General features: G+C 33.7%; 2 protein-coding genes across 2 annotated transcripts; one reads left to right on the top strand and one right to left on the bottom strand.

Moving 5' to 3' along the window:
• Positions 1-53,585: 53,585 nt before the first annotated feature.
• LOC129233578 (polypeptide N-acetylgalactosaminyltransferase 14-like) lies at positions 53,586-104,959 on the top strand. Its single transcript, XM_054867588.1, has 14 exons — positions 53,586-53,742; positions 69,893-70,062; positions 72,599-72,700; positions 72,800-72,864; positions 75,294-75,359; positions 78,488-78,609; positions 82,526-82,610; positions 84,373-84,457; positions 92,063-92,166; positions 95,190-95,412; positions 97,042-97,125; positions 99,909-100,038; positions 100,135-100,248; positions 103,966-104,959. The coding sequence occupies exons 1-14, from the start codon at positions 53,635-53,637 to the stop codon at positions 104,131-104,133; spliced, it is 1,626 nt and encodes a 541-aa protein (XP_054723563.1). The 5' UTR covers positions 53,586-53,634; the 3' UTR covers positions 104,134-104,959.
• Positions 104,960-113,731: 8,772 nt separating this feature from the next.
• Positions 113,732-123,862, bottom strand: LOC129233579 (5'-3' exonuclease PLD3-like; the record flags this gene model as incomplete). Its single annotated transcript, XM_054867589.1, has 6 exons — positions 113,732-114,095; positions 117,498-117,678; positions 118,137-118,239; positions 119,699-119,858; positions 121,229-121,368; positions 123,662-123,862. Coding segments are annotated over 6 exons (1,011 nt in total), but the record flags the coding sequence as incomplete, so codon positions are not given.
• Positions 123,863-127,987: the final 4,125 nt, after the last annotated feature.

Raw genomic sequence — 127,987 nt, 5'->3', positions numbered from 1 at the left:
CTCCTCATACTTTAGTTCTATATTTAATGACATCTTTTCATGTCAGCTTGTTTTTCCTTATTTGGTGGATTATTATATATTTTAATAGCTAAATTTAATTATTTGGAGGACTTTTTTTCGTTTTGATGGTTTTGTGAATGACTTGTATTATTTACAAAATAAACATTGAGTTTTCGAATTCAGTAATATTGGTTTTGGCAACGTTTGGCAAACAGATAAGTGCTTTGTTTTCATTAGATTGGCGAAAAATTTTGAAAATGTACCAAGTGCTTCATTGTATAACCATTCCCCCTTACATATGGAAAGATGACAAAAATTGGGTGTTTGGTAGTTTTTATCTATTGAGCGTTCAATTTTTGGTACCAATGCCTGCACGTTCAATATTTTTCCTTTACAAACATAAACAAAAAGTAAGAAAATTCAAAATCTAGTCGCATTTGCTCACCATAAAGCAATTGAGTGTAGGGCAGTTCTCAAAAGGTGGGAGCAAACACAGACCTCAACTTTGAAGCTTCAACACCAAATAACTTTCATTTTAATTAACTCAAAAATTTTTGAGTTAAATTATAATACTGTATAGAGACAAGAATTGACATAAATTATGGAAAAAATGCTCTTTAAATGCCCTTAAAAAAATATTTTCTTTGCTAAAAGGCGCAATTTTGGACATACCAAAACGTTAACTGAGCAAATGTACCATTAAAGAAAAATTTTTTAAATTATTTCCATACGTTTCAAAAAAAAATTAAAGGTATTAATCTTACACTGAATAATTGTTTGTTAATATTTTACACAAATAACAAAAATAAAGATAGATTATTCACTTTGTAAACGATTTTAGAAAATAGTAAGTTTGAAATTTGATGCATGTCCAAAATTTACGATCTTTAAAATGCTATTTTTTGAGAACTAAGTATATGATGTTTTCATTTTAAAGGTGTTTATCGAGCCTCGGAATCAATTTTTAATTGTTTAAAAGTGTTTTCATAAGCTTTTATGCAGTATCTTAGAAGAAAAATAATTTTTTTTAAACGTACATGTGAGATGTCCAAATGGCGTTACGATCTTGAAGCCGATAATTCTGTCCATTTATTCATAATTTTTGATGATCTACTGTCTTCTAACCTCAATAAAAAACGTTATTATAATGTTATCTTCTTTAATCCATTGGTATTCTGCATAATTAATATGTTACACATTGAACAATACATAAATTACAGTAGAAACATGGCTGCTTATGATCGAACCGAAAGCCATTTTGCGCTAAAATCGCCAAGCAAACCTCCGTTGGCGACAACACAGTATACGATAAGCTAAAGGTTACCAGAGGGGAATTCCAGTTTGACAAATGTAGTTAATCGTCAGCTGCACCAGTTTTGGCGACTTTATCACCTGCGCTAGCAATTTTTTTTTTTTTCCGCTTTTATTATTTTAGAATTCTTTTTCTCTTCTTTCTTTTGGAAACATAATTTAACGATCTCCAAATAGAAATACGAATTTCTTTCTTCAATAATTTTTTTATACATCATTTTAATTCTTATGACATTAGAAAAAATATTCATTATTAAAACTGATGTCACTTTTTACAATTGTATTATTTTTAATTTGAAGCTTTTTTTAAACTTTGCATCAATTTCTTCAAAATCATTCCAAAACTTTATTAAATGTAAGGAGCAGCATGTATAGCCATTCAAGTATTTCATTAATATCCTCTTTATTATTAAATTGCAAAATTTAAAAAGTAGTAAATAAAATTTTCATTGGAAAAGTTAAAAATCAGATTAACAATTGTCAAAAATGGTGAAACTTACGTTATGATGATGTCCAAAATCCGTTACCTACAGGAAAACAATGTCCAAAATCTGTTACCTACAGATTGCTGATTTAATTTGCTAATTAACAATTTTTACAAATACCTGCTGTCTTTTCATGTTCATATATTGTGTTCTAGGTATGCATACTATAGAATAAAATCAAAATTGATGTCAAATTCGAAAATTTTTGAAATTGCTCAAAGTTAACTTTTTTGTTCCCACCTTTTGAGAACTGCCCTGTAAAGGATTGCCAAATTAAAATTAGTAACGTCAAAAATTTGACTTCTACGCCAAACTTCCAACTATCAAAATAGTCCGTGTGCTTAGTATAAGTTCTAAAAATAGAAAAGAAGTAAAGATAAAAAATACTTTGTCACCCAAAGAGGTAATGCAGTATCGGGAAAGATTTTGGTGACCAAGAAACTTGTAAATTTCTTCGATTATCGCCAATTGTTTTTGACCGACACAAACCACGAATATTTTACCACCATCGGTCTCCAGGATGAAATTATTTTTCAGAGAAACGAATTTTTAAGCAAATGAAATGTACCGGAACTACTTTGATATACCCCCCAAATCGGAAATTTGGCGACTTTTTTTGTTTTTGTTGACACAAAACTTTGTTGCCACAAAAATTGTTGCCGCAAAACTTTAAAAAAAAACTCAAAAAATGGTACAAAATACAAGAAAATACTAAATTTGGCAACAGCAAAAAGCTAAAAGCTGAAAAAACCTAAATTGGCAACACCAAAATAAGAAACAGCAACCCTAAAAAGTCCGTAGGAAATGCCAGATTTGGCGCGTAATTTTTGGGGGTGTATATCAAAGTTATACCAATGTACCTATTATAATCTCCAGAAATCCACCATTGGTTAATTAAGTATTTGTGCGTAGCATGTCAGTTCTCCCGGCGCATCAGTATTGCAGAGAACCGCGAAATTCAATCGCCAAGCAACGGAAATGATGCGAAATTTCTGTTTTATAATTTTTTTATTGTCGGCAAGTAGACCAAACAAGTCACCAAACCAAGTGACGTACCTTTATCAGAACACTACGTATATCTGTGGTTATGCATGCATAAATTTTGGGAGTCTTTGTAATGTAGAAGTTCTCAGAAAACATATGCTCATGAGAAAATATACATCATTTTTCTTTCTGTCTCTCTGTACGTATATTTTAAAATGTTAAAACTCTCTAAGATAATAAGAAGGAATTACCATAACCTGGCAAAAGTCGAATTGGCGAAAAAGTTTCCCACAGCTGAAATTGCTGTTGCTCGTTTTATCTTCGCTTGCTTTAGTTTTAATGAAATATTCTTAGCTTTTTAATGAGTTCATATATTTTATTTGACAGATCATTTCACTTTTCAAAAGGTTTAATGAAATTATTTGTTTTTATTTAAAAATTAAACTTTTGGCTTTAAATTTCAGGAACATTGTTTTTAGCAACGTTTGATAAGCAAAAAAAAAAAGCTTTGTTTCGATTAGTCTGGCAAATTTTGAAAAGGCTTCCCTTTGAAAACGCACTAAATGTTCTATGTTATAATTTCTCCACAATAAACGTTCCATAGAATGAAAAACGTGGAGTAAATATTTTGACAGTGCAAATAATATTGTTCTGTTTTCGCCGAAATAGACAGTAAACAAGTCGCCAAGTGCCAATGTACTTCCTATTTTACTCTGACCAAAGATTTATTACGAAGCATGATTGTTGGTATACCTCTCTTGCTGGAACTTTTAGCGGCCTTTGTTGATGTCGGTACAGGAAGTGTAGCTGTGTCAATGTGGTAATAACACCCTATAGCTAACAAGGTATCGGAGATATTTCAATAAATGAGATTTTATGACGGTTGTCAATTGTTGAGCAATCGTTTAGTTTTCGCAACATGGGCAAAGCTGAAAAACATTGGTACCTAGTCTTTGGCGTCAAAAAAAAAAAAAAAAAAAACTAAAAAATTGCCAAGAATCTCAGTTACCGGAATCTTTTTCGAATTTTAGTGGTATTTAGCGGTCCTTAGAGATAAATGGCACTAAGTTTGGTAAACTGCCGTTAATATAACTAATATTCTACTGAAGACCCCGCCTATTCGATAGTGCAGTATGAGATGTTAATCAAAATTGGCTAGTGTTCTTATGATTTGCCGAGCTTTTTTCATGGTCTCTCTTACCGATAAGCACCGTTCACTTCGTGCTATCTTTCATCTAGAACAATTACCATATTCTTGTTTATCGCTGAATTTCCCATTTGTGTGGTACCGTTTAAATAACTAGTTATGTCTGCGTGTTATCTAACAGGTTTACAAGTTAAAATTAACTCTTTTAATTCTAGCTTGGGCAAGCAGTTTGAAGCCAGTGCCTGCAAAGTAGAAATTGTTATTGATCCTACAATCATTCGTAAATTTCATGGCAGAAATGATGACGTCGTAGAGGATTTGTATGTTCAAGTGACGATGTTGAATAAGATATTCCGGAAGGTATTCTTCGGGAAGAAGGGTCACTTATCCTTCTTGGTTGACAAAATATCCATTTTCGACGACGAAGCATTAACTCCATTCAGCAAAGATGGAGATTTGAGATATTTTACGACGAAGTATAAGCATGTGCCGGGAGTCTGCCTGACTATAGGTAATTAATTATGTATTACACGCAATTGTAGTGCTTCTGCACTGATTATGTTGGGCTAAATAAATATTAACTATCAACGGGAAGGCAATCTCAGTTTCAATGGGAGGATATTTTCTCCTGGCTTGGTTATGACTATTCCAGACTGATGACTTCAAGAAGGGTCTTACAGTATCTGGATGTCGCTGATGATATCATGCTTGTAATTATGTAATTTTTAATTTTTAATTTTCAAACAATAACTGCAGCACAATCACTTCATACATGCAAATGGTAGAAAATAAATGGAACATATACATGGAAGTAGTACGTGTGAACCGAAATATTGGACATGTTCATCTAGACATGATTGTTCCAAAAAAGGTTTAGAAACGCTGTTATATTGGATATGCACACATAATGAGAGTTTGTTAAAACTTAATAACTTGAAAAGTTGTTAGAGATGCATACCGAAATGTATTACCCCAAGAAAATCTAGTTCGGCAAATTTGGCATAACGATTCGGAAAATTCGGAGACAGTTTTGCGACATTGCATTTTAAAAAAATTACTATTCACTTATTTCTTTCAATGGTTCGTAATGTCTCTTCTCATCAGTTGCTTGTGTATACGCTCCTGTTATCATTCTGTATAATTTGGAGTTTTATTCAGTAAATTGAGATATTTTCTCCTCCAAAAAAATTGAAGTTTGCAACGCCCCTACATTACTCCAGATCTCTACTACTTAATGGCATCTCTAAACCATTTGCCTGGCCGCCTGTATATAACGGTACCTAGTCATACCATAATATGGACGACTGCTGATGGCTCTGAACCCAAGTCTCGACGCTCATCAAGGGCTTTTAAATCATCAATATAGGATGATATTGATCTCAAGAGAGTTTCATTCGTGTTTGATTTCAAGGAACGTTTGAGCTTCAGCGACGAATTCCGATTTGATTTCGGTAGTGATGACCAAGATCTTCAGTCCCAAGCAAGGGGGTAATCACAGTGCGTTAATCCTAAGACGATATGCTAAGAAGCAGGAAACTGTGGAGAAGTGGAAGAAATCAGTGAACCAATGGTCTTGTAATACATCCCTGATTACTAGGCAAAAGACACTGTTACTGGTAAGACTGCATGTTAGCTATAATTATAGGAGTAATCTGCTTCGGCTATCATTTTTAGTTATCTTGCAAGGTTTTCTAAATGCTCCCATGTAGACTGATAATATTTTGTCAAAGATGGTATTGTAACATGCTATGTTGTCTTCCAAAAACTATTTATCAGCCACAACATGCATAAGTCTTGTCGTGACGTCTGTAAAGAGCATAGTGTGTCTTTGTGGCTTAACAGATCATCAGATCGTAATGTACCCTAATCGTGATCAAAATATTTTGAGTAGGATACGAATTAAGGCTGCTGAAGCCATTTTTAAACACGCTTTTATTAGCTTACCTGTATGTATGTATGTATGTATGTATGTATGTATCTTGTAACGGAATCTTGCAGCTCAAATTTCGCCCACTTCCTGCGATCGAATTCTTTTGAAATTTGGCACGCGACCTCAGACCCGAAGACAATGCAATATTCTATAATCGAATTAATTAATTAACTATTTTAATTGTTAGTTTCCTCCAATTTTAATCAATATTTCGGTATAAATCCAACAATGTGAAAAAGGAAAAATTTAAAAAAATACATTAAAAAATGCTCGCAAAAATTATTTAAAAATATCTACAAAAACCTTTAATTTTTCTGCATCAGACAAAATTTGTTCCAATGTTCCAAGGTAATTAGAACTTGAAATATAATTGTTTTTAACTAATTTCATGCCAAAATTTAGGTGAGCCTTCAATTGGAAATTCATTGCTGATCAGACCATTGTTGAACAAAACTTTTATTCAAATGCATCTCAAAATTTCAAAGTAATGTAGATATGATTTCCGCACACATACATCGATGACTGAGATGGATTAGCTTTTTTGGGGCAAATTTCACGAATATAAAAGATTTTGAACAATGTTGAAATGAATATTTTTTCGTAAAACAAGTTAAACTAAAAAGAAGAAAAAAAAATTATAGTTTAAAAAACTAAAAAAACACGCTTTCGTAGCAAAATGAACTAAAAAGTGAAAAATAATCTTTGGATGATAGTAGTTGACCAATAACTTAACTTTAATGTAATACCAAAAAAAAAAAAAAAAACGTGGGGGCTTCTTATCAGTTATCTTGAATTTCTTCCATTTGTTGTCCATGCAAAAATGTAAATAGACAGCACCCCATGGTTTTTTGTATTACATTAAAATTAAGTGATTGGTCAACTATTATCATCCAAAGATTATTTTTCACTTTTTAGTTCATTTTGCTACGAAAGCGTGTTTTTTTTAGTTTTTTAAACTATTATTTTTTATATATTATTTCAGTAGTCTGTTTTTTTGTTTCTACGCGAGAACTTATCGATTTCTTTGATTTACACCTCATTTTAAAGCTTATCGTGCAACGAAAAAATAGACCCACGGTCTAAAAATTGTTTTTTCTTGCAAAAAAAAAAAAAAAAAAAAACGTTTTAAAGCACCGGATTGAATTTTTCGGTAAAATTTATAAGTTTAACTTGCGCTGTGACCGACAGAACTGAATAGCTCGATCGGCAGAGCGTTCGAATAGTAAGCAGAAGAGTGAGTGTTCGGACCCGACCCGGACGATCTGCATTAAAAAATTAAACAAATATCGCGCATGCATGAATACATGAAAACTATAAATAACACAAGTGAGGTAATAAATGTGATAGAAACGCTCATTGCTGGAACACAATTTTCCAATTTCTTGCGTCGCTTTCGGCGAAAAAAAAATTACAATTAACCAGTTTTTTATTATTGCTTTTTTCTAAATGAAGATTAAAAGCACCCGACTTAGTTGTTCGGTTTTATTAATACGTTTTTTTCGGTAGAGCGTTCGGCTATAAACTAACTGAACTTCGGACCCGCCCGTGCTGTCCGACATAATAGCTAATTTTGATTAATATTACGCATTACATGTACTCATACCATACAACAGATAACACATGTAAGGCAATAAAATAAATGCGACGGGAATGCTACTTGGCATTTTGACTCCTTTATGCAGGCTACAGTTATTATTCAGATAAGTTGACTATTTACCGAAGGGTGTTCTTTCTTTTTTTTTAAGCTTTGATTCCGTTCAGACCACTAAACATAATATAAGCATAAAAAGTTTTAGATTTAAAAATTCAATTCTCAAGGGAATCCTTTTTGATCAGAAAAACTATCATTGTATGCTGAAATGTATATATTTCTCATAGCAGTGTTCGACCTTTTGTATAAATGAAAAAATACTATGCCAAATTGAAATTACGAGTTTCACCCAGCAAACCTTTAACTATTTATTCGAATACGATGTAAAACATTAAAATTATTATGAACTTTATTACTAAGAAATCATTGTCTACTCCTCTGCTTTCGAGGGGGGATGCATTTTGTCTACGTTCGAAAAATTACACTTAAAAATTGGACTCAATTCAACAGGCTTTGGTTTTGAATTTTATAAGTTGGATTAAAAGAAAAACATGTGCTGGCATTCAAGCCGTAACGGTTAAAGCAGCCTGCTATGCGAAATTGAATCATTTTTCAAAAAATAAAACATTTATTTTCAATCTAATTTATTATTTTTCTAAAATGTTTGTTTCAATCGCTACGCGAGATCTTCCTCACTCCTTAATCAAATTTCCATGTTTTACGAATAATTTTAAAACGTATCATGCTGGCTAATGGCAAAACATGGAAGCATGGTCTTTCTTTCTTTCTTTTTTTGGCAAAACGCTTTATTTGCTGTTTTTTATTACACATTGCTTCAATGAATAGCATTCGAAAACGAAGGCGCAAATGCTCGGTTGGTTGGAGTGTCGTGCTGTTATTCAGAATGGCGCCAATTCAAATCCGTGCCAATAAATATCTCTTTTTTTTTCCGTCAGATGTTCACATAGGTAGGACTGTATTTGCCACAACCCGTTTTTCCACATGCACAATTACTGCTTTTTCTCGAGTCACTCAGTCACACTTTTAATGATAATTATGTTTGCATTGAAAATACGTACAACCAAAAGGTGAGTGATGATCACATTATCACAACGTTGTATTTAACGAGGTTTTTTGGCTGATGCCTTCAAATTACATGCCTTTTAGGCGTTTACTTTTTCGATTCTTCTTCATAATGTTCTTTCTCTGAAATTTTTAAAGAGCGAAATGCCACATGAAAGGATTCGAAGCACAGTGCGGAGTTCCGCACGGGTCGACTAGTTTATAAGTATTATCGAACTACGTAGTTGAGCTGTTGCTATGGTTTTGAAATATTGAATCAAGATTAGTAAAATAGTACATACTTTACTTGTCCCACAAAGTATTGACTTGTATAGTTGCCAGGGGGCTTTACAACGTACTTAAATTAACATTAAAATTATTCTGTTAACAGTGTTAACAGAATGATGTAACATAATTAACATTATTCAGGTAGCAGTAAAAAATTGCTTTTTTTTTTCCCAATTTCTTTCTTTGTCTCTTGCCTGAATTTGTAATAAGATGCTCTTCGGAAGAAACCACAACGCAATGTACATATTTGGTTTTATGTTCGTGTCTGAATTTTTTCTGGGTGCATATTTTTTGCTTGCAATAATATATAAATAACAGATTTTTTTAAAAAATACTAAGCACTTTTCAAAATGCACTCAAAAGGACAAAATAACTTTTCAGGGTCAGAAAGGGCGATTTCAGTATTCCTTTAGTTTTCGAAAATTCCAAGAAAATGACACCACATACGAATAAAAGTGCGGCGCAAGTCATAAAGAGAATTTCTTATCATTATCTAGCTTCCAATCATAACTTTGAGTGTTGAAACATGCATAATTTTCTTGTTGGGAAAGTTTGCTTTGAAATGACTAGAACCGCACTTTTCTTCGTTTGTGGTGTCGTATTCTTAGAATTTTCGAAAACTAAGGAATACTTAAATTGCCCTTTCTGACCCTGAAAAGTTATTTTGTCCTTCTGAGTGCATTTTGAAAAGTGCTTAGTATTTTTTAAAAAATTCTGTTATTTTATTCTTTTTAGTGTAAATGTATTTCAGAAACAATAATTTTGCCATCACGAAACTTCACCTTATTTTTTGATATGAATTCTCGGTACTAAAAGGGAAAAAAACCTATACCTACGTGTCCAAAACTTTAAGCAGTTGGCACTAAAATTTAATCCTTGTTCTTCTCTAGGATTTATACTTGCTAATTTCATGTTTGCTTCAGAGAAGCCTCGATTCAAAATTTTCATTATGATTGGTTTTTAATATTACTGTTGCAAGGCAACGAAATTTGTAAGAATGAGTTTTAATTTAAACACTAGCTGACCCGGCCACGCGTTGCTGTGGCTAAGGTTTTTGTTGTATTTCATTGTAATAAATTATTTAAGCGGTAGGTGAAGGCTCATGGGGACCGTTTTTTTTTTTCTTTTTTTACATAGATGCTAGTAAAATATATTTGTAAAAATTGCGGATTTTTACCTGATGGCGGTAGAAGGCTCCCTATGAGATGATATATTTGCCCTTCTACTTTAAATGTAGGCATAAAATTTCCTTCCCTAATTTCTTTTGCGCCAAAAGATGTCATTTGAAATAGGTTGTTTTATCTACGTATGTTGGCTAAAAAATGTGCAGACAATGAATGATTATTTTTCAGCAGATTTTTTATTGGTTGTGGTGGTTCCTGAATATTGAGGAGAATAACTTTTCAGAGGCACAGCACATACCGTTCGGCTCATCAGCCCACTTTTTGGCAGAGCAATGAGAGCAAGTTTTACTCATTCCTCCAATTTGAATAGTGATTTGATGAGCATATTAAATTTGTGGATTGTAATTAAAAGCTGATCTTCGACTGTGAGCTAAAATGTGGTTACGTACTTCAGTCGTTGATATTCGTTGCCTTTCCCTCTGTGACATAAGTCGCTGTAGACGCTCAGTGTCTTCTATATTAGCAATAACGGGAGTTGCTGTAGGGATGGCTATTGCAGTCTACTTGGAAATGCTAGCAGTGGGAATAGCAGTTGGGGCTTGTTGTCTAGTTTCTGCGGCAATCGTAAATTATTGTAATCAGCCTGTTTGCGAAGCGCGTGCCTGCGATGTTCTAGCATTTTGTTCGGCAAGTCTCAAGGATCGTTCAGTGCTAGACTCCCTCGCGCGACGCGAGCTCGTGAGGTTCTGGCATTTTTATCATCAAGACGTTGCGAACGTTTAATGCTCGTTGCTCGATTCTCCAGCTCTCGATTGTGAAGCATACTGCCTTTGACTTGCAAGGCGATTGACATTTTTTTCTGAGGATTCCGTAAGACGACGTATTTTGGCTCTCCTCACCGTGGACGTATGCTTCGTAACTTGAGATCTTCCTCTTTTGGGCATTGTTACCGCATCAAAAAACGTTTGTAAGACGACGTATTTTGACTCGCCTCGCCATGGACAAATATTTTGTAAGCTGAGATCTTCTTCATTTACGCACAGTTACAAAATAAACACAAATTTACAAAATAAACAAATGTTGCCAAATTACAAAAAAAAAAAAAAAAAGCATAGGCAAATAATAAAAGTAATTACTAGTCTCTGATTTAAACAAGACATTAATGTGTTGTCCTTCAGAAAAATAAATACAATTGTTGCCAAACAACTATTTGAAGTTAAAACAAATTACAAAATTAAACCCATGAAAAAATGCAAAATAAAGGTTTTTCAAAATTTCATAAAAGATACAAAAATTGCTCTATCTGCAAAATTGTTTTTTTTTCATCATAGTTAAAATAAAATTTCCTACATTTTAGTACAAAAATTTTTTATCTGGCGCAATTGGTTAGGGGTCTGTTGGGTAAAAAGCACTAAAGATCACATAAAACATTACATAACTTTTTAAAACTAATTATTTTTGAAATAAATTATACCCTATTATAATTCCTGATAATGTAGCTTTCTACTGGTGAAAAAAATGTAGCTTTCTAATGGTTAAAATCGATCCGGTAGTTTTAGAGCCAATACGATACAAACACACAAACAAATCTTTCCTCTTTATAATAGTAGTATATATTTAATTCGCAACTCCAATAAACTATAGGGGGCGCTGCAGCCACTGTCTAATGGCGGATGAAAAAGGTAAAACAAACAGATGCGGTAACTTATAACTTGCTTTGAAGCTTAATGATTGACAGTAATATTTCATCGTGTTTGTGGGAAACTTTCTTTTCTATTTCTCTGAAATTACATTGCACCACAAACTCTGAAGATTGTAATTTTTGCCAAAGAAAACGCGTGGAACGGAATGTTTTACCCTTTTCTTTAGTATAGTTAATCACCGCAAGTAGCGTATTCGAGCTCTGGAGTTGCAAATGGGGAAATTACATGAAATTTGCTATTTTCTATCCTAACCGAAATAATAATTTTATTTCTGAATTTTAATTTTTCAGCTTTAAGTTATACCCTAAGATTAAGAAGCAAATCATTTAGTGAAATTCTGAAATCTCTAAGCGATCTAGTTGCTGAAATGTAAGTAAAACCAGGCCTTAGATTACAACGTGACAAACAGGCCAAGTATAATAAAAGTGCTTAAAAAAGCTAATAACTTGAATTTTTATTCCTTATTTTGATCATATCATTAATCGTCAAATCACCTACATTATCTAACTCTTTTTAATTTCTGTTTACAATGAAGCAGACATGGACGTTGTATTCCATATACAACAAGAAAATTTTTGCAGTTTGTAATGATGAAAATTTTAGACTTATTTAAAATACAGTACCTTAACAATCACTTGCATTTCAGCGTTCATCAATAATTTGATTGAAGCGCCCAATTCACCCCTGCTTTACTACTCTGGATACGTGCCTAAGGGAAATGGCGGTGCATGCGCGCCTGTTGGCAACACTATCATCATCAGCCATGGCAACGACGACTCGCCTGCACCCATGGCCTTGTATTTGGTGTCAATGCTTCGAAGCATTACCCGCGCCCTTGGAGCTACTGACACTGGCACTGGATGCTCAGAGGGCGATCTTCCGAACCCAATGGAACTGGTGAAGAAACATCTTATGGAAAAAGAGATTGAAATTGTCAAGACGTACGGGATTTTCACAGCTTGCAATATGCTTGAAATGGAAAAGACGGCACTGAAGTCGAGTAAGTCGGTTCAGTATTCATTTAGTAAACACATTGAGCATTTGCTTGTTTGTTGTTTTTACTGCTTTGAACGTTTGTGTTGCAGTTGGAGTCGGGAGTCGAAGACTGTATAATTCCAAGAGTAAGAGTCGGTCATTTTTTCTCCAAATCCGCAACTCTTCCATGACTAAAACCCTAGATTGTAGCTTAAGTAGTGGCATGTCCACCATCCTGGGGTTAAATGCCGCTTTCTTCCTATATCTGTCATAATAAAGTACAGTGTTTTGCTTCTTAATTGTGGATTAACAAAGAGTTAATAAAAAACTGCAATCAAAAAGCAAAACACGCTACTTCACCAAAACAGCCCCCCTGTGCTCGGCTAGTGGAGTCGGGACGGCCAGTGGAGAAATCGGCCGAAAGGGAGAAATTTTCCCTATTTTTCCCTGCTAACCAGTTCTCTCTCGACTTGGGGTGTGCTCCTCTTCCATTGGTTGTTTCGCGCTTGCGGCCGAACTGCTTTTAGTCGCTACACTTGCCGACTGCCTCGGAGCAGTAGAGAAATGGCTTTTTCCGTTCCTGTGCAAGTGCCACTGTTATTGACTGTATTGTATGTACTTTTTCTGTATCACATATTAGTGTAGGACAACTTACTTTTGGTCAGGAACATTCTAAGGGATCCTTAAGATGAATATTCATTGACTCATAACAAAAAACCCTTTCAATCATATCGTAACCTAATCACTTGAAAACTTGATTGCAAATTTTTAAAACCTTAGTTTTTGCAGATTCAAATTTTACCATAATTATAACAATGAAAAGAAATAAAATTGAATCATTTTTTAGGAGTAAGAAAAAGATTGTGACTTTGGGTAAAAAAATACTTGGGGGGGGGGGCGGGAATGCTATAAAAATATTTTAATAATAGAAATTATTGCACAAAATTTGACTAGAACTGTATTAGATTGATACAATTTGTTTTAATTACAACTTGATAAATCATACCTTTTATTTCATTGTTTATTGTTAATGTTTAAAATAACTTTTGCTTTGTTTTTGACAAACTAAATTTTTTAAATAGTGTAGTTAAATTTCATCTGGAATTTTGTTTTAAAATCTATTATATGGTAATGGAGGTCTATACTAGTACTCCAATAAGTTTAAAATTCATCATGTGTGTGTCGTTGGTTCTTAAAACATGATTGGTACTTGGCCGAAATGCTATTCGGTACGTCTCTACATGATATAAAGAATCTTGAATTGATTTCGCATACAAAATACAAAGTATAAACAACGTCAACAATATCAACACTGTTTATGCTTACTTTACTTGTTTGAATGTTTTCGAAACTAATGTTTAAATTTTTTCCAAATTTAAAATAGAAAATATTTATCTATTTTAAGAAAAAAGAATATATTTTTTATTAAATGTTATCTAGATTGTGTATAGTTACAATATTAAAACCAAATTCATCCGAAATCAAAAGTAAATTCACATAGTAAATACAGTAGAACCTCGATTATCCAAGCTACACTACTGCCTTGGATGTTGGAAATCTCGGTTAATAGAAACTTGGTATAAAAACCTCGGTTAATCGAGGTTCTACTGTATAAGAATTTGGTTTATGTTTGTTGTAAGTTTGGAATATGGTTGCATAAACAGAACAATAATTTCTTTCCTGATAGATGATTTGATAACTGATAATCATGGTCAAAACATGCTATATCATAGATCAAGAACCTTGCAGAATGCAAATTATTCAAGTGGTTCTCTGCTATGTTAATCTCTTTGGAAACTGATAAATACAGTAAAATGTCTACAATGATACTGTTGGGACCTAAATAAAATATCGTAATAGACAGGTTATCAATCGACAGGTTATCGTTATAGACAGTTAGATTATTCATGCTGACATTTTGCTTGGGCCAAAAAAAAAATATTGTTATAGACAGATTTTTGTTAGATATTATCGTTTTTCACAGGTTTCACTGTACGTGTATCATCATTTTAAAAATCTAAGAATAAAATTTAAGGATTATTAAGCTTTTAACATAATGATTGACTATGTAGAACAATAGAAGCTTATTATGTGATTAAAAATAATGTGATTAATTTCTATTACAGAGTAGAGATTCAGTGAACATCGAATATTCCAGTAAAATTCAAACTGAATATTTGGCCAAATACTTGTTTAATTTTTTTTCAAACTAATATTTGAATTTTCTCCAAATTTAAAACATAAATTATTTGGCTACTTTAAAAAAAAATACATACATTTTTTTATTAAACTTCATAATTTTAGCGGTGTATTTCAAGTAGATTACATATACAGTGAAACCTCTCTTATGCAGACAATTTTTAATTCTAATGCAAATAACATTATTAAGCCCCTGTCCTGCGGACACCTCTCTATTGCGGACAAAAAATATTGTCCCGTTAGTGTCCGCATTAGAGGAATTTTGCTGTAGTTGTTATACACAAACCAAATTCATCCAAAATAAAAAGTAAATGCACATAGTAAATATAATTCAGTTTACGTTTGTCCTAAGTTTGGAATATGGCTGCATAAGTAGAACAATAATTTCTTTCGGGAGAGATGATTTGATATCTGATAATCATGGTCAAAACATGCTATATCATAGATGAAGGACCTTGCAAAATGCAAATTATTCAATAGGTTTTCTGCTGTGTTAATCTCTTTGGTAACTGATAAATATGTGTATCATCATTTTGAAAAATGAAATTCAAGGATTATTAAACTTTGAAGTCAATGGTGAATTTAAATTAGGTTGTTTCTTAACAAGTTTTAAACTTTTGGAGTTTTTTTTTTTTTACATGAGAATTACTTTTAATGTGATAAAATTAATAAGCAACTGTTTAAATTAATTTTTTACTGTGGTACTGTATTGTAATTTTCATTCGGCCTTGTCTGCCGAATATTCAGTGAATCTCTATTACATATATTTTCAATTAATTTAACGAAAAGAAAACAATTAAGGTACTTACCCTCATCCACTTGTCTGTGCTCTTTTTGCACCCTCCTTGTGCATTCAAAGTGGCGGTTAATGCAGTCCACATCTTTTTTTTTGTCCTGATTGGTGAAGTCATTTGTTAATTGGTTAGTAAATAACTTATTATTGTCTTCCATCCAATCCAGCATTATGCAGAGTTGCTCTTTTGAAACGCGCTTCGTTTCTGCCATTTCCCCTTCACAAAAAACAGTTGCAACTTCCAATTCCAATGCAATGAAAAATGCGACGCTAAAGGATTCGGATATTTTCGCGCTCCAAAAAGAATGACATCACTTTCAGCGACCACGATTGGTCAACACCCTTCCCCTCCTAAAGAAAAATATGGGCTAGGTCCAACTTCCTAGATCTCCACTCCACTGCCAGCCGGGCACACCTCAGGTGGAAAAGTAAACCACTCCTTCAAAACTGGTTGTTAGAAAATGGGGAATAATCGTTTCTCTACTCCACTAGCCGAGCACAGGGGGGCAGAGAGAGGAAGAAAGCATCGGCGGACGTGACGCTTCTTATTCTAGGATTCAAGGTTTTTGCCAGGACTGCGGAGTCAGAGTCGTGAATTAGAAGTCGCACTGATTTTAGAATAAAACAGTTAAAGTCGTCATCGGAGCTAAAGTCAAATATTTCCCTCCAACTTAGAAACCCTGGTTACAGCTAAACATTTTTCCAAGTTCACATTTTGCCGAGAAGCAGACTTTGCCTTTGTTGTAGGAGTAATGGGTAATTATCGGTTACAAGAGACCATGAAGTCAAGCATGTAAGAACAATGACGAAATTCGTGACTATTTGTTGCTCAATTCTGGCAGCATTCTTGCTGACATCAATTAGGGAAAGCATTTTCTAAAACGAGGTCCTGATAACCGATAAATATATTATAATCTGGCATAACAACTTCTCGTATTTGGAGAGGGCACTATGTTGTGGTAGCTCAGTGGTAGAGTTTCCCATTTGGGCAAGTCACTACTGTAATAGGAACAGGGGATACTCGGGGTGATGTCGATAAATAGCAGTATAAATGCCACTTGAAGTAGTAGCGTCATTTGTTGTGGAGAAGTATATTCATAATGGCGGTTATTTGATATTACTCAGCAAGAAGCAAGAATTTTGCATTCTTTGGCAAGAATTTGGCCGACATGATCCTGTTCGACTACAAAAACTATTCACGTTGTGAAGACACTGTGCAGGGTTTTCCTTACATTCATATCAGAAAATCCCTGGGTAGTTGCAAGTTTGAGTGCTAAAACGCTTTAGAGACTCTTATATGGACGCTCTCAAATGTGTCAAATTTTTTAGCGTTGTAACGTCTGAGTTCGGTCCGACGTTTTTGTTTTCAGTGCAGTACCCGTGGCTCTAAAGTTGGATACCCAAACATGTTTTTTTTTCTATCCGGAACAGAATCTGTCGGCCAAATTGGAACCGAGTGAGAAGTTCTTGCGGAGAGGTGATCAAAAATCACCATGCTCTTCTACAACTCACGACGATGCTCACCTTTAATACTGCTCCAAATGGCACGTATACTGCTATCTATCGGTACCACTTGCCTCCGTACCACTTGTCTTGGTACCACTTACCTCCGTATTCCCACTTCAACTCACACAGTGCCTTCTCCAAATACGGGATGTTAATTGATTGTGGTTTTCTCACCAAAATTTTGAAAGTCTATTCTCGTTCTTATATTTTTAACATGGAATTAAACATGTATTTTTTGACAGTTCCCTCTCAAGGTCCTTATTATTTATAAAAAAAACTTTATAAATAAAGTTGATTCTGGGGAACAGGAGTCATTTCGGAGCCTCAGAACGAAAGTAGCGTAAGTCACATAATCCTTACTTTACAAAAAAGCGGAATAACGATCGCTTTGTGCATGCAAAGGATTGAACTTGCGTTCTTTTACCACTGTTAAATTATTAGAAAGAATTTCTTTTTAGGATTACGTTCATATGGCTGAATGCAGAACAGCATTCAACATACTATGCTCTAATAAATGAAAAATTGCAATTTTTGGACTTACGTCAGTCTAACTTTGTGTTACAGATTTGTAGAAACAAGAAACCCAACGAGTAGCGCAATATCACAGCTCGTGGTTGGAAAACGTTTTTTGTTTTCAAGGCATCAAAATTCAAATTAATTTATTCCTTTTTATTTTCTTACCTCAGCTTGTATAAAAGAATACTTCAACTCTTCGTGCGGAGACGCCATTGTCGACGACGATGAAGAATGCGACTGTGGTCCACCCTACGTGTGCGAATCTTTGGATCCGTGCTGCACACCTCCCGTGCTCACTCAGCAGGGGTCTTTTGAGGACCAACTAGCGGCTTACAAGAAAGGTTGCAAATTGCGTCCGAAGAAAGATTGCAGTCTCACCGATTCTTGCTGTTCCGACTGCAAAATATGGAAAAGGAAGAATAAGAAGGTATGATTTCATGTGATTACAAGGTGATTATAATTTATGTTCAGATTACAAAACGCTTTAATTAAAAACTACTTGTTAGAATGACTTGAGATTTCACCAGAACAGTAGTGATTCCATCGGAATTTGTTTGGTTAAGAGAAAGAAAATAGCCTCCAAATCTGCCGCGTTAAGCTCGGAAGTGTAGTGTTGTTCGCAAGAAAGACACAATAGATTTCAATGGTTTCCGAACAATTGATTAGTGTTTACAGCAAAAAAAGAGGAAAATCTTGACCCCGGAGAGATGGCGGATGACTTTAAAGCGGAATCATCTTTTTCAAATGTTAGAATCAGCCAGAAAGCGCTAAGTAGTAAGAGGTGCTTTCTCGATGATCCTATCTACAACAAAATAATAACAAACACCCTATCACAAATGGTGTTTCTGCTTTAAGTTCATACGCCATCTCTTCGTGGTCAGGCTTTTGTGACGAGAGAAAAGGTGAAACACGCACCTTACGGATGAGTAATGCATGGTGATTTGACATACCTTCCACCCTATTCTGCAACTAATTTTTAATTTAAACCGCAAAATGGCATGTTCCACATCAAATCAGAGGTTATCTGTGCTGATTGTGTGAATGTGGTGAGTATGTTAGGTCTTAGGAATTAGCATACCTCCAAAAAAGCAGTTTGAACCCCAGTTGCGCCATTTAACGGCAGATTTTGGATTTTTATGTTTTTTTTTTTTTCTTTCAATTAGTCAAATATGTTCCCATGGCTTCACGACTGTTATAGTGAAGCATCAAGCCCTTCTGACTGGTAGTTTTTAAATTAGATCATTTTGAAATCTAGACTCGAATGACTATAATCACCATATACATCACTTTAGGGGGGGGGGGGGCTGGTTTGTCTCAAAAAAATCTCATATTTTAGTAAATAGGGAAAATTCTGTTAATTCTTAATCTGTAGCTAGATTTAACTGGATACAGAATTGGATTCGACCAGAACTTAAATTTAAATCTGAAAGTCCCATTACTAACCTAGTAGCTCTCCTTTGAACCTTTACTAATAAATAAATATCCTTCACCTTCTTGAGATGAAGAGACATAAACTGAACAGTGTACTCCAAATGAAACCTTACCAAATTTCCGTATAAAGGCAGAGAAACATCATCAGAAAATATCAATTTAAAATAGATCTGTTGATAAACCAAGGTATTCTATGAACCTAGTTACTTGATATATACTGCACAAATGACTAAACTTGAAGTCCTGATTTATTAGGACACTCAGATCAACACATTTTTCTGCTTGATTCATGACTGGTCCCTGTGAATAATAACTTGTGTTCCTTGTGTGCTTATTTGCAGCCTAAATCAGCGATTCTCAATCTGTTCAATGCTGAGGACCATTTGGTACCCTTCTAAACCCTGAGCAGACCATTTACGAAAGAAATAATATTTTTACAAAAATTAAAAACAAAATACCAGGTGAAATGAGAGGAATCGAAAAATTTTCTTTATAAAATTTAATTACAACTATAAAAATGATATATATTAATTTTCATTAACTGTTCGCAGACTACATGAAAATTTCCCGCGGACCACGAGTGGTATACTGACCACAGGCTGAGAAATACCGGCCTAAATGAAGCATTTGGCATTCCTCAACATTCATTGCTATACAGTCGACTCCCGCTATACCGCGATTTTTCACCAGTAACGAATTCTATACCTAACGCGAATTTCTCACCTGCAACGCCAAAATTTTCGGAAGGAAATCACGAAGCGTAAGTTTCGGCTTTGTTTGTTGGCTACTAAAAACATTTTGTTTCCCCCCCCCCCCCCGTGAATGAACCTTCATCCCTTTAACATCACTGACACCGGAAGTTCCGACCCGTACTAGTCTGGACATCGCTTTATTAGTGTATTTAAATAACTACTCCTCAGTTTTTTATTTTTTTCATTCTAAATGCGAAAGTTGAGAAAATTTAAGGACTCCTAAGAGCTCTGTTTCATTGTGCTTGAACAACTAAAAAATGCCTCGAAGGTTACACGACAAATAGGTTTGAGTGAATCATATGTAATAGTCCGGTCAATTTAGACAATCGAAATAACAAAAATTCCGGGAAAGCTAAATTTTTGTAGAAACCTTGGGTTTAGCATTACAAATAAAGTGTCAAAAGTCCCCGTCGATCCCATGTGCGCTAAAAAAGTTATTCGGGGTCAAAGGTCAAAATTTTAGGTTTTTTGGATTTTTCTCAAAAACGGTAAGTTTTATTGAAAAGCACCTCAGACCAAAGTTGTAGATCTCAAAATTCTCTATAAAAATGGTCCTCATGACTTTTTCTCCAAGACTAAACCATTTCCCAGATATTGCCTACTCTCAAAAGACAGCCAGTCATTTACAGAATTCCCTCTACTCGCATGTCCTTGAATAATATCTGGCTATTCTAGTCCATGTGGCATCGTTCACATACCCAGGGGTGCTCAACCAACTAAGGACAAAGGTGCACCCCCCTCATCATCGCAGAGATCCCCCCAAAAGCAAGCCTCTCCCCCCAAATGAAAAAATACCCCTCAAAACAATCTCCCTAAAAATTTCGATGGTGCAGTCTGGGCCATAACCCCTCCTAGGTGGCACCCCTGACGTACCTACTTCTTTTTGAGTTAAACGTGCAGTTCGAGTGAATAAACGTATTTATTACAAGCGTCTACTGTTGTTTGTGCTGATCAATATTTAAGAAAAATGTCACAATTTTGCTTTATTTGCAATAAACTTTGAACTGAAAGTGAAACTGTTGTGCTGGGCAGTCGTGGAATGCCAACTTTAATCAATGCAAGTGTCGGGAGAAGTTATAAGAATGCTGATTATTTAAGAAGTCAAAAGTCCGTTACAAGTCGCGTGAATTGCAAAAAACCATACACCGGGAAAAGTTTAATCTCTGCAGCAAAGTGAGGATGAACAGGCCAGTACTTCAAAAGTAAGTCCTTCTCGTACTGTAGCGTGATTAAGTGAATTTGAATCCAGCTTTTGTTTTTAAAAACACTGCTTATTTTGTGGCTGTGAAGTGGATGAGGAGGCTGAGAAGAAGAAAGCGCAGAATTATCGCAGAAAAATTCATAAAGCATCGACTAAATTATACTCGAAATTAAGACGTGCAAGGGCAGCTTTTGACACACCTCAGAACGATCTTTAGCTAACTTTAAAAGGGATTCTTTGAATGCAAGTGTAGAAAATTTATGAATTTTTCTGCGATAATTCTGCGTTTTGTTCTTCTCAGCCTCTTCATCCGCTTCCTCGCCAGAAAATAAGCAGTGTTTTTTACAACAAAAGCTGGATTCAGATTCACTTAATCCCGCTCTAGTACGAGGTGGACTTACTTTTTAAGTACTGGCCATGCTCATTAGGGTGGATTGAAGAAAATCAAAATCTGATAAACGCTAAGTAATAGCCCGGAAAAGTTGCCTTTTGTAGAGATATTTGGTTATGCAAAAGGATTTTGACCCCAAAAAATATTTTGAGGTGTCGCTCGCGCCTTGAAATTGACCATAAATGCTTAAAAACTGGAAAAAGTTATAATAATTTCATCAAATATCAAAATTTGATAAATTTGATGTTATCGCTCTTAAGAGCAAACTTTTTGTGTAGATTACACATTGCATAAGATCATTTTAATGTTAAACTGTATTTTAAAGTTCCACGCATGTGTTGAATCTTGAATTTGACCAATATAGTGTCAGAATTGAATAACATCGTGTTGCTCCATATTTAGAGAAAAAATATTAGAAGTTATGATTTGTAAAAGTTTGCTTTCATATTAATTAATTCTTACATAGATACGGAAAAAATGAGTAATAAAAGCATTTCTTATCTAGTAAAAAAAATGTTAATTCTCCACTTAGCCCATAACTTTGGCTCAAAATGTCAAATTTACCTATGATAGAGAACAAAGGTTAAGTATAAAAGTTTAAAAAAAAAATGTGTCTTGCAACAGCCCACATAAGTCACCCTTTGAAACAAAAGACGTTAAGAAATTTTAATGGGTTTGAGCCCTCAAACTGTAACCACGTTAATTACAATAAAACATAAATTTGGCGTGCGAGTTGAACTATTTTACTTCTCATATTTTCATTCTTAATTGAAATTGGGGCTTGATGGTATTGTGACTTAATATTTCTGGATTCTAATCTGACTCGAATAAATCCATCCCTTTTGGTTAGACAACAAACTGTACCTGACATTTCTTTTTCTTATTTTACCTATCGTCTCACTGCTTTAGTATGACATCTGAGGTTTTGAAAACCATACTACTCAGTAGGTACACCATCAAGCAATTTCTTTCAAAGTTTTATCGGAAATCCCCTTTTTGAAAGAGGGAGCAGGCGATTTTTACCAGTTCTGCTTATCGATGAGCTCATAGTAGTCTCTCAGCTTCAAAATTGAAATCTGGAATTATAAATGTTCATTGTCTATCTTCGAATTGGTCGTCGTAATCCATCTCAAAACAAGTTCTCAGATGATGGTCATCCGCAAATGCCTAGTGTTATATTTTTTAGATTCTCAAAGTAACCAGTTTGCAGAACGAGAGCTGATGATCGAAATATAGTACGATGGCAAGATTGAAGAATTCGATTGTATGGCGAAAATTTACAATTCCAGATTTCAACTTGTGTTCTTTGATAAGCAGAAGTGGGAAAACTCGGACCATCTTCTTAAAAAAGGAATAGCAGATAAAACTTTAAAAGAAATGGTGCTTGAGGGCATAACTACTGAATTATATGATTTCCAATACCTCACGTTGTACTAAAGCAGTGAGATGATGCGCAAAATTAGATGAAGAAGCGTCAACCGCGGTTTGTTGTCTAACAAAGAGAGATGGATTACTTAGAGTCAGATTAGAATCCAGAAATCTTACCCACAATGTATCACTAAGGCCAAACATTGTCAGGAGTCAAGATAATAATGCGACTCGCCAGCCAAACTGTTTTATTGTATGAAATGTGGTTACAGTTTGAGAGCTCAAAAAACATTTAAAGGGGGGCTGTTTTGAGGGGTATTTTTCTCAGAGTTTGGAGGGGGGTGCTGTTGCTTTTGAAGGGGGGGCTCCGTGATAATGAGGGGTGCGCCCATGCCCTTAGTGGGTTGGGCACCCCTGGGTATGTGAACGACGCCACACGGACTAGAATAGCCAGATGTTATTCAAGGCCATGCGAGTAGAGGAGATTCTGTAAATGACTGGCTGTCTTTTGAGAGTACGCAATATCTGGGAAATGGTTTGGTCTTGGAGAAAAATCATGAGGACCATTTTTATAGAGAATTTTGAGATCTACAACTTGGGTCTGAGGTACTTTTTGATAAAACTTACCGTTTTTGAGAAAAATCCAAAAAACTTAAAATTTTGACCTTTGACCCCGAATAACATTTTTAGCGCACATGGGATCGACGGGGACTTTGGCACCTTATTTGTAATGCTAAACCCAAGGTCTCTACAAAAATTTAGCTTTCCCGGAATTTTTGTTATTTGATCACTATTTTTATGTCTAAATTGACCGGGCTATAATTATCAGTCCAGAAAAGGAAATCCGTAAAATAAAAGTTCGCTGAGTAAACAAAATGCAAAAATTTTGAAAATGAAAGCTGCTGTTGTATTGTGGATTGAAGAGACCAGGAAGAAGGATGTTATGATAGATGGAAACGTTATGAAGGAACTAGCGAAGCAACTGCACAGGAATATACTAGAATAACGGTTTAATTAAGCAGCATAAATCATCATCTTCCTTTTTTAAGTTAAAAATGTTATTACTGGATCCACTGTACCGAATTATTATAGTTTATTATTTTATTATTACTACATACTGTACGTACTGGTCTGTTTAAAATTTCTCTTTCCCACACTGTTAAAAATTCAGGAAGATTTTCTGGTAATTGTTACTCTAAAATGGCGGACTAACGCATCACTGATTTTTACGGTAATTTATACCGCAGAAATAAGCGATCCCAGCGCCAATTGGTTGCTGTGGTCTACCAAGGAAACCGTAAAATTTTACAGTAACATTTGATTTTTACGGTAATAGTTACTGGCAACATGGATGCCAGTAACAATTACCGTAAATTTTCCGGAAAATTTTTAACAGTGCATGGATCTTTGATTTTGTGCATCGTAACAGTATTTTATGTTGAATAAAACAGCGTTTTTTTCTTAAATACGGTAAAATTCAGTGCTGGTGCTTTATGTAAGAAACGGTAATGTATAGTTAAGAAATAGTTTCAAACAGCTTGAGGTGGTGTTTACAAGTATCTGAAATAATTGGGTATGCTAATGAAAATTTGTATATATTGCCTTTTCCACAACGCGAAATTTCGACTTACGCGAGGGATCTTGGAACGCTCCCCTCGCATAAGTCGGGACACGACTGTACCCCACTTGACTACTCTACTTAGAAATGTAATCTAAACGCTTTTGAAGCTGTTTCAGTTGTTCTTAACTTTTCTCAATCCCATAACTTTGACATCAACAACAAAGTTATTAATATTCTCAGGAATATTTTCACTAATACTATTCATAAGTATAATGAACAGGACAGGCCCTTAAACTGAACCTTGAGTAGCCCCGCTTAAAACATCACTTCATTTAAAATGATTTTCCCTAGTAACTACTCTTTGTTACCTTCCAGTCAGTCAGTTTCTAATATAAACTATAGCTTTCCCTCCTATTCCAATATCAACCAATTATCTGAGGCAACAACAGTTATATTTCCATTAAAAAGTAAAATGAGGACATAACATGGTAACGCCGAAAACGATATAGTTTCTAATTCGTGTCCTAACAGCTCGAACAGAGTTGCTAGATCGAACGTTTCCCTAGTAGCATGCACGGTGGGGAGATAGTTGGCGAAAGGTGGCTAAAGGTAGAAACCGGAGGGGAATGGTAGGTTGGCAACGAACGATGAGCCAACGATGGCCCTTCAGTTTCTGGGCATCGTTGAGCCAACCGTGAATATTTTCGATGGGCCATTGTTGGGAAATAGTTAGGCACTGTAGCTGATCGTTGGCCCTTCGTTGGCAAATGGCTGGTTGGGTAACGGTTGCCAAAGCGGACATTGCCTACCGTCGGCCAACCATAAGCTCCACCGTTGACCAACCATGTCCAACCGATATGTTTTTCTAGGGTTATTACTATTTGAGTGAATTCAATATCGTGAGAAGTTTAGCAAAGAAAAAAAATTAAAAGTGGCATGATAGATGGATTTCAATGAGATTCAAGCTACTGCAATTCGGTTTTGGCGCAATTGAACTTTTTCTCGTTAAATGTGACTTTTATGTATCAAAGGGTAATACAAGAAAACCTCCAAACGTTATTACAATTACATGAAAGAAACCTGATATGATCGGCCAACTATTTGGCGAGAACTGCATACAGGATTCTCCTCTATAATAATTATATGTTTCTGTGTTGTGCATGAAAGATATACAATGATCTTTCGTAATGGTCACATGTACTAGTTTTGAAACCGTAGTCTCATTGTAAGAATTTTAACAACATTGTTCTTTGCTTAAAAGATTAACGTCTTAGATTTTATTTTGCGCACTATCTTTTGTGTACTAACCTCCTAAAAAATCGTGGACAAATTCTGTCTGACGATCTGTGAAATTTGCAGACATATATTTCAATATCAAAATTTTTAAATGTTCGAATGCACCTTTCAATTAGAATCGCTTATTTGTGCATACCCATAATTTATCATTCTGCAAAATTTGGGACTCCATTCACCAAATTGAGATTTTTTGCCCTCACAAAAACTCAAGTTCGGGACTCCCTTATATGTGGGTGTTTGAGTGTCATTTTCTTTTTCTTTCTTTCATTTTTTAAATTCATTTTGGAAAAAAAAAAATAACATTGAGTTTTACGGGGGGTTTTTTCTTTGCGTTTATTATAAAAAATTGTCGCCAATTTTAAGAAAATTCTTCTTAATGTTTTTCTTTTCCCTCGATATTTCTCATTTCGATCCCTAATTGATGTTTGGCGTAAGATACAGCAAAAGAACACCACTAAGTAGCCGTTCTAAACCGCGATAGTCAGAATTCTTGAATTTAAAGCTGTGTGTATCTGCAATTTAATAACAATTTCTTTTTTTTCATGTAGAAACGTTGCTTCAGTGGCATAGGAATGTGCGACATTGCCTACTGTGACGGCAAATCTGCTAAGTGTCCAAAGGGGCCTGAAGCATCAGAGGGTCTCGCATGCTCCTTGAACGATAACACGACAGGTGAACCATTATTTTGCCAAGGAGGAGAATGCAAGCTGAGGCTGTGCGACTCTGCAAAACTGGAATCTTGCACGTGTGCCAGTTTGTCCGGATTTGAATGTCAAGTATGCTGCTTAAAAGATGGAAAATGTCAGACCTCCAGTGAATTGGGTTTGTTCGAAGGGAAGGCTTTTTTCAAACCTGAAGGAGCACCTTGTGTAGGAGGTATTTGCCTGTGAGTATCAATTTATGCTGATTCTTTAAATGACACTTTAGAACTGATATGAGTTGGTTGTAGGGTTAGTGCTTTATATGGTGGGGCTCTGCTAGCTAGTTGAGCAATGACCTTGACATATGTTTTCCTCGTTTTGGATAGTTCAGTGAAAAAGGAACGTGTTGTTGGAGCGGATTTGAGTTGAAATACATCGTCAATTACCCCTCCCTTTTACCAACAAAAGAGTGATTATTGTGAAGACAAATCATTGTAAAGGCCATATCACATTCCTGGGTTCACCGCACCTTCCACTATTTGTGGTCTAACCGTTTGGATGGGGCCCTGAAGATAGCTCTGTTATTTTGATACAGACAAGAAACCGAGCCAATACCTGGTCCAGCATCCCCAGAAGTATCGATTCACTTGGAGGACTTTGTGGTCACGATATATTCGAGGTGCCCAGTCAACAATAACGAACACGGAGGATCTTCGACTGGCTGGCATCGAACCTAGGCCCCTTCGGTTACGAGACCGACGCTTTACTGATCAGCCAATAGTGAAGATCATGGCTCAACTGACCAGAGTCATACCATACAACGTGTTTTGTTTACAACTTGTCTGACATCGCATTTCAGTCAGTGAGAAGCAAAAGGATGTAGGGTAAAGGCACCAATTGCTAACACCACTCCAATTACTGACACATGCGCATTGTATCTTGAAAAATAAGCGGTTCAGGTCACCTAGGAATACAAAATCGGCGTCAAATCAATGACACAGTAATTTGCTACCGATTCTGGCCAAGTTCTAGTCTGCATTCATGATAAGGTGCTCAGGAATAAAGTTTTATCAGTAGTGTCTAGAGCAACATTTAAAAGAAATCTGGAAAACGATAGTGAATAATTAGTGAGTGGAACATATGAACATGATGCTGAAAAAGAAATACATTTGACCCTTATTGGATGAGGTTATAAGAGGGATCTCACCAGCAATAGTGAAAGTGGCTTCAGAAAATGGCGGACTTGTATCCAGGGACAAAACAGCCACAGTGGTGTTCTCCGAAGAAACGATTACCTCGAATCCCACTGGTTCAAAACCTCATTCCAAAGGCGTTCAGGAAGCATTGTTGATCCAGGAGCGATTCATCAGCGAAGATACCATAAAGTTATTTAAAGAATCACGACAAGGTACTGGTCATACTGAGGATTCATCTCTCTTAATGACTTTGAAAAGAACACGAAGGTGTTGCCTCATGGAGCTTGTTAGGAAAGGGATTTTGGACACATCTCAAGAAGAGCTCATTGACGATGCGCTCAGAGATGGGATGGGTAATGCAAACAATATCTTTCCAATCAGCATTCACTACTGGCAGGTGAAGATGCCATTGAATCCGCTCCATCCGAACCTCTCAAAGACTTTGGGAACTTCCTGCCCCCCCCCTCCCGCTTCTCCAGCACCTCCAAAAACATCGACTCGGATGATCCACCCAGTTTAAATAACTGTAGTTAAATAACTGTAATAACTGCATCAATTGATAACTGTAGAAACTATTGTTCATAATGACCTCAATATACCAATGAAATCCAACCATTTTACAGAGCATGTTATAGAAGCCACCGTTCAAACTCAGGCAATTACGCCTGTAGAACCTAAAAAGTTACCAGTACCGAGTCTTTTCAAACGTGCTCTCAGTTGGCTAGAGCCTAGTAAAAAGACCGTGAAATCTCGCAACAGGGAGTTAATGCTAAGTGTTGTCTCTTCTGTTGAGTACAAAAATTATCTCAAGGCGAAACTTGATGAGAGAGCAAAAGAGGAACAAAAGAAGAAAGTGCGAGTGGCAAAAAAAGCTAGGAAAGATACAGAGAAAGGGAACATTAAATTGTAAAAGGCAGCAGAAAGAGAAAAGAAGAAAGCAATGACGCAAGCAAAGAAGAAACTATTAGTGAAGAAAAAATCCAAGACTCAACCATAGCACTGTTAGACTCAGACATAGCAGGATATTTTACGAGTGTTTAAAGTTTGTATTTGTAGAATTTGATTAAATTGAAGAGTTCCTACCTTGTACTGTTACATAAAACATAGCTCAGAATCAGTAGGTCTCGACTCAGAATCAGTAGGTACTTGATTTGGGATTTCTTTGGGATTTTTTTAATGACCTAAGTACGTTAGTTTTTCCATTTTAAAGTTGGAAATAAAATTAATTTGGTCCTGATACATGGTGTCAGTAATTGGTTCCTCACACTGTCAGTAATTGCTGCATGCATGTCAGTAATAGGAGAAAAAAAATGCATCCAAATTTTAAGCATAAAACTAATTGATTTATCGTTTTGATAATTTTGATGAGCGAAATGGAAAAAACCGATATTAGCCTAGTGGAAAAATTTTAAACTATGAGGATCGATTGATAAATACGGAAGAAAAAGTTGAAAAAACCAAAAAACTCTAAAGTGTCAGTAATTGGCGCTTTTACCCTAAGTGGATTTTTTCATATTTTTAATATAGGTGTTGCTAAATTCACGTCATAGGTATCATACAACACATTTTCTACGTCATGCTGTGTAGGCACACCTTTCATGGTCTAGCATCACCTACTATCACTGCACTCTTCCCTCAAAACAAACGAGAGTTTCTTACAACATTTGTACTATAAAAATGGGGAAAACTTATTTTGGCAGTGTCGTAATGCTGTGATTAGGATCTGCGTAGTCTTCACAATGCTGCCAGGTAGGTTAGATTTGCCCCAACTAGTTATTTCCGGATTTTTAAGTTTTACATCTACGCCCCTCTTTTTCTTGGAGCTTCATTTCTCATTCGTTGTCTCGTTTTCGTTTTTGTACCTCTCTCTCTTCAATAAAAGACTGTCCTACAGGGGCGGACTGGCCACGTGTGAGATGTGGAAAATTTCACATGGGCCGTCCTTAACTCGGGTCGTTTTCTGTGCATTCAATGTGTACGTGCCGTTTTCCTCAATTTTATTTAAAAAAAAAAAGTTCTTAGCTAGACCGGCCGTTCTTGTGTCGAGGACTGCAGCAAGAACTGCTCTTTTCTTTTTTTTTTTTTTGTGGGGGTGGGGAGGGAGAGGAGGACAGTGGCTCCTTTTCCAACGGTGCCTAACTATTACCGTATCTTGTTACGTAAGGAAAACGAAACAATGTCTTTGCTGGGTGGTCTTCGTCCGAAGCGAAGCCTTCAGGGTCCATGGGTCTCTCTCGTATCTGTTCGGGATTGATGTTTCCTGGAATTCTGGTAAGGAGTTTTATTGGGGGTGGGGATCTTTTTTTATGGCCATCTGAGACGATCTGAGACTGTCTGGGAAAAGATTACATTGAACCTTTTTCAAATGAAATAAGAGAAAGGCATCATCCTAAGAATAGAATGAATAGGAGCAAAACGTCTGCTAAAAAGTTTTTTTTTTTTTTTTTTTCGACTTTCTCAACCAATTAGATAATTTTGAGAACTCCTCAATTTCGTCTCCGAGGAAAAAAACGAGTCATTTGTTATACACCGTGTTGACTGCTCAATAGGATTGCTGTGTTTTAAATCCAACGGTGACAAGAATTTTTTTTAGGTAAGTTTAATATTTTTAATCACATCATCTGTTTTTTTTTTTTTTTTTTTTTTGTCATCATCACTTTAAATAATAAGAACTTGAACTATCGGTTATAATTATAACAAATTGATGGTGTTACACAAAAATGGGTCAACCCACCAAGCAGTGCTTTTGAGTAAATTGAGTTCTAAACTGAATTTCATAGATGGCATATTAATAGAATTTGGCTTAAATCGTCTTTTTATCCCCGTAGTGTATCAGTTTATCTGCCAACCTATGTGAATAACTCATTATTTTTTTGAAAATTTTTGTTGGATAACTCATTTTTGTATTACACCGTCCAATTCATCTATTTTCGTTTAGCAAACATAAAATTTATAAAAGTACAAACAGTATAAATGTTTAAAACAGTGATTTCCAAAATTTTTTTATCCGTCGCCCCCCTTACCATTTTCCTTGAAAAAAGCAAATTTTAGAGCAACGTAAAATCGATATTAGGTATTTTTTGCATACGGTGAAACCTGTGTAAGTTGATCACTCGCGGTGCAGTACTTTGGTGGTCAACTTATAAAGGGCAGTAATGATTTTTCGAAATATTTTTTGTCATTTCTCGCACCGTGTATTCATTTTTCGAGGAATTCACCCTTATTACTCTTTCTGTTCAACTAACTTTCATTGTTTAACATTATTGAACGTGAAACCATAATTAAAAATACTATTCAAATAGTTTTATTATTTTTTCGTTGTTTTAAACTATATTAGACGCCGTAGTTTTAGAAATTCCATATGTGCCAGCTAATTTTCTCTGGCTTTCTCCTTTTTCAATTCATTTTAATATTTCATACTTTCTATTAATTTCAAGTTCAAAACTTTCTTTTTAAAGCCTTTTTATGTAACACTTACAGCCCAAAGAGCAACAAGCTCGACTCTCTCAGTTCATAATGGCAAAATTAAAATGTCCTATATCTTAATCCCTTGCAACCGAAATAAGCCAGAAGAGCTCTTTAGCAAGCCCATATCTGCGTATCCGCAGTGCGGGGGGCTCACTCCCTCAAGGGGGCTGACGGCCCTAGAAATTGAAGAAAAAAAAGAAAGAAAACTAGCATTAAGACTTATTAACTTTACAAATAGACACTGGGCCCACTTGGGAGATGCCCTACTTATTCTGTTGCAGAGGGCCCAAAATATACAGATCCGGGCCTTAGCGCAATTCCAGTATTGCCACAACCTATTGTAACTGAAAGAAAATACTTCGTACTTTTCTACTGACACCTATTTTTATTGAACAAAGTACAAAAAGCTATCTCAAATTGAACAACAAATGAAAAACAAGTTTGGAGAATAAAGAGCAGCTTTATGCTGCTGTTTGGTTAGTAAAATGCTAGTCCGTCATCACTCATCAAAGCACTCATTAAAAACATTCTTGGAAAGCTATCAAATAATAATAATACTAATACAAAAATGATAAATTAATAAATAATAAAATAAAATAATTTACTGAAGAAAGTTTTAAAAAATAAACCAAGTGATAAACTTACAAAGGTTTTTTTTTACAATACTCCAAACCAAGTTTGGCGTGCATTAGTGGTCAAGATAGACAGGTGGTCAAGTTACAGAAGTTTTCCTTCATTATAAGATAGGACTAATTCCGGTCCTGACAAAAGAGGTCAATATAGACATGTGGTCAAGTTACAAGGGTGGTCAACTCTACAGGTTTTACTCTACTTAATTTTAATTCAAAGCCTAAATACTGTACCAATTTTATCCACTTATTGTTACACACATTTTTTATGTTTTTTTTTTCGAGAGTAATTAATTTTTGAAGAGAGTTAATAAACTAAGATTATTAATATACTTCTCAAAGACAGCAGAACATTTTTCTCTCCCCCCCCCCCTTTTTTATGGTATAAAATTTAGGATTTGGAAGAATAAAAAACTTTGGCAGCTTAAACTTGAAGAAAAAAAAGAAGAGAGAGAGAGAGAAGGGTTTGTTCCGGTATCCAGAACCTGCCCTGAGTACAATTCGTATGCTTGTCCAAGATATGAGGATGTGCATGGCCCTCCTGAACTTAATTCATTTCTTTTTTAAACTCATGATTTTTTGTTTAACCCTTTCTCAAGAAAATTTAGAAGCTCTCATATTGATGTCTGTAGATAAAGACATTTTAAATCAAATAGATTCAGAGGATACCATTGAAGTTGTTGCTCAACAAAGTAGACTTTTTGTAAAAAAGATTAATGTTGTAGAAATGTGTTTTTTTCTCCCGATTTATTTTATTTTTATCTTTAGTACCAAGTAGTCTTTAACGGATATTCATAATCTATTACTTTTAAGGAAAAAAAAGTTACATGCTTTGAAGGAAATGTTTTGATAAAATTAAAAAGTTATGTTAAAGTTTAAGCAATTATTATGTCTTAAATACTCTAAAATTTTGTTTCCCTTTCTTTTAAATACAATTTTAAGAAAAGACTTTTGAAAAAAAGAGTTTTTTATAAAGGGTAAATAGTACCGCTCATGGCCATATGAGGTAATGAAAAGCAAGGGATGCAAGAGGAAAAATTGAAAATTTGGAGATACCAGTACAAATGATAGGTGGACCCCCTCCTCTGTCTTGGGGCAAGAGATAGTACCAGCAGCCCTGGTAGGTGCCGCTGTACAGCATGATTATTAAAAAAAATTCAATGAAAGCCTACCTAGGATGTAATCTTTATACGAATTTTACTCAAAACTTGAAAATATCTATACTTACACCCCTTTGCTTCTCACTGCCTCAAATGTATTACGTTTTGTTTTAAATAAGATTTTTATTCACTTTTACATAAACAAAATACTCTTAAATGCGGATTTTCAAAAAAGTCACACAGTTTTCACAGTGGTTTTTTTTTTTTTTTTATTGCGTAGAGCAATTTAAGCTTGCAAATATTTTTGAGAAAGTTAGATCCTTGAAATATCATCTGTATATTATGGGCGTTTGCTGTATGCTTAGTTTAAATTAATCTGCCCACTAGTTTGCTTGAAATGAAAAGTTAAATAAGGATTTCTGAAAAAAAAAAAAAAAAATCCTTGGTATTTCAGCGGGGGTAGAGAGGTGAGGGCTGCTGGAGGAACCCCCCCCCCCTTTTTTTTTTTTTTTTTTTTGAAAAAACACACTAGAAACTTTTTAGGTTTGGAAAAACTACAGCGAACTTTTTTGGATGGGGCTGGCATGAATTTTTTTTCCACATTAAAAGTTTAGGACCAGTCCGCCCCTGACTGTCCACAAATGATGTCACGCTATAAAGGGGGAGGGGGAAGTCGTGAAATTGTGGCGGTTGTGACTAGGGGAGGGAGAGGTTACAATAACTGTGACATTACACATATTTTTAAAAGAATATGTTTATGAAAAATAGTAGGGCTCGACCGATGCCATTTTTTGGCCGATGGGCCGATGCCGATTGTTGGCCGATTGTTCAAAGATGGCCGATGGCCGATGGCCGATTGTTTTCCTCCAAATGGCCGATTGCCGATGGCCGATGGCCGATGCCGTTGGCCGATGGCAAAAAAAAAAAAAAAAAAAAAAAAAAAATCTGACGGAAATAAATTGATAAGATTGCCAGGGACTTAAAGGATCAATTATTCATTTCACTTTACTTCCTTTCTACGAATAAGGACTTGTATTTAAAAAAAATCAAATTTCAACCTAATTTCTATTTTACGATCACTCAATTTAAACTTCACAAGTTTTTTCGGCACGTCTGTACACGCATATGTATACCTAAGAACATATAGATGACCAAAATATCCATTTTGAACATCTCCTTAGTTAATTATCGCAAGTTCTCTTGGATGTCTTCATACACGTAAACGTGCGTCACTCAGAAACGTTATGAAATAGTAAGTTGAAAACTCATACGTACGTAGTATGATCTAAAAGTTCGAGGACAAGTTGTATAAAACCTTACCCTGAATAGTTCACATTACAGAAGCACATCTATGAACAAAATAGTCACCTTGGACGACTATGCACTTCTGCCAACGTTCGTATAGCTTTTAGAAGCACTCCTGTGGAAGACATTTTTCGCATCCTCTTGTAAGGCCTCTTGCGCTGCTGCTTTAACTTCATCGTGGGGAAGAAGGCGAGTTTCATGTTGAGGCTTAGCTCCGAGTGACTTTTACTTGTTCCCAGCCAAAAAAAAAAAAAACATTAGCATGGACGTCGCTTTCTTCCGTCAGGAGAAGATAAAGCTGCATCATAGAAGGTAGCGAAAAATGGCTTCCAGGACTGATTCCAAAAGTTTTATGAACACTGGCAGAAGTACATAGTCTCTCAAGGTGACCTTTTAAAGGTGGACGTGCTTCGGTAATGTGAACTATTTTGAGTAAGGTTCTATACAGCTTGTTCCCGAACTTTTGGATCGTACTACGTACAATCTGTATAGGGTGTAGTTATGCTTCTCCTTTTTTGACTGCTGTATGATGAAAGAGAAAGAACAACAGCCAAAATAAATAAATAAATAAATAAATAAATGAAATAAAGAAAAGAAAGGAATGAAAAAAAGGAAGAAAAACAAAGAGACTGTTTAATAACCAATAGATTTTTTTTCGAAATTGAACATATAACTAAGATTTCAGTAATATTGTAATAATGTATGGATTTAGGTACACTAAAAAATAGTTTTAAAACATTAAATTATGTTATTTAATCATTCAAAAAAAACAAAACAAAAACAAATAATAATAAAAAAAAATAATAAGAATAAAACTACGAAACCGTCAACAAATTACGCAATTAAAGTGGAAAGATTGCACGCAGACATTTTTTAATCATCAAATTAAACAAAAAAGGTATCAGATAAATTACAATATTAAATCATAATAGGAATATTTTTGTACTTATTTAAAATTTATGAATAGAAAAGTTTGCATTTTTCATAAAAGTTATCATAGTGACATACATTTTGCTGAAAAAAGAAATAGCCATGAAAAGAGCGAGGTTCTTAAACACAGCTACAATAAAAAAAAAAACTCAATATTTACACCAAGTTAATAACCGAAATAAATATACTACTTGATCTGATGTTTGCACAAATAATATTGAACAATTTGATTGTTTAATCTTTTATGAAGCTTCACAAACAAGTTCAAATTAAATTTTTAAATTTTACAATAATTTTCTGAAATTTAAAAAAATGCATAATAGAAAATCCTTGAAACTTTTCTATAAAAAACGAAAATAACTTATTCATTGATTTTATATAAATACATAAAAATCGTTACTTACAACAGAAAACAAATCGATCGCTATTAATGATGCAAAAAAGAAGGCGCATTACGAAATATAGGTGAAACAAGCATAAGAAATACGCAAAATGACATTTCTTGATCAAAATAAATAACCGCTATAAACATTTAAGAAATGCATGAAACGACGAGGGAGGGTTTGGGGGGGGGGGGGTCACCCTCTGATTTTGGAGTAACTCACACTTCGGCCCCAACTTAGGCCTCATTTTTTTAGTACAGAACCGCTACCACCAATACCTCGGAAGAGTTTCTGAATCTACTTCAGCACTTCTGAAGAAAAAATTCAAAAGTCGTCCCTTTGATTTTCGAATTATGTCACCATTCAAAACGTCTTTAATCAATTTCTTACATTAATGCTCTAAATTCTTTCTAAACAATAGATAAAGTTTGAAAAAAAAAATATCTAAATGGTGTTAATTTAAAGAACTCAGAAGTACAACTGGAGTTTAATTTCAGAAATTGAGGTAGTGGGAGGAGGGGCATGCAAGTGTTCTCGGAAATTCAAAAAATAGTCGTAAACAATCGAGTTCAAAATAATCATAAAAATGGAGCAGAAAAAACCTTTTTAAACTTGCACCCGAGTTTGTTTTGACGTGCAGTGCCGGATTTAAAATACAGCAAATGTTGCAACTGCACGAGAGGCCCCATAACTATAATGACACCGTAGGAGTTACAAAAATGCTTATGATAAATGTTTTACAACTTCTGTGATAGAGAAATGGGGCCCCAAAATGTATTTCGACGGGCCCCAAACTTGTAACTCCGCTGAAGCGATACTGAAAAGACAGCATTACTGTGATTCATATTACAAATATTGAAAAATTAAAAATTACCGTCGGTTTAACAGGAATCTACCAAAATGACACAAAAACCGGTTTCGCCATCTCATATTTGTTTCCATGGTTTCCAATGCGGCAATGTATCACCAAATGATCGTCAGTCTGAGACATTATATTAGTTTTACATTGAAATAAGTAATTAATAGCTACAAAAAAATGAGGTAAACCGGCTTTTCAGGACACCCGATCGAAGACAAAAAGGGAAGTGCACAACTGGAACGTACGCACACCCCACATGCAAAAACTTAACCTTCTACAGCTTACCATCTTTGAGTTATGACTTATGAGAGATATATACGTACATCCAACTGCAAGAAACAACGCAATAATTAACTTGTTTGGTACCTGAATGTAGTATTAAAAACTCTTTCAGGAGTGACTAAAATAGAAATTCATACTGAAATTTAAGTAAACAATTTTAAACTCCCAAAAATCAAAAACTCCCTTTACTTTGTATTAAAAAGTAAAAACAGCAAAGGTCCTTTAAAAAAAAAACATCGGCCTATTCCATCGGCTTTTTGATGTATTTTAAGGCCGATGGGCCGATGTTTCCTGCAAGTTAGCATCGGCCGCCGATGCCGATGCCGATGGCTAAATTGTTGAACCATCGGCGCCGATGCATCGGCAGGCCGATGCATCGGTCGAGTCCTAAAAAATAGTGTGATATGTGACAAAGAGAAGGACGGAGCTTGTGACAAAAGGGGCGGGGGGGTTCAAAAATGCTGAAAAAAAAGTGTGATATTACGAACAGCCCCTAACCAAAATCCTTTAAAGATTACTGGAGGAATGTCTTCAATATATACAGATCACATTCAAGTGAAAGGCATTTTTCAATTTGGTTAAGTGTTATATTGGATCGCTCCGACATTTTTTTTTATCTATTAGCATCTCTATAAACAATAAATCCCTGAAACATATTACTTTAAATTCTATATACAAAGTTTTATATATTTTTTGTGCGTTCTATTTAATAGCAAAATAAATGCTTTTTTTTTTAAAACCAGAAATGGAAGATGCGTAATTTCAAGTAAAAAGCAGACATATACGGAAAAAGATATGACTAGTAAGAACACCAATGAAGGAGATAAAAAGCAAGTCGGTGTAACAATCGTTTCAAGTAAACAGCCGATACTTTCGGATAAAAGTTCCAAGACCAAAATAATAGTCATTGAAGAAAATAACAAGACAATGACTGGGGTTACAGTTTCAAGAAAAAATCAGACACTTGACAAAACTTACACCTCTGACGATAAGGAATTCAGTGACGAGGAAGCTTTTAGACCACCACCTGCTGCAATGGGAAGAAATTTGCAGTCAACTCATTTCATAATATTTTTTATCATGGCCTTGTTGCTCATTATTTGGTAATATGACGTTAAATATTAAGTAAAACGTTTCCAAAAGCCTACAGCAAGGCCGAATGCAAAAGTTTACGAGTGTTTAAATGCTGTGCATTCTTAAAATTATTTTCTATGTCTCTGACTTGATTTTAAATCTTTTTAAATTTGAGTTTTGAATTAAAGTTGGATGAATAATGTTGTTAGAAATCTCTGAAGTTTAATATTGATTTAGTCCCGTCATTTCGAGTTTTTCTAGGGAGTGGGATGCAAAAGGTATCCACCCAATGTAAATTATACCACAAAACAGCAAGAACCACTTACTTAAACACATATAACTTTCATGTAAATGCAATAATTTCTCAAAACCACAATGGGCAATTGCTTCGCCCCTCACTGACCCCTTAAATGACGTGCCTGTACTGGTTATACATGAAGCAATATATCAAAAAATTTTTACTCCTAGTATATTTTTGTTGTGTGGTTATTTGGACCTGAAATGTTGCAGCAATAACTATACTGAGTTGGCGAAAAAGTAAAAATGACAAGCTGTGCATTCTTTAATGCAACCCTATTCTCTCCAATTTTCAATTCAAATCAATTATAGGGGGCGTTTATTGTCTCTGACCAATGGCTGCTGAAAGAAGTAAAACCAACTTACTTGCAATGTGACCTGTCCAATGAAACGCCTTGACTGTACAAATTGGAAATGTTACACCTCTTTGACCAATTTCTTAAATTACAAGGTGACGTTTCAAAAGCTCTAGAACAAATACCGCATTGCGAATTCCGTTCGTTAATTTTTACCGCATTGCGAATTCCGTTCGTTAATTTTTTTCTGCGTTTTTCCCCTTAAAGAAGATGGACGCTTCTGAAATAAGACAGAACCAAGGGCCAACTGCTGACCTATAGTCTTGTATTATTTTCATGGGGCGTCCATGAACGGAGATCTCATCAACATCTTCATTCGTGTTACCTTCATTCTGAAGCTCACGACTTAAAGGATTGGTAAAGGGTTCCTTTTGAAACCTCAAAAAGTGCATCTTTTTTTCTTCAATGCATACTCAGTTTTAACCAGTTGTCTTCCTAAATGTTTTATTTTGACATCTGTTACAGGGTGTTTCTAAATGAATATTGAGATTTTAGCGCGTTGTAATATTTATAACGTAAACTTAAAATCATAATTATACGTATGAAATGAAAATGCAACTCAAGCAGCTTTACGTACAAGCTTATAAGTGCTCAATGTGAGCACCTTTAGTCCCACGGCACACATCAAGTCGATAGCCCAGTTCTTACCAAACGTTATTTAGTGTCTGCGGTGTAATTGTTGCAACACTGGCTTCAATCCTGTTTCTTATGTCGTATAAGTCAGATAATAGTGAAGGCACATACACAAAATCCTTTATGAACCTCCACCAGGAAGAAATCACATGGCGTGAAACCCGGTGAGCGGGAAACATGTTTCGTATGACCGCCACGCTTACTGGATCTCCCGAGGATTTACTGTGATCTCATGTAATTTCTACCTGTAGGGGTTCATAAAGCATCGTGTGCATGTGCCTCTACTACCAGCGAACCTAAGAAACAGGCTTGAGGCAGCTGTTGCAACAATTCACTACAAACACTAAACAACGATTGTGAAGAATTGGGCTGTTGACTCGTTGTGTATTATGTGACTCAAAATGCTCGCATTGAGCACTTGTAAGTTTGTACGTTGTCGCTGTTGTTGACTACTTCCTCCTGTCTAGCCGCAAGCTAGGCAAGGTCCATGAGCCCAAGAGTCTTCAAGAAATCGTACACCAGGAGAGGACTGGAATATATATCCTCCCTAACAAGTCCTGCACAATATAAAAGACGATCCGGAAATGCTAGTACTAACTTACATTTAGTACAAGTCTCATAAATTTACTGATCTAAGTGAAAGGATGCACTTGATACCCACTTGCAAGTCTACTAATTGTCGTTTGGACGACTCTATCCGCCTTGACAGAAAGGGCACCACCTGTCCTGAGTTTGAACGCATTACTGTTTCAGTAGATCTTTCATGTCATGTATTAACAATCATTTTGAGTTTTACGAAATAAATTTGCAAAGCATTAAAACCCCGATATTCATTCAGAAACACCCTGTATAACGTTATAGTTTATATTGCGTGCTCTATTTAATTGCGAAATAAGTGTTTTTTGTTTCTCAACCAGAAATGGAAGATGCGTAATTTCAAGTAAAAGGCAAACATTTAAGGATAAAGATACGATTAATAAAAGCAACAATAAAGATGATAAGAACGAAGGTGGAATATATGTTTCAAGAAAAAATCAGACACTTTCAGCAGAAAAAGGCCAAGATGAAATGAGAAATATGGTTCCTGAGCCATCACCAAGCCCTCCACCTGCCGGAAGAGGACGACAATTGCAATCAACTCAAGTCATTTTAGGTTTTCTCACTGCTTTGCTGCTGATTATTTTGTAATCTTACATTTCATATTAAGATTTCAAAAAAGGTCGCTGAAACCCTCAGCAATACAGAACACAAAATTTTGTGAATGTTTAAATGCAATGTATTCTTAACATTTTTTAAAGAAGCTTTGGCTTTCTTTTATTTGCTTCTTAATTTAAATTTTGAAATAAAGTTTGATGAAGAATTTTTTCTCTGCAATTGGATCTCTGTAGTCTAATATTAGGTATTTATGAAATAAACCTTTGTAAATGTCGTTAGCGAAGAAAGACGCGCAGTGGCACATTTACCATGTCGCAATAGCGAGGGAATCACGTGAAACTTATTTATTTAGTTTAGTTGGTGCCTAAAGGCTCCCCAAAAAATGTTTTTAGACGGGCCTTCAAACCTTTAAATCCGCCACTGAAATCGGAGGTCAAACTCGAAATTTCTATAGTTTCAGCATAATTTGGGAAATATTTTGATGTGTAATAGTTTAGTTGGTCGATTTAAAAAGTCAGCTTTTTAGGAGGGTTCTAGTCCTTAAGGTAGAGGCAAACACCCTAATTTTAAAAAATAAATAAATTTTGAGATTTTGAAAAATATAGAGAGCCCTAGTGTTCTTTCTAAATCCGCAATTGTTTTTTGAATCGAAGAGTTATTGAGAAAACTAGAAGAAATTTACTTAACTCAAATGCACTTCTTATGACTAAAATTTACTTTTTCTTTCTTGATTTTTCTCATAAGAACGTTTTCAAGTTTTTTATTTACGCCAACAGCTCTAGCGGAAAAAGTATTTACTTTAAAGATTTGAAACTTTGTGCAAACATGGTAATTGAACAAATTACTGTGATATAAATCTCGAAAAGTTAATGTACATGCAACATGTGGTTTTGAAGCAATGATCAATTAAAGTTAGGGGGCAGAAGGCACGTTTTCCGGGGGAGATTTTGAAACATTTACCCATAAAACTTGTTTTTAGTTAATTATTTTCAAATTGGAGGGTCATATCACTCTCTGGGTATCTCACAAAGAAATAGACACAAAAGCTTTTTAAAATTAAGGAAAAAATAAATGCTCGAAGTAATTTTTTGCTAAAAATATAGCATTTGCTTGAAAAAAAAAACATTTGAAATTTTTTTTCAACAAATAAGCAGTCAAAATGTGTTATTTATGTCAATGTTCAATAATCGTACAAAGTTTCAGAAAGGTGCAATGAGTATTGAAGAAAAATATATTTAGGGTGTTCGCCTACCTTAAGAGGGTCATTCTGCAGCATTTGAAAGTGCCGCGCCATCGCTTTTGGGGCACGGAGCATCATCGTATGTTCAATAATTATGTGAAAGCGCGCCTGATTCAAATCATTGGTACGAAAATGCTTAAACAATTCCACAAATGAATTTTGGTTGAAGGACTAAAACTACTGCCGCTTGAACCTACTTATGAGCAATTTATCAAATTTCAGAGAGATTTCTAGCATTGGAACTTCAAGCAAAAATAGTCATCTTAAATGCTCTATGCAATCTTTCTTATGTATTACGCCAAATAAAATCGTCGCACAAAAGCACGACCAGGGCCGCTGGGAGCCAAGGTATGCCCCATGTCAGTTTAGGCGCCAGGTTCCCCCCACAAAATTTTTACTACTCCGATTCCTAGCCGTATCCCTACTTTCTGACTGGGCTGACATGGCCTCTCGTCGGCCCTGGGTGCGACGCGAATCGAGGATAAATAGAAATGTTTTATTACAAATTCTTTTACCTGCAAGAGTTCTATGGATTTAACGCAGTGGCGAAGAGAAAGGGGGAGGGGGTCAAACCCTTCTAGAGCATTTGATGTTTTCGTTTTTACACATACTGTCAATCCCTATGTTGTAAGGAATGTTGCGACCAAAACCCTGATGGTATACTCTGACTGGGTTAGGAATTTGACATAAATAAATCTCAAACCAAGAGTTTCATAAAAACTTATTTCAAAACATTCAGACAAGAATTTATTCCAAAAACAGAAGACTTATTTCTGAAAACAGAAAAGAAATTGCACTACCACTATGGTGACGTACGTAAAATTAAAGTAGTATATGCTTCAGCTAATGAGCTTGATATCTCCATTCCCCATCTGCATTTGCATTGACGAATATTTTGACAAAACTTATTCTGCTATATCTTATGCAAGAAAGATAAATTTTCATCCTGAGTCATTTTTTTCGCCAAAAGTCGAAAAGATTTTAAGTTTTTATCGTCTATTTTCACGATTTAGACACACGGCAGTGTGTCAGCCAAGTTCGGAAATCAGGCGACACATTTGCCAGTGTGTATCTTACACGAACCATTTCAAGCTACTTTTGACTCCCTCATTTCTCAAAAACTATTATATCTGCGTGCTTGAAATTTTGTATGTCTAATAGAGCTGCCTATCAGAACTATAATCCTAAATTTCATGAATGTACCTCTTATAGTTATGGAATTATTACTATCTGAAAAGTCATTTTTTACACTGACTCACTCACTCACTCACTCATCAAAATGTTTACGAACTTCCAAGTGTATCACATACTTGAAATTTGGTATAAGGATAGATTTTCATGCATATGTAAAGGGAAAAATCTAAAAAGCCAAAAAACTACATTAAAATAGCAAAAAACTACGCTATTTTTTATGACCATCACGGCGTAATCACTTCACCGCACGATTGCAAAATATTTCGCCAAATAAATCAAAACAAATGGGCTCGTCAAACGTTGCCAAAACAAATTTGTTGAAGTTTTAAATTAACAGTTTAATTTCTAACCAAAATGGGGCTTGAAACAATACTTTAAGTTCCGCTAAAATGAAAAATGATCCATCAAATAATCAAAATTGCAAATCTAGAGCTAAGCCTTTAAAATCAAATTTTATAAAAACCTTAGGTCTCAATTAAATGCAAAATTTTACAGGAGGAGCAAAAATGGCAGCAATAATTTCAATAATTGAGAAATATTTCCACAAATTCTGCATATTTTACGATCTACGTTATGATAATCTCCCCGAACAATAAAGAAACTCCAGACAGATTTTGAGATGAGTTTTAGCAATTTTCCTAATTGTCGACAAATTTGAGGAAGCCAAAGACCAAGATCTAATGTACGTTGGCCTTGCTGATAAATGGGAAAACAGATGATTATTGCTCAAAATTGGCGATCGCGCCAAGTCCCCAGTTATCAAAATATCTTCATAACTTCTAATAAAATGAAACCGCAAACCAGTGTACCGTAACAGCAGGAAAAAAAAGAAAATCATATATTTGTAATATACGCTTTTGCATTTATAACTGTCTAAATTAGAACATAACCTTTGATTTAGTTTTTCAAAAAGTAATGACATCCCAACAAAACATAAATTTGAAAAAGAAGCCAAGTTTGGTTGAAATGGGGTGCGGGAAAGACGGTGTCACCGACAAAAGAAATTCAGATCTAAACAGTTACAAAGTTCCATAGCAGTTCCTCATAGAAGTTGGATTTTCCCATATTCTTCAATTCATTTAGAAAACAATTTTTTACTTTCTTTTATATTGGATTTAAAACTTGGCAAGTTTGGAAAAAAATTTAAAAAATAGTGATGACTAAAACTTGCCGCAAGTTTAAAATCCATTATCAAAGCAAGTAAAAAAATTGTTTTCTAAATGAATTGAAGAACATGGGAAAATCCAACTTCTTTGAGGAACTGCAATGGAACTTGGTAACTGTTTAGATCTGAACTTTTTTTTGTCGGTGACACCGTCTTTCCCGCACCCGGCTTCTTTTCACATTTATGTTTTGTTGGGATATTATCTACTTTGACTTATATTTATTTCTATTCGGAGAGCACCAACCACTTAGCCATTAAGATAACTGCTTTTAGGATTTCTTTTCCCTTTTGTCATTTCATTAAGAATCATGGCGAAGAAATTGCAGTCGAACCAGTTCGCTGCCAAGAATTTATATGTTTGAGGCATATTATCAACTCTTGCTCTATATCAGTGTTTCTTAAATTGTGTTCCGCGGAACCCCAATGTTCCACGAAGCTCTCTCAGGGGGTCTATGAGACTTGCATGTTTTCATTCCACATCTTTCAAATTTGTCAATCAAAAATCGGCAAAAAAGCTTTCCCAAAAATAAAAATAAATTACTTTTACTTTCGTAACTAATCTGAGCTTTATTACCTATCAGGGTTTGCCACTATATGAATAATTTTATTTGTCGCCTGATATTGTGCCTTTAAGATTCCACTTCGAAATTCTTCCAAGATCAGTCATAAAACACCTCTTTCTCACTTTTAAACACTTCAATTTCGACAAAATTCCGGAAGAAGCTACTGACCCCTTAACATCACCAAAAATAGTTTAAAAGTGACTTCAATGTTGAAAAACTTAATGGAAGGGCATCCCAAATTTCCTTTCCTGCATCATTACCAAATATTGCCAAAAATTACGATTTTTGATGTAAATTTCAAACATTCTACTATTAATTCTAGTCACTCTCCCAGTATATATGGCAGCAGTTACAAGAACAATTTTAACATTTAACGAGTGAGGACCAATTTAAGTCAACATAACATACAGTGACATCAAAGTCTCTGGTTTATAAATAACTTTAAAAAATGTTGTAAAATAAGAGACATTTTAGTTTTTAAGTTTTAAAACCTTTTTCTTAGTAAATTTTAGTGAATTATTAACACTATTGTAGGTAAAACACATCAGTATTTCTTTTCCTAACTAAGAAAATATTTTAATCATATAACTCATGCATAAATTCTGAGGCTATTCATCCCTTTCAAAAATACTCAGAATCACAAATAGGCATAGGGAGCTCGCACAAGGGGGGCAAGGGGGCAATTGTCGTCTCACTTTTAGCAGTAAAGGGACTTTGCCCCTCCACTTGTCTAAGTTCAAAACTAATGATCGAATGAAAAATGATAGTGATGATCTATTCACTTGTTTAAAGAAAGAACTGACCTAATAAGAACTTGTTTTATGCTTTTTCCATATTATTATTTTGTAAAAATCAAAATTGAACTTTGATTTTGTAGGAGGGAATATTTTCTGTGGCCATCTGATCCCGCTTTTCGAGTCCGTTTCTCGAATTTTCGGAAGATCAATTCATTAATAATGACGTAAAAATTCAATTGCCCAATTTTCGAAGAAAAAAATTAGCTCTAAGGATGTGTCGCCCACCAAACCTGCCCCCCCCCCACACCTCCTTTGACCCCCCATTTTTTGGGCCACTATGCAAATAGGAGTGTTTTGGTGTTTTATAAGTATAAATAATAATTAGCAGTAAGCAGTAATTACCATAATCTGTAATGAAGTCTATTTAATTATCAGTTTGATGACAAATAGTTAGGATAGTCTCTTTGAAATAAGAACCTGGTTCCCTCTCCAACAGAACCTTGGCTACGCCCTGCAAACTATTAACAAAAAGCTAAGGGTTCCACAAGAAAAGTGAGCATTTAAAAGGGTTCCACTTACCAAAGAAATACTATGCTTGCTATCAAGTCTTGCATAAATTTGGGAGCTCAAACAGAACTCTGAAACATATAACTCGAATATAATTCAGAGTAAAAATGATTTTAAAGGAGAAAATTAAATTTTCTTGAAATTTTACAAGCACAAAGCAGAATAATCTCAAACTGTGTACAGTGAAAACCCGATTTTACGTTTCTCAAAAGGACTGGGTTAAAAATATGTAAAATGTGGAAAAATGTAAAATAACGGAAATACAAAGAAAGCAAAAATCAAATACCAAAAAACTAAAGATAGAAGAGAAGACCCTTTCAAAAGGTGCAATATCTATGTTTTACGAAAAGAACATTACTGTTCATTCCATTTTAGATTATTTTCACATTTTGTTGTTCAATATGCTTTTAGGGTGAAAATAATCCATGATAGTGAGTTCCATAATGTAACTGGATGGAGCAGTTGCATTTCTGTTTTCATCAATTTAAATTTCAACAGCATGGATTAGCTTTAAAAAGGCACAAAAGGAAACATATTGCTTTTGCTTATTTTAGAACATTTTTTTTTCTTTTTTTTCAGCTAACAGGAAAAACGTAAAATGCGGAAAATTCATAACTTTTCATCGCGGTAAAATTAAGAGCTACTTATTTTTTGGCTGCAATCAACTATATGTTTAAGAAATTAATTAAAATATTTGTTTGATAGATGGCTCAGCAAACTGAAAAAAAAATTTACATTTAACTTGCTCCGCTATTTTATTTTCCAAAAATTCTCCTACTGCCAAAACGTTCGACTTGTAACCAGGATTTTCATGTTTTCTGATTAGTGTCCATTTTTCTGTGTTTAAAGAATGAAATCTGAACACCAAACATTAGATGGTAACATGGTGACTACTTGGGGGGGGGGATGCAATAAAAAGTAGATTTCCAGCATGAAAAGAGAAAAGCAACAGGGCCATTCCAGCGTTACGTGTATGATTTTTTGATACCATTTCTTTGCAAAAAACAATAAAAACCAATATGATATTTTTTAATGTCTTTTAATAATTTCTATTGGAGTTACAGAACATATGTAAAAGTTTTTAGGTGGCAGTGCTTTTTCCGAGGATAATCCTAAAATTTTTTTATAGAATTTTAAATGCAGCGTTACGTGTGTGACTCGGAAAATCTGAAAATAAGCTGTACCTCATATTTTGTAATTTCCTGTGAAGTTTTGAAAGGTAAATGAACAGTATTTTTTGTGCATGTGTCTAAGTATACCAAGTAAGTATTCCCCAAATATTTTTTTCTACAGGTCGTACAATAGCAATAAAAAAATATTTTATAAGCGTTACGTGTGTGACATCGGAGCGTTACGTGTGTGACCGCGTGCAACACAGTTGAGGGGGATTTTCTAGTAAAAATCCACCGTTTGCGTTGGATCTTTGTCAAATTGCGGACAGAGGTTCTTTGGTGCTCAGGAACTCATATGGAGATTTTTCCCCTGGGGGGAGGGGCTGTGACTCCCCACCCTCACGGGGATTTTCCTAATTCAAATTTAGTCATCGGGTCTTTACCAAATTTGGCGCAGAGGTCCTTTGATGCTCAAGAATTCACATAGGGGTATTTTCGCCCCCCTAAGGGGGTCGACCCCCCGTCAGGGTTTTTGCCAGAAAATCCTTGAAACGGAATAGTTAATCCTATTACAAATAATGATAACATTTTTTGAATAAAAAAAAAAAAAGCCTAAGACGTCTGAATTTAAATTTTGAGGCATAAAGTTGCTCTTTTCTACACATTGATGGGAAGTTTAACACTATTTTTTTTCTTTTATTTAAGTCTGATTGTTAAAAATGCGTCACTTGACAAAACTCCCATATTCGAGGTAGACCGTGCAATGCCGGGCAACGCAGCCAGTAAACACTTAAACGGAAAGGATATTTTCACAAAACAAAGAATGGAGTGAAATTATTATTATTTTGTATATGAAGAAAAAAAATGTCAAGCTTATAAACTATCACGAACTTCTAAGACTTACTTATGAGGTTTAAAACTATTTGGAATGTTTTAAATCATCTGTAGAATTTATTCTTTTCTCATCTCAAAAACCAAAAATGATCAAAAAATATTAACGCAATTTAAGCTAAATAGAACATATTACTTTTTATCTTAAAGTATGTAGATTGCGAATACTTAGTTTAAATTGCTCTTTGGGTATGAAATAAAGAAGTTTTACTTATTTATTTATTTATTATTTTTATTATTAATTATTTTTTAACTCTCATTGAGTCTTGGTTCCAGTGCTTGCACACAATGTTTAAAGTTGAATTGTGTAAAGTAATCCTTTTCGTAAAAATGGTACGTAAAAATGGTTTAAAATGAAAACTAATCAGGAGCGTTACATGTGTGATATTTTTCAAAAAGCCTCGTTAAAAATTTTCTGCCGAATGTTTGAAGATGAAAGTCTGGTTACAGGTATTATATATCAAGTTAATTTATGATATGAGACATTTTTCTTCTAGTCCCCCCAATTTGATCTTGGGGGGAAACTTTTGTTTCTTTTGCGTTACGTGTGTGACCAATAAAAAAAGACCAACATATTTTGGGGGGTTAAGAACTTATCAAAAGTCTTTATTAAAAAAAATTGAGGCATAATTATAGTAAAGCATCTGTGCTCATGACATTTGTTAGTCCCCCCCCCCCAAAAAAAATAAATGATTAAGTATAAAATAGGCTCTTACATTTATTTCACTAACAATGCGTTTTTTTTACTTAGTATAAATGTTATCAAATAAGGCAAAAATCTGATATAAAAATATTTTAAACTCAAAATTGATGCTAGAATTGAAAAATATAGATTTTTTTGTCAAAAAATAAGGTTTGTTTCTATTTTTTGTGAAAAAAAAACATTTTTGGTGGGTCAGGAACACTTTTCGTGGAATTGCCCAACACTTGAACAGAATTTCTTCTACCAACTCAACAATCCAATTCAGATATGATTGATTAACACAAAATCCAAAATTTGTTTGGAATTTTCCTTATTTGTATCATTAAATTTCTTGAAAATTCAAAGACACAGATGTTGAAATATTAGTCCTAAGGTAAATGAATTGAAAAGTAACATGTGGTCTGAAAGATTCTTGCTTGGAAGGAACTAAGGGTACTTTTTAGTAGCCCAGGATTTGTCGGACCCTGCGAAAGGGTAACATTATCATTTTGTCGAAATTGTTTTCATAGAGGCAAATTCTAACATAATATTAAATATATAGACACAATCTTCAAAACAGAAAGAAAATCGAACTTTTTTTTAAACATTCTTTAGCCAAAGTTTTTAAAAAGTAGAACTGTTGTCCTATTCTTTGCACTGAGGTCTTCAATTTCAAAGACAAACGCATATAAACCATTTTATTTAATATTCCTAAGGCCAAGAATTATTTTCTTCTTCTGTTATATTTGCTTCGTATCAAAACAGTTATAATTTTTCGCATTATTTTCTTGGCAGTGCACGGATGCTGGACTATAATGATTTTCAAAAATTTTCTATGCCCAGAAAATCCACAAAAAACAGATAATCAGCGGATCTAAAAACTAGACGCTTTACCTACGAGCCAGATAATCTACTGAAAAAAATGATCTGTAGTTCAACGTACTGAGACCACAGCTCGTTTTGATAGCTTAAAAAGATTATGAAGTTGTATAAGGCTAAAAGATTATGCAAATTCATAAAATGCTCGTTGCTCACTATAACGAGTCCATCTACCCCAAGAGGAGAAAAATGAGTTAGTGAAATCATTAAAGAGGAAAATTTAGTCAAATTCTGGTTTTCAATGAGAATATGCCCTACGTAACATCTCAAAGCATGAATCTACATACCATAAATTATTATTACCACGTATACGTCAAAATAACCGGTTAGAAACAAACAGATTCTTTACAACTAAAAAGAAATCCCTCTCATCTTCCGACTACCACCACAAACGGGAAAAACTACTTTCAAAATCGAGCATACTTTTTCCTGTTCCTAGAGGGGAAAAGAAAACTTTTTTCTTTTTTAATATATACTAATGCTGAGTGGCCTTATTAGTATGCCATTGCAGGTCACTTTAAGTTATTTCGTTTTAGGGGCTAAATGACATGGCTCTTAAGGAAAATTTGAATCCTATACAGTAAACTCCCAATTATTCACGTGCGGAGAATCCGCGGGGTGGATTATCGGCGAGTCAATCAACAATCAAGAATGTGTATTTTCGCAGTAAAAAGCAAATACCAAAAGCTGTTTTTTTGTCGAAAATTTGTGTGTGTGTGTATATATATATATATATATATATATATATATATATATATATATATATATATATATATATATATATATATATATATATATATATATATATATATATATATATATTCGTACATAGATTTGTTCTTTATTGATGTTAGGTTTTGTTGTGCAAAAAGAACAAACATTTTACTGTACTGTATATATCTTCACTGTTTGAAGAAAGTATTATGCATCAATACAGCTAATTTTTTGAGGAAGGACAATTTTTATCTCATCTGTCCCTCATTTTAGCATTTTGGCGGTTTATCTGCGATTTTTGTTATCCACAACACTTGTGCTGCCACCCAAATCCACGGATAATAGTTAGTTTACTGTATAACGGTGGTGCCCAACCTTTTTCTATCTGGATGCCGTACCCCATATTAAAATGATTCTCGCGGGTCAGAATACTTATAAAATTTCAACACATTTAATGTTTTTCAAAAATGACGTATAAAAACAGGGAAAAGGAAAGAAAATTAAAAAACAATAATTTATGTTATCATAACTATGCTTCTTTTATTAAATGCATCTGTTTTTCAAAAATCAATTTCTGAACATTTAAAACTAAATTTTTAATATTATCATTAATCGTCCTTTTCGATGTGTAACATTAAACAGAACAACTGGACACACGGATAAGCTACGTACACCGGATGTGGTCCGCGGACCGTAGGTTTGGAACCACTGCTATATAAAATTTTAACCTAGTACAGCGATTGTGAACCTTTTTCAGAAATGGCTCAAGTTATGTTGTACCTGTTTCTAGCTACTAGTTGGTGGGTCACTATATCAGTGTCACCAGGGGAGGGAGGGATCAAATAAAGTATCTGAAAATTGATAACTGATATAAATCATAAACGAGAAAATCAACGTAATTAAAGCAAAAATGAAAATAAAATTGAAATAATAGTTTGTTACATTAATTTTCTCATTTTCTGAACAAAGGTTTCCTTTTTACTTCTGACATAATATGGCAATAATTACGTGGATGAAATCGTTATTGCAAAATTCAAAGAACCGGATTATTTTATTCCAATAAAAATGAGAATGGAATCATATTGTGTTTCATCTTTTTCTTTTTAATGAACGTTCGTTTCATAAAAAGGCAAAGGATCGTTCTCGTGAGAAAATTTAGTTAAATTGCCTTAAAATGATGTAGAAGAAAGCTTCAATGTTGGATAACTCTAAATCGATATTATCTTCGTCATTTAGGATCTTTTTTATAACATTAGTTTACATGCCATTAAGCGATAATGTATTCTTTTTTGAGGCTTACGAATTTTAATAAATGAATAGTGCTTACGAATTTTAATAAATGCAGGGTGATTCAAAAAGATTAGTGGGGTTGCCAACCCTGGCAATCTTGGAGGAACAATTTGAGGAGCATCTGTGGTGAATTTGAGCAGCAATTTGAAATTTTGCGGAGTACTTCGGTATTTTGTACAAAAATCAATAAAAATAACTAAAAACCACATAACTAAAATTGTTTTATAGCTATAATAATTATTTAAGGTACTAGTATAAAAATAATTATTTTTTAATTAATAAAGCAGCTTTAAACACTATTTCAACATTTGAGTATAAGCATCTTTAATTTATATGTTTGACATGATATGTTTGACAAAATATAATCTCGAAAACGTTCGGCTAGGAAATGCGGAGCAAAACAACTTCTTTGCGGAACAGCGGAGTTTCGCCATTTTTGCGGATTAACTCTGCAAAATGCGGAGTGACTTGGCAACCCTGGTAAAGCAGAAAAGATTCCACTGGTAGAGCAAAATGCACACAAAAAATTTGAATTTTTTCGGTTGATTTTCTGATCATCTGCCGCAATTGCGTTAAAGTTTCGACTGAATGCTGTTTCTATAAAATGTTTTTTGCAAAATTAGTCAAGTAAAAGTATTTTTCTAATTTCGATGATGGGTTGAGCGGAAAAGAGACCATTGGTGATACTAAATTCCCATAAAATTTTTGAGGTGTGTGGTATAGTTTCCACACATGTTTTTTTTTTTTTTTTTTTTGGCAGCAAATGCGTAGAAGTTTAGGGTTTTTTTTTAAACACACATTTTATTTCACATAAATAAAAAAGCAACATTTCGTCTCGAAATGATGAAGAATAAATATCTTCCAAGCAAATGGGTGGACTTTTTTTGCGTGAGAGATGCAAGACGTACCCACATACTTAGGGAAAATGCAGAAAAACATTGTGACCAAACTTGGCAAATGGTGTGAGATTTTCCCCTCCTCCTCTTTATCCCGTTTGACGCAGAACGGAAGAACATAGAATTCTACTAAAATAGTAAGATGTAGTCATGTAATACATTATTTTCAATTGCGTTTATGCTTTTGCTATTTTTCTAAAAAGAGATTTGACTACTGTTGCATTTAGTTGCGGGCTGATTTAAATGTAGCTCAGAATTTTTTTTACCAAAAAATAATGAAAATTTTAAAAACGTTTCATTTTAAAAATTAAGCCATATTTTACTCTTTTTTTAATTATTTTCTTCATTTTAAACATTTTTTAAAACAAATTACTGATATGTTTCATACGAAGGCTGTGTAGTTTCTGACAATCTTCGTTGTGCTGAAGCATCCGGAAATAGCCATTTAAACAACCATGTGGGAAGAGATATTCATTACATATTTAATACCACAAAGAAATAACTTGCATGCATTCACCTTGATTTGGAAGTAACTACAGGCCTCACGGTTTTCTGTGAATTGTATGGAAGGAATGTGAAAAAATTGGGACTGGGTTCGACAAGGTCCAGTCGCCAACTCCCCCGAGCGGCTGAAAATAATAATAACATTAGTAATAATAATATGCTTGCAACTAGTTCTTTCAGAACGAAAGAAAAAAATCCTGGTGTTTTTTATCTAACATATTTTCACTCGGTGTTCTGTCTTCAAAACAGTTCAAACTAACCAGTTCTCGTAAGAATTTAAAGTAAAATTTTATGTATACTTATATTTTTCATTCATTTGTTAATATTTATCATAGTCTGTAATAAAACGGAGGGGGGGGGGTTCAGTCGTTCGCAAACGTTTTTCACGAGTATTTAAAGGTAATCGTGTAGAAAGTTTTTTTTTTTTTTTGCAAAAAAAATAAAAAAAGAAGAAGAAATTCACATGTTTGTAACTGTCTTCAAATGCAAATCTTTTTTAAAACTCTATCTTATTATTATTATTATTATCATTATTATTATTATTTATTTATTTATTCATTTATTTATTTATTTATTTTTATTTCTTTTTTGAGAAAAAAAAAAGAAAAAAATTGAAGAAAGGAAATAAGGGGAGAAAAATGTAAAACATCATCCGTCCGCGATCTTTTTTTTTTTCGTTTAGCTCCTGCCAGTGCGCGGGTCAAAAAAGGTTGAAACACGCTGCTGGGACATTTCACGAAAAACGGTCATTTTGTCCCTCGCGTGACGCCTCATATATTTCATTCAAAACAATACTTTAAAATATCAATAAACAATTTTTTTTTTGCTTAACAAATAACAAACTTATGCGTGATTTCTTAAGCAGCAAATTTCGTCATTGTCTTTAAAATTATTACTTTTAAATGAAATATATGAATCGTCACGTGCGGGACAAAGGGTTGACTTTTTCGTCGAATGGCTCTGCTATATGGCACAAAAAAAAAGAAAAAAAAAGAAAGAGAAAAAAAAACCTAACGAGTTAATTCTTAAAAATAGAATTAAGTATTTTAATCTTTTTTACGAATAAAAGATTTTAATCAATTCAGCTACAAGTTTGAGGTCAAAAATGGCTGTCCGAGGTTCCTCGATTTCATACAGAGATGCAAGACATAAAGAATCATTTGGCTAGTAGAAGGTGGAGAGGGGGGAGTGGTGCAGCCGGCATTCGAGGCAGAGAGAGTGAGCGATCTTTTTCTCCGAACATACCGGTGGTTTGATTTTTCGCAAACGGATGCATTAATGTGTCGGCTGAAAAAGCGGCGTTTGTGTCTGGGAATCGCATGTTTGTGTTGCATATATTTCGTTCACATCGAAATCTCCAGGACTCACAGCCAGAAGTCAGACAAGGTCAGGTTCATAAAATATTATGTTATTATTATTGGTTTTTGAAACATTTAGTCTGTTTTTTTATTGTTAATATTCTTGCCCGTCCCTATGAATTTAATTAAAATTCAGAAGTTCCATTTGGTGTTTTTTTTTTTAGATGTTTATTTGTAAAAAATATTTTGTTGAAATTGTTCCAGTCTGCGGTTTTAGTATTCATTTTAAAAAATATTAAATCAATGCAAAATTTGATTAGATCTGAATATGAGCATTTAGTATGGATTTTTTCTTTTGATATCTTCTTAGAAAATCCACGTTCTTAAAATGTTATTTTAATTTTTTAAAAAAAGCATGCAGCTGAACTTTTCTTTGAGTGTTATTGTTAATATTTTTGACAGCAGCTAAAAATTTTAAAGTTATTTAATTACATTTGGCGAAACTTTAATTATATTATTTATTTATTTATTTATTTATTTATTATTATTATTATTATTATTTTGTAACTCTTATTTGCAAAAACTATTTTTCTAAACTGTTTTATTCTGCTTTCTTAATGCATTTTTTATAGTATTCAATAAAAAAAAACATTTTTTTATTAACTCAATACAAAATATGAGTTAACCAACATAATTATATCAACTTTTAGTATTTTTTAAAAAATTATATCTCCCTAGAAAACTTGTGTTACAATTTACTGCAATTTTTTAATAAGCGATTGCACTTTTATGTTCTTAAACTTCTACACTATTTTTGGTTAATTGTGAAACTGCTATATGCAAAAACAATGTTTGGAAGTTCTCAAAGTTAGCAACTAAACATGTGATTCTTCGGCTTTCTGCAAAATCTCGTGTATGTTTTTTGTTAGTAAATTTAGTCTGGAGAAACTCCACTTTTATGAGGCATAGTTCTGTATTTTTGTGCGCATTATTGTACATTTATACAGCGGTGCCTATCCCCCCCCTCAAGTTCAATAGCGCAAATTCCCCTTCTCCCCATTTTTCTCAACCCTCTTTCTCTTTTTACTTATTATTTTTAACTCTCTTTTTTATTTTATTTATTTTAAAAATATTTTTCATTAATTTATTTTTAAAAAATAGTTTTGTTTATTTATTTTTTAAAAGTATTTTTATTTATTTATTTTTTAAAATATTTTTTATTTTATTTATTAACAAAATTGTTTATTTATTTAATTATTTTTTAAAAATATTTTATTATAAAAGTTCTAATAAAATATTAATATTAATATTATTCTGTGCTACACCAAAAACACACACGCCAACTAAATGAATAAGTGAAATAAAATATAAACAGAATAAAATAAAATAAAAAAATAATTTGATTTAAAAATAAATCAATAAATGAATTTAAATAAATAAATTAAAAAAAAAATTTAAATCCCCCCCCCAAAATTTTGATGGCGCAACTTGCGCCATAATCCCCCCCCCCCCGAGCACCCCTGTCATTTACATGGATTTGATACACACAAGGTTTAGCTCTACTAATGAAAGACTTTTGATGCACTCATCATTCCCATGCTTTGAAAGATCTCAGATATACCATGACTGCAGATATTGCTAGATGTTTTTTTTTTCCTTCGTTTCCTTCCATTCTTTTTTCAAGGCGTGAAAATACTCTTTGACTTCTTTATAGGACTGAAATTCATTTTAAAGGAATAAAATATACGAAAACAGCAAATTCTTTTTTAAAAAAACTTTCTAACAGAGATGGAAGATAGGAGAGAAAGAAAAGATGTGCCCAATTTTGATTTTCAAACCTTCAGAATGTCTGACATTTTAAATTTAAGCAAATTAAAGAAATTCAAATTTCATATTAAAAGTTCTAACTGCTCCCCCTTCCCCCATTTTTAACGATGCAAAATTTTTATTTAAGATATAAAAACGTAAAAATCCGTTAGATAAATTTTTAGGCGTATTTTCGATTTTCAACACAGGAAATACGCTTGTAGGAGAGTTAAAAATGTCTACGACCATTACACTTTTTTTTTTTTTTTTTGTTAAAAGAAAATGCATCGTTTACGTATTTTACATTTGAAACTACAACTGCGACTGCAAATTTTTTATTTGTTCACCCAATTTTCAAAATACAGTAACATACTTTAATGCACTGGTGCCTGATATTTTTAATCAATGGCTGCACCTCATATTAAAAAGATTCTAGCGGGCGAAAGCACATACAAATTCGAAAATATTTTCAAAATTTCCAGATAATTAAGAAAAACATGGAAGGAAATTACTGACCAAGATTTGCAGTTTTAATTTCTCGTCGCTTATTCTATGTATTAATGTGAAGGTTTAAATCGCTTTTCTAGGAACAGATTTCTAAATATTTTGCTCAAAATTAATGACATTATAGAAAATCGTAGCGTTCGATTTGTAAAATGACAAAACAACGGCCCAGATTTGCGGCCGTATGTGGCCCACGTTTCATAGGTTGGACGCCACTCCTTTTATATATTGTTACTATTAATGTATATTATTATTACTATATATTGTTATTTTATTTTATTTTCACGTTTAACTCTCTTTCTGAGAGGTTTTAAACTCAACCAAAGGTCATCATTCGTTTTTTTAAGCAATCACGATTGCTTATTGCTTTTATTTGACTGTTTTTGGTGTTCCTATGATTTTATTTTCCCGCCAGTACCCTCTGCAGCATCACCGTCGACCGGCTCTTCCTCCTCTAGCGAAAGCCGTCTCGATGTTGCGTCCATATCCTACACACACACGCATACATACACACACCTACACAGACGCACACACACTTATATACATACATACATACACCTACACACACAAACACATACACACGCATACATACAGACACCTACACATACACACACGCATACACACATGCATACAGACACACAAACACATACACACATACACACAACTACCCATACACTCATGTCTGGACACAGAAACACATGCCTACAACATACACACACACACTCGGGATTGCGAAAAACATAATTTGAATTCAAGGTGTCAAAATTCAATTTTTTTTTAATTTTTTTTTCATAATTGAGTCATATTGAATTTGATAAGCACTTTTTTCTTGAAAAATGGCGAAGTTGCATTTTATCAACGTTTATAATATTGGGTCTATATAAAGTAGGCGGTTGCTAACAAATACGGTAGTGTTTGCAAACAATTACAAAGAGTAATCAGTGCGATCTCTCTGGTGAAAGGTTAAAAAACTATCACGTTGCTTTTTCGGCAACTTCATTGATCTTTCGTTTCCCACTTACAGTTGACTCATTGTTTTTTGAAACTTTAACTTGAAAATGACTTCATTTCAAAGCTTCTTTTGTTTCTTTTTCCTTTCTTTGTTGCTCCGTTTTTTCAGATTACTATGACAATGGTTGTTTTTAATATTCATTTAAAGAGCAAAATTTTCGTGGTCACAGTTACAAATCGTCTGTGGTTTGGTTTTATCCATATTTTTTTTCAGGGTTTAGCTCAAGCTGACTGAAAAAAAGAGATTTTCTGTGTCAAATTATGTCCTTTCTGGCAAAAGCACATATGAACTTAAATAGAAAAACTTCATATAAAAGCAAAATTTCCAGAATGCTAATTTACATCGTTTGAGATTGATAAGAAATAAAAATACATAACGTTATACGCTGTAAATAACCTTTATGATAAGTGTACTGGTGGATATCGGCCATAAAATCTTTTATCTTTATTACCGCATCTTAATGTCCTTTTTATTTTTAATGGAAATGCCCGTTTTACCTATTCTAGAAAACCACCAGTCGTAATGTGACGAGTGCAAATTTCTTGGCCATTTCTGTTCCATTTCATTTGTAGAAACAAGAAACCCAACGAGTAGGGTCCTATCCCAATTCGTTGCGAAAAACATGATTTGAACTCAAGGCGTCAAAGTTCAAATGATTTTATATTTTTTCTCTTTCTTTTCTTTCCTCTTTTTCTCTCTTTCTTTATATATATATATATATATATATATATATATATATATATATATATATATATATATATATATATATATATATATATATATATATATATATATCAGCAAAAACAACCCTGTTGTAAAAATTTCCCCGCCAAGAAAACCTTTAACTCCTCCCCACAAAAAAGAAAGCCTTCATCCTAAATCAAAAAGCCTCAGCCTTAAAAAATCATGATATCTAGTTTGCCCGCCAAGTATCTGCCAAACTATCATCCTCCCTGTTCTCCTCTTTCATCACACCTACTTCCGTTAGAACCTCCTCTCACCTTCAACTCCTCAGAAATATGGATAGATCCTTCAAATTGTTTATCTTGTTTGGCGGGAAGCTTTTTGCTCAATAAGCAACCACCTCAATAAGAAAAGCTTTTATATATTATAATAAGTTGTTATACAAAATAAAAGAAATAAGAAATTTACATCACAAGCAAAATTTAAAAAGTAAGAAATTCTATTTTTTTTTTTGTAGTAAACGCCGATGGAATCTCACCTCTTCTGATCATTTTTGAGATTGATTAACTTCAATCTCTCTTTCTCTGTCTTTACTTTAAGTTTACGGAATACACACCTCATTCAGTGATCGATTTTCTAGCTAAAAAAAAAAAGATGGAGACGTTTATTATAGAACAAGGGTTCCCAAATTTTTCCAATCCGCTGCATCCTTTGAAGAATTAAAATTTTCTCATGACACTCTAGTATATCTCTATTGCATAATTACCATACAAACATCGCGGTAGCGTCACCCCTCGCCTCTACCTAAAGTATTCACTTTGGCATACCTCATGTAACAAGAAATGAAAAAAAAAAAAAAAAACAAAGTGATAATAATGGGGAAAAAAAAAAAAAAAAAAAACAATATGTTCGCATTGGAATGATATGAAAAAATTTCAGTTCTTATAACTGAGAATAAGTAAAAGAACTGAGAAATGTTGAGCATACCAGAGAGAATTAGAACAGAAAAAGAAATATTTGCAAATCTTGTGATTTTACGAAACAGATGTGAATTAATTTCAATAGAGGTGTTGAACATATTTTTAATTTTTATTCCATTAAAACAGAAAGAGAGAGGGGGGAGGAAAAAAATGAACTCTTCTATATTTTTATTATCATTATTAGAAAATCGCCCGTCAAAAGCATACCCCACAAGAATTGGACTTTTGCATTCAAAGGTTAAAGTTTATATCAATGGCTTTATGTTACGTTTCAAAGAAATGCAAACGTTACTATCACATACAAGTTCAAACAAAGCTTCAAATCAATTTATACTCATATATTTATTACTACAGCACACTCCCGATTACCCACGAGTCAATCAACGATCAAGAACATGTGTTTTCGAAGTAAAAAGCTAACACCAATAGCTGATTTTTGTCGAAAAAGTGTAAATTTAAACTCTTGTTTTTGTTTTATTTATTTACTGAAAATTGCTTCTACATATGAACGAAGCAATTGCATGTTTGATGATATTTTGATAGTTGAAATTTTAACCCTAACACCATTGGATTAACCCTAAACTTCAGTAGATATCATTCATTGTTGACCATTCTTTCATTTTTTCATTCTCCTAAAATGAGTCTTACAAGTAAAAATTTAAGTTTCCGGATCCAGTTCAGCCTTGTCACAATAAAGCTTTCCCCGCATGTCAAACATTACCAAAAAATGTTATCAAATTATCATGCTATGGCGCAAGCTTCATTGTTGGTAACGTCAGCGTTACTCGATCAATGAATTGGCTATTATATATATGAGGATAATTATTATTCATTTCAGATAAATTAGGGATTATTTGCATAATTCTAAAGGAAGAGATATAATTATTACATTTTAACTCTTAACTTCACTCGGCTCATTCATCTCTACATAGTATAAAATGAAGTCCCCAAAAAGCGTCTGTGTGTTTGAACTCGCAAAACTCGAGAACTACCCGGTCGATTTCGCTGAAATTTTCACAGTTTGTTCCTTTAAGTCCTGAAAAGGTTTGCACACCTGTTCGAAAAAAAAAATCGATGAATAGTTCTTTTTTTATTCGAATTTAGGTCCAATTTTCACATAAATTCTCGAATATGGGGGTGAAAAATCTCTTGCACGTATTAATATTGCATATCGTTAGAAAGGGTCGAATTTTCCGCGTTCTACGCAATTTCTTTCAATGCTCTAACTTGATTACGGCGGGATTTATTTGCGTTTTTAACTCGAATTTTTTTAGGCTTAGCTGAAATTCAGGCACTACTTTCTTCATTAAATAAATCAATAAAAAGTGAAGGAATTGTCCCACAGCTTTCTTTTTGAAGCCATTGGAAAAAGCGACCTTTTTACTCCAGATCTAATTCGACCTATGGAAAAATAAGCCTTTATCTCGAAAGGAAAAAAAGTTACAAGCCTTTTTAAATCAAGTTTAAGAAATCTCGATTCCATTTAAATTGTGAACCATTTTATTTCGCATTTTAATTCCTTAAACTTATTTTATTTTGTGTTTCCATGGTTACGCATTTTAAATCCATCTTTCTGGATTTAATTTCTTAGAAGTATTTTAATATCTGTCGTCATTGTTTGGAAGGGAAATCATGATTTTTTTTATTTATTTTTTTACGCCTGATTGTTGAATTTACGTCACTTGACACAATTTTTTATTTTCAAGGTGGACCGAGCAAAGTCGGGCAATGCAGCTAGTGTAAAAATAAATGAATAAATTGCAAGTGAAACAAGACATTTTTTTTTTCTTCTTGCATCAGAAATATCAAAACAATTGACGAAAACCATTGCTTAGTGTATGATGATGAGCCGAAGATAATATCTCTTGCTTTCGCCAGTTAACATTGTCACCTGGCAAACTTGTGACAAATCCATTTAAAAAATGCTTTAAAAAGTGCTCCCCCCCCCTTTCCCTAACTAAGCACCATGAAGAAAAAAACAGAACTCGCATAGTTGTGACTCAAGTCAGGGCACAAAATTTTCACACTTTTATTAGAAATTCAATGAAAGTATATAAATACTTAATGAGACTTAGTTAGTTAAACTTTTACTCACTGCAATAAGCGCGAAATTTCTAAAAAATCTTTATGACGCAGTAAGGTTGTATCGAAATAACTCAACCTTAATCGATATGCATAAATAAATAATGTAGAATTTATTTGTGAACCACGAAACTTTAACAATACTATTTAGCTTCTGCAGCAATGCAATTTATTTATAAGTATTTTGAAAAGCTTCTTATTCGTTATTATAAAGTCGAAGTTCAACATTTAACGACCTGAGCAATTTCTAAAGCAGACATGACCCGCCGTTCCAGTTCAACATCATAAATCGATTTCGCCATCATTCCCTGCGGTATTCGTTACCCCCTACTGCCAATCAAATTCCTTACGCTGTGTCATGTTATTTTCCATTTCATTTTTATTATACATTAAGGATTGCATATTTATGAATACAGTTTGCAGTGTATCTATTGTTATCAATTTATTTGTTCTTTACTCTACAAGAAAATAAGATGGTAATAAAGGCTTGCCAGACGTTTCCGTTTGACCCGGACAGTCTCGGTTTTCAAACAAAAGTCCCGGTGTCTCGGCCGGTTTACTTCACGTTCCAGTAAAAGATAAATTTGATTGTAGTTGACTAAAGAAGTAAAAATTGTAAACTGTGAAGGATTATTTAGGATGATTAATTTGTCATTTTGTAACATTATCATGTAAAATTAATATTGGATTAGCTTGTGGAGATTTTTACGAACAGATCAAAATCAAAAAATCTTTCTAAACAAAAAAATCCCAACCAATGAAAAGAAATGTAAATGTATCAGTCACATTTATATTCCTCAAAGAATTTTTTCATACTTAAGTAACTTATAAATATTAACATGTTAACATGTAAGAAATAAAAATATTCGGTTCATAATTAGTGATCATTTATTCATAGCACTGAGAATAAACTACCAACTAAACACTTTAAAAACCAGCCAAGAATGTGTACCCTTTTAAATATCTACAACGCGGGGGGGGGGGGCATTCCGTTGCCTCGATTAAACATTTCAGAAATCTGACAAACCTATTAGTGATGACTCAATGACTTGGCTGCAATGTTATAAAGATTCTTTTAAATCAAGTCAACAAAAGTAACCAATATCCGTGGGAAATTATTCCTGTGAAGTTTCAATAATTTGTATTTTAAATTCATGCATCAGTTACTTATTCCTTTGTCCTACTAAATTCGAAATAAATTTTTAATTCTTCATTACTACTATTTTTATTTTTATTATTAATATTATTGCTTAAAGCTTGACGCCACAAAAGTTTTAGTCGATAAATTCAGGCTGTGCATTCAGTTCTTCCCAAAAAGCAAACTTAGAGTTTACCATGTGTTTATGTTTTAGTTAAAAAATTCGATTAGAACATCGATATGTTTTGGTCTACGCATCGACGCCATTCCTGTTTTACTTTTGACCAACGATGTTTTTTCATTTCACGATTTTCATTGATTGTAAAATATTCCCAAGAACAAAATACTTTATTTCGTTTTAAAAATTGTACTTATATTTTTTTTAAATAAATTATTCTTCTCCTTAGCATTTTGGAAAAGCAGTCTGTACATTGTACAAGCAATATTCGTAATATAATAAAACTTACATGAATCGAAAAGTTAGAATCAAATAAAATAGGTTTGACGTTTTTGCGAAAGCAAAGAAATGAAGCCTCAGTTTTTATCGAAAGTGATGCAATAGTACAAAAAGATGATTAACAAAATTGGCCCAAACATCTACGTTTGAAGGAACGTAACAAGCAGTTTCTTTATAACCCTTTTCTGTTAAATTAGATCAAAATAATGTGCTTTAATTTTTAAGATAAATAATATCTTATTATAAAAATACTAATAGAATATCAATTCACAAAATGTATCTGTGTATATTATATTAGGTTTGTTTTTCTTTCTTTTAAAGATGATTGTTGTTTTGTTTTTAAATCTTGTTCATTTGTGTCACAGGTTTGTATATATAAGCCCCTTTGCACAATATGTAATACATTGAAATGTTTTTGAAATTACCCTTAACTAAAGAAATATTTTATTGAAAATTCTCCAAAAATCTAACAAAGAAAGGCTGGTTTTCGTCTTGTAATATACAGTGCTGGCCAAATTATTAGACTAAGATTGTTCTGAAAGCAAATTCTTTATTATTAACGAACAGTGAAATAATTATCTAACATTTAGTATGCATTCCCTTGTTCTTGATGACCATTTTAAGTCTTTTTGGCATACTTTTCACAAGGTTTATACCATTTCTTAACATTTTAAAAAAGGAGGTAAAAATTGTTTATACTCACTATTATATATACTCACATACACGTACTCACTAATTACCTAAAACTAACTTGAAATATAACAGAACACACTAATAAAAAGAAATGGTGAACTGTTTAAGCTGATTGAGGTTATGTTCCTGGTAATTGGATGAACAAAGAATATAAACAAAGCAGACAGTGCTGCCACCTGCAAACATTAAATTATGCAAAAATAACGCAATAATGAGTGTACAGTATGTACTGTACTTTAACAGTAAAATAAATAGTATTTTAGTACAAATAGTGTACAAAAAAACAAAAAAACTCTTTAGTCTAATAATTTATCCAGCACTGTATATTTTCATTTTGTTGACTTTTAATCTGACCCTTTTTGTATTAATACCGGTCTGTTTCTGAAAGAGTTTTTTGACGTGTTTAACCTAAGGGAAAAAAAATTTGACCGTCGTTTTCTTTAATAGTTGTTACTCTCTTTAGATTTACTTGTTGCACTAAAAACCCGATCAAAGCCGGGAGCAACAGCTAGTAAAAAACAAAACAAAATTCACGTTTATATAATGACAGAAGCCCATTATGTCTTAGACTGAAATTACTAATGACTGGACATTAATATTGTACATTTTTGTTGCCAAATATTATTTCTCACAGATAATCAATATCATACGTCATTTATTTCTTTAATGGTTTGCTTTTTGCTTTGAAGCATGAATTGATTGTTTCTCAATTCTTCTTCCTGTATTTACCACAAAAGACATTTTGTATGGCAGTTGACCTTCGAACACGACGCAATTAATGATGTCAAGGAAGTTTCTTTTTCAAATGTGATGGCTCGTTGTTTCCCATGAAAAAATACGCATTTTCCTATTCTCAGGGAAATTCAATGTGTTAAATGTTGTAGTTTTTTGCTGCGAAGGCTTTGAAATAGTCATCATATTTTTTCTCCTCTCCGTTCCATGAAGGAGTTAAAGGTTGTAGCAATTTGGTGTTGCGAAGCATATCGCATTTCTTTGATGCTGTTATGTATATATATATATATATATATATATATATATATATATATATATAGAGAGAGAGAGAGAGAGAGAGAGAGAGAGAGAGAGAGAGAGAGAGAAAGAGAGAGATTAACCGTGTGGAGTTTTAGAAGATAGGTATTTCAAGAGTTACATCCTTGTCATGAAAACAATTTACAGTTTACACTAGATAAGAAATAAAATTGAAGCACTTTTTAAGTAGACTCAAAGACTTATTTAACTATTTTCAAAGAATCCAGAAAAATTAAATTTATTTAAAGCACTTCATTTACACTTTCCAGTCTCTAACGTTTTAATAATTGATTTTATCGTTTTATCGATTTTTCTAAACTTGTAAGAAACTTCGATTACAAGATTGTTGTTGTTTTTTTTTAATACTGAAGATGTACATAACTGTTTACAAAAATTTTTTTTTTTTTTTTTTGAGTACGAGTAGTGCGAAAAAAAAATAGAGGCAGAGGTTTTTTTTTTTTCTTGTCCTAAACAGATTAGCATTATGCAGTAGAAGTAACATAAAAGCAAGCAATAACAGAAGAACTTCCAAAATACCGAATTTGGGATCAAATAATTAACAAGATATGAAATATATGAATCACAAATCAATATCTCAAGCTACATGTTACAGAAACTTGAGAACCATGATTAATACATTTTTGATGTCGCAAGTAGCAAAAAGCTGAATTTGTCACCAGAGTTTAGTATCCCCCCCCCCTTCACATTCGTTAGAAATTTTAAAATACAGGGTTTGTAACTACGTTTTCCAAATGTTCATTGTTTTCGAGCACTTAAAAATAAAAGTTTTTTTTTTCCTTTAAGGAACAAATCATGTAAGGAATGAATCATAGTTTTTCGAGAATTGGGGGCCTTTAACAAAGCTGGGTCTCTAAGCTCTTACTTGTTTAGCTTGTAGGTAAATCCAGGCCTGCTAACATCAATTCATTTATTTAGAGACAAGTGTGGTAGATGAGTGGGAAGTCAGGAGGAATGGGACACCTGCATCAATAAGCCGAAGTAAAATGTGGAAAATTAATTTCTAGCTAGTCCGGTAGTTGTAGCAGCTTCAGACTCTCGCTTGACTCTACTCTGAGTCTGCAACATCTACTGGACAAGATAGAAATAATTTTTCACGCTTTATTTCGGCTTATAAATGCAGCTGGTTCACTTCTCCCGCAGTCCAATTCTTCAAGTCTCTCCCCTAATTATTGTAAATCGTAATGCGTAAGTAAATAAACCTTTGAGAGAAAAAAAAAAAACAGAAACTTATAAAAAGCAACCACAAAATAAACGAATAAACATCATAAAATATTACTATAAATCTAACTTAATAAGGAAATTTTTTAATGCGGCAACGTAAAATTCTCCCAGATGCGGTCTCATTTTTTGCAAACCGTTACCCATCCTCTGGAGCAGAGGTTGAGAATCCCTGTTTTGGAAGGCATCTAACTCAAATTTCTCTCTCTAAAAGCAAAAACAAAAATACTTCCCACCATAAACTCCCCTGAAAATAACATCTGACGTTAATCTTCAGGCCCAACAAGAGGCCGTGACAGCCTACAGCCAGAAACTTGGGGCCTGAGTTGACCCTTGAGGGGGGTGGGGGAGAGTGCCCATTAGTGCATTGTTGAAGGAGGCTTGCCTGCTCTCGACCGACCCTGTTCGTCCTTGCTTTGCATTTATAATGGATCCCACGTTCAACAGAGATTTCAACTAAGTCAAACTTGTTTCAACAAGACGTAAAAAATCGGGAAAAAAGTTTTTAAATGCAAATCTGCCCGGGGCCCTCTTGCCGTTGGGCCCCGTGCGGTCGCACGGACTGCACGGCCCTGGAGCCGCCCCTGTTGGAAGTCAAAAATTTTCAAGCTTTTGATTCTACAATCAACGTGGTAATTCGAAGCACATTTACTGATTTAGTTTCTGATTCAGTGAATCTTGAAATTGCACCTTTTTTCAGCTGCAGGAGAGTACGTTTTTCCGTCAAGGTCCACTCAAAGATGAACAAAATGGAAATTTATCGCTAAAATTGTGGGATATGATACGAAAATTGTCTGGGAAATGTGTTCTTGGAAAAAAGAAAAGTTTTCTCCATCACTGAATTTATCATTGTGCTGTTATTCAACATTCAAATTTAAGACGTACAATAAAATCAAAAATTTTCAATAAGTTCGAACTGATTTGCTGGGTCTGTCAAACAAAATTGAGTGAACTGTTCTTCCACGGTTGCGTGGTTCTATGCAGAGCACGTTTTATGTTTGTGTGCCATTTACATCAACGTGTCCCCCTCCCTCTTCCTTCCCCCCACAGTTACCTTTAAATATCTTTTGTATCATTTGAGTCATTAATTGAGTCGCTAATTCGTCCGAGATTTCGACTTAGGAAAACAGACAGTAGGGCACCAGTAACAGACATACTTAAGACATCACTCTCAGGTCAATTCGATTTTCTGAGCCTTTTAATGGGTTTAGACTTTTAAAAATATTTTTCTCTCTTGGAACTGCATTTCATCTAACGTTTGGTTGTTTCTGGATCCTCTGAATTAGTTAATTCTATTTTTATTTGCTCAATTTCGAAAAAAGATCCGACCCCCCAAGTAACAGACACAGACAATTCTGATGGTAACCAGGAACTGTAGGATGAGAAAAGGATGGGTAATGGACAGAATTCTACTTTTCTCTTCAAAATGTGCAAAAGTTCTTTAGTTTAAGATCTAAAGCCTTATTAAATCCAAATGAATGTGAAACACTGGTAGTTCTCGTGGTGGCTGTTTATAACCTTCTACCACTGCCTCGTAAATACCATCTGGCTTATAAAATTCACTTTGATAACACTAAATGGTTGCACCATATTCATGGGTCGTAGCAACATCAGTTTTACCCGTCTAAAACTATCATTACTTAAATCCAAACTTACGACTGTCTGTTACTAGACCCTTGTCTATTACTGGTGCAGTTACCCTACTGTACAGTACACCTCTGGCAAGTTGAGCTCCGCTACCCGACCGATTAAACGATTCCATTTGTTGAAATAGGGTGAGGAAAAACGGCTTAAGAACTTGCGGATTTAGTTTGCAGTGTTATTGCCCATTTGGCGAACAATACAATTCGGGTAAGACATAGCAAGGGGTACAGGATTTTTTCGCCAATACTGATTTTCTCGCCCATTCTCTCTTACAGATTGCTCTCCCTTGAAAAAAATGGACCTGCTCAGAGCCCGACTAACTAAAAGTGGGACCATAGGCCCACAATAATTTGGAGGCCCCCTGAAGACTATAGTGGAATGTAGTGGCTGAATTACAGATTTGGGTCCCGTCGGAATGTATTTTTGGGGGACCTCTTTGTCTATCACAGAACTATGTAGATCATTTTTCATGTGCATTCATAAATCTCTTTCGGGACCCTTCATAATTGACATGGTAAATTCGCTACTGGCAGAACAAATAAAAGTTCTCTTTTAAGGAAGTGTTTTTTTTTTTTCAATTAACAAATCATTATTTGAAAAATACATACTTGCCTTTTTTGTATATTTGTAATGCTATGCATGATTCGATTAGTAATTTGGGGACCCTTAGGAAGATGGGACCCCTTGCCCAGGGCCTAGTCGGCTTGCGCGGTAATCAGGCCCTGGGCCTGCTCAAGGCCACAGCTCAGCTTGTCAGAGGTGTACAGTTCTTGGGTAATTCGTGGTTTTAGACCTAGTAATACTACACAATTTGAAACAAAAATATTCCTGAACCTGTGAAGCATTATGGTGCAAACTGCATTCACATACGACAATTTGCTGGAGACAAAGACTTTTCGGACACCCTCTATATTATTTCTGATAGGTTTTTTGGTAAAATTTAAGATGATAATTGCTGTTATAATTTGACTTGAAAGCACAAAAAAACATTGAAAAAAGCAAACTGCAAGCACTTATCTCTTTTTTCTTTCTTCTCTTGATAAAAAAAATTGCAAGGTCTGGAAGCACTTTGCGAAATGTATCAGAGGTCAACATGCTGCCGACGTTACGCGGACTTGTCATTTTGAGATGTAATGAATCTCGGCGTTGAGAGAAATGGGATGTAAACATAATAATATGCCGCTCACGTACAGATGATGGGAACTGATTAGCTGTGTGAATGGACGGATTGATGATGGGGCAATAGATCGAACGAAACTGGTGCGGAGATCAGTTATCAAAAAAAGTGGCACGCTCGGTTATTCGATAATTGACTTTGCACCCGAAAATTCAACCTTTTTTTGGGAAAACGTTCTTCCAATATTCCGTGGTAGTACAGTAAACTCCCGATTATCCGCGGAATTGGGTGGCACAAGTGCTGCGGATAACAAAAAACGCCGATAAACAGTAAAAAGAATAAAATAAAGGACAATTAAGGTAAAAATTGTCCTTCCTCGATAACTTAACGGTGGAGATGCATAATACTTTCTACAAACACTGAAATTACATACATTACAGTAAAAATGTTTTGTATTTTTGCACAACAGAACTTAACATCAATAAAGAACAAGAAAAAGACGACGAAGAAAGCACAATCTTCATATAAATAATAGCCAATTATCGAGTAACCCGCGAGATTCAACAATGAAAGTCGTGCCACGATATGATAATTTGATAATATGTTTTGGTAATGTTTAACATGCAGGGAAAGACTTTATTGTGACAAGGCTGAACTCGATCTGGTAACTTAACTGTTTTAGTGGTAAGACTGTGTCATTTCAGGGGAATGAAGAAACGAAAGCAATGAACGCTACCTACTGGAGTTTAGGGTTCATCCACTGGAGTGAGGGTTACTATTTCAACTACCAAAAGATCACCAAACAGGCAATTGCTTCGTTCAAATGTAGAAGAGTAGAAGCAATTTTCACCCGTCATACTTTGACGGGCAACTTTCTAGTAAATAAATAAAACAAAAACAACAGAGTTTAAATTTACAATTTTTCGACAAAAACCAGCCATTGGTGTTTGCTTTTTACTGCGAAAATACATGTTCTTGATCGTTGATTGACTCGCGGATAATCGGGAGTGTACTGTAGTAATAAATATATGAGTATAAATTGATTTTAAGCTTTGCTTGAACTTGTATGTGACAGTAACTTTTGCATTTCTTTGAAACATAACATGAAGCCATCGATGTCAACTTAACCTTTGAATGCAAAAGTCCAATTCTTGTGGGGTATGCTTTTGCTAAGGCAAAAAACATTTTGAAATGATACTTAATGCTCAATAAATTACTTAATCCGTTTTTATTATAAGATACATTAAGTATAAAAATCATAGATGATGCTACCAGGAAAAAAAATTTACTTACGTGGAGACTTCTAGAATGGGAAACATACTCGAAGATAAGATCGTTTTCTTCCCCAGATGCATATTTTCGCATTTGTTTTATCACAATTCAAGTATAATTGCCGAATTTTACCACCACACATCATCGCACGCAACAATTTCAGTAATTTTAGATGTTTTTAGCAGTCTCCATATAGCTGAAAGGAATTTGCCAAATTCTATCCTCAACAGGAACGTTAACTGAATTTTTCTGAAGAATTTGTAAGTTTGGTACTAAAGTCCTAGCATCATAAAGTTTGTACTACACGTCCACATAAAATAGTTGGATCACCATAGCGATATTGTTGAATTTCTTTCTTTCTTTTTTTTCAAAGTTAGTAGAGACAAAATGCAAACACATCAAAGGTTTCATTGCCAAAATACTTTCTCATGGATTTGTTTGAAATTCCAATTTCTTTCGACATTTCAAAATTTACCAGCAAATTATTTTTGATTAATTTGGTAAAATTTCCGGGTTAAATTTAAGAAATTATCAACAAACATGTTACACTGTTACTTTGTTACAATGCTATTGTTTTCCAGGTTTTGGAAACTTTTCTTGTGACTCCAGTATTCCTTGATTTCGACCATCGGAACTACATTAGCAAAGAAAAATACATCTCAGCAGATTATTTTACAAAACATGCTTTCAACATTAAAACTAGCAATGACATTCCAGTTGATAGAAACATTCCTGATTCAAGGCATCCAAGGTTAGTGTGAAACGAATATACCAAATTTCTTTCACTTTGTATAACTTCATTGCCTTAGTTTAAAAATTTAGAAATGGATGATTGTTTTGGTGTTTATTCAGCTTTGACCATCAGATTCAAAGAAACACAAAATTTCGCTTGCTTTAATTGGGATGGAACAGTAGCATGATTTTCGTCAGGTGGTGTAAGCCGGTGTAAAAATTACTTAAGAAATATATACGAGAGCTGTTAGAAAAGTATACGATTTTTTCTTTGTAAAACGGTAGTGGATATGAATCAACTGTGTTTGCAAGAATCGAGTTTGACCATTTCTGCACATGCGGTTTTTTTTTTTTTTTTTTTTTTTTTTTTTACCGTCTCTCAATTGCGTCATCGTTAGCAAACATAGTTTGACTAAGTTAGCGTGTACGACTCTCTACGGGTATTTTAACTTCAAGAAAAATGACGAGAACACTGGATTAGCGTTACTGCATCAAATTTTGCCAGAAATTTAGTGACAGTCAAGTGAAAACCATTCGAAATATGCAGACGCTTTCGGTGACGATTCACGCCACATTTCTCGTACTTGATTTACACGTTTCTGGCGAAAAACCAGACCTTTGTTGTTTAATAGGTTCCTTATTCTCCTGGTATGACCCCCTGCGACTTCCAGTTGCTCTCTAAACTTAAGAGCAGACAATTGAAATGTTAGTGCTTTGTCATTTTGCTTGAAATTAAAAATCTTACCATGGCACTACACTTAACGTCAGTCAAACTCTGTTTACTAGTGACTGACGCTATTTACTGACGGAAAAAAATTCGCGCATGCGCAAAAAGGTTCAAAGTCGGCTCTTGAAAGTGTGCTTGTTTCATACGTATCAGGTTTTCATAAAAAAAAATAAGGTTGGATACATTTCTAACAGCCCTCGTATAATGTTCATTGGTGGATAAATAAAGAGATAAAACACATTTTACCACATTTTTCCGGAAAAGCCAAACTGAAAGGGTGCTGTTGCGGTCCACATAGTATCACTGTGGGGCTGTTGTCACTGAGATAGGTTTACGACTTCACATGGGCGGCCCTGCGCTTGCAAGAGGTGTAGTGCGGCTGTGTTTAGTTGAGCTATGACCTTGAATACATATAATGTTTTATTCTTCCTAGGGAGTTCAGTAAAAAAACAGTGATGAGTCGTTCAAGAACGAACGGGTCAAAAAGAACGAATCCTTAAAATGAACGGATTCGTTCGTTCACCTAAAAACTGAACGACTGTTCTTCTGAACGGTGAGCAGTTGGGAATCTTGCATTGATACACTTGTGATAAAATCGCATTTTCTTTTTACTTCCTTTTACAAAAAAGGAAGTGTTGTATTCGCGCAAAAATTTTCACTCAAAAATCGAACTTAATTTCCATTTTGCTCACCCCCAAATGAATGTTGAGTTTTTTTTTTTTTTCGACTCGACCACACGTGGATAAATGCCTAAGAAAGTATAGACACGCGAAATAACCATTTTGACAATACCGGAGTTAATTACAACGAGTTTTCTCGTGACGTATGTATGCGTGTGCGTATGTATGTCGCATGACTCAAAAACGGAATGTCCTAGCAAGTTGAAATTTGGTACGTAGACTCCTAGTGGGGTGTAGTTGTGCACCTCCCCTTTTGGTTGCATTCAGGTGTTTCTAAAGGGGTCTTTTGCCCCTTTTTAGGGGGAAATCATTGCTAATTTCGATGTAAACTCAAGTGGTGTTATAATTTGGCGGACACTTGGAGATATACCGCCAGTGTTTTGGTCGCCAAGTTTTGTCACCAACAATTTGGCGTGTTTTTTTTTTTTTTTTTGTTTTTAAATCTGATTTCAATTTGACCACTGTTGGTGATATTTAGAGAGTAAACTATTGAATCACATTAAAACTGCCAATAATGAGAAAATGACATTAAATTGGAGTAAAATGAAGTCATGTGATGCACACATCATCTCGTTTTGAAATACATTCATCTTCAAACTTTAAATTTTTAACTCATTAATCAATCTCAAATTTCCATATTCTCAGTGCAGTACAATATACTATTCAGTTCGAACCTTTTTAATTTCTGTTTTATTCATCATTTTCCATTAACAGTTGCAATTCTTCATTTGCGATTTTTCCCATGTATCCAATAGTAATTTTTTGTGTAACTTGTTTGGTTTTTCTCACACTTTCTGTCACGAAAATTATTTCCTTTGACAAAAGATACAGAACAAATTGGTCTGTTATTTATCACCAAATTCGTAAAAAATATGCATTTTTGAAGGTCTCAATACTTTTGGCTACGTAGTGTATATAAGAAACATTTTTAAAAAACCTCAAGTGTTTTGATTGGGGGTACGCAAAGTTAATGATGCACAAAAAGCTGTACTGGGGTTAGAAAATTTGAGAACCCCTGACGTAAATGAAGTAAAAAACAAAATCCCGAAAATTCCTGGTAGTAGTATTGTACTATCGTCCAAATTAAAGCTTTATTTTTATAATTTGTTAATGGTAATGTTTTTTTTTTTTTGTATTTTCATCGACAGTTGCAGAGAAAAATTACCCGATGTTCCCCATGACTTCTCAGTGAGTGTTATAATTAGCTTTCACAATGAGGCCAGATCTGCCCTTCTAAGAGCAATCATCAGGTAATAAATTTATGGGCCAATTAATTAATCATTTCTTTGTAATGAAATGACCGTTAATTTTGTTCTGACATTAAGTGTTATTATCATTTCTCTTTGCAGCATCCTGAACCGAAGCCCGCAATTACTGAAGGAAATTATTTTAATTGATGACTTCAGCGACGATGGTAAGTAATATGAAAAACTACCACAACGCATGAGTTGCTTTTTTAACAATCTAAATACCATTGGATTAAATATTGTTAATACATTTTTTCCCATTTATGTAATTTTTAAACGGGACGTGAGTTTTTTTTTTTTTTTTTTTTTTTTAATATGAATGAGATGAGAATTTATTAATTGAGAATTTTGTCATTCAACATCAAATACCATCCTTTCATTTTGCAGTGTTAAAAAGAGACGTGAATATCTGAAATGTTTTGATATTGAGTTAGATTAAAGTTTGTTGGTGTAGAATATTTGTTTGGATTGTGGAAATCTCTTATTCTGACGCTTAGCCATCTCTAATTTTACATCTAAACTAAATTATTGCTACTGAAAAACATTTGTATCACACTTCATTGTGTTAAAAGCCTTTTTCAAAAGTAACATATATATTTTATTTTTTATTTTATTTATTTATTTATTTATTTATTTTTTTTTTTTGAGTGTACTTAATGGTTGTAAGAATTTCAAGACTTTTACGGTGCTGCGATTTATTCTTAGAAGTAATTTATATTTTGAAGACAGACTGCCGTCTAAAATTCGTTAAGCTAACGAGCATGAGAAGGCCCGGGTTACTCATATGATCAATCTAGGTCTTGACCTAGAAGAACGTAAACTAAAAGAAAGCAGAGAAAATGCACTGCAGTTTTTAATTGTTTAATACATTAAAATAAATCACCACAACGCTCTTTTTCAACGCAACAATCCGACAGAGAATTCCGTTATTATTATTGTTATTTTCTTTTTCTCATTGTTTATTTTTCGACAATATCCTCATACATATAATAGCAAACTCACTGGTCGAGTAACTCTCCTGGTGTCACCAGCATTCAAACTCACTCCATGACATGATAATTTAATAATATTTTTTCATAATGCTTGACGTGTAGAGAAATGCTTTATTTTGACAAGGTTGAACCGGATCCGGTAACTTAACTGGTAAAACTGTAATATTAGGAGAATGAAGAAACGAAAAAGTGTTCAAAAGAAACAGTAAACGCTATCTACTGGAGTTAAGGGTTAATCAACTGGAGTTAGGGTTTAATTTTTAACTATCAAAATATCAGTAAACAGCTTCGTTCAAACGTAGAGGTAATTTTCACCCGTCATACCTTGATGAACGATTTTCTGGTGATTAAAAAGAATTGTCGTTATGATTAGGACTTCCATATGATTATGCAGCTGTCAACGCATTACCTTACTTAAGGTGAATATTTGGTTCAAACGCAAACCGGTTATATGATGATAACTGAAGTTAATGCAAAATTGAAACGTTAGAAAACCAAAAAAAAAAAAAAGATTGTAAAATGGAAATTTGCGTGTCTTTCATCAACTCTGTAAGAGAAATCATTGATCTTATGTTTAAGCAAGTAATGTATTGAGAAATATTTTGGACTCGTTAACATTTTATTCCAAAGCTTGCAATACTTTTACGTTTTTGTGGAACACGTAATTAATTGTAGAGTGTCAGTTATAATTGCTCAAGGTAAAGCTAAATACGAAGCCGATTTAGGAATTTAGGTTTTTGTCAACCGTAGGAATAAGGCTTGTGATACGGTTACCGCTGTTACTGCCTAAAATGTTTTGTATTAAACTAAACTTATTAAATTTCTCGGGTCGGAAACTTAATGACAAATCTTCGAATATGCCTGACATGTACTCAAGCTCCAATACTTTTGAAATATCTTTCATCGTGCGTCTTGTATGCAGCTCTTAGTATTTTCCATTTTTCAGCACCTCGTGAACTGTTCGTTTTTGAATCTTCAGACTCTGCAACTTGCAACAGCTCATGACATATATTCACAAATCGGATTCAGCTTTTCCAAAACTTTTAGACCGACAAAGCATACTCAGGTTATGGTTAAGAGTAACTTGGTGTCTTAGTTCTTGTTCTGAGAGTAAAAAGATGACGGTTTGTGTAAACAAAAAAACACAGGATAGCTTGTGGCAGAAGAAAGTATAGAAAAGAGGGTTGGGGATTTTACAATTTCTTTCTTCATTTTCAAAAATGCGGGTTTATTTTCTCACACAATCTTAGCCATAAGGAACAATTCATACTTTTCTATTTTTGATCTAAGAAATCTGTATTCCTCTGCCCCAAAACAGCTTGGAAGTTGTTTTTTTTTTTTTTCTCTGGCTACTTATTTCTTTAAAATGTTCTCTTCTTACATACTATGGTGCAAGTTATTTTAATCTCATAGTAGGTTGAAAATATAATGAGCTTTTCTATGAACATGCTTATTGGTTGATGATCTACAAATTTGAAACCAAGACCTAGGGAATATCAGTGTAATACCATTTGCTTTGATATTAACTTACTCTCACTTTCATATTCTTAATTCTTTTGTTGAAAGGTTTTCAATGTAAATCTTTAACCTGGTTTTCTCTACAGAAAATGATGTCTTAGGCCTAGCAAATTTGCCCAAAGTTAAAGTTTATAGAAATACAAGAAGGGAAGGTGAGAATGTTTCTTTTTTTCTACCTTTTGCAGATAAAACTTTTCAAAAGCTTTGATTAAAATTGAATGATGCTCAAGTTTATTCAAACATGCTCGCAGAAATATTTTTATTTTAATTCTAAACTAAATAAAGTTTATTTTATCTTTTATTTTATCTATTTTTTTCAATTATGTACCGTTTTGCTTACAGATATATGCAGTAGTGTACATAGACTTTGGTGCGCCTCTGCCCACATGAGAATTATAAGTGTGCCCTATCTTAGATTCATGGCAAAAAATCAAAAACTATTACTATGATGAGTATTCTGACATTTATAATCATCAAGTTTATTGCAAAATTTAAAGTAATAAAAATTGTACTTGACATAAATTAGTTCGTTACCATAGCCAGGAGCACCCGGATGGGAGGTCACTGTGACTTCCCAACAAGGTTCTATATTCGGAAAAATTTTGCAAACAATTTGGCAATTTGGGGACTACATTGGATAGAAGCATTTTTAAAAATGAAGCCTAATGCCTAGTCAGCATTCGTGCAGCAGGCAACCTCCCTCGAACAAGAAGTTAGATCGCTTGAAACACTAAAACTAATGCTAATGTCGTCTCTTCTCATTAGATTGAAGCATGTACAGGGCCTGATTACCCAAAAGGTTCGAGAAGCTTGAGCATTCCCTTAGAATTTTTAGGGGGGTCCAAATATGACTGTAAAACTGCTTAAAAATTACAGTTTCTGCTCTTAACCGCGTTTTATAAAGATATTGCAAACATTAGAACTTACTAAACAAAATTTTTTGAAAGAATTAAATATAATTATAGAAATACATTTGGGATAAAATTTAACCATAAGCTAGATTTTTAAATGTGAGATACAGTGCTGGTAAAAAAAATTGCATCACCCTCGCATTTTCACAACAATGGGATTATGTGAGAAATTTTGGTCGACCGATTAACGATGAATGTATGTGTAATTCTGCAAAACTTATATTATGAAAGAAACATTTAACAGCAGGAATTCGATAATTGTTTACGTAGATCGGGGCTATTTCCGGGCCAAGGCAAACTGCTGACCACATGCTCATTTTTCCATTTCTGAACCTGCGTGTGAGTTTAGAGAAAAATACTTATAACCCATGTCAATTTAAATCTAATGGCAGAATAGAAGTTTTTAACTTGCTACTTACCAGTTTTGCCCTATGGCACGGAGCAGAATCATCCTGGAAAATGACGTTTGGAACTGTAGTAAAGTGATTCCGGATAGTAGGAAGCAATTTCTCCTCCAAAATGCCAATATACACCTGAGCGTTTACTGTTCCTTGCACAAAGTGAAGTCCACCAACTCCTTGATCAGAAATACATCCCCAAATCATCTGGGATACGGGATGCTTGACTGTGTGTTGAATGCACTCAGGATGATATTCCTCTTCTTTTCGGCGCGAGTAATGCATTTTTTTTTACCACCACTGTATGATTCAACTCTGTTACAATGTACTTTTATGACATTTAATTTCTTTTATGAAGTACAAAGTATGATTAAACGTGTTACTACCCATATTTCAAGCGCAACGTATGAAATATACAAATTTCTGTCAGTCGGTAAGGTGGAATTGACTTAAATTTTGAATTTTTCTGGCCCTTTTAGCGTTAAGTAGTGTTGTATCAAAGTGCATAGAATGTTTAAAAAAATTCCCCAATCGGGCTCTGGGCACATATGCATATTAAGCAGTAAGTTGTCGCCTGTTAGCCTGTGCTAATTCAGAACTACTGTGCATACTCTTATTTTATTATTCGGTAAAATTTAAGCTTCACATTTGGTAAATTGAGAATTCGCCCCTCCCAAAAGCTGAGTCGTTCGGGCGCCCCTGACCATAGGAACTCAATTTTAAGTGGACAGTGGGAGTAAGATGTGCAGGCCTGCAGGAGAGGACAGGAAGGGTGGAGGCATAAGTTATGCATTATGTGATGTATTAGTATTGTGGCATCTTCGCCAAGAACTGTCGCCAACTTGGCGATCAGAATCTTTCTTAGAGTGGAGAAGAGAGAACGGGGTAGGAGAAGGATCGCCATGATCCACGGAGAAGGTCTTCATGTGATTTTTGTTTGTTTGGCGAACTAGAAAATGTCCACTTCTCGGCTTTTATTTCTAAATGTTTATGTTTGTGTAGTGTGTAGAATGTGTTGTTTAATATTGTAAAGCTAATAAATGTTTTGTAACGAAATGGCCAACATTTTAACACCTCGCGACACTACAGTGCAACTAAAGATATTCATTCCGAAGTTACATTCGCATGGAAGTTACATTGAATTCGGAAAAAATAAATATCAAAATAAAAACATAAATAAAATAATAATAAGATAAGCATAGTGTTATTCTTTCCGAGCGTGCGTCCTCATGCCTCTTGCGCACCCCCCCTACCCTCCCCCGCGTTACGGGGGTTGCGGGAGTGATATGTGCGCCACTGGATATATAATTTGCTGCACTTTATAAGTTATCTTGCTCGTGAAAATCTATACATTTTTTGTTTGATATTGTTATCTAAGCCAGTGGTTCTTAAGCTGAGGGTACGCATACTCCTTGGGATACGCAAAAATCGGCATGGAGAACGCAGTTCACTACCAAAATGTATATAAAACTATATGAATAGTTCTACAATTTAATTTTGATAAAAGTTTGATTAATATCGTGTGATCCTACTTTGAAACAAAAGTATTTCAATACTTTTAAAAATAAGTTCTGGGGTGGGAATAAAAAAGAATACAAACAGACATTTCTGGGTGCCACTTATTCCTAACGACTTCGAGTTTAACTTATAGCTGTGCTACGAAGAGTTGCTGAAAGAACTGGAAGCGGAAACCATTTTGTAGCTGGTATGACCAGCGAGACCGTACGAACAGTAAAAAATTTACTACCTATTTCAAAACGAAGTATTCTGTTCCCTCTTCCAATTCATCCCCATTTCTCCGTGGCACAACTATAACTGAAGAGCACGCAGAAACAAGCTTACGTTTAGGATGATTTGCGGTTGTGCTTAACTAGACTAACAGTCAAAGTCAAACTGGCAATTTGCATGGCTGAACTTAGCAGTGCCAGCTATGAAATTTGCTTGTTCGGATAATTTAATTTCGTGCCTTAGGTCTTGCAAGATCTCGGATGTTTGGGGTGGAAAAATCAACTGGTAGTCATGTGGTGTTCCTCGACAGTCATTGTGAAGTTAATTTTGGGTGGTTAGCTTCCTTATTAAGCATTGCTGCAAAGGTAAGAAACTTCTTTTCAAGTCCATTCATGCTCCAATGTTTAGTGATATTATTATTATAAACTTTTTATCATTATGTAATTGTTGAAGATTCTTTATCTCGATTCTGATAAGAAAAGGACTAAATGTAACATTTCATTTTAAAATTATTACTTTTAAAGAAATTTAGACATTTTCTTGCCGTCGACGAAATTTCAATAGAACCCAAAAAAACATGGTAGTTTCAGTAAGTTACCGCCCTATTGCCAGGACTAAGGCAGAAATACATGAAATGTACCTCTAGCCCTGTCATTCCAGCCGAGGACTGCAGTTTCGTGCTTATTAGCACTCATCAGCCCGGCATAGGAAGTGACTGAGCTGGAGGTGGGAAATCTCTTAAGAAAGTCAAGAGTGTAAAAAAAAAAACTGGTAGCTAATGTAGAATTAAACCAACTGACCAAACGAGTGACCGAATCAATAATACGGTTCAACTCGAAGATTGAAGGCAAGGCATGGTAGTTTCAGTCAGTTCCGCCCTATAGCCAGGGCAAAGGTAGAAATATATGAAATACACCGCCAGCTCAGTCATTCCAGCCGAGAACTTCGGAACTGCAGTTTCGGAAGAAACTGCAGTTCTCGGCCTCTTCGGTTTAGAAGTTTTTATCTCCTTAAAACTTATTTGGAAACTATCCGACATGCAATTTATATATTTTTTAGCTTTTTAAAAATATTCAATTCAATTTCATCTTTTACTTTCTTCCAACAACTTTCAAAGCTTTTTTTAGTCAGAGGGAGCAATCCTAGTCTCTTCTCCTCCCCCCCCCCTTTCCAATCTTTTGTTACTCCCATGATTGCATTTAAGTTATTGCATCTTATCTTTGTGTGTCTATTGCAATATTAAGAACAAGTTAAAATGGTTAAGTAAAGCGAAAACGTAAAGACCGTCCGTTGTGGAAAACTAAGACCAGCGCTCAGGATAGTTTCCATTTTTTAAAAAAGGGCGATAGATTGAAGATGGGAACGTACAGCTTTGCGTTTGCTAAAGTAATTTGTTTCGACGCTACTTTAGAAGAACTACTAAACACGTTATTCTGCATTTCCAATTTGCATCCTTTTACTTCCGAGTTTCCACCCCTATTTGCTTATTGGGTCATTCCATGCGAAATGAGCAAAATTCGCAAAATAGTGGTGGCCGCATGGTAACAGATTTTTATGAAATTTGGTATACAGGTTCCTTTTATGCCTAGATAAAAATATCTAAAATATTTTTGCTTAAATTTTTTTATTTAAATAGTTACATGCGATTGAAAATTGGTCAAATTGAACAGCATTCTCATAAATGCTAAATGTTGCACTTTTGAAGGCTTGTATCTTATTAACTATTTAATGAAAACATAAAAGTTATATGTTGTTGCAATCTATGGAGTAGGGTAATTAATCTGAGATCAGTAAAACTTTCCAAGTTATTATAGTTAACTTTTAACCGAGTTTCAAAAACTGAAAATATTTCAATTTTCTCATAATTAAGCATTTTATTTTTTAATCTCAATCTTTAAAGAATGCATTAGCTTTGATGAAATTAATACCCAATAATGTGCTAAGTATCATAAAGGAAATACCTTACTTTTGAAGTTATATTCTAACTCCTTTGTCTTCAAAATCAGTTTTAAACTTAGTGACATTTTGTAAAATGATGATTTTCCCTTTCACGTACACACAAAAATTCAAATGAGGGAAAATTCAGACAACTTTAAAATTTTTCAAGAATATAGAGCTGTGTTTCTACTATTTGCTTGAAGAAACTTGAAATTGGTTTTTGATTTCCAAACGTGAAATAAAATTCAGAAAAATAGCATTTTCTTTCTGTTTTATGGGTCAATCCATACAGGTTCGACGGATGGTCGCGCTCGACCATTTTTAATTTTTTTGAAATTCATATTCCTAAAAGCTGCATATGAAAGATGTTTAAAACCACTTTTATTCTTTCTCTCAACTGGACCTTTAATTTTTTAGAGGTCATCAAAAGTGATTTTCGTAGTCAAAAATGGGACCTTTGCATTTTGGCCGAAATCTATTTGAATTACATTTATGACAGTTAATTTAACGCTTTGATGATAAAGTGCATAAGTTGATAGTCTTACATGCTGAGTTACGTAGCTGTAAGTTAATAATTAAAATAATGGCAACAGGTTAAAGTTAATGGACTAATGTAAAAATTTTACTCATTTCAAAGGGGGATAACTCACGTAGGGAACGGAAACACAAAATGAAATACGACAAAAACGAATCACTGGAACCATGCTAAAAAGAATATGTAACTGTTGCTGTGTGTTTGTGCGCCCTTTATAGATTACAGCCCCTCAAAAATCGGAAAAATGACAAAAATGACATTTTTAGACCCCTGTAAACCAAAAGGGGATGGAATTAAAAATAAAATTTCTTGGCCAATTGAATATTCCATTCAAGTACTATACACGTTATACATATTGTTTTTTGTATTTGGTTTGTAAAAAAGATACAGGTCTTTGAAATTGAGCAATTTTGAATATTCCATTCAAGTATTATACATGTTATATATATTGTTTTTTGTATTTGATTTGTAAAAAAGATACAGGTCTTTGAAATTGAACAATTTTGCTAGTCAATTCACACACCAAAACAGAAATTAAAAGTGTGAAAACTTCATTGCACCTTCTTAAATTACATATATTGTGCCCTACATAATACATTATACTGAAAAAACATATTGTAATTTTCAAAATAATTATTTTAATTTTATAACTTAAAAATATTTGAACATGAATGAGTAGTTTACACTGTATGAAACCTGTATGGATTGACCCTTATGTGAAATTACGAGAGTTCAAAACACTAGATAAAAAACTCAATGATGCAAAAGCAAGTATATCTAACATTTATTTCGATTTTTTAAAAATGTACATTTTTGCAAATACTTCATAAACATGCTTTTGAGAAAATGAAACACGAAAGAAATGGTTAGTTTTGCTTAACTTACAATAAAAAGAACTAACTAATGAAATTTTGCCTAAGTTCAAGTTACTCTAGTAACAAAAATACGCTGATACCAATGATTAAAATTTAATAGCATCCAAAAGACACTTCAACATATTACATAAAAAAAACTTGAGTGAATTTAGAGCATTCCCTCATCTTCAAAAAAACATCTGAAATAGAGAAAAAACTGAAATTTTCGATTTTTCAAAGTACGATTTCTTCATCAAGAAATTCATAAACAATAACTAAATTAGAGCAGATAGTTAGTTACAGATAGTTTTCCAATCTGAATCATTTTTACTCTTATATTTTCATTAAAAGAGCTAGAAGAGTGATTTGAAATCTGAAGTAAATTGGCAAAATTTCAATATTTGTTAATATCTCAGATTCAAGAAAAGATCCGAATAAATTTTACTTTGCTTTTTCCCAATAGAGATTTGATTATAGAATGCGGAAATATTTATTTTTTAAGTGTACGTTTATAACTTATGGAGTTATTGAGTCACAAACTGGCAGCAATGAACTCTGAAAATTTAGGCTTAGCGTAAGCATCAACTTCTAATGTCAATAACAAAGCAACAAACAGTTTTTAAACTTCCATACTTTACATTCCCTCATAGAAATGCATGGTTTACCTAAAAAAAAAAATTTTCATTGAAATCTGTGACATGTCAGCCACAGCTGTTTTGCTCATTTCGCATGGAATGACCCTATTGCGATAAAAACAGAGACCTGACGCATGCGCAAATTCGCGGAAGGGTTCAGCTTCGGAAAACAGAACAGCAACAAAATGATATATTAGACTTTGCATAACACGTCTCTCTCTTTTCCTTTTTCTAAATTCTTGCACGTTGTTTCGATATTTTCTCATAAGGGAAAAAAAAACTTATACGAATAATCTAAAGTTATTCAACTTTTTTTCAGCATCCCAGAGCACTCGTTAGTCCAATAATCGACTTGATAGATGCGGATACGTTCGATTATAAAGCATCAGGAGAGTATAAAGGAGGTAAGATTTTTAGATCTACGTAGACTGGAAAGTTTTTATTTATACACTGCTAAAACAGATTTCTCAAAATTGAGACAAAATCGCTTTTTTTGAGCAATCACAATTGCTTATTGTTCTCATTTGACCGTCTTTGAGGTCCGGTTCCTTTTTCAGCTTGGACCAGGGGCCTCTGCAGCATCACCGCCCACCGGGCTCTGCAGGCGCGGCTGCTCCGGTCCTGAGCACTGTCCCCCGGTAGTGGCGTCCATGTCCTACACACACGCACGCTCAACACTCACACACATACACACACGCCTACGTGCATACACACAGGTCTACGAACACACACAAACCTACACACACACACATACACAACTATACACACGTAACCGCCCAGGAGGAGGGGCAGGCTAGGGGGGACGGAAGCCTTTTCTAGAAACAATAAACCCAATCAGTAGGGTCCTGTCGCAACTCGTGATTGCGAAACACATAATTTGAATTCAAAATTTTAGAATTCAAATTAATTCCTCTTTTTTTTTTTTTTTGAGAACATCACTTACTCAAAATAGCTCCGAGACGATTCGGGAGCTGGAATATACCTTGCATGCAAAAAAATTACAGAGCAATTAGTCTTTTATTTCTTGAGAAATCCGTAAAAATGGGAATTTTTGAAAGTGTCCCAATACTTTTGGACGTATAGCGTATTTCTAAGTCAAAACTGCTTGGAAAAAATTAGAAAATAAATGTTTTAATTTCTCAGCACATGATTTTTTAACAGTGTAAGAACAAAAATCTAAATATTTCTAAAAATTTAAGAACTATTTTTAATTTTGCATCTATTCTGAGGAAAAAATTGTCACAATAGCTTTGGCTGGTTTAACGCTATATTTAGCTAGTGAACACGGGGAACAAAGATATTGCGCTGCTAGGGCTCTATAGTTAAACATTTGTTCAAAGTATTATCGGAATTATAAATGTACTGGCAAATTTTCTATATACATATGTTGCAATGAAAAAAATTCAAATCTTATTGTAAACCTTATTTTCTCCGAGTTCTTCGTAAAAAAGTTAGATGGATAAAAAATTACCGCCGAGAGCCAAGGCGGACCCCTTGTCAGTGTGGTTGCCAGGCTCTTCGCTCCATAAAACTTATTTGATTTTTATTTTCAAAGTATTTACGTCTTCTGTCGAACAAATTTTTTCAAGAAAGGTGTAACATTCTATTGTTTCTAAATTTTCAGTTTCCTTGTAGTACTCAGCCAACGATCTATTATGTGTGCTAGAGCCCCTTGAAAAGGACAAGCTGACTTATCCGGCATTTTGGTTCCAAGACAGAACTGGATCCAACCTCGTTTCTAGTATTTATAAACACGTTATAATACTCGCTAGTTGCTATGTCGTAAAATAATTGATGATAAATTGAGTAAAATGTCACTTAAGGTGAATCTAGAAAAGTAACTTGGTTCACAAATTCAACAAAAATGTATCGGGAAATGTTTACTGTAATAAACCTCATTTTCACTCTTTGTTTGTTTTTTAATTTGTATTAATAAATCGTCTTCATGTACAGAATAAAATAATCAAACATCAATCAGGCAACAACATCTAAAGCTTGGACACCAGTTTTTTGCAATGAGGCTTTTGTACTAATATTATTTTTTTCGCCCGACAATTTTGGAACCAAAATGTCAGATAAGTCAGCCCCCCTTATTTAGGAACCGTAATGTGTGTATCATTGAAATCTTTTACGCTTTCAGATTGCTCATATGCTCTCAATTTGCAGGTTTCAACTGGAACCTACGTTTCCAATGGCAACCCAGAGCTGAAAATGAAGAACTGAAACGAAATGAAATAGTGGATTTCTTCAAGTAAGATCAGGTGAAATATTCGATCAATAAGCTTCTAACATTTTCAATACCTTAAAGAAATATTCACTGTATACACTAAATAGGAAACCAGAATTAATTTACTATTACTCTATTCATCTTGAAACTCGATTTCAATTAAACGCTATATCTTTTTCAAAGAATACAGTAACACAAAGATCTGAAATGCTTAATTGAATAGCTTAACACATTCATTAAAACGGCGCTTTAAAAACAAATATTAGAAAGAAAGTTAAAAAGAACAGTTGATATTAAACTCCTCAAAACTTACTTTTTAGAATATAATTTAAGACTGTTTTGCCATGTAATAAATGAAAGCAGTTTACATTTTCTTTTTTTAGTGTAATTTTACAGGAACGAGTACGTAAAACGAATTCTTTTTTTCCTCAAACAAGTTTTATTCTGATCTTCATCTTCTTTTTTTTTTGGTGATATGATATTCTGTGAGTTTTACCAATACATTTTGATAACCAGTTACAGTTAACTCCCGATTATCCGCGGAATAGGATGGCACGGTAACCGCGGATAAGCGAAACCGCGGATAATCCGAATATTAGGTAAAGAACGATACTTAGTGTATGCAATATATAAAAAATATTAATGACACTCACACATTTATTCAAATTATAACTGAAAACATTGCTACATTGCATCTACTAACATTGAATATAAAAAATATATGTAAAATCTAAAAGCAAACAACAACACAATCACAAGTTAAAAAAAAAATGTGAAAGGACCTGCGGATAATCCGATCCCCTATAATCGGGAGTTTACTGTACTTGAAACCAAATTACTGTTGGCACAGAGAAATTTGTCAAAGGGGACATTTTTGCTGGTTTTTGAAAACAATGGTGTTTAGAGTTCTTTTTAGTTGCGAAACCAACAAGTCGATGCGACGGTGTTTACGTTTCACAAAGATAGTACCGCATTTGTTTGCTCGTTTTGGAACTCAATAGAGGGCCAAATACAGTAGACCCCCGTTTTACGTGGGTTTATTTTACCCGGATTCGATTACACGCGGTTTAAGATTCGACACCTTTATTTTATTTTATACGGATGAGTTTCGGTTTTACGCGGATGCGGCAATGAAAACAGATAACATTTTCCTCTCTTTCAAAATCGAAACCCCTAAAGATTGCAGATCACACGTAATAAAACTGCATTTTGGCGTGCTAATAATCGAGCTTGGGCTACGGGAGACATTTTATGCAATTAGTTCCAAAAGTAAAGTTATAAAACTCACACAGCCCAGAAATCACTGGAAGAAGAGTTTTTAGGAGTGACAAAGGTGGCCAAAACCGACATCGGTGACACAAACCAAAAGCTTTCACATTGAAAATTTGGAGCCATTCCTTGACAATAGAAATTATTTTTCTGATTTGTTAGTGAAGGAAGGTTCTATCATGGAAATGACGCAAGTGGTCATGAATGCGTTAATGCTCTGCAAAGAATTACGCAGAAAAATTCTTAATGACTGCCAAAAGACTATCATAGCCAGCTCCTCTTTATAAACAGGACACGAAATTAATTTGTTTTCTTTATACATGTTGTGCATCAAAATCGATATAAGTACACATTAAACTTATTATACAATTAGTCATCACTAGAATGAAGTAGTTTTTTTACCTACGGAACCTAACCCCTATTTTAACACTATTATTAAGTCTCAATTTACGCGGTTTCGATTTACGCGGCATTTCCATGGAAAGTAATCCCAGTGTGACGTAGTGAGTCACAGAAGTAGCGTGAAAGAATTCAGCTTTCAATTTATCGCCAGTCACACCACGAACAAAAAAAGGACTAAACCCCTTTTAAAAATGGAACAAAAAAAATTTATTTACAGAAAAAAAAATAAAAAACGATTAATCATGACATAGATGGGGTTACAATTTACTCATGGCAAACGCAGTTGCCTCGTGGTGATCACAAAAAAATCACGGTTTCACATATGAAACCGGAGAATGCCTATGGGCACCTATTTCAGTGAAGTCCAAAAGCAATCTTGTTCAATTTTCGATAGTCAACACAAGGTCGGGGATCTTTCCCAGGTACCTCCACCAAAATTAGGGGACTGGTATAATCTGACTGCCCGATTTCCACAATTCCCAGATCTAGAAGTCTTTTTATTTCCTCGCGCAATATTTCCGTTTGCCGCGGAGACATTCTATAAGCTCGCGATCGCACGGGGTCGGCGCTGGTCAGCTCAATGTCCATAGTGACCAATTTAGTACTCCCAGGCTCCGATGAAAACACCCTTCTATGTTTCTGAAGCACTCTTCCTAGTTGGTCTATTTGTTCTTCGGTTGCTCGCTTCTCTAAATTGCTCGCCCGAAGCATCTCTTGGAGATCAAAATGGGTAGGGTCTGGCAAGGGATAAGGGAATTCCGCCTCTTGTTCCACATCTTCTACTTCCTCCTCCATTATTAAATTTACTCGCTCAGGGCGCTTATGATATGGTTTTAGTAAATTCACATGATAAATGGTGCCTTTGTCCCTTCTCTCAGGGACGTCGACAACATAGTTAGTTTCCGATATTTTGCTCGTAACTACTCCTGGACCTATCCAGTTCACTGCCATTTTATTCGCTTTATTCGTCGCCAGTACTAATACCTGATCGTCCACCTTAAATTGCCTATTCACAGCATTCTTGTCATACCAAGCCTTTCTTCGTACCTGCATTTCACTCATCTTTTCTACCGCCAAATCCTGACATCTTTTCAAACGGTTGGTCAAATTTAGAATGTACTCTACTACATTTGGGTCAGATTCTTCTGGCACCATCCAATTCTCATAGAGCAAAGTTTGCGGAGTCCTCAAATTTTTCCCATGAACGAGCTCGGCTGGGCTAAATCCCGTACTCTCATGATTTACTGAACGGAGGGCAAATAAAGCCAACGGTAAATTTTTTTCCCAGTCTTCTCCCGATTCCACGCATAATGCTTTTAATACACGTTTGATGGAAGAATGCATCCTTTCAACCGGATTTGATGACGGGTGGCAAATAGAACTGTGTCTAACCTTTATTCCAAACCTGTCAAAGAATTCTGTCGTTAATAAACTGGTGAAGGAGCGCCCTAGATCGCTTTGCACTTCCCGAGGGAACCCAGTCCTGGAGAACGTTTTTAACAAGGCATCAATTACATTCGGGGACTTAATATCGGCCACAGGTATAGCGTATATTTTGAGGCCATACAGATGGACGTTATTAGATATTTGTTCCCATTTTTTGATAAGGGCAAAACTCCCACAGCATCTATATTTATGACTGCAAACGGTTCTGAAATGATAGGCATTCTCCGGTTTCATATGTGAAACCGTGATTTTTTTTTGTGATCACCACGAGGCAACTGTGTTTGCCATGAGAAAATTGTAACCCCATCTGTCATGATTAATCGTTTTTTATTTTTTTTTCTCTGTAAATAAATTTTTTTTTTGTTCCATTTTAAAAGGGGTTTAGTCCTTTTTTGTTCGTGGTGTGACTGGTGTTAATTTGAAAGCTGAATTCTTTCAACGCTACTTCTGTGACTCACTACGTCACACCAGCTTAAAACGAGGTATCACCTTTTTTGAAAAAGCGGTAAAGATGTCACGCTTGACGAAGTTGTCCCGAGTAACGGTAACAAGGAAAAAAAATTACGAACGCAAAATGTAGTTAAATATGTAAACTTGTAGAAAGTAACTTTAGCTATACTGCCGTGTGCAGGTAAACGGCAGTATCTGCAGAAATGAGTTTTCGAGATGTGTGTTGGAATTATACGTTTCTTTCGCGCCTTTTTTTCATGAAACCAAATAAGCATACTTGGACGATAAAGCTAACGTACAATAGATGACAAAAACGCAAAAAAAAAAAAAAAAAAAAAAAGAAAAAAAAAAGAAAGAAAGAAAAAAAAAATGAAAAATGAAAAACTTGCAGTTGCTGCCCTTTACCTGACCTGATGACTAATGAATTCATCTCATTCGTGATTAATTGCATGGAACATTAAATTTACTTTCAATGCGACCGTGTTTAATATTTTGCTTAACATTGCCTGTGACAGTTAAACTGTAAGTTCTGTAAGTATACAAAAGATACATGACCACAAACTTTCATTACTTATGTTAAGCACCCTACTTCTGTCTTGATGACTTCAGTTAAGTTTCTTTCTTTTTGGTTTCTTTTACTAAAAATCACTAAAAAAATTGAGAACTTCTTTGTTTTGAAATCATGATTAATGATCAAAAGTTTCGCTGATAATAATGATGCGATGTTGGAAGTATCTGTAACAGAATAAGTGTCAAATTGCTCAATCGAACCCTGTCATACAAGGGGTGTGGTTGTGACGGCTCAAATAGATCCTTCAATGGTCTGATGATTCTGCAGACAGAATACTAATTTCATAATCATAGATTCTGTTTCTTTTCCTCCAACCTTTTTGCTGTTACTCGTCATGGCAAAGAAAAAAACCTCATGTTGTCATTATTTTAATTTCTTTCAATGGTCCATAACACAGAAATATTTTTAATACTGCTGGAATTGTTATGAAAGCGTATACCGTCATGACTTTTTAGCTCTGCTCAGATTATAAAGTTTTATTTCAATTTTCGAATAAATAGTCAAGAGTTCGATCCAGAACTTTATTTCTCGTATTTATTCAGCATGATTTTACGAAAAGATTGAAGTTCTCGTTCGGAGTACGTTTCTGTCGGGAAACTTGATTTCTAACGATGTTTTTGGAGTTGAACAACGAACTAAAGTAGGTAAGTTTTAAAGGGCACCCAAGAAGCTTACACGGTTGGGAGATAGTTGGCCAACGGTGACTAACGGTGGAAACCTGTGGGTCGGAAACGAACAATGAGCCAACGATGGCCCTACAGTTTCTGGGTATCGTTGAGCCAACCGTGAATAATTTCGATGGGCCATCATTGGGAAATTGTAATTCACTGTGGCAGGCCGTTGGCCCTTCGTTGGCAAATGATTGGTTGGGTAACGGTTGCCAAAGCGGTCATAGTCTACCGTTGGCCAACCATAAGCTCAACCGTTGATCAACCATCTCCCAACCGATTGTGCTACTAGGGCAATGATTATTTACTACATAAAAATAAAAATTATCTTTTGAAACTTTCTCTGGGACCCCATTTTGTCTCAAAGGCTTTGAAATATTAAAATGTGGATCACTTAAAGCTTTAGGCTAGAGTTTAGATTAGGAGTATATTGACGACACAATCCATTTTAGAAAACCAGCAATTTTCTGCTTCGATTATACAGCAGAACTTCATTAATTCGGACAAATAGGGGATCCAGGTCGTCCGAATTAATGAAAGTACGCATTAAATAAAATAACATACAAATTGATCCAAAGTACAAAACAAACAACTGTACACAGTAAAAATTGTATTTTGAATTCGAGAGAGTGAAATATAAAACTGCGTAAGAGAAAATTACAAAAAAACATTACAAACTACAGAATAAGAATGCGGATTACAAAAATACGTTATTGCGCAAACTCGCCTTTTATTTATATACTAGAAAGTCGCCCGTCAAGGTATGACGGGTGAAAATCGTTTCTACTATTCTACATTTTAACGAAGCAATAGCCTATTTAGTGATATTTCGATAGTTGAAATTTTAACCCTAAATCCAGTGGATTAATCCATAACTCCAGTAAGTAGTACTCATTGCCGATCCCTTTTTCGTTTCTTCGCTCTCCTAAAATGACGGTTTTACCAGCAAAACAGATAAGTTACCGGATCGAGTTCATACTTGTCACAATCAAGCTTTTCTCTTCGTGTCAAACATTAGCAAAAAATATTATCAAATTATCATGCGGTGGCGCGAGTTTCATTGTTGATGACGTCAGCGTTACTCGATAATTCATTATTATATATATGAGGATTATGTACATTTAAATGACAGTACAGATTCAGCGAAGTCCGGTTTAACGGGATCCGGATTAATGAGGGTTTTAAGGTCTGTGTTCTTTGCATCCTTATGGAAACGTTAGTATTATTTGCCGCCATCTTTGGTCTGCTAAGTGTTACATAGAAACTGGTCATTCGGCGATTCATACATTCTTCTTTCTTCTGAGGCTTTTTGTAGCTTTCAGTTTATCTGTCTCATTTCACGTACTATTTTTGACCATTCTACTAATTTTGAGACGTCATTCTAAAATAACAACGTCAAAAAAGCAGAAATTGCAGATTACTGCATACACACGTGTTTCGGCGTTACAAGGAACGCGTTTTTCAGTGCAAAAAGTAACATCCATAAGCTCATTACTTTTTGCATTGAAAAAGGCGTTCCTTGTAACGCCGAAACACATGTCTGCAATAATCTGCAATTTGAACTTTTTTGACGTTGTTATTTCTTTCTTTACTTTTCGCAGCACAAAGGTATTTATTTATCTTACGTCATTCTTTACTTTCACATTTTTAAGAAACTTTGTTAAACGAGGTTTCTTTCTTTCAAAGTTATATTCTTTTTGACGCATTTGATAAGTAGAGTTGGTGAGTTGGTTCTCTGTTTAACAGTGCTCTATTTGACGACTATCTCTATTTATCTTTTTGCTGTCCCGAACAACCCCTCACTGTACTGTTTCCAAAAATTTTGTTTAAGGTCGCAATCTACTGAAAGAGTAGTACATTTTTTTAATCTCTTGAAAATCACTAAACGGAGAACAAACTGTTAATTATTTTGTACTCTGGTAGAAAAGAAGAAAAAAAAATAGTGCCCCTCATACATCGATGAAATAAAACTACTGTAAAATTTCTCTTATGACTAGCCGGGAGAAATATCCGCTGTGTAGGTGTGAAGTTGAAGTGTTTATTGTGCATTTGACATTTCGTTATGAATGTGATATTCGTTTTAATGCATTTATGCCTTGTGAAGAGATATTTTTTTAAAAATACTGTTACGGATCCGGTGCAACTTTCAACTTTTTTTAAGTGACGACACAGTTCTTGAGAAAACACAGGAGATTTATTTACAACTATGTACAAGAAATATCGTTAACAACTGCTAAATTAACCATCAAATAGGCAAATATCAATTAAAACCGTAAACTCAACGGTAAAATATGTATTTACATCAAAATACGCAAAAACACAGGGTAAAGGCTAATACACACTTTCGAAACGCAACGAGAAACGAAACTCCACAGTTAGAAAGCAAACTACCTGACCCCTCCATTTACAAGACGCCCGGCGTGTTACAACGAGCAAAGAAATATCCAGAAAATCCTACAATGTTCTACAAATTTCTCATATTTTCTTTTTATTCCATTCACAAATCTTATCATTCAGAAATGGAGGGACCATATACTTCATTCAAATTTAAGGGGGTTGTGTATTCATAACAAGAAACTATTTACAGGTTACATTACTAAGATAATTTTAGGTGAAACATAATGGCATAAACGCCAAATGTAGCCAGATTACAACAAATTAATCATGTAAATAATTACTATTTATAGAATTTGTGACAATACTTTACAAGATTCAAATTTTGTAACGTAATATGTTTCACAATTCAAAAAGGAATGCTTATAAAAACATGACACGTAAGTTTTTCAAAAACGATTAATTTCCTTTCTAATTGCACTGTTTTAGGTCACCTGTGATACCTGGTGGACTCTTTCTAGTCCAAAAATCATGGTTTGAAGAATTGGGAGGCTTTGATAAAGGCTTGGAGATATGGGGAGCTGAAAATATTGGTATGTGTAAAACTTCCGCTAATTTTTCAGTAAGGATAAGAACAACAAAATCATTCCATGTTATAGTGAATTCTGGCTAATTAAAGATTACAATTAAGAAGTTCTCAAAGTAACAGGCTTCCAGTACCACGTGCATAGGGGTTATCGGAAGTATAGTGGGTCGCTGATAAGTTGAGGTATGACATTGTTTACATCTTTTTGGGGATTTCAGTGAAAAGGGGACGTGTTACTGACGCAGATTTGAGCTGGAATCGCTTCGCAAAACTACTACAAGAGTTTACCTACTCAACTCAGCCCCGACTGCCCCCAAAAGAAGTAAACATTGTCAAAGTCATGCCAAGGACAAGCCTCAACTTATCAGAGCCACACTATATCGGAGTATCCCCATCGGATCGAAACAAAAATAACTCCAATACAGGCCAGAAAAAGTGTGAGCGTAAGTTATGAAGTTACTCATTTCAGATATGATATCGATCTTAAATTTATTTTCGCATTTACTGCTTCAAAATGGCAGAGAAGCTAAAAGCCTCCATCTATTCATGTAAGCCACTAGACATACGGGAATGCACAGAAATTTTGAACCCGTCAAAAATGATTTTTACTGCCCCCCCCCCTCCACATTGTTTACCACTACGTTCCTAAATATTTCACCCCTCATTTTAAAAATATCGGGTCCCTTTCAGGTTCGGGCCCGGGCCATCAGGTGTCCCTTCTCCCCCCCCCCCCATGCACGCCTATGCCTAGACCCCTTCTATAGATTTTACTTTCAACTCATAAATTCTATGTAGCTTTCTGGGGATGCTTAAAGAAAATACCCAGGTGGTTTGGTGTTAAAACGTATTTCAACGGAACGAAATTTTTAAATCAAAAATTAATTTCTTCATTAAAACTTGCTCTTTTTTCTTAAATTTTACTAATCTAACTTGCATAACAACTTAGTTGAGCGGATTCAAAAAATTTTTTCATCTATTTTTAATTTTTCATAAGCTCTCATCACTCTGGTACATTAGTCCCGACTCTTGCACTATCAGTCACTGATAAACGATACAAAAATAAAGAACAAACATCAAGTGCAGTGAGGGTTAGCATAGTCTTAGCTCTATTCCATTAAGGTTATTTGGCATTGAAGTCACCTTCGCATTCATTCTTCATTTTTTAAAAGTTCTTGAGGAAAGATACAGGAGAAGAACTTTGGGACAAGCTTCAATGCAGTCGATTTCAGCAGTCAAAAGTGGCTTCCAAAAATAAATAAATAAAAATTAGGAATGGGAATTGCTTTATGAAAGAAAAGATTGCTATTGCCCCTTGTATAATATTTCTTCTTAAATAGAAAGCTATCAACTCAGCTGCTACAATGAGTTTATTCCTGTATATTTGTACGCCGATCTGCTATCACTCCATCTTTCAGATGAATCTCCAATTTAGTTTTGAGTACAATAATGGCCGCAATCCCAGTTAGAACGGTATCCCATCTAACCAGGAAACCACACTATTGTGTAATAATGGTTTTTTTTTTTTAATAAGTAGAAATCGAAAAAGCACGGTAAAAGATGTTTCTGTGTGTATAAATATTTTGCCTTCGTGCCACCGATATCGGAATATGAGGTCCTAAAAGTCTACCGAAACTTCAAGAAAAGTCGCCCAAATTTAACAAGCTTCAGTCGAGAATAAGGGGACATCTTTCACATGAATTGTAGATGGATACAGATGGTCAAATTGAATCATCTAATTATTGCCAAGTCCTTTAAATTTGGCGCGTTTCTTGAAATTTCGGCAGACTTTAGAACCTTATATCTCGATAACAGGCATACGACGGCAACTAATTTTTGTCGAAGGCAAAAGTATGGTCTCAAGATGCTTTTTCGATTGCTACCTATTTAAACGTGTTCCATTATTACACTACTCATGTGGTTCCCTGGTAGCAGATAAGCAACCTTTACTTAGCTACAGACCATGTAAAAATTTGAAGATTGCTGATTGCGGTTATCAAGTAAATGTGGTCATCTACCTCCTTTAAAGCACTTTTTGCATTCTCCAATAATTGTTTCATTTCCAAATACGATCTTCTCGACATTATTCGAAGAGGGAGGTGATGTTAAGCACACTCAAAAACACAGCATTCAGAGCTTCTAAAGGACCAAATTTGTTCTTATACCTTGGATAGAAAAAAAAAACATGACCAACGGATTTGCATCGGCTGGCCAATCAGAAGCTCTAAAACTATTACAAGGTCCCTACCTGAGTAAAGGTTGTTTATATGCTCCCTGGTAAGAATAAAAATCTAAACGCGATGGAGAAAAAAGTCCCGATTATGCGTGTAATACAATTGCATGGGAGTTCACGGTAGCTCTGCTCCAGCCCTTAATTTCTTTGTTGCTGATTTTTTCCTGATTTTACAGAATTTCATACAATTCACGTATGAATAAAACACTCTCATGAACAAAGAGCTCCTGCACTTGTTTTGTTTGAAGATATAGCCCTGATATGGAAATTTATATAGTTGACCAAAAACTCATTCTGATAATTGAGAAATTCTAACGATTTGCAAAGAAAATAATACTAAACAACAATGAAATCAATCCCTAAGTCAAAACGAGGCAAGCAACTTAATCAAGGACCCTCAATCACTGTGTCTTGGGGGCTATTGTAAATACTGTCCAAACACGATCCCTGTGAAAAAATGGCAAGTGGCCAGTTAAGAAGATTCTATCTCAATGAGTTGGTCTATCAAAAGAAAAAGAGTGAGAGTATTTTAGTGCACGTGTTTCGTTCATTTCGATGTGGTTCTGCTTCGAATTTGGCAAACTGGCACTTATTAAAAAATTATTAGATGCATCCGTTTCATTTTATTCACCTTTCCTTCTAATCAGTGGTCGAACAGTACTCTTGTTAACCGTCCCCCCACCCGAGATAACTGAATTTTTATTCAAATATGTTGCAAAAAGATCTGATGGATATGTAATATAAGTATTCATAATTATGTTTTGGAATTGGCACATAGAACTCATCTTGCCATTTTGCAGAAGTGTCTATCAAGGCATGGCTGTGTGGGGGAGAAGTTTTGACTGTTCCATGTTCTAGAGTGGGTCATGTTTTCCGGGAACGTCACCCGTATTCCTTTCCTCCAAACGGCAGCCTTTCAATATACCTCAAGAACTCTCGGAGAATTGCTGAAACGTGGCTGGACGAGTACAAGTATCAGTTTTATGAGACCGAACCTCAAGCGAAAAATATTAATTTAGAGATGTAAGTATATTTTAGTTATGGAGGAATATAGCCTGCATTTAACACACGCACGTTACAGCAGATCACGAACAAGATTAAATTTTAATCCATACGCTAAGGAGGAACTAAAAGTGATCGTACTGCTTCATAAAATGTCTAAATTTTCTGCTTAACTTGGCATGAAACTTTTGAACTGCAAGTCACGTAGTTTGTTTTAATAAAAATTCTGAAAAACATTTAAGGCGGAGCAAAGAAGAAATATAACGATAGTTATAAATAAACTAGCTGCGTCGCCCGGCTTTGCACGGTCTACCTCGAAAATAAAACTTATGTCAAGTGACGCGTTTTCAACAGTCAGGCTTAAACAAAATCTTTCTTCTCAGTCATTTTCTTCACGCTACAAATTTTAATAAAAGCAATGTTACAAAAAGTTGAGTTGAAGCACTGAATAATAATCTGAATGGAGGAAAGCCTTCGAAAAATAGAGATTTTATGTCAAAATCCAAGTACTGTCTGACCACGGATTGTATGGAAAGACAAACATCCGTTTTACAGCCGGAAATAGACAAATCTATTATTTTTTAGCGATGTCAACTTTTGCAGAAGAGAAGTCTCATTCAAATGAGCGGAACACGCGCATCAAATTTTTAATTTCCCCCCTTATTCACATAGATTCGTCTTATCTGGACGTTTGAAAATTCCATGCAATCCGTGGTTGGACAGTATCATAATTAATAATTCTTAATTGATATCTCCGCTAATTATTATCAGAGGATTTTGTTAAATAGCCAAACAAAGACAGGAAAATTAGGAATCTATCGATACTTGGTTCGATGATCAGTTCACTGGCGTTCGGGAGAAGTAACTCGGACATAGATACATAGATAGATACATAGGTACATACATAGATACGCTCAGTTTTTATTTATGTAAGTTTGTAGCGGGTTTATTTGTTAAAAGCAAAATTATGCGGCTTTGCATGAGTCAGTAAAAATTATGCGAAACAATAGCTATCCTTTTCCTTTTTCTCACGGATTATTCAGAATCTTGGTAGATTCGATCTCCGCGAACTTCCAGTCACCTATCATGTGAATCTTGACAAACTTACCAAAAACAAAATAATTACTGTATCTAAGTGTTTAAAGTTAGATAAAAACGGTGTGTTTATAAAAAAAATTCTAGTTCTTTAAATACCAACAGAATAAATTTGGACATTTTCTTAAAAATTGGATGCATTGATAAGTCGAACTTTCGCAAATTTGTTGAGCTGTTACACAATTTCGGATGGTTAAATCGTAAAAAGATATAATTACTGAAAATTTACGTGTTTTAGAATAGAGATATAGATGTGGCGTGAATTTCATATGCCAAAGTTTCGAAAATGGTTAATTTTACATAACTTTTAAGTCTTAGCCAGAATGCAAAAAAAAAAATAAATAAATAAATAAATAAATAAATAAATAAAAATAAAACAAAAAAAAAATGTCAAAAAATTTTGGCTAAATTTTCGATCAATTTTAAAATATGAATAAAGGTTGTGTGAATATTTTTTGTGGATATTCAATAGAATTAAAAAAGATCACGTGACCTTTATCTACCAATCACAGCTGCTCAAGATATACTATTATGACAAGTTTCTTTCTCTTTCAGAGACAAAAGTGCATCAGTGATCAAACAAAGGTTAAAATGCAAACCTTTCCACTGGTTTTTAGATAATGTGTATCCTGAATTGAAGTGAGTGGTTTTATATTGTCAGTTTTTCTATGATTTCTTTTTTCTTAAACAAGTTTCTCATTCGTGGCTTGATTTCTAATGGCACAAGTCATTGTTTCTAGGTTTCTAATGAAAGTTATGCAAATACAAATACAAATACAAAAGTGACGACCAGCAGCAGGCTCTGGGCCCAGCTAGACTGGTCCTAGTCAATTTACAATCCCCAGTAAAGATCAATGGCCCTCTTAAAACTGTCTACTCCCTTGCTCATTACCACCTCTTCCGGTAAGCTGTTCCAAGGTTCCACTACCCTGCTAAAATAATAGTTTTTCCTAATATCCATGTTAGCCTGAGATTTAAATAGCTTAAAACAATGACCCCTTGTCCTGTTTTCAGTGCTAAACTTCAGCCCCGTAAAATCTTTCATTTTAATAAATTTAAATAGCTGAATCATGTCCCCTCGGTCTCTTCTTTGCTCAAGATTGTACATTTTTAGCCTTCTAAGCCTGGAATCATAATCTAAGTGGGAAAGTCTACTTATTAGCCTTGTAGCCCGCCTTTGAACCCTTTCCAATACATTAATGTCTTTCTTAAGATAAGGAGACCAAAACTGAACAGCATACTCCAAATGGGGTCTTACCAAACTTCTATATAAGGGCAGAAGAATTTCTTTAGATTTGTTTGAAATAGATCTATTGATAAACCCAAGCATCTTATTGGCTTTGTTGCTAGTGATGCTGCACTGTTGGCTAAATTTTAAATCCTGACTTATTAAGACCCCCAGATCAGTAACTTTGTCTGCCTGACTAATGACTGAACCTTGCAAATAATAATTTGTACACAAATTTCCATGCCTTAAATGTAGCACTGAAATGAACATATTAAACCAATTTTTAGAAAACTTGTTTAAGGAGTCCACCAAGATCTTCAGCTCTTGATCGGTTCGCTTCCGTATTGATTTATCTTTGAGAAATTACCAGCTGATTATAGCCATCAAGCAATGCTGGGTCTTTAAAAGTTCAGTCAACTCCAAACAATGCTCAAATCAAATTATTTTGCGGGAAAACACCTGTAGCTGAAACTTAAGAATTTGAAAAAGCGATATATTCAAACGAAAATAAATCGATTAAAAAAAAAGAAAGAAGAACAAGAACTATATCATTGAATTGAGAATTAAAAAAAAACTCTTTTCGAGTAAATCATAGCTAAGAATAGTCTCCATCAAATCAATTTTCAAAAGAAAAAAACTAAATCAAAATCGGTTCACCCGTTCTGGAACTACGATGCCATAGACAGATACACCATTCACAAAGATGCACGTTAAACTTAGTGCCGCGTTTTCGGAAAAATCGGTAGCACTTCGCTTCGGATTGACGTCATAAGTCAGGCCTCAAGCCGTGCGGGGACAGTTCTATGCGGAGAGGGTTTGAAGGAGGAATATTGATGTCAATCCGAAGTAAAATGCCACCGTTTTTTTTTTTTTTTTTTGCTGGCATAAGGCACTTATCCCCTTCCCCTGCCTCTGTTTGGGTCGGGTGTTAAAAAGAGACGTTCCTAACAGAGAGCTGTTTTCAATGAGGAAATTTTAAAAAATAGAAAGCAATGAGAAAAAAGAAGCTCGTTCCAAAAAGTTTTATAATCGTGGAGAAGGAATCAATTATTTCAATTTCAAGTAGCTCTCTAAATGGCCTTAGAACTTTTAGCTTGCTTTTTTGGTTTCCGTTGGAAATCAAGTCCGAAAAAAGCGTCAAATTTCAATATTTCCCGATTGTTAGCATGGAATACAAAACGCATTTCTTTCAAATATCTCAAAAACTCAATTCTACAGATGCCTCCCTTTACCTTCCCAAGGCATGCTTCTTATATGAATAGCTTCTAAGACATTTTCAGAAGCATATAAAAGTATTGCAAACGTAATCGAATTGTTTTTGCATGCTTGTGATTTCCCTAACTACAATTTAGGGAATTGGGGACCATATAAAAAGTTAGATTTCCTATTGTTTCACTTTTTTTTTCTCGCTTCAAACTTTTCTTGTCTAAACTCTGTTTCTTATTTTAACCATTTTTTTTTCTTTTTTTTTGGGGGGGGGGGGGAGGAATATTTATCTAGGACTAACGGTTGCAAAAATACCCGAGGCGGTAATGTGTGGTGTCATTCCTCCCCCCTCTACAAACGCAAGAAAAATAATAAAGGTTTTAGTGTTCTATGTTAACATGAAATTCATATTGAACAACCACATACTAAGAACGAAATTTTAAGTTCGCTATTGCACAAAAGACAAAAAAAAAAAAAAATATGAACACCTTTTTATACTACGCCTAAGGGCGGTCACGAGCTCAAAAAAGTAAATGGTTGTATGGAATTGATCGCTCCTTAATTATCTCAAACACAGGGAAATATAATGGGTTTCACTTTTTTGGTTTAAGAGGAAGTCACTACTAGGTCTAAGTATTGACAGTAGGATTATAGTACCAAACATAATAATCACTGCCTAGGGGGTTTCTCCCCCGGAAATTTTTCATAGTTGTAATCTTAAAAATGCATTTTAGATGAGCTTTGATAACATTTGGAGAAGAAGAGGTTCGTCGTGGTGATGCAACTGCATTTGTCATAGTAAATATAATCTTAAATATTGGGGATAATTTTCTGAATATAGGCATTTATATTTTTCAAAACCTTGCAATTCCACTTTGTGTGTCATCCCCCAGACGGGCTACACTCGGGGCGGCTCGACCCCGCCGCAAACATATATTTTTCAAACCTCATCAAAGAAAATATTCTAATTGTTTTATTCTCTATTTAGGCCCATAAGCAAAGATGCTTTAGCATTAGGTCAACTTCAGCAGGAAAAAATGTGCCTTCAAAGTCAAGCTAAGGGGAACAATAAAGCACTATTAATGTTAGCTCTTTGCGATTATAACAAGCCAGAGCAAGTAAATACAACAATATTTCAAAAATTTTACAAAATTTCAAAATTTACGCATCTTTAATTATTTTAACCAATATGTGCTGTTCCCATACTTCTATAGGAATGGCATTTTGCAGCATCTGGTGAACTGCTTCAGAATCAAAGCTGTGTAACTGTGAAAATTTCGAAAAGACCGAAAATTTATCTTTCGAAATGCATCAATAGTATGAAGCAAGTAAGTAGTTTATTATTCATCAGAAAGTTTATCTGATGATAAATTGTTATTAAAATACCTGTTCTTATTTTGCTGTAAATTTTGCCTCTACATGGTTCAATGTAGGTTATTAGCATAAAAAAAAGTTGTTTATTGTTCTTGTAGCAAAATTTATGCAGTTAACGAATTCACAAACATAAATGTCACTACGTACCGCAATTTTTCCAGCTGTTTTAAAACTCCGGTGTCCTATATCAGATGGGGGGGGGGGGGGTGATCATATGCTGCACATATATGCACCAATTATGCCCATGAGCGGCAAAAAAAGAAAAGAAAGCTACCTGTATCGTGATATGATTCTAGGTGAAATGGCAAGATTTAAAAATTAAGTATATATATATATATATATATATATATATATATATATATATATATATATATATATATATATATATATATATATATATATATATATATATATATATATATATATATATATATATATATATATATATATATATATATATATATATATATATATATATATATAACAAATAAAAGTAGAAAAGAGAGAGAAAAACACAACTTTAACTTAAAAATGCGCAAAGCAGCAATTACAAAAGTCAAATACAACAATGTAGTAACAAAAAATGGAATTAAACATTAAAAAAAAGGCAAAAAGGGGGAGGAGAATATTAAAAAAAAAGGAATGAACAAAGCAAAAGTAAAAGAAAGAGAAAGGCTGCTTTTGAGATTGAAAAGCAGAATTTCTCTTTCTTTTGCTTTGGCTTTGTTTATGTATATACTAGAAAGTTGCTCGTCAAGGTATGACGGGTGAAAATTGCTTCTACATTTGAACGAAGCCATTGCCTGTTTGGCGATATTTTAAAAGTTGAAATTGTAATTCTAACTCCAGTGGATTAACCCTACACTCCAGTAGGTAGTGTTCATTCTTGACCATTTTTTCGTTTCTTTATTCTCCTGAAATGACACAGTCTTACCAGTAAAACAATTAAGTTACCGGATCGAGTTCAGCCTTGTTAAGTAAGCATGTTAATCATTATATATATATATATATATATATATATATATATATATATATATATATATATATATATATATATATATATATATATATATATATATATATATATATATATATATATATATTCATGAATAAACGATTTAAATAAAATTGAAGATGCAAAACGCAAGAACATAAAAATGAAAAAAGGTGAACCAGGGACCGACACTTTCTGAAGGGGAGGACCAGGAGGACCAGTCCCTAAGTCCACAAGGCCCTTTCAGTTTAGCAAGAGGGAAGGTCCCAATAACTTGCTACCCTCCCCGAAAGCCCCTTGGAGGAAAATTGAACAAGAAAACATACCTGGAAAATAATTAACGAAAGCGTATTCAGGTGAACCATCAAAAGAAAGAAACAATCAGAAAGTAGATCTTGAAAAAGAAATGATCTGCACGCGCCAGGCAAACATGCAGTTAAGACACGGCAGCAGCAGAACCTGGATTTGTAAAACATTGGAGTTGAAAAAACCTCGTCTTTAAATTTCGAGTTTATTTTTGACATCGCACACACATCTTTTCATAAGAATCCCTTTAATAGTAGAGAATAAAACTATAAACACAATTTAAAACGTCTTTTATTTTTTACAGATTTTATATTAATTGGATAATTGTTTTACAGTAGAGATACCAATTGCTACAGATTTACATATAAACGCTCTTTTTTTTTTTATTTATTTTTATTATTTTATTTTTTTAAAAATTACGGTGGACATCTTCCAGCTTTCCGCATTTCCTAGTTGTTTCAATTGCCCCAACAGTGTCGTAGCCAGAAAAAAAAAAAAAAACTTTCAGAGTGTTATAATAGTTTTAGACCTTTTCTGCGATCAATATAGAAACTTTCTGAATTTTGGAGAATACATTTTCCCTAATTGCCCACCTACCGCCATACCATACGCCCGCTCCTGGCAGTACACAGCATACTTTTACCACTTCCATGTAACGTTATGTTTTACTACAGGGTGGCGACAGATCAGGAAAAAGTCAGGGATTTTGATCACTCAGGGAAAAATCAGGGAAATACCAGGGAATTTTGAAAAAATAACAAAAATTTAGGAAAAATTGATCAAACGAAGAAAAAAAAAATTTTTCCCTGCAAACTGAAGTATTTTGATTCTCTACGAATTTTCCGCCAATTATTTGTTTTAAAAAAGTAAAATTAATGAGGTGTGATTATACAGTGCCGCATATTTGTGCAACTTTTTTCCTCAAAGGTCAAAGTATTCAATCTCAGGATGAGCTTCCTAAGATTGCTTCTGTGTCTGTAAAGTTGTTTATTTTACCTTGCTTGAATTTTCCTTCCAAGCATTCCAAGCTACGTAAAATAAACAACCCTACAGGCAAAGAGGAAGCCGTCATTAATGACTGCTCCTTTGCTTTTATTCATTGTCTTGAAGTAATTAGCATACTGATATCACGATTTCAAGAGAAAAAAATCTTTGTTTTTTAAATTAATGGTGAAAAAATCTTAAGTTTTCACTTAGCGATTTTAATTTAATTGCTAAAATAGAATTTTGACTGAAAATCATTTTTTTTTTTTTTTTTTTGCCATGGTATTATTCACTGTCACTTCAGATTACAGATATTTCTTTAAGAGTGGTTTTAATAATTTCTTAGAATGCTTATGTTAACTGGTTCCTGGAAGTAAAGTATTTGTTTTAGATTTCCTTTTCTACAATATTTCTCTCTCGATAATTTAATATACTATTTTACCAAAAAAAAAAGAAGAGAACATCTTTTCAAAAAAATATTTTTAATTAACAGCTTAATCCATTCTAAACACTGCATTTTTTAAAAAAAATATGCAATACTTTTCAGGTAGGGTAAAAAAAGGAAACCTTTATCATTGGTAACGTAAATCAGGGATATTTGGTGAAAATCAGGAAAAAAGTCAGGGAACTTTTTTTTCGAGTTCCTGTCGCCACTCTGTACTAATGCCTTAGAAGTTTTTTTAAACGCTTCTTTAGATTATTAATTTAACGTTTCAAAAAAGACTCACTCTTAATTATATTTAAAATCCTCATTTGTCCAATGAGGTCGTTTCCGAAATTTTAAAAGCATTTTTTTCTGAAAGAGCATGGTTAAAAACATAGGGTTTGACAATTTTTCAAATAATTTGACAAAGTTTGCCATTTTTAAAAAATTATTTAAATCAGTGCGCAGACTCAATTTTTATTTTTTACGCTTCTGCGCATGATGAACTGCCATTCACTGTTGCTATTAGCGCATTATTTAATTCACTTCTTTACTCATACGTATAGCAACGATATGGTTGATAGCAAGCGTAGAGCGCAATGTTAAATTCGCTTCGGAATCATCATAACCTGGAAACGCGGTTTACAGCAAGCGTAAACATTCAACGCGCCTGTGGAATGCGCCAAAGTAAATCATTTGTGACGTCATAAAGGCCACGCCTTGTTTGACATTTTAAAAAATAACAGTTAGGGAAATGAAAGTATTTTCTGGGTCCATGTTTTTTTTTTTTTTTTTTTTTTGCTCATTCTATCAACTTCAGTGACTAAAAGTAGTACTTTTGACTGAAGGAAACAACCCCATTCTAACTCCTGCTCACCTTGGGTATCTCACATTGAAAAATTCAATTACTTTCCAACACTCAGTGGAATAATGCTAAGTTTACTTTTTTCTTCTCTTCTACAGAAATGGACTCGTCGACGCAGGTTGCTGATTTTCCAAGGGCAATGTCTTGAAACTGTCTTGGATATCATCCGAGGACATTATTACCTCACCTTAAATCCTTGTAGAAAGGACGCTTATTCCCAGCAATGGGACTTTTCGATGGAACTGCAAGCTTGGGAAGACAGGTGACCTTAGAGCGGAGCAAATAGGATTAACTTCACCACCATCTCTTTGCCCCCAATGGTTTCAAACGCTTTGACGTAACTGAAATTACTATGAATAGCGTGAAACATTTTCATTCGGTTTCCCCTCCTTTTTTATTTTTGAATAATATCTTTTTTTTCTTCTTCTTTTTTTTGGAACTTCTGTGAGTCTGGAGATCCCACACGAAGCCATATTGAGAATTCGAGTTGCTTTCGTTTGGTATTGACCCGGATGTAGCCACGTTTCTAATTCGGCAGGGTCTCAATGGATATTAAGTTAAATGGAGAAAAATGATAGATTATTATTATTTTTATGTGTATGAGGTTGGGGGGCCATTCCACGAAAAAGTCAACCCTTTGTCCCGCACGTGACGCTTCATCTATTTCATTGAAAAGTGATCATTTTAAGGGGTAACGACGAAATATTTTGCGAAAAAATCACACATAAAGTTGTAATATTTTAATGAAATATACGAAACGTTACGCGCGGGACAAAATGACCGTTTTCCGCGAAATGACCCTATAGCATTTTTAAAATTCATTCTGATTTGAAAAATGCTTCGTTTTTAATGGAATCATTTTTAGAATGAAAACTAATACATATTTTAAGTGGGGTCAATATTGCCGTCCACAAAATGTCTTTTTTTCCCTTCAATATACTTTTTTTTAAATTTTATTATTTTTTAAAAATACACAAATGAAATGCTAAAATTAATTTCAAGTTGTCTGTGATAATGAGTGCTTTTGAAAAGTACGAGCGTAATATTTTAAATGTATTTTTATGAAAAACAAATTTGTACGTAAAAATTTAACAATAAACTTCAATTATTACATAGAAAGAAAGTGTTTTATTTCCTGTAGTGTATGCAAACAAAAAACAAAACCTCACCTTGAAAATGGTTTTTATTCAAATGAATAAAATGTTGGCAACACATTAGTCAAGATGGTTTATTTAATCAATTTAGGTTTAAGCTGTCACAAATTTTAAAAAAAGTGTGCTCAAAACACACAAGCTCAGCCGGAATTTTCTCCTGGGGAGAGGAGGATTGGTCATGAGCCTTAACTTGGTACAACCTGAAAGTTTGAAGAGACAAAGAAAATAGGTGGAAAAATATAAAATCTAACTTTTTATACGGGTCCTAGGTCTCCTAACTTTCATTAAAAAAATAATCTCTATTAAAAAAACAATTCCAAGACAAAAAGTTTGGCATTAGTACAACAGACAAATATTCACGGAGATGTTATGTTGTGAAATGCGGAGTTATTGCGAAATGCAGCGTTTTGTGACTTTCACCACTTCACATTTGCAGGTAATGACTTTTGGAGAGAAAAAATACTGGCTAACAAGGGTTTAAAATTATGAGTGTATAGAGTGCTTTTTCAAATTGTATGAGCTGTTGTATTTTGTTTTTATGTATTATGGCATAACATTTGCTTTAATTTTTCAATAGCAATGAAAAAATAGAAATATTTTGCTTATTTCGACAACTTGTCATTCTTCTGAAAGGGCGATAAGATCCAATCTCATCTTCTGTACGGCCTCTTAATCTCCAATATCCCCTTGAGTTATGGTGCAAACGTTTCAAATTTTTTTGCGTTGGAAATATTTTTTAATGGAGATTATGTCCCTAAATAGAAATTATGAGGCCTACGGTTTATATTAAAAGTTAGATTTAATATTTTTTCACTTTTTTTTTTTTGTTACTTCAAAAATTTAACGTCTTAACTTAGCTTTTTATTTTGACCATTTTTGCAATTAGAAATATGCATTTAGGACTAACGGTTGCAAAAATAGAGGTCATGCAGGGTAAACGAGGACATGCTGTATATGAACATACTAAAATTGACCATATGAACTAAACCTAGGGTTTCAGGGTAATTTATCCCCTTTTACCATAGTTCTGACACAGATACATTTCCGATGGAAAAATTTTGGATATTAGCAATCGGTATGGATTCTACAACACTGAATACAATATTGCATAAATTCTGCTGCAAATGTCCTGTTAAATGCCTCTTAGCAGTATGGTCAAGGTTCATACCTGCAGGGAGAAAAACATTCAAACACTTTTCAGGGGAAATAATTTTGTTTCAAGATCTCATAAGGTTTCATTTTGCAATCTTCAAATTAAAAGAAGTATATTTTCTCGAATCAGCAAGCTTAAGAAAAAAACTTTCATGAGTACTTATTTATTTTTTTTTCTTTCTTTAATGAAAAGAAACCAAAATACCAAAGTTCAATGGAATAGCCAGAGAGAAGGTATGAAGTCACCTCCCCCTCCCCCTTCGGTTCAACATTTATTTCCCACATTAATACGGTAGTTTATACATGCTCAAATAACTTCCTCCTTATAATAAAAACAAATGTACCTAAGAAGCAATCAAAATTAAAGAAGATATGAGACCCTTCGAAGAATCTATTCTTTAAGTAACTAAAGAACAAATTAGATGATTTCTTGAAACTTGGGTACGTTGATAAATTAAAATTTTGCAAATCTTGAGTTAACATACTTCTTTGAATCGTTTTATGGTGAAAAAAATATTATGAACGCCAGTTAACTTCTGTAACTGCTTTTATCTTATACTAGCGCGCGGTACCCGCACGACTTTGCCCGTAGTAGAAAATTAAAAGGTTATTTGGTTCGCCTGTATATTTACAAATAATGGAGGATATTCTTGCCCATTTGCTATATTAATTTGCTCGCCCATGTTATAATTTACTCGTCCACGTTATGATAATTTGCTCGGTAAAATGGGTTAAAAATTGGAATAGAAAAAGAACAAAATCGAATTTTAAAAAATAGTAAAAAGTATAGTAAAAAACCATTCAACATTTAAAATAATTGAAATATTTGCAGGATGCAAAAAGATTGAAATCTCAAACGAGGCATGCAACTTTCGGTCCAGCACGTGTTTGACGTCGTTGACACGATTCCAAAACATACGTTGTTGGCAGATATGTAGATATCGCGGAGGATAAAGATTCGAAGGGGAAAAATAAGAAAACGGGAACCGAAAGAAAAAAAAAATCGTAAACTTTTCCGATTTTTGAGAAAAATAAGAACGCTATGAGGCCTGAGAGAGGCAAAAAAAAAAAAAAAAAAAAAAAGGAGGAAAGACTTTAAAAGTCAACAGAAAAAGACGGAAAAATCTCATCCCTGAATATAGCATTGTGGGATCTAAAACACTATCATTACTTAATACAGCATGTTTTAAGTAGAGGAAGATATACATCCAAAGCATGAAATTAATTCTATTTGAGTTGGAGTGTCAAGTAACTGATTGAAAGATTGTTTCCTTGTTTGGAGTTCTTCGGTGTGTTTGTGAAGGGAGGAAGGGGAGTTTTATTTAATATTTTTCTGTAATTTAATGTTTTTTAATTTGTCGTATAGTTTTGATAAATTTGGTTGAAAACTTGAAAGTAGAATTTCTTAATATTTTAATTTTTTGAAATAGATTTAAAAAAAAGAACTAAGTAATAAAATTAGTGGAGCAAATATTTTATTCCATGAAATGTAATGTGTATTTTTTTTTTTCTTTTTCAATTTTCTTTTTATTTGATTAATTTTATGGCTTTGCGATCGATACTTATTCTAAAAGGGGAGGGGGGGGGGCACGATTGAATAAAATTGAGTTACTGGTCAGGTGAATGATAATTTGCTGTTTTTAAGAAATATTATAAGTTAAATTCTTAACAATCATTAAGACATACACACAATTGAAAAAAAAATAGATTTAATCAGATAGATTAAAAATTTTGCTACCATGTCTTGCTAAATTTTTACTAGCCATTACTAAGCAAGAGTGACCAAAATTGTACGCATCCGGAAATGATTTGAAGAAAAATTTTGATCAAAATATGAACAGGTATAGAGATATTTTGTAAAGAATAAAATCTCTTTGTTTCAAGCTCAGTATTCAATCTGATTAGCTCTGAATTACATATGTGACTCTTTGCAAAACATCTTAATTATTAACATTTTCGTATGAAATCGATATTTTAAAGTTTTCTTTCTGAAACAAATAGAAAAACACGTTTTAAGATTCACAGAATTTAATTTTCTAATTTTACTTGATATTAAAAAAATAAAGAGGTCTGTGTCACGGAGTATGAAAAATTATGTGATATTTCAAAGCTCCTATTCACGTGATGTGATGAAGAAAAAGGGGGGGGGGGGATCGTACAAGATAAAGGTATCCTATTCCAAAAACTTGGGAAAAGTCTTCCAATTAAAATTGCTGAAAACTTTTATGAATGGGATGAAATAAAGTGAATACTTCCAGGAGTCAAAGATTGTATATCTATACAAACATACAATAGGGGAAAGTAAAAACATCCCAAAATTATATTCCCTGCTATTTGATAAACAGAAAAAGTTCCTATTTAGAGGTACATTTCATGAAATTCCCTCGACTTAAGCAGAGGATAAAACTGTTTGGAGGGTCAAAAAATACTGACTTCACTGACCAAAATTTATAAAATACTGACTAATACTGACTAAATACTAACCAGATACTGACTAAAATTAAAAGAAATAAACTTTGGCATAACAAAAAAAAAAAAAATATCATACTTAATGAAATAGATACTAGCTTTGCTTGTAATGTGCAGCAACATAATGTACAGCTAATTTAGTACAAATTTTGATTTTAAGTTTAGTTGAACTGATATATTTGTTGTATGATATATAAAACTTTTCTGAAACTAGGAAAATAAATTCAAAGATCTTGCAATTGCTTAAAATATTATTAAGTGATTGAGAGCAGTTTTTTTTTTTTTTTTTCACTTTTTTTCTTTGAAAACTCAGTGGAAAACAAATTTAAGAAAAATTCTGAAACCAGGAAATACAAAGTGAAAAAAATATATAAATTATACACTTAGCCCTGTTAATTTTTAGTTAAAAACACCTTTTAGTAAACTAGAACACATTTAGAAGATTGTTTTATATTTACTTTTAAGCAAATATTTTTTCACATACAAAAATTACACCGTCCCAAAAATATAGAGACAAGCATAAAGTACAATTCACAGTAAAAATATGAATGCAGGGATTTATATTACATATGTGTATAATGATAACGAGTATGTGAAACACAAGTTAGGGTAATTTATTTCCAAAATACCATGTGTTGAATTTATTAAGAAAATTAGAAAATAGGGTGTCCCATAATTACAGACACTTTTTAATTTATGAATTATATTTAAGGTTGAGAAAAACAATTACAATTGTAAATATGAAATTGTGTTTAAAGTTACCTCTAGTTAATCAAACACATGGTTTTCGATTGTAAGTATCAAGTTATTCCTGCGTCGAAAAATATTGGCTTCCAGTTTCATATAACTTTGGTGCCTGATGTTGCCATAGGTTTTACATTACTTTCAAGTTTGGGCTAACCGATTAAACTACAGATTTGTAGAAATGGATGCATCAGTAGGCGCTTTGTCTTGCTGAAATACAGTATGGTTCGCCCAGAAAGTCCTGCATTGGAATAAGATGGTCCTCTAATGTTCCCTAATAGTCGAGATTCGAGAAAGCTCATTTTCTCGTTACAAATGACTCGGGCAAAAAAATGACGTCTTATGGTGACAAATAGCTTTCAACAATACTGAGAAAAAGAGGAATTTGGATGGACCCAATGAATAAAAATTTCACTGGTATGATTTAAAAAGCGAACGAAATTTTTTTTTTGTAGACAGGAAAGATGGAGGATAAGTAATGATTTCAGATGCTTTTGGATTCAATAGACAAGCATTTGTGGCAATTTCTAGCAAGAAAATGAACTCCCATGACTATCAGCAAACATTATAGGGTCATTTTATTCTGATGCAGGATTTACTTTGAGTACCACTCTGTGCATTTAAGATTAAGCACCTACTCATGTGCCTAACACACCAAATATGTACTATCAATGTCATGGACTGCCTATCGCTTAGTCCAGACAAAAATCCAATAGAAATGTCTGGGAACATTTTTTCACAGAAATAAAGACTAAAATGTATAAATAAATGGACTTTTCTTATGCTAATTCATAAGAATGCAACTTTATATTTGAAGGGAGAAGTTTATGGTTTCCACCCGCCCAGATTTTTGAGGCCCCGTTCTATACTTTTAGAGGTATTTTAATCAGTAAACTAAAGCCATCTAAAAATATAGCCTAATTTTGCAAAAAAAAAAAAAAAAAAAAACAGCTTCAGGGGCGCCGCCCTGTACTTCTGACTCTTTGATTTTTTGGTGCACCACTTGCCTATGCTAAAAAGTGTCAAAATTATGGGATACCCTAGTTCCTGTTTTTCTTCTATACACGATGCCCACACCCTTTAAGATCAAGGATGCATCCCCATAAATATTGCAAAGGCCCATCCCCTCCCAAAAAAAAGGAGAAAAATACCCCTTGTCTCGGCCAGATTTATTCAGAAGAAGGCACCGTGGCAGTAAAACATTGTGAAATGAAATTGGCAATAGTAAGAGATAAAAACAGAATGCATCATTCGAACGTTAGTTATTTCAGTTGTGTTTTGAAGGCGAAAGCCTAAATTTTAAGTTCCCTTTAATGTAAATAAATTTTCAACTTTACTTACCTCATGGTGTTTTCTAACTTATTTGAATTCTACAATTTACATCCCTCAAAATAAACCCACCTAAAAATTTCAATGACATAATCTTTGCCATGACCCCCCCCCCCCCCCGCCCAGGTAGGCACCCCTGCATGTTTTTCGAAAAACTAGATCATCTCAATTCAATAAAATAGCATAAATTTTTATAAAGTAAAACTGACTACCAGGTTGGCGAAATTGGGCTGATATATTAACAATTTATTGCTTTGTTTTGGCATTTATTAAAGTTTATCAGAAAACGAAAATAAAATTGACCATGAACATTATCTTAAACTTGATTAATTAGTGAATTTGCAAGAAAAAAACTGACTTTACTGACTAAATTCTGTAAATACTGACCAACTTTTAAAATTCCCACTTTAACCGACTTTTACTGACCAGTTTTATGCCCTGTTTAAGCCTAAATCTTGCATACTAGCAGGTCAGAGTGGAACTCATACGTATTTGTAATGCATCACCCACAAAAAATATGAAGATGGTGATCGAGAATTTGATTATCTAAGACCAGTAGCTTAAAAACGTAGAGTAATTCTACTTTCAAACTTTCACCCAAATTTATTGAAACTACATGAAAAATTTAAGAACACTAAGTTTCAGAAAAATAATATTAAGTAAAATCCCCCCTCCCTTTCACAAACACACATCGAAGAACTCCAAACAAGGAAACACTCTTGCAATCAGTTACTTGACACTATCCAACTCAAATAGAATTAACTTCATGCCTTGGATGTATGTCTTCCAGTGGCGTAGCTAGACCCGACTTTCGGGGGGGGGTTACTTCTTTTATATATATATATATATATATATATATATATATATATATATATACATTATATATATACATTATATATATATATATATATATATATATATATATATATATATATTATATATATACATTATATATATATATATATATATATATATATATATATATATATATATATATATATATATATATATATATATATTATATATATACATTATATATATATATATATATATATATATATATATATATATATATATATATATATATATATATATATATATATATATTATATATATACATTATATATATATATATATATATATATATATATATATATATATATATATATATATATATACATTATATATATATATATATATATATAATCGCTTGGAATTTTTTCCTTTTCTTCTTTCTCTTCTCTCTTCTTTTTCTCTTTTTTTTTTGAGACTAACTTTTCGGGGGGGGGGGGGTTTTTTGTCCCCAAACCCCCCCCCTTAGCTACGCCCCTGATGTCTTCCTCTACTTAAAACATAATTTATTATGTGATGATAGTGATTTAGATCCCACAATGCTATATTCAATGAATTATTTCAACATGAACCCATTGTGATCCCACTTTGAACTTCTAAAGCAATTTTAATAATGTATAAACATTTTTTTTAAATTTAAATTTAACTAAAACAAATTATTTTCAAACCTAATCATGTTGCATATCATTGTAAAGGTTATTCAAAAGGTTGTCAAATGGCACTTGTTTCAGCTCTCTATCTTAATTAGAAAATGTTCTAGGCAGTTTTGGGCAAAATTGGGTCATTCACATGTTTTGACCTATTTTCGGTTCTTTTACAGCGCTGTATCTTCAAAACCGTTTCGTATTTTTCGAAAAAAAAAAAAAATTACATTTTTCTATGTCTATATAAATACTACCTATGTACAGCACAACCTCGATATCTCAAATCTCTCGGGACGGGGAAAATTGAGATATCAAGTTATCAAGGTTTTTAAAAAATTACCACTAGTAATTCTCACATTTACACACACGTACACTATATGCATTTATATATGTACTATGGGACCACTTCGAATTACGATTAATAAAGTAGTCTTCAATATTTCACTAGATAATTGCCGAAAGTACAGAGGATGAGATTTTGAAATGAACTACAACTTCAACTTTGTTTTTACACCTAAAAATTTAAAAACTCTAATTTTATCTTTAACCAGTAACCTCACATTTAAAAAGTTCTCAGCAGCCATTTTGTAGGAGTTAAAAAAGCTGAATGATGAAAATGAGGAACGCATTTTCCGTTTTCGCTTGAAAACTGCCAGACGAAAAATTGATCCCCCTTTCCTCAAAGTGGACAACATGTTCGAGAGAAATGCACAAAGATTCTAAACTCTGGGGAAAACACTGCACCCCCTTCATGCCAACACTTCCCTATCCTCTTGCCCCAATCCCCTATTCACAAAATTTCCAAGAAAAGGGATGAAAAACGTTAAGCAATTGTCTCTGGAACTGGTTTTACTACAAAAATTGCCAAATCAAAACAACAATTGAAACTTGCTTTGTGCAAAAATTTAAACATATCAAGGGTTTCGAAAAATAAATTTCGATATAACTATGGAAAATACATAAGGGTTTTTATAAAAAATGATGGGGAAAAATTTTGTTTCGAGACATCAAAGTTTGACTGTACCGAATTTCATCAAAATCTAAGATGGTGAGGTAAAATCAGTATGATGATTTGACACAAAATGACTCATATTTGAGTTAATTATTTTGGGAAATTTCAACTATTGTGGGTTCTTGGTGCAATTTAAAATATTACCAAATTTGCAGTAATCTTTTTGGGATACCTTGAATAATTCTCCCCTCCTTACTTTGAAAAACAGCATGTTACTGATTTTCATCAAAAAGATATTGTGGGCAAATGCTGAGATACTTATGGTGACCATAAAATGATGCTTAAAATGTTCATATGAAATGTTTCCAAAATAAGTAATAAAATTTGGTGATTATTTGAAATTTTGCAAAAAGACAAATTAATGGAAGTTTTTTGTGGTGCTCAATTCAGTTAGTTGTTTGTATATCTTTTCATTGAAAACAAATGCAATTATAACAAATAAAAACTAAATCAATAAAAAATAATATCAAGCACAGTAACAAAATTAAACCGATGATATAAATGATTTTATTCATGCAAAAATGAAAACAAAATAAAGCAAGCAGTGTAAAACTTTATGAGTGAAAAGCAACACTTTTTACAGAACACAATCTTCAAGATAATAAACTCGCCAGTATTCACTCTTATAATAATGCAAGGAGTGATGCTATAAAAAGTTATTTTTAAATCTCATGAATATTATATGAAAGCTGTCACAACTTTTCCAAATATAGATGACAAATGAAACTATAAAAATGCAAAATTCAGGTTTGTTTTTCATTCCTGGGCTGTGCAAAGCGTCCTCGATTCCTGGATCAATGGGTGTTGTTGAAATAGGCTCAGTAGTTGTGGGTACTGAATGGCAAGCTACCCCCAACAAGCATTTGACACGGCTGAAATGAGATTTATGCAATTTTTTAATGTTTTGCTAGGCTATTTCAGATTCATACTCATGCATGTACTTTGATGCCATGCAAGAAATCCCAACTTCAAATGTGTCTTCATGCACCTAAAAAAGAACTCCATGCAAATACTATTGGCTAAATGAGATCTCCACCATGCACATGAGAGTTTCAAACTAAAAGGTACAGTATAAAAGTTTCACCTATATAGTACTCCCCCTGTCCCAAGGTTAGTTCCTACATTTGCATACTTTTGTATTGCTGATTAATTCTGATTGTTTTATAACTTAGAACATTTTTTTAGAGATTTCATGGTGCTATGTTATCAACTAACATCATTTACAGGAAATACACCGCCAGCTCAGTCAATTCCAGCCGAGAACTGCAGTTTCGTGCTTATCAGCACTCATCAGCCTGGCATAGGAGTGACTGAGCTTGAGGGGGAAAATCTCTTAAGGAAGCCTTGAGTGCCAAACAAACTGGCAGCTAATGCAGAATTAGCACTGACCAGACGAGTGACCGAAACAATGGTTCGGTTCAACTCGAATATTGAAGGCAATTCTGCATTAGCTACCAGTTTGTTTGGCACTCTAGGCTTCCTTAAGAGGTTTTCCACCTCCAGCTCAGTGACTCCTATGCCAGGCTGATGAGTGCTAATAAGCACGAAACTGCAATCCTCCACTGGAATTGACTGAGCTGCGGTGTATTTCATGTATTTCTGCCTAAGCCCTGGCTATAGGGCAGTAACTTACTGAATATAACATCATTTAGTTACTAAGCATTTCTTGCCACACTCTTTAAATTAGCAACAAATTAGTTCAAAAAAAAAATCCAGATTTTGCACACTTCTAAGCTTCTTACCACTTTGTAAAGGATCTATCACCAGAATACAAGAAAGATCAGCTTGTTTTTTAGTGAATTCAGGCATCATTGGCAAGAACAGTGGTGCCCAACCCTTTTTTAACCATGGGCCAAATCAGATATTAATATGATTCTTGGGGGCCAGAACATGGGGGGGGGGGTGTAATTTTTTCTCTTTTTTTTTACTTGACTGCAAAAGATAAACGGAAAAGGAAGCACAATTACTGAGAATTTTTGCTAACAGACCTTGGTACTAATGCTATGAAGGCAAAGTTTGAATCTGCTTTCTAAAAACCAATTTATGAACATTTGGCTCCAAATTTGTAACATTCTGAATAATTGTGGTTATTGTTTTGCAACCTTAAAGGAAACAGCAGGTCACATGGGTCAGCTTCACAAGCCACATGTGGCCTGTAAGCTATAGGTTGGGCATAACTAAGAAAGAAGGTAGTTTCATGCAGGGCTGCAGAGTCGCAGTCAGCATGATTTTGGAGCAAAGGAGTCGGGAGCCCAAGATTTTTAATTCCAAGAGTTTGAGTTGGTCATTTTGTCCACAATTCTGTTAGGGCGAACAGTTAGGAATTGGACAATTTCCTCCGTTTTCGCAGCCCTGGTTGATTACTGATGAAAGAGCCTTTAAAAAATGGAGTATGACTTAAGGGTAAACAAACCCTGGATTCTTGAAACTAATTTCTCACTGATTTAAGGATAGACTGCTTGGTAACTCAATGTTATTGATTGATAGCATTGTACCCTGAAATCGCCGAAAGACGATTAAATAAAATGATACTAACATCAGTTTCAATATTTAGAACAAAAGTGTTCAAATGTAGCAACTAATTTAGGACAAAATTTTCAGCCTAATTGTAGTGACTAATTTGGGATGGAGAGAGTATATATAATTATCTAAACACACACATATATACTATATCACAAATGCAGCTACTAATAACATAGGTTTTGTGAAATTCTAGTCAGAAAGTATTTAGTACACAGTAAGAAGACAAGTGTTAATATGTTAGAAACAACAGGAAAATTTGGTCAAATAACATTTATTACAATAATACAACAAGTAGGGTGTAAAACTTTTCCCACAGTCCATCACATTATTTTTGAACATGATAAAAACACATGCAATAAGATAAAAAGACACAACACATATTTTTAAAACATATGCAATTCATGAAAGTGTGTTGTACAAAGAAAGAAGTCAACTTTTTAAACACAGTCATATGGAATAGTGAGAAATTTTTTGCTGTGAAAAATACATTAATATCTAGTGCAACAGAAAGTTCATTGTTTATTTTTATTTAAGTACTCGGCTCACATAATGATACTAAATAAATAAATTTGAAGTCTGAATTCATTGTACTCTTTTGCTGTCTTGAAACATACAAAACAACTGAGATAAAATGAATCATTTGCAATAATGCTGCATCTTTTGGCTCGATTGAGAGGGATTAAGCAATTTAGGTGATAAATAAAACCTACACGTCATTTTCAAAACGTTTTTAAATGTAAACTCACTAAAAGCATGTGAATGAACATAAATTAAATAACTAAAATCGAAAACTAAAATTTCACTTTGTTTATATTCTGTTAAAAGCAAAGTTAAATGTATTTCTAACTTGCCATGGAATGTTTTCAAAATACTTTATTAAAAAAATAGAAAACATTTGGATGAATATTTCGAGTATCAAGCAAAAAAACAAAAGAGGCTTGCACTTTCAAAATTTTAAATATTTGTGTGAAAACTTTCTTTTGTGTAATTTTGTTTTCATATCGTTATGATATGAATTTACAATATTAACCCGGAATGAAAGTCAGTCATTCCTATTTTCCTTTCATTCTTATTGTTTCCTAAATTTATACACTTATTGTGATAAACACTTAAAAATTCCAGTATTTAATATAATTAGAAGATATCTTTAGTCTTGTAACCTTTTACAAAGTGAATAATGAAATTATTTTAGTTTTATGTACATCATTAAGGATATAAATGTTAAAAAATTGATTTTTTTTTTGAAAAGTAATGCTAAAAGAACATTAGAAAATAAGGATATGAGGTCAAACATTAAGAATTCTTATGCTTAACCATGTTCCACTAAGTTTCTGATGACCATCTGTTTATTCATTATTATTTTTATTACTTCACTTATTTTTTGGCATGAAATATATTTTGAAAATTTAAGTACATAATTAGCTTCAAAAGAGTCTAAATTAAGTTTTCTAGCATTGATTAAGTGGTCTAGTCATCAGATTAATTGCATAGATTGATTTTTTAAATCGTCATTGAAATCCTTGTGGTTTCAGTTTCAAAATTAAAGTAAATTTTTATGAGAAAGGAAAAACAATTATATATAATACAAAGGTCAATTGAATGACATAGCAATACACCAAGACTGAGAAACAGACGGATATGTTTCAGATCACAAATGCTGAAAGGCACTATAAGTTTTCAGGACTGGTCAAACAAAGTGTTAAAGCAAAAACATTGTTTAAACAAAGAGATTTTTTTTTTCAATTTATTACGTGATATCTTTGAACTTTCCAAGTGGATGAGCATATTCTGATGCCCAGTCTCGTTTGAAAACATCTTCAAGTTGATCCCGAACAGGGTTGTTCACTTCAGTGGAGTTCAAGACAGAATTTCTGAGAATGATTCCAACACCACCAGTCGTAGTAAAATAATCTTCAGCCCAATTAGACGTTCCTAAACCATCACAGAAAGAAGAAATGTTTTAAGTTCTGAATGAAGGGGTTTGAAGAAAATCAAAATCAAAATTTAAATATCTAACACAATTTAAATTTGGAAGGGGAATTTTATAGAATTTCCAGTAAAGCCTCATTACAGTCGTTTTGAGAACATACGACCAGGCAGGGGAAAGAAACTACAATCTGATTTTTATTAGAAAATATCTAAAGGATTATATTGTAATAAAAATAAATGTTATTAATGTTGCAAACTACTTGTTTTGGGAATTTCCTGAAAATAACTGAATTCAGCTAGCATGACCATTGTTTTTAATTTGATTATAACTTAGCGAGTGAGATCATCAAAACTTCATTAAAAATTCTTAACATAAAAGTTTTGACAGGACATGAAAGAAAATTTCTTTACTACTGCAAATGGAACTCTATAAATATGCATCATAAACAAGAAAAAGTTACCTATATAAGCAGCATTATCTGTAACCATGTATTTATTGTGATTGACTCTTGAAAACGGTATTCTACTTTGAGCTTCAGTATAAGTTGGAACTATAAACAGTTTCTGGAAGAAATACCAATAAATATTAATTACACATATTTTAAAAAGTCATGCATAAGAGAAAAATCAAATTGCTTTTCATAACTAGGTGCTCTTTTTATAATTTTATCATTAATATTAGTAATATGAACTCCCATGCAAGCTTTTAGAAAACATACACTTTAGCACTTAACTTTTGACACAGACTTTTGACTTTTAAATTTTATTACAATATTTTTACAAGAAAAAGAATAAAAGGTAAAAATACTGAAAAGTGTACTCTTATATTCTGAGCTCAGCCATCAGAAATAAGAGTTTTAAACCAAAAAAAAAAAAAAAAAAACCACTTTTCAAATACAAATAGATATGAGAAGATTAGCAACATGCTCTAGGCCCAACTACGCTGGTCCACGGGGGGAGGGGGGGGGGCGAGAAATAAGGCTGTCTTCTTGTCAGTTTAGTCCTTGGGGCCACTCCCACATACAAAACTTAAAAAATTTATATTGCTCCAGTTCTGAGCCAAGCCTTTAAAAGGGCCTGGCCTATAGTTTCGAACATGGCCTCTCGTCAGTCATGGTACCAGCTCAATTAATGAATCCGTAATGAAGATAAGTACTCTCTTAAAACTGTTCACCTAATTGCAAGTAATGACTACTTTTAGTAAAATACTTTAAAACTCTATACTCTTATTAAAGTAATAATTTTTACTAATTTCAAAATAAGTTGGGAATTCGGATAGCGTTGATTACTTTTTTTGAAAATTCCCAAGTGGCGGACTGTTTATGAAAGAAATACAGTTGGCTCTCTATTTAATGACTTTCAAGGGACCACAAAAAATCATCATTAAGTAGAATGGGTCCTTAAATAGAATGCTTCTAAAACTACAGTGGAGCATCCGAAACCGAGAAAATTCGTCTTTAAATAGAGAAAGTCGTTATGTAGAGCATCGTTAAACAGAGAGTCAACTATATTATCTATTTTTTGAGAATAAATTTCTGAAGCTGCATGAAAAGTCATTTTGTTATAGTTTTCAAAATTATCTTTAATGTATAACTTGAAATGTTCTGAAGATAAATTTTTGTTTCTGATTTTACTTTAAGCTATTCACAAAATCTTACACTTCAGTCTGAAGACAAATAAAATAAATATTAAATGAATATGCTATTATTTTGTCAACCCCCAGCAATGCTGCCACATTGAAAAATTAAAACATAAAAACAAATTTCAAATGATTTTTTTTTAATCATGCAACTAAGAGTAGAACCACTTCTTTTACAATTTTTTTTAAAATAACCCTACAATCTCTGATTCAGAATACGCAACAGGCTTTTGAATCTTCTATTTATTTTCTACACAGGTACAAGTAGTACGCAGTACATTAGATTTCAACCTAGAATTTGCCATTAACAAAATAAGCCTTAGTTAAATTTTTGTGTCATCATATAAAACTGTAAACAAGCAAAGATAAATAAAGTAAACTTACTACTTCAATATCAAATAAATCACTGTTCAAAGCTTGAAGGGACTTCAAGTATGACATCATTGCAGGTTTAGTGTGGTTCCAATAGCTTGCTAGAATTCGAACTTGAAGTCGTTTCACAACAGTAACTCTTCTCAAGGCATCGTCAATGGCAGGCCAGTAACTAAAAGTAAGTACAAAAAGTTTCAGTAAAATAATATGGTTTTTAATGAAACTTTTGTACAGTGAACAAAGCCTAGTATAGTACAGCTCTGATAAGAATAAGACAATTATTTTTTTTTTGGGGGGGGGGGGAGTTCATTGAAATAGGGAAAGGTTTTTGGTGCTGAGTTAACTTGGTATGAATATCGAATAAGTATTCCAATTCAAATATGCACCAATAACGCATCTTTTTTTCAGCAAATTCAAGGTCAGGCTTTATATTATCACAGTCATACTATAGAATTCAAATTCAAAATAGTTTACTAATTTAAGCCAAGACTTTTTTCAGTGTTTTAAACCTTCCACTGAAAAAATGTTAGAAAGTAGTTATCATATCAGAAAGCAATTTAACTGTTGCTTATACTGCTGTGCTAAGCACAAAAGTCGTATCTGCAACTGAGTTCAAAATGAGAAATTCCCATTAAAGTTTTGCATCTCCATGCATTTGATTCAGATGCTACTTTCTCAGACTTTTTTAAAATAGTATTTCCTATTGACAAATGACTATAAAGCATTGTATTTAGGTGAAATATGTGACAAAAAACCACCTAGTGGTTGTAACTCAATTTTGATAAAAAGTGCAGGTAGGACTTAGTACTTAGCACAGCAGCATACTGAAATAACAGCAGTTTACAGAATGTTGGATATGATATCTTTTATAAAATTAATTTATTGGAAAAAATTTCCCTTCTGGGTATTTAATGCACCTACCTACTTCAAAGTAAAATAAAAAGGGCAATTATACTTGACAGTCAAAATGTAAGAATGTTGTTTAACATATTATACTGTAAAAAAGTAAAAATTTCTGCATAAAAATTGTGCATTTTGTTACAGGTACTTAAAAAGTTCCCCTTTAACACTGATACAACACATGCACTGCTACTGAATGCTATTTCATTGCTAGCTAGTTCTCATTGTCTGTATCCTACTGAATATAGTTCCACATGTCCTTGTAATCAGAAATAAAGCTACCTGGAATCAACTTTTGCTGAAGGTTTATAATTAAATTAATTTCCTGGAGAAACTAACTTTAAAAAATCAAAGGTAAAAATATATTTGACACAAGTATGTCATTTCAAATTTGTCCAGTATGGAGAGACGGGACAAAGATTAGTTAGCCAGAAAACAATAAAAAACATGCACACACCTACGGGTGGGGTGGGGGAGGGTGGGGGGTAATTGTCCCTTCTGACCCTCCTAAATAAGGGACTGATTTTATAACATTCAGAACATTTCTAATTGCATAAATAAAATATTCACAAATGATTGTACTAAATAATTTACCCAATGGAAAGTTAATATTAAGACAACAAGGTAAATTCAAACATTTACTGAGTTTTGTCCATGTAAAGAGATGATGGGAAATAGTCCATCACAGCAACATAAACAAAAGTATGAGCTCTGTTGATTGTATCTAGAATGCTGTCCAAATCAGATGTACGACCTTTAGCACAAAGAGGTGGTGGTGAACTCTGGAAAATGTATAAAATTAAGATGTATTTCACAAGAGGAAGAATATAAACATTCAAACAGCTAACTTTTAAAAAATCTATCAATTAAAAGCAAAACTGTCCAAAGTAAGTTTTAAAATTTAGTAAAATATACATATAGCAAGCAATCATGCAATATTAAAGAGCTCATGTTAAAAATTTAAATTATTATACTTAGTAGTTGAATCTTTTTGAAGAGAAACTTTTTATGAAAGGACTTTTACATTCTGTTCCTCAACTTTTTTGTGAGATGGAAGAGACATAGTTTTTTGAATTGTTGCCAAAAACAAAGAAAAATAATTGTGATTATAAATTTTGTTTTGTTGATAAATATAACAAATTAATTTCAAGGCTGAACCTAAGCAAGCCCATATTTGTGAACTTCATTCATTTTAAACTTTTCAAAGAATGCAGGTTTTTGAAGATTTCTTTCATTCAACTCAAGTCATCTGCTTAAAAGTGCAATCCGCATTGCTTAAGTTCACCCATTAAATAAGTTTGTTAACCTTCATTAACAAAACTAACTTTTTAATTACCATTAATTTTCATTGTTTTTGGCAACAATTAAGATGCTGATTTCGAGCAATGTTTAGTTTTCTTGCTGATTAAAGTTTATGTTCCATAGACTAATAATAAGAGTAGACCGAGCTTTCTCATTCTTGCTGATGAAAAAAATTGGTTCATACATGTATCATGTGACTGGTGTGGGGTTTTGCCGAAAACTTTGGCAGCATAGTTGCTAGATGGCGCCATTATCTATAGTTTGGCACTCGACATTTATTTTAAGATGGAATCGACTTTCCTAAGTTTCTTTTTTCTTTCCCCGGTAAAGAGATTGAACTGTTTTTCTTTTAGTTATGAATTATTTTGACATTAGTAATTAGTTTTAGAAAACAGTTTTCAATAATTTTTTATTTCATTTGGAACTGATCATTTTAAGTGTAATGTTATGCATTGACTAAAAGTATTCGTTGCAAACAAGTTGAAACAAGTCGACTTGTATATTATGCTGAAACTTACTGCCTATACTACATTTCTTGCAATAGTGAAAGAAATTAAGGGATACTACGTTTCTAATGAATGCCGAAGGAATTAAGAATTTCTAAGAGTTGCTGTCTACGGAAGTTGTCCGCCGTAAGCTATACTAGATAGTAGCCAATTTAGAAATCTGTCACTGTAGTAATAAACTAAACAATGAATTATTTTCCCACTTTAGATTCTTAAATCAATATGATAGAAATAAGTTGTCTTCTCAAAACAAGTTTGGTATTTCAAACTGTCTAAATAACGTCGAAGCATTTTTAAAAGGATATCATTATAAATTAGAGGAATCAAATTTGACAATCTCGAAAATTTTAAAATTTCAACATATAAATACGAATTATTTAAAGATAGTATGTGTACATAAAAGAGAAAACTAAAAATCAAGATTATTTTCATTTTAAAAAGGGGAACTTTCCAACTGGCGTAAAAAAATTGTCGCCAACATTAAGACTAACTTGCTAATACATAAAAACCTTTTCAAAATGCATTTCACTTTCTCTGAGGATAAAAAAATACTTCCAGAAGCTAGCAAAATAGTGTATAAAATGTATTCCTATGAGTTTCACTGATACAACTTAGTATTTAATAGAAATAGTTATGAGCTTCATATCGAAATACAGCTCGGAAAAGAATAATTGCAAGAAATGAAATAAAATGTAATATTAATAGTACTGCATACTTGTGAAATGTTACAGGTAATCCTTTTACATATTTTTCTACGCAAGGAAATGTGCAGCAATAGCGAACCATTTTTCTTGCACTTGGATGTTATGAATATGAAAGTAAACATAGCGCTTGGCAAACATGATTTCTTTAGATATGGAAGATGTCGTCTGCTACAATCAACTCGCCGTTGCTAGGATACCCACTAGTCACATGGCTTGGTTTGTGAGCAGCAAAAGGGTTACCATAGCTCGGTCTACTCTTATTATTAGTCTATGATATTTTCTTCATTAAAATATACAATTTTTTTTCTTTCTTTTTCCTTTTTCTTTTTGAGAATACGCCTAATTCAGACGCCGAAAGAACAAGGGTGAAGAGAAAACATGTGAGTGAAGAGACAGTTCAAAATGTAAAAAAAAAATAGAAAGATAAAAGGTTCATTTCTTTTGTGTCATTACAACACACATTTTTTAAAAATATATTAAATCTTTCATAATTAGAGTTCCAATGATCTTGGTGGAAATAATACAAACATTTTTGTTAGTTTATGTACAAAATCACATCTTACGGACATATAGGTCAAAATCTGGGAGTTATTCATGGTGACAGTAACTGGATTATCCTTATTGATTGTTGTCTGCACATCTGCAGGCCACTCTGGCGGTATGTATGGATTAGGCACTCCCAATCTCCAATATATCTCGAAAATTTTGAAAAGGTCGAGTGCAAGGCAAGAGCAGTTATAAATTGCTACACCAAGTTCTTTAACCTACATTGGAAAGAAATATAAATGCATATCAGCAGTACTCCATTAAAGTTGGGAAAGTCAACATTTAACTAGTATGTTGTGGCCATCACGAAACTTTCTTCTATATTTTTCTTTTTTTTTTCTGATCCCTCCCCATGCTTGACGAGGAAGCAATATTCCCAACAAAAACAAAATTACACATGCAAAAACTTGACGACCATCCCAATGTCTGAATTTTTGCAAAAGCAAAGCAAAGAGCGAAAATTGAAAGTTATTTTAAAAGCCTTGCTTGAATTAATTACAAATATTTTATTTGTTAACAAACATAAGATGGCAACAGTTAAACATTTTAAATCATTGAGATAATATTTCCAATCATTTCCATACAATTAAAAACATGAGAAATATGCAGACGACAATCTATTAAGATTTATCTTTCTTATTGCTGCATTAATAAAGCTATTTTTATTTGCAAAAAAAAAAAAAAATAATCAACACCTCTTGGAGCGATTGGCGTCAAAATTGAACCAAAGCCTCTTTACATATGGATTCACATATATTCCAAATTTCAACCAGAACGTAACATTACTTCTTGAGATAGGGCACTCACAATGGAAAAAAAGAACGGATGATTACGCTACCCCCTTTTTAGCTTTTGACACCAAAATAAAATCAGCTCTTATACCCACTAAGGGCTACTTGCTGATAAATTTTTCTTTCATTCCATTCATTATTTCTTGAGACACAGCAGTCACAATTGACGACAAAAAATGTTCTATAGCTCAACCCCCGTTTGAGTTATTGACACCAAAATTGAATCAGCACCTGTTCCTGTTAATGGCAACATATGGACTAAATTTTGTTTGATTCCACCAGTTACTTCCTGAGGAATAGCAAGCAACTCAAAAAACGTCCCATTGCTCCACACCCCTTGGAGGAATTCGCACCAAAAACCAATGGGCACAAGTTCGCATAGGGGCACATATGTGTACACAATTTTGTTCGATTTCATGCGGGTAGTTTTTGCTGTAGAGCAGCCACAAAAAACTGGTCACACACAGACGTGACACAGACACACAGACATTTTCCAAAAATAGTCGAAATGGACTTAGCACACCTCAAAACGTTCGAATCCGTCAAAATTCGAAATTTGAAAATTTGCACGAATCCAATACTTTCTTTTTATATTAGATATAGAAGAAAGTAAAAAGCAACAGTATTTACTACTTTAATTTAGATAAGGAAACAGCTTATAAAAGTGTGGAACAATGCTACAAACAAAAAGAATATTTGAAATGTTAACTGCTAGCCACAGCTTGTATCAAACACACAGTAAACATAAAGGAAACATGTAAGTACAGTTAAACATTTCAGCAAAAGTTATTCTCAAATCATGATTACATATAGGGGAGACCGGGGCAAGATGACGAATGCCTTATTTTTTCTGTTTTCCTCTAGTTAACAGCATCTACTGCATACTACTAGCTCTCCTATCCGCTGTTCGTTCAGCAATAGTATAGAGAAGCTGAAATCGCCACATCTGTGTTAGATCTGAAGCTCTGATTGTTTACCGTTTCCACGTTATAACTTTTGTGCATGTGTAAATGAGCTATGCTGCAGATAAGATATATTGTGTCTCTTTAGTATTTATGAGAAACTTAGTTTAAATACTACTTATTACCATGATTAAATGTCAATTAATTGCCTTCCTCTATGGCGATAGAGACAAATCCGATCAAACAGGCAGTCCGGGGCACAATGATGGGTCGAACCGAGGGGCAAGATGACAAGCTTTATTGGAATTTATTAAACTAACTACTGTCTGTTCTCGAACTCCTCGACTAGCAGCCACAAGCGGTTTGATTTGAAAAAGAGGTAATGGGTTAAAGAGGTGCGCCTCCCGATGTCTGCTTTGATTCGGAACTAGTGAAAAAATTTGGTTTGCATTTATAGTTTCACATTGCATTTGTGCAGAAATAGTTAGTTTGGGTTCTGTTTTCTGCGCAAATGTGAAGTGAACATGGTCTGTGTAAACATGTCGTATCATCGTGCTTTGTGCGGGAGGCTCTATGGGATTTTTGCCGAATTCAAATTTAATTTATAAGGCCAATACAACACAAGGAGACCTCCATAGGCAGATAAATTCAAATGTCTTTGAAAAATGGGCAAGAGAAAAACTTACTCCAAATTTGCCATTAAGTGCAGTTATTGTTATTGACAATGTGCCATATCACACAATACTAATTGACAAGTGTCCCAACTCCAGTAGCTGCAAAAGGGAAATTTTGGATTGGCTTGCTGCAAAATCCATTATTCATTCTCCTGATGCCTTGAAAGTAGAGTTTGTTATAGCTTGTAAAATTAAATGCTCCTAAGCATAAACCATATAAGTTCGATAAATTGCTTCAAGAACATGGCCTTCAAAAGCTTTGTCTCCCACCCTACTGCTGTAATTTTAACGCAATTGAAAATGTTTGGGCCGACATGAAAAGAGAAATAAGAAATATAAATCCCACAAGTGACTTGAACATGAATAAATTGCTAAAAGAAACATAAAATGCTATAAGTAAAATATTTAGCACTAGGTGACAATCTCACTGCAATCACATTGAAAAACTAGAACTTAAATCTTGGGAAAAAGACACTATAATTGAAGAAATATCTGAACCCCTGCAAATTGTAATGAATGATACTGAAGAAAGTGACAAGGAATGGGATAGTGAAGCTACAGTTTCGGCAGAGGAGGATGAATATAATGAGTGAAGGTTTTTTTTTTTCTGATAAGTTCTGGTTTTATTTATTCTTCTATAGCAACTTTTCATGTTGATTTTTTTGAATAAGGATTGAAAAAAAAAAGGAATTTTCTTGTCCATCATCAGCATTTTGTTTTGACGAATATTTTATTCGTTAGATACTTTTTATGTATTATACAGCACTCGCCATTTATTAAAATCACATTGATTCTGAGACAATTTGATTTTATAAATCGGCATCCCTGCACTTTAAAACGTAGGGGGTTTTAAGTCTCAATACTCCGAAAAAAAAATGAATAACTTTATTTATATTTTCTATTAAGTATTTTAAAATGTGGTTGACATTTTAACTTGGGGTTTTTTTCTTTTTTTACATAAGGATCTCAAAATATTGGCGTATTTTTGTGTGATTAACAAGTGCTTTTCTAACATCTATTACAGAGGGCAAATTTGGCATTGCGATTCAATCCTTTTCCTGCACACTTATTCCCCCCCCCCCACCTTTTTTTTTGGGCAGAATATATAACTTTGGAATTTGTAATGTCTGTTGCAATTTTTTACGAAGCATAAATATCTCTTTCCATTTTTAACAGATCTTTCTAAAAGCTTATTTTATGAAATGGCATTGATTTATTAAAGGAGGGTTTTGACACGGTCTGGTAATGTAATGATTCCGTTCTTCCAAATTTGACTTAAAAAGTGGCTGATATTATTATCCAGTGATTTTATAAGTGGCGGTTAATGCATATTTATTTATTTTATTAAAAAAAAACTGCTGTAAACCTATTTGAAGTTCAAATTGAAATTGGTATAAAAGAACACTAAATGCACTAAAGCAGCACTTTTGATAAATCCAATATTATTTTCCTAGATCTGATAAGGAAGAAATTGAAAAAAAAAGGAAAAGAAAAGAAAATGCAAACCAGCTCATCTAACAAATGCATCCTGATGAAAAAAAATCTCCTCACATCCTTATCTCCAGCACTCTTATTTTGATCAAATCAGAAAAGACCTGACGCATGCGCAAATTCAAGCAAAGTTTCGCTTAAAAATGTCAGACAGTATGTTGTCCATTCTATTAAATCCTGCAATTTCTTACTTGTCTGTGTGTTTGCCCACGCAACCTTAGGGGCTAAAGGACGCATTGAATATAGGGAGAAGTCGTTTGAAAACGGATGCCCAGAGGTTATTTATAAACTAGTTGGCAAAATGACTAGTTGACTGAATGAAACCAAGCAAAGAATCTCCTGCTCTGTGGATTATTGACAATCGTAAATCTCACATAACTTTGCAGGCTATCTTATATTGCTGTGAGAAAAACATTAACATGCTTGGGTTGCCGCCCCACACATCGCATCATCTCTAGCTCCTGGTGTGTTATTTTTCTGCTCAT

The sequence above is a fragment of the Uloborus diversus genome, unplaced genomic scaffold (assembly GCF_026930045.1).
Source record: "Uloborus diversus isolate 005 unplaced genomic scaffold, Udiv.v.3.1 scaffold_539, whole genome shotgun sequence".
NCBI lineage: Eukaryota > Metazoa > Arthropoda > Arachnida > Araneae > Uloboridae > Uloborus > Uloborus diversus.
This window is presented reverse-complemented; position numbering and strand designations above follow the sequence as displayed.

Bases quoted from the DNA above. Each gene is read 5' to 3' on its own strand.
- LOC129233578 (XM_054867588.1), top strand. From the start codon at position 53,635: ATGTGTCGGCTGAAAAAGCGGCGTTTGTGTCTGGGAATCGCATGTTTG. The intron at 72,701-72,799 runs GTAATAAATTTA...TTCTCTTTGCAG, and splicing joins CTTCTAAGAGCAATCATCAG to CATCCTGAACCGAAGCCCGC. The intron at 92,167-95,189 runs GTATGTGTAAAA...GCCATTTTGCAG, and splicing joins ATGGGGAGCTGAAAATATTG to AAGTGTCTATCAAGGCATGG.